This window comes from Cupressus sempervirens, chromosome 2, assembly GCF_028749045.1.
Source record: "Cupressus sempervirens isolate cs-2001-9-10 chromosome 2, ASM2874904v1, whole genome shotgun sequence".
In the NCBI taxonomy this organism is placed as follows: domain Eukaryota; kingdom Viridiplantae; phylum Streptophyta; class Pinopsida; order Cupressales; family Cupressaceae; genus Cupressus; species Cupressus sempervirens.
The window spans coordinates 182,936,880-183,081,058 of record NC_143119.1 but is presented as its reverse complement, the minus strand read 5'-3'; the positions used below and the strand labels follow the sequence as shown (position 1 = coordinate 183,081,058).

The following is a 144,179-nucleotide window of genomic DNA, read 5'->3' as shown; positions in this document are numbered from 1 at the left end:
TAGTCATTTGTAAAGCCTTTAAGCATGTGACATTCCAAATGAATGGCTTAAAGTCCTCTAATAATGTTATTTCCAAATAGGGTGATTGAAATCCTTTAATAGGGTCACATTTAATAGTGTGCATTGTAACCTTTAATAGGGTTGGCCTTTCATAGGGCATCACTTTAGAAGAGTGAGAAAGAGTAGTGTGTTACTAGTGGTTTTTCCCAAATTGGGTTTCCATTTAAATCATTATGTCAAGCATGTTGTTTAATCTATTATGTTTCATATTCACATTTATGTTAATTTATTTGACAGTAATGTACAAGTTTTTTTATGTGATTGCATAATCTTATGGATGCATGCATGATGATAAAAAAATTATGGGTTCACTAAGCTATGAAAAGTTTTATTTATACATCTAGACACTTGGATAACTGATTCACACCCCCCCCCCCCCCCCACCTCATTTGGGTGGTGGCACATATATGTTTTCTAAGTAGAATATACCAATATCACTAATTCTTGATAGATGTAGCTTCATCAATTCCTATCATCCTTAAAAGTTGTCTCTGTTAAGCTTAGGAATCTCCCTTCTGTAAGACATTGATCTTTATCTTAGGTCCTTAAAACCTTTCTTGTAAGCACCAAAATCTCTAATACCAATTGTTAGAAATGTAAGAGTGTAATTGAGATGGCATGGATGAATCAATTACATCAAAAATAATTCCATATCCCTAGATGTCAAATCAAAGATTCCAATGATCATGCAGTTCTTCCCAATTTGATTAACACTATAATATTACTACCACTTAGTTAACAAATAAATCTTGTGATTATTAATCTATTTTAACCTTTAGTAACTTAGTTGCAAAGACATAAAGAATATGAAAATAACATGAACATGGATGACACCAAGATTTAATATGGAAACCCAATTTGAGAAAACCACCATGCAACTAGTTACAATATTTTTCACTCTTCTAAAGTGAGCCATCTTAGGAGCCAACCCTGTTAAAGGTTGCAAAACATACTATTAAGTATGACCTTGCTAGACTATTTACTAGATCATCTTGGTAGGAGTGGCCTAGTTAGAGGTCTTCAAATACTTCAATCTTAAAGTTAAGTCAACTCTGTCAAGAGATTTCTTTAGTGCTACAATGGTTAGAAGGTAACGGTGATTTGACTTGAATTATGAAGAAACTATCTTTGCAAATTCTAGTCTCTATTCTAGCTTGATTTCTGGATCCTTCCTAATCAAATGTTCTTTGCAACTTATATTTCACACTTTCATTCTCTGCCTTTGCCTCCACTCACATATCCATCTTATTTCATATTCTACTTCTACATTTTGTCCTTACAACTTGACTTTTCTTATATATCATAATATTGGACAATTTGGCTTGAATACCCTTCCAGATAATCAATAAACATCCAAATAGTTAGCCTAAAACAATTAAATAATAGACAATTGTATTCTATTATTATTTAGTTAATACTGAGATTTAACACTCGGTTGATATTGTGATTCCTTTGATGCCCAAGCACTCAATTAATACTGCAAGCAAGATACCCTTCACTAACCAACTGCTTAGTTAATAATGAAAAGTCTTCTTTACCTAACTACTCAGTCAATACTGAGATATACAAGGTTAACACCACAAACTCTACATTAATCAATTAATACTAACATTTGTGTAACATCAATGACAACATATAATTGAAGAATTATTTCCAACAAATAAGGCATAGTCAACACCTTATTTACACTACTACATTTGGACCTGATTTGCGATGACAGGACATCGCAATGGTGATGGACACCCATCACCCAAGTGACTCCAACAAGATTTCACTCTTGTCAGATAGGTATCAAATTTTTTCCATTGGAAGTTGTGACAACAAGGTCTCCTATCACAATTACAATGCCCCAAGCTATCATAAATTGAATCTACAAGGGACAATACATTGTCAGAGGCCCTGTCACATGTGTGATGTTTTTTAGATTGTGGTGACTGATCAGGAAAGTATTGTACATACTTCATAAATTCTGTACATGGTAGCCGACATATTATGGCTGACATATGGCCGACATGTTATAACCCTAAAATGGTTTAATACTTGTATAAAAGGGCTTAGGGTTGGGTATTTTTCATAATGTTGTGATACGAAATTAGTTCTTGCGGTGGTATTGAGCTGTAAGGGATTACGGATTGTAATCAGGTTGTAATCACTGGATTGTAATAAGATCGGACTTGCTGTTTGGTGGACGTAGCCCAGGGATTGGGTGAACCACGTTAAATCTTGGTGCCTTGTGTTCATTTTTGTGTGTTCTATTATTTTTTGTTATTGGCTATATTTGCATGTAGTTTTTATTTCTGTATGTGGTTTATCCTAACAAGTGGTATCAGAGCAAGGTTGTCTTTTAGTTATCCTCTGCAGGAAAGTCTCACGGTTAAGTGGGAGTCTCACAGTTGAGTGGGAGCAATGGCAAATGAGGGTAAGTTGAGGGTTGACAGGTTTAATGGGCAGAACTTCCAGTTATGGAAGATGCAAATGGAAGACTATTTATATCAGAAGGATTTATGGAAGCCATTGGAAGGAAAAAGCCAAGAATCAGGGAACTATGTCAGAGGCTGAATGGGATCTTTTGGACAGAAAGGCACTCGAAAGCATTCGGTTATGCTTGGCACCATCGGTGGCATTTAATATTACAAAAGCAAAGACGACAGAAGATTTGATGAAAACCCTAGCGACACTGTATGAAAAGCCCTCCTCTTCAAACAAGGTATTTCTCATGAAGCATTTATTTAATATGAAAATGGAAGAAGGTGGATCTATTGCAGATCATTTAAATGAGTTTAATACTATTACTAGTCAATTATCTTCTATGGGTATCAATTTTGATGAAGAAATTAGGGCTCTCTTGATTTTGTGTTCTTTGCCTGAAAGCTGGAATGGCTTGGTAATGGCGGTGAGTAATTCTATTCCTGGATCTAGTACCCTAAAATATGATGATGTGATCGGTGTTATTTTAAGTGAGGAAACTCATAGAAAATCCTCAGGTGGATCTACATCAAGAAGTGCTTTAAATGCTCAAAGCAGGGGCAGAACGACTGAAAGAGGAAGTAACTCTGGAAATCATGGAAAATCAAGAGGAAAGTCAAAGGGGAGGAGGTCTCAATCGAGAGGACCAAATGATTGCTGGTACTATGGGAAACCAGGGCACAAAAAGAAAGATTGTTGGAATCGAAAGAGAAATGAAGGAGATAAATCAGATGGAGACAAGGAGGCAAATGTGGTAAGTAAATAATCCGAAGAGGATGCTTTGCTTTTGTCTTTAGAGAGTGTTGATGATTCGTGGGTTTTAGATTCTAGTGCTTCATTTCATGCTACACCTCATAGAGGTTATTTCATTGATTATGTCCAAGGGGATTTTGGGCTTGTTTATTTGGGGGATAATGAACCCTGTTAGATTGTTGAAAAGGGAAAAATTAAGATTAAGTTGTAGAATGGGAATCATTGGCTACTACATGAGGTAAGACATGTTCCAAAACTAAGTAGAAATTTAATTTCAGCAGGGCAACTCGGTGATGAGGGTTGTGTAGTTACTTTTAATGATAAAAATTGGAAGGTTTCAAAAGGTTCCCTTGTAGTAGCAAAAGGTCTGAAAGTAGGCACCTTATATCTTTGTACAGGTCATATTGTTCCTTCTACTTTGATTATTTCAAAGAAAAATGAATATTCAGGAACAATTACTACAGTTGAGCAAGGAGAACAAATAGATGCTATAGATTTTGATACAGCGCTGTGGCACAATAGACTTGGGCACATGAGTGAGAAAGGTATGAAAGTACTTTATTCAAGGAAAGTTTTACCAGGTCTAAAATGTGTGAATATGGATTTCTGTGAAAGTTATGTGTATGGAAAACAAAAGAGAGTGAGTTTTGTAAAGATAGGGAAGGAAAACAAAAAGGAGAAATTAGAGCTTGTGCATACAGATGTATGGGGACCAGCCCAGGTATCTTCCCTTGGTGGCTCTCATTATTATGTTACATTTATTGATGACGCAACTAGAAAAGTATGGGTTTATTTCCTTAGACAAAAATTTGATGTATTTCAAACTTTTAAGAAATGGAAATGCTTGGTTGAAAATGAGACTGGTAAAAAATTAAAATGTCTCAGATCTAATAATGGTGGTGAGTATTGCAGTCATGAATTTGAAGATTATTGCTCCACTAATGGTATTCGTAGACAAAAAACTGTTCCAAGGCCTCCATAGGAAAATGGAGTGGTTGAACGCATGAACAGGACTATAATGGAGCGTGCAAGGAGCATGAGGTTGCATGCTGGGTTGCCCTTACACATGTGGGCGGAGGCTGTCAATACTGTAGTATATTTGATTAATAGAGGTCCCTCTACTCCTTTGGGCTGTGGTATTCCAGAGGAAGCATGGACTGGTAAGAAGGTGAGTTATTCTTTTCTCAAGACCTTCGGTTGTGAAGCTTTTGCTCATATAGACTCTAAAAATAGAACCAAGCTAGAAGCTAAATCAAAGAAATGTGTCTTTGTTGGATATGGAATTAATGAATTTGGTTATAGGCTTTGGGATTTTGAAAATCTTAAAATTATTAGAAGTCAGGATGTCATATTCAATGAGAAAGTGTTGTACAAAGACCTGTTGCAGCAACATGAGAAGAAAGAAGATGATTACGTAGAGCTGGATGATACTCCAAAAGCTGATTTTCCAGCCATTCCTCATGATGTGCAACAACTGCAACAACAAATACCACATACACCAGTGAATGTTAGATGGTCAACAAGGCAAATTAGACCTCCACAAAGGTTTTCTCCCTCTTTGTATTCTATTTTACTTACTGATGCTGGTGAACCTGAAAGTTATGATGAAGCTGTGCAGGTGGATACTTAGATTCAGTGGGAGTCTACAATGAAAGATGAAATGGACTCTTTGCTAAAAAATAAGACATGGGATTTGTGCAAGTTGCCTGCAGGTAAAAAGGCTTTATAGAATAAATGGGTTTACAGGTTGAAAGAAGTGGAAGGAGGTAAGAAAATATTTAAGGCCAGGTTAGTTGTAAAAGGATTTGCATAGAAAAAGGGAATTGATTTTGATGAGATATTTTCTCCTGTTGTTAAAATGACTTTTATTCGTACTATTTTAAGTCTTGTGGCTACTGAAGATTTGCATTTAGAGCAAATGGATGTTAAAATAGCCTTTCTTCATGGTGATTTGGATGAAGAAATATATATGGCTCAGCCACAGGGTTTTGAGGTCAAAGGTAAGGAGAAATTAGTGTGCAAATTAAAGAAAAGTTTATATGGCTTGAAGCAAGCACCTCGGCAATGGTATCTGAAATTTGACAGTTTTATGCATGAGCATGGATATAATAGGTGTCATTTAGATTACTGTGTTTATTTTAAGAGGTTGGATGATGATAGCTACATTATTTTATGTTTATATGTTGATGATATGCTTGTAGCTGGGTCTAACATGGATCATATTAAGGGGCTGAAATGCCAATTAGTGCATGCATTTGCTATGAAGGATTTGGGGGCAGCAAAACAAATCCTTGGTATAAAGATTTGCAGAGATAGGAAGAACAGAACATTGACGCTATCTCAAGCTACTTATGTTGAGAAGGTGTTGCAATGTTTCTCTATGGAGAATGCTAAAGTTGTCAGCACACCTTTACCTGGTCATTTGAAATTGACTAAGGAGATGTGTCCCAAGACATAGGAAGAGGAGGATAAGATGTCCAAGGTACCCTATGCTTCAGCTGTAGGAAGTTTGATGTATGCTATGGTATGCACTAGGCCAGATATTGCACATGCAGTGGGAGTCGTTAGCAAGTATATGAGTCATCCAGGATTTGAGCATTGGAATGCTTTCAAGTGGATTCTCAGATATTTGAGAGGAACATCCAATAAGTGTTTACACTTTGGGGGCTCTACTACTGATTTACAGGGCTATGTTGACTCAAATTTGGCAGGGGATATTGATACCAGGCAGAGTACTACAAGTTATGTCTTTACTGTTGGTGGGGCAGCCGTGAGTTGGGTTTCTAGGTTACAGAAGATTAATGCTCTCTCCACTAAAGAGGCAGCCAAAGAGATGATATGGCTTCAGTTCTTCTTGGAAGAATTGGGACATCCTCAGAAGGATAATTATTTGTTCACAGATAGTTAGAGTGCCATTCATCTTGCTAAGAATTCAGCTCTGCATTCTAAGACCAAACACATACAGTTACAGTACCATTTCATTCAGTCAATTTTGCAGGATGGATAGTTAAAGTTGGAGAAGATACATACCAATGATAATCCAGCAGATATGTTGACAAAGGTTGTAACAAGGGAGAAGCTGAACTCCTCTTTAGCTTCGGTTGGTCTTTTGGACTGAACATGAATAAAAGAACAGTAGAGTCCAGGATGGTTTGATCCAGTGGGAGCCCCATGTGGTAGTGGTATTGCTACAGGATCAGTCTCCAAGTGGGAGACTATTGTTTAGTGTGGAGCCTGATCAGTCCCCAAGTGGGAGATTGTTAGATTGTGGTGACTAATCAGGAAAGTACTATACATACTTCATAAATAGTGGGGTTCGGGGCATCGCCCCGAAAAAAAAAAAAAATTGGCAGTAGCCAACATGGTAGCCGACATATGGCCGACATGTTATAACCCTAAAATGGTTTAATAATTGTATAAAAGGGCTTAGGGTTGGGTATTTTTCATAATGTTGTGATACGAAATTAGTTCTTGCGGCGGTATTGAGCTGTAAGGGATTACGAATTGTAATCAAGTTGTAATCACTGAATTGTAATAAGATCGGACTTGCTATTTGGTGGATGTAGCCCAAGGATTGGGTGAACCACGTTAAATCTTGGTGCCTTGAGTTCATTTCTGTGTGTTCTATTATTTTTTGTTATTGGTTATATTTACATGTAGTTTTTATTTCTGTCCATGGTTTATCCTAACAATGTCCAAGTGATGAGAATGTTGTAAATTTGACAACTAGTCATCATACCTATCTATCAAAATAGTGACAAATAGGTGGAAGCAACACTATGAAACTAACGACTAGCCATTGAAGTCGCGATGACTATGTTTTAGGAAAAAAATATAGAGTGTGTGACATTGGAGAGTGTGCTTTCCTAACAAATATATTTCTAAAATTCAACTTTGGTTATGAACATCATCAGGATACTGCAATACTCTTACCCCTATACCTAGTTTTCCTATTATTTTTATCTTTTGGGAGAGATCGGATGATTCTTGTGACTGTCAATGATTCTTGTGACTATCAAATTTGATAGTCATAAGAATCATCTGATCTCTCCCAAAAGATAACAATAATAGGAAAACTAGTTATAGGGGTAAGAGCATTATAGTCTCCTGATAATGTTCATAACCAAAGTTGAATTTTAGAAATAGATTTTTTAGAAAATAATTGTCTTCAAAATCATGCATTCCATATTTTTATCTTTTATGATTGCAAAATAGGTTAATATTGAGCTTCACTTGGTTTTGAGAATAGTTTAATATTCTCTACTAATCGAGGCCAACCACATGAAGGTGGAAGCTCATTTGGCCCCACCACCCCCCCCACCCAACATCTAAATTCCCCATTAACATCTAAAATTTTTAAGAAAGGATCATTGTTTAAAGTACAAAAAAGATTCCATACTTGCAAAAGTGACATCATTTTCTCATCTTCTAGTGTATGTCATTTTTCCATCACATCCAAAATAAGATTCTGCCACTCTAAATTAAGAATGCATGTTGCTTTCAAATGCATGGATGGTAGGTGGAGCTAATAAAACACAACACAATTACATTCATTTAATACCTAACTAAAGACCTAAAACAAAAATGCAAACCTGTTGTGTTTTTCAGCTCCACCTGTTGTCCATGCATTTGAACATTGTCATTGCTCATGATTAATTTATCACATGGCTACATCCAGGAATGTCCTCATCACCTCCTACATAAGATGAATCCAATATTAGAAAATGCCCCCTAATAAATAACAGTTCAAGTGAAATAAACACGTGAAAAATGACAAAGAAAAAAGAGGAATCTACTTACCAATAGGAATTGTTATCGCATTTATGAGAATGCTACCAATTGTGTGAGTTTTATTGTTTTCTTGTTGTTCCAAGATCTCTTTGTTTATAGACATACATACATATATACATATACAAAAATATATACATATATATACATACATACATACATATATAGAGAGATCACAAGGGCATGACAACAAATGAAATGTAGAGATTACAAGGGCATGACAATGAAATGCATTGATCACAAAGGCATGGCAACGAAATCCTAGATCTCCATATGATACATACATTCATATATACATGCATACATGTATGTATTTATATACAAAGATATTTTTTAAGGTGCTAAGTGATGAATTACCTCAAGACCCTCCACAAAAATAATGTAGACCAGGAAAAATGGGCAAAGTTTGAGAGAAATTTTACAAAAACATATCATAGCAGATATTTTTAGTAATAAACAAGTCATTCCAAAAATGAGAATAGTTGTCAAAAATTCTTGGGAGTGAAGGAACCCTGAACTTACACTACATTTTCTGGAGATATGGGAGAAGTTACTATCAACTTTAGTACTTCATAACTTTCTAGGTCATATAGTGATGCCCAAATTAATAATAGCAGTAGAATCTTGGAATGTAGAAATCACAACAGCATGAAAACAAATTCCTATTGAACTATCATCATATTAGGTATAATAAAATGAATGAGATGTAGAGTTCAGAAGGGCACAACAACAAATGAGATGCAAAGATCACAAGGCCATGAAAATGAAATGTATCTATCACAAGAACACGACAACAAAATCATAGATCTCCACATGATATCTACACACACGCGCGCGCACACACACACACACACACACATATATACATGTATGTATGTATGTATGTATGTATATAGAGAGATCTTTTTTAAGGTGCTTATTGCATCTGAGCACAACAACAAAATTGATCCAGTTGCATACATATTCCATAATCCAAATAATTAAACAATAAAACTCACTCAACCTGTGCTAAGTGACTTAGCTCAAGATCCTGCACAAAAATAATGTAGACTTAATGGGCAATATGTATATATATAATGTATGTAGGGGAAATATAATGCCCATTAACAATGACATTAACTCTGCCAATACATGCATAGTTACCTCTTGGCTTCCATTGTTGGGCCAGTGTATGGAGTCTTTATATCCAACCATTTGCTATAAATTGGGGAATGTGCTTCATGCTTAGCATTGAAGTAATGCATTTTAATATGCAATTTTATCACCTTGGAAAACTATATTTGATCGTGCTAGCTGGGAACAACTAATTGTTCATTTTATTGTACCTAATCTAATGACAGTTCTACAAGAATTTGTAATCAACCCAGCTAATCAACAACCTGACCAATTTAACTAGGTTATGGATTGGGAATATTTTATTCCCATGTATCATATGGTTGCAATTTTGGAGGTAGTATTTTTTATTTGTGCAAGATATGGAGGAAGAGTAGTGTTGTCGGCAAACATGAAAATTTAGTAATGCCAAGTCACCTTGAGGAACTTGTGTATGCTCTTGGAAAACATGTCATCAAAAATTTTCATCATGACCTTTTTTGCTTCTACATGTTTTTTCATGGAGCATTCACACATCTAGTGCTCACATATGTCTACTTAAGAATGTGTGTGAATTTGTAGGATCTAGTTTGAAGTCGTAGTCTTTTAACCTGAATGCCATCATTTCTTTCCACATTAATCACTTGTATAGTAATATCATAGGAAAGATAATATTTAATTACTTAAGAAAGAAGATACATAATATCAAGGAGCTAACACTCCATTAGATATCATCCCAATAGACCAAACCTACCAAATTAATGAACTAGGTATATGATCCCATTGCTAATTGAAATCAACCTAGCAAAGACTTTAGTAGGGAAAAGATAATCATTTTCTTGGAAAAATGTTTCAAACTTACTCAAATCATAATCTTTTGCAACCCTAGATTTGAAAAATAACCAAGCTTTCTTCATCTTTTTTCTTCTTTCCCTCAACTTCAAGAAAGAAAACACTCAGAAGACCCCCTCTAGCCAAGTTTGTATCTATTAGATCCAGAGTATTCATCACCCCAAAATAGATATTTTTAGCAATCATCCTCCTAGCCACACCATATGCAGAAATAGGATGGCATAAAATTTGTATTATAGGTTGGAATAAGTCAAAGATCACCTTGTTGTTGTAAACATGACTATCAGACCAATAATCTACTCCCAACAACATAATGATTGTATACTTCTTCTACTCATTGGCCTACTTGAAGATCTTAGCCACTTGAGCTTCTGGAACCTCCTCCACCATCACAACATGCCACACCTACACTAAATTCCCAAGAATGCCATTTGATTTGAGCTATATAAAAAAATAGAGGCCCAAATAAATAGAAAAAAATTGTGACAATCTCCTATTAGTCTAAGTAGTATTGATAGAATACTATAGAAGATCTGAGAGAAAGATTATTCAAATCTAAGGACAGCAGCAACATAACCAAAAATTCATGAGAACACCATTGACTATATACAAGGGGATCCTTTCATATTTTAACCAATGCCTTTACTGAAAAATGCCTACATATCTTCTGACAGAATATCTAGCAAACTCTATGGAATGTGATCTCCACTCATCAAATTTGTCTCATCATTTCAATCAATCCCACATTTTCTCGAAAGTCAACAGCCTTGTTACCCTCTCGAAAAAAATGTTGGAGCTGGAAATTGTCAAAAGATCAAAGGTGATTCAAGCTAAAGTCTCTACTAATACTTATGAAGATCACTAATCAAGACTTGTCATGGGTCAAAGAAAGGCAAAGGAAGGATTGGAAAGCATATAAATATAAGTTCCTCTTTTAAAATTTATCTTAGTGATTTAAAATATAATCTTGTGATATTTAAATTTATATTTTCCAACTATCAAATCCCAAACTAAAATTATTGTTACAGGATTGTCAACTAATTCATAAGGAGATAGTATTGAATTGCTTGAGGACAAGCAATTTTGGGAAGGGTGGATTGTAATGTCCTCATTTCTAAGATCAATTTTAATAATAGAGTTACTTTAAGGAATAAATAAATATAATTTGATTTCATTCTAATCGCATTCAATAAAGTTAAATAAATAATAATATATATTTCTAAGACTAAATTTAATAAATAACAATAATTATAAATGCCCTGCCCGAAGATCCTTGGAACAAGGATGAAATACAAGCCAAGATTTTTTTTTTAAATGAAAAAGTATGAGTGCACATGACAACATCATACAAAGATCACATAGATCACAATGGAAGACTTAAATCACCATCCCTACAACCAATGAATCCCCAAATGCCACTACCTGAACTAACACACACACAATCGGAAATAAAAACCCAAAATAACAATAGCACAAAGAATCTAAGATTTATCGAAGCATGGAAAATTAAGTAAACCCAAAGGGTGCTAGAATCACCAAAAATTGATGCTTGAAAACTAGTGGAGATGCCCCTATTTTTCTTGCGAAGACCACAATCTAACAAATTCTCGCACAAGGATGTGCACCAAATAGTATGAAAAAGTACTTGGCCAAATAGCCAAGACACCTGAAACTAGTGTTGGGTTTCATGTGAGAATGTGCCAAAGGTCATGCAAGGAAACCCAACATACCATGCAAGATCTTGCATTCTTAGGTGAGAAAGTACAATTTTATGTGACAATCCAAGAAAGCATACCAGAAAACAAATAGGTATAAAGCTAAGGAATAAATTTCCTTCACACCAAGGAGTATTGGATCCACAATTCGAGGCATAGACACTCAAACACAATACCGAAGGATGGAAACCACATCTAACCATCTAGCAATCAGTGAAGGGAAAGTATAGAAGGAAACATCACAGTAAATTGAAGTAACATTGCAATGAATAGAAATATCATCTTAATGTATAGAACAACCAAATTGTGTGGTTCCTCCCAACCATAATAGAATCATAAGACCATCATGGGCCCTAGCCACCCCCCGCATGTAACATCCCAAACTACTAATTAGATCATCAATACTATCGTATGAGGATGTCACTACTAAAATGTACTACAACATAAGCATAAGGAAATATAACATGCTAGAAGTAAAGCATAAGATGATCCTACAAATCAACTCATCATCTACATATGGTAATCATTATAATAAGGAAATGTGTCAATAACTAACATCATCTAAATAGAATATACAAGCATTCCAATGAAAGCATAAATCACAAGAAAACATACTCTGAAACCTAAATTACCAAGTGAAAACATCTAGCAATGGTTGTACTAGGACAATAGACCATCTCTATATACTAATTCCCAATAGTGGTATAGGTAGCTATGCCTCCAAACCACATAGAACCTATAGGCCCACTCCCATCATGCTGATGGAGATAATGATCCAACCACAAACACTCATAAAGCACAACATCCATGGCTAGAATTCACACCAAATAGTATGATGATTGAAACCAAGAACATAGACAATGCATAAATTATAGGTCCTAGTTAGACACTCAATGGGATACTAAGTAGGGGCTAACATCATAGAGAGTCACTTGGCATTAACAAGCCCAAGCTATTATTGGCATGTACTCTTCTCAACAGAAGGCACACAACCTAGACAGTAACTCTTCTCGATGGAAGGCACACAACCCAAACATTTTAATTATCTTATATTTATTACCACCTAGTATTTTAGTTTAGTTATCACTTATATAAAACTTCCTCTTCCAAGTAGAGAAATAGTCACCAAGTTGTGAGATAGAAGCCCCTCCATGTGCTACCCTACCCTACCCATACTCATCGAATGATGAGTGCTCATAGGCATGCAAATTTCCAACCCAACACCAATGATCATAACTTCTAGAAGTACCATATAAGATTGGACCTCACAAGTCACCCAACAAAAATACGTGCACAAACTCATGCATGGTGCACCACAATCACAAAGATCATAACACAAGGACTGGATGAGAACCCAAAGTAGCAAGTCACTCAACCAAAAATAGACTTGGGAAGATGGATGTGGCATGCATCCCAATGCCACATAAAAGTGCAATAAAAAGGTTTGACCCGCATCAAATAGATGATCTAGGTCCATGACCAAACTCATGCCAAGAAAACTTGAGAAAATAGGGTAGCATGCAAAATGAGGTAAAAATCCCAAAAACTAGAAAACTTTGAAATTAAAACCCATTTGGTCTTTGGGTACAAAAACCCCAAAAATCTAACAAAATTTGGGTTTGAGCATCGTATGCAAAAATGGCCAACATAGCAATGTGAAATCCAAAACCCTCATCCCAAAAATAGGGAAAACATTCATACCCGATGAACTCTACAGAACCAACAAATGGAAATAGAGGTGAATACTAGTTCTTAGCCTCCTAACAAACTACTACTAGACATAGAAGCTAAAATGAAGTAGAAACAAGAAAACAAGAAAGCTCTACCTAATAGAAAAAGGGGTAGAAATTGAAATCAAGCTAATAAAATAAATAACCCGCTAATATTGCCAAAAGTGATGACAAAGTAAGCTATCCCTAAGCTGGATCAAACAAGATAGACCTCACAAAGATCCCATGCTCACAACTCTCAAAACGAACAAAAATGCAATCCTCCAGAAGAGGATTCTCAAAAAATCTCTCAAATTTGTATTTTCAAAAGTGAGAAGTGAGAAAACAAATCACTTTTCCAATACTTATTCACTTTTTGAGTGAATCATCAATTAGGGCAAATAGCTAGTTAGACTAGCTAAACTTTGAATCCACCCAAACAAAAATTAGGTTATCCCTCATAATGGGAATCCACTTAAGGGAAAGCTAGCAGAAATTAATTAAATAAATTTTAAAGCCTGAAAACCCAAAATCACAAAAAAAAACCCTTAACAACTTTCATGACAATGTGAACCTCTAAATGCACAAACAAGCTCACTAGTTTAATCACATTATGCAAATGAGTTTGGATTTAATAATCATTGAAAATTTTAATTAAATAATTAAATAAGGATGCATCAACCATACAGGGGTGACATTGATAAAAGATGAATAGCTGAATCACTAACTCCATAGGCCACTGCCATGGACATACTTCTTGCACACTAAAACACATGATCAAGTGCAATTGCATGTAATATCATCATCAAAATAATAATGCATTAAATTCCTAATTAATCCATTTACATCATAAATGTTTGCATAAAGCATAAAGAGACAAGAATGAAGTAAATAACCATAACATAAACTCCATCACATTACATAATTAGAAAATATGTCCAAATACTAGATAATCAGATATCATCGTAGACCTATTGTCATCTCAAAATGGCATCAACATGAAAATATGATAAACTAAATAGCATAACAGTAAAGCATGTATGGTACTAAATCAAAGTATAAAATCCCATCCTTAGGTCATCTCAAGGTGCATAAAATAAGAGTATCATCTCTCAAATCAAAAATAGACAAGGTACAGACTGCAAACACGAGAGACACAACACAAAAGGTGCAAGCTCAACTACCAAACTATGTCTAATGCATCTACACACTAGAGGCATACTCTGCCTACTAGGTTTCCTACATCCTTGTAGCCATGGGATCAAGAACCTTGAATTCTAGGGTATTTAGAGGAGAGAAACTTACAGAAGTTAGATGGTGGGGTAGGAGGAAGTGGTTGTGTGAATGGTTGATCAAAAATTTGCAAAAAATTAGAGTGTCAATTGCAAGTAGTTTCATTAATATGATAAGGGAATCAGCTTTGAAAGTGAGATGATCAAAATTGGCATGTCCATCCTTATGATAGATGTCTCTATCTCATAATAGAGAATTACCTCAAATGACAAGTGACAAATTATTAAATATATGGAAAATTAGAAGAATGTTTACCTATAATATTTTTGAAGGACAAAAATAGAATAAAAATATAATTTGGTGGAAAAAGCCATGAGCTATGTGGCTCCTCATTGTGGCTATTCCATTGTCGAGTAGTAGAAACTCTTTACGTTAAATATGACGATCTTGAAATTAAAAAAGTTAGCTATCAGAGATTTGTAGTTGTGTTCAAGTGATAACAAATATACAATCTAGTTTTAAGGGAAAAAAATAGTTTTAAATGTATATGATTAAATAAAATAAACAAGAGTACTAGTTGTAGCTGTATAATTCTAGTATTACTAAGTATGTTAAACAAAATGTTCAATAAAACAAGTATGAAGTAACATAAATAGATCATCTACTCAATCCTATTATGACTTAATGTAAATACATCTGATCATTACCTAGACAATATTATGCATGAGATATTTACTCAATCACCAAGAGATAATATAATCTATAAGTACAAATTTTTGCATACTTAATTTGGTATGACTAAATTCAATTGAATGCAAGGATAATTTCTTGTGTGAATTGAAGACATGAATGATTAATTTAATTTAGCACAAGTACTTTGCAAGCATGCATGTGTGTGTATGCATTTAAAGCAATTTACATAGTGAATTTATTTACATACATACATGCACATATGCATACAATCATCATAATCAGTTATCCTTGAATCTGATCAAAGCTATTATATATGAACAAGAGATACATGTTTAGAAGGAAAAGAAAAGAACATTTACATGGGTACCTCTTCTCCCCTTGAAGAAAATTGCAGAGAAAGGACATGGAGATCACAAGGGAACTACAACAAAATCCTAGACCTCCACTGATCTCCACCATAATTCAGAGATCTACACCCTTATTTAAAGCATTCAACCCTCGTTTGTGTGTAGCTCTCCACAATCAATCAAAACAAATGGGGAATGATAAATATCGTCTTTTCTTTTCTTTTTTGTTTATAATCCATAATCAATAATCTACAAGATCTATCTATATATATATACATACATACATACATATACATATACATACATGCATAAATATATACATACATGCATGAAAACAACAATACAATTTCTAAGAGTTTACAATTGTTGAAAAAAATTAATGTTCTATAAGAAAATGCTTCTAAAGGTACTATGACATGGGAAACAACAGTTAAATTGGTGTAGTTGTTGATTAACTAGGTTGATTACTTCATTGTTATATGATCAAAGGTAATGTTAGTTATTATTTTGACATACATGAAAACATTATTATTAGATATATATATATATATATATATACATATACATATACATATACATATACATATACATATACATATACATATACATACATGAAAACAACAATGCACTTTCTAAGAGTTTACAATTGTTCAACAAAATTAATATTTTACAAGAAAATGCATATGAAGAACTATTAGCCCATAAGCAAGAACATGGTGTTGAAATAGTACAGAAAGTGCTTGACATGAGAGGTCTGCAAGTGAGGGTGTTGACCTATCTTGAAAACTTGAATGTTGAAATGAAATGTATCGATGATCAAACACCTATGATAGAGTTACAACACAATGTGAACTTGATTCTAGATAATGTAGAGGTGAATGTTCAGAAGTTTGATAATCAAAATTTAAGGCACAAGAGCAAAGGAGAAAGAGAGGCTTTAGAAAGAGAAGGAGAAGGAGTGGCTTTATAAAGAAACTGCACGACAGATGTTGAGATAATGGGTGTTGCACACATTACATAATATTGTTATATTTTATTATTTTATTTATTATGTAATGTTGTACCTAGATGGGCATGAAACATGTAAAGATTTTCATGGGATATTCTTGATGAGTTGTATTGTAACATTGTGATAATATTTTATGTAATTATTTAATATTGGGAAAAAGAATTAAATTCTCAATATTAAATGTGGGGTCAATGGGTAGGGTAGCACATGGTTTTTGTAATACCACTTGGTGTAGGTTTGGTTCTATGATTTTGATATTTTGTTAAGTTTTAAGAGCCCAAAAGTTAGATGTTTATTTTCGAAACAAATTAGGGCATAACTTGGGCATACGGAGTTAGATTTTGGACTTCAAGTAGTCAATGGAAAGCTTTTGGAGAACTCTACACATTGGTTCAAATTTGGTGTAGGTTTCGCTTGGTTTATTTGGTGATATATTGATCTGAATAGTTTATGGTATATATTTTGACTATGGTAGCATTGTGAGTTTATGACATTGCATGTTTGGAGATTTAAGATTTTGAGTTCTTTGATGGTTTGATGCCTTGGTTGATTCTCATGGTTAGAGGATGGTATTTTTCATCATGATGTCATGGATAGCTTGGATACGTGGTTTAATGGGAGCTTGTGATAGTGATGGGGTGACAATGCAGAATTATTTCCTAGTTTGGTTTGTATCTTCTTCATTTGGAGCTCTTGGTTTCACTTAGTATTGACACTTTGGTTGTGTGAGTGTAGACCTAGAGGATCTTCATGTTGGAATTATAGATGGAGTAACTAAGAGGGAGGGGTGAATTAGTTACCATAAAAAAATTTCATAGATCTCTTAGATGTCTTAAATAACTAGTTACTGTTGATACTCGGTAAACACTATAAAAATGATGTACCTCGATAGATTAACTTGTTACTAATCTTCAAGCATTCATAATTATTAACATGCATGAAAAAGTAAATAACATGAACACAAGAGACACCAAATTTAATGTGGAAACCCAATATGGGAAAAACCACCAAGTAACTAGCTACTAATTTTCACTCTTCTGAAGTGAGCCCTGTTAGGAGCCAACCCTATTAAAGATTACAATACACACTGTTAGGTGTGACCCTGTTAGAGGATTTAATCACCCTATTAAGAGTGGCCTTGCTAGAGGTCTTTAGAACAATTCAACTGAACTGCCACCTTGTTAGAGGATTTACAAAATGGTTGTTAAACCAACTCTATTAAGAGACTTTGAAATCTCTGCTACAATGGTTAGAAAGTAACAATGAATTGATCTGAATAAGATGCAACTAAATTTTATAATTATAGATCTCTATTCTCCACTATTAGATCCTTCTCAATCAAATATGGCTTTGCTGCTCCTCAATGATCTCTGATCATCCTTCAAAACTTTTTCTCACAATAATCAGTCCTCCTTCTTATTCACATCACATCAAATCCATCACACACTTAGAATTTGAAACTTGACCTCTTATATATACCATTTAGATTATCAAGTTGGCTCATTCACAAGTTACATTTACCAATAAACCATACATCATTCAGCTACAGATATTACATTAAACAAATAAACTGTATTTTACAAAATAATGAAATCCTTCATTGGCTGACCTTACTTGGTAAACACTACTCCAGAAACAATTTCCTGAGTTAACCATCTCAACTCGGTTAACACTGCAATTTTTGTGAAAACCTTTGGCTGCCGAGTGAACTCAATAAGAACTAAATTTCTTTCATTGTCCATGAGAGCTCGGTAGAAACTATTTTCTACCATATTTTCTTTTGATGACTGAGTAAGCTCGGTAGTCACTAAATTGCCTTGTTTAACCTTGAAAGCTCGGTAACAATTGTCTGTGCAAGGTAAAGCCTAAGAACACTCAATAGGCACTGTAAACCTTCTTTGCTAACCTTCTAAGCTTGGTAGACTCTGTCTCTTGCCTTGCTGACCATCTGAGTTTGATAGACTCTGACTGATAACTGATATGACATTTGTGTAACATCAAAGACAACACAAAATTGAACAATTGTCTCCGGCAATCTCCCTCTTTAGCATTGATGGCAACACAACATTTAATAGTAGAATGAAATTTGAAAACAAGTCTTTACTAACAGAATGCTTCACCTTTTTACATTTCATATAGTAATCTCCCTCTTTCATAGTAATCTCTCCCTCTTACATAAAAAAAATTTTTCTTGCAAATTTTAGAAAGATATGATAGTATACTCTCCCTCTTTGACAACACATGCCAAAGACAACACAAATCAAATGAATAACATTGTACCTTATGTACTAATTCATATGCAATGTCTTCATTACTTTGCTGCATCAACTAATAGATCTTTAATTCTATTTCTATTGATGCATCATTAAAACTGTATTTTAATGAACTTCCGATAGGGGAATGACCCCTAACTTACCTCTTAGATACAAGAATGCACCCTTAGGTAAATTCTTTGTGAATATGTCAACAATTTGTTCCTTTGTATGGAAATATTCCAATCTAATTTCCTGTTCTTGCACCAATTCTCTAACAAAGTGATACTTTATAGCAATATGCTTGGTTTTTTAATGCATCACTGGATTCCTGGATATGTTAATTGCACTTGTATTGTCACAAAACATAACAATAGGTTCCTTGATTTTTTGCTTCATACCTTCCAATAACTGTTTGAACCACACAATGTTTGAGCAGTTTACTGCTGTTGTAAAATATTTAGCCTCTACTGTGGACTAGGATGTACAATTCTACTTTTCACTTGTCCAAGAAACCAACCTCTTTCCAAGAAATAAAGCTCCTCCACTTGTACTCTTTTTGTCATCAACATTCCCTACCCAATCTGCATCAGTGAACACTATTAAATCCAAATTTCCTCCAAGTTTATACCATAATCCATAATCTTCAGTTCTTTTTAAATATCTCATGATCCTTTTGATTTTCATCATATGATTTTCTTTTGGTTTTGCTAAGAATCTTGCTACAATCCCTACTGCAAGGGCAATGTCTGGTCTTGTGTGTACTACATATTGCAACTTTCCAATCATAGATATATACAATGTCTGATCCACTTCCTTTGATTCATCATTCTTGGTAAGTTTCAATCCAGTACACATAGGAGTTCCAACTAGTTTGCAGTCTTCCATACCAAACTTTTTCAGTATCTGCTTGATGTATTTAGATTGAGTGATGTAGATGCCATTCCTACTTTGATGAATTTGAAGACCAACAAAGAATTTGATCTCACCAAACATTGACATTTCAAATTCTTTGTTTATTTGTTCTAAAAATTCTTTACAAATATCATCATTTCCTATGAACAAAGTATCATCTACAAATATTTCTGCCAAAACAATCTTATTATTTGGTCCTTCCTTGATGTACAAGCTACTGTTATCATTAGTTCTTTGAAAACCAATCTGAATAAGATAGTTATGCAGTCTTTCATACCATGCTTTAGGGGCTTTTTTTTAAACCATATAATGCTTTATGTAATCTATAGACCATGTCCTTCTTGTCTGGATAAACAAAACCTTTAGGTTGTTCAATGTAAACCTCTGGTTCATCCAGTATGCCATTAAGAAATGTTGACTTAACATTCATCTGATAAACTTTGAATCCTTTGTATGCAACATATGCAAGCAAGGTTTTGACACTTTCTAATCTTGCAATAGGAGCAAAAGTCTCTCCGTAGTCTACACCTTCTCCTTAAGAGTGTCCTTTGCATACCAGTCTAGCTTTGTTCCTTGACACCTTACCATCTTCATTTAACTTGTTTCTAAATACCCATTTAGTTCCAATCACATTTTTGTCTTTAGGTCTAGGTACAAGAGTCCATGTTTTATTTTTCTCTATTTGTTCTATCTCTTCATTCATAGCTTCAATCCAACTTTCATTTTCTAATGCATCTTTGACATTTCTAGGTTCAAAATCAGCAAGTAAACAAGTGCCTTTCAACTTACTTCTTGTCATTGTTCCTTCTAATTTATCTCCAATGATTTGATCGAGTGCATGATGCTTCCTGACATACTTGGCTAACATAAGCTCCTTGCCTTTTGAATGACTTGCATTGTTATCCTTTTGTGCTTCAACTTTAGGTTCTAGTTCTGGTTGCTCAGACTCAGTAGCTATTGATTCAGTAGCTTCTATTTGCAACTTGGGTTCTTGAAACTCAGTAGGTATTAGCTCAGTTTGAACTTCCTATGACTCGGTTACTAAAGACTCAGGAGTTGAAGATTCCTGATTGACAGGTGTATTTGGCACTGTATCAAATTCAATGTAAACAAACCTCCTATGTTCTTCAGGTTCCCTTTTGTTTTCTTCTTTAGTTCTTTCTATAAACTCATTAACTTTCACATGTGCACTTTCTATGACTTTGTGAGCAGACAAAGTCAAACATCTATATGCTCTACTTTTGCAAGAATATCTCAAAAATATTCCTTCATCACCCTTTACATCAAATTTACCTTTTCTAGATTCTTTCAAAATGTAACATTTGCTTCCAAATACTTTTAGGTAACTTACATTGGGTTTGTAGCCATACCATAACTCATGAGGGGTTTTGAATGAGTCCTTCTTTAGTTGTACTTAGTTTAGGCTATGAACTACAGTGCTGATAACTTCCTTCCAATATTTGATAGCAATGCTCTTCTCAATCATTAAGGTTTTTGCACAGTCCATGATAGATCTGTTCCTTCTTTTAGCTATTCCATTTTGTTTAAGAGTTTCAGGTGCTAAAACTTGTCTTTTGATTCCCCTTTCAATGAAAAAGTTATTGAACTCGTGTGAAATGAATTCACCACCTCTGTCTAACCTTAAACATTTTAGTCTTTTGCCTATTTCCTTTTCTACTCTGGTCAAATACCATTTAAACTTTTCAAATGCTTCTAATTTCTCTCTTAGGTACATGATAGTCATCATTCTTGAGTAATCATCAACAAAAAGAATGAAGAATTTTTCACCAGTATAACTTTCAATGCCAATAGATCCACACAAATTAGTATGCACAATTTCTAAAATTTCTTCAGACTGATAGTTCTTGTTTTTAAAGCTAGTCTTTCCCATCTTGCCAATTTGACAATTCTTGCATAGACCAACCTTAGGTTTCTTTATGTTAGGAATGCCTCTTACTTTTCTGAATTTACTTATTTTTACCAAGCTATCAAAGTTCACATGACATAACCTCCTATTCCATAACCAACTTTCTTCAACTTGAGCAATAAAACATGAACATTCACCAAGTTCAAGATAAAACAAGTTACCTTTTGTTTGAGTGCTTGATCCAATCAGTTTTCCTTTGCCATCCAGCAGTCTTTCTTTTCCATGCATGAATTCCACTTTGAATTGATTATTGAGTAGCTATGCCACACTCAACATATTGTGTTTTAGTCCTTCTACCCAATATGCATTTTCACATACAAGTTCTTTGGTTAGAGAGATTCTTCCTTTTCCTTTTATGCAACAAGGTTCATTATTACCAAATCTCACACTACCACCATCATAGTTTTCAAAATGTTCAAACTTACTTTTATCACCAGTCATGTGATGAGAACAACCACTATCTATAATCCATGTATCATTTTTTCTTATATGAGAAATGAGTGCTATTTCTTCATCATTATCGGATTCATCCTTTACAGCAATGTAAACAATTTTTTCTTCTTCTTCATCATCAAAATCATTAGAATCTTTGGCCATGAAACATGTTTTCTTACCTTTATCCTTGACTGATTTGAAGTCTTTCTTGCCATTGCACTTGTGACCTTTCTTCTCATCCTTGTTCTGCTTATTTGGGCACCTAGCAGCAATATGTCCAATTTTTTCACAAGAAATACAAATTAGAGGAACCTTACCTTTGTATTTCCCTTTGCCTCTTGAATATTTCCTTGCTAGAAAAGCTTCAACCACCTCAAGATCACTATCTGAGCTCTATTTTGATTCTTCAACACTATCTGACTGTGGATCCTTTATCTTCTTGTCTTTTTCCTTGAGTGAAAGCTTGGCTTCAAATGCTGATTCAATGTTCTTGGCAGCTGGAACATAATTATCCTAGTTTTTTAGCTCAAATGCAGTCAATCTTCCAACTATACCCTCTAAATATATCTTATGATTTGCTTCACATCTTCTTTCTTGAATTGCAGAGACTTTGATTGCATAAATAGGAAGTAGAGTTCTAAGAACTTTACTCATAATTGTCTCCTCCTTGATATATCCTCTAGATGCTTTGATTGCACTAACAAGTGCTTTAACTCTTTCAACATATTTTGCAATGTTTTCATCTTCTCTCATCCTCATTTGATCAAATTGTCCTCTCAAACTTTCTACTTTGGCTCTTCTCACATTATCATCTCCTCCATAGATCTCTTTCAGCTTGTTCCACATTTCAAAGGTAGTTTTACAATCCTTGATGTCATCAAATTCTTCATAACTTAGAGCAGATGCAATATCTATCATCATGTTTTTGTGAGTCTTCTTTTCAGCAATATCATTAACAAATAATGTACTAGTAGGTTCTGCATTTTTTTCATCAAGGTACTTCAGCCCTGAATCACCAATAGAATTCAAATGAACTCTCATCAATCCCCGCCATGCTGAGAAGTTGTCCCTATTAAGTCTTGGAATTTCCCTCTTGTAAGACATCCTGATCTTTAGCTTAAATCCTTGAAATATTTTTCTATAAGCACCAAGAGCTCTGATACCAATTATTGGAATTATAGATGGATTAACTGAGAGGGGGGGTGAATCAGTTACCACAAAAATAAATCCACAGATCCCTTAGATGTCTTAAATAACTAGTTACTGTTGATACTCGATAAACACTATAAAAATGATGTACCTCAGTTGATTAACTTGTTACTGATCTTCAAGCATTCATAATTATTAACATGCATGAAAAAGTAAATAACATGAACACAAGAGACACCAGATTTAACATGAAAACCCAATATGGAAAAAACCACCAAGTAACTAGCTATCAATTTTCACTCTTCTGAAGTGAGCCATGTTAGGAGCCAACCCTATTAAAGGTTACAATACACATTGTTAGGTGTGACCCTGTTAGAGGATTTAATCACCCTATTAAAAGTGGCCTTGCTAGAGGTCTTTAAAACAATTCAACTAAATTGTCACCTTATTAGAGGAATTACAAAATGGTTGTTAAACCAACTCTGTTAAGAGATTTTGAAATCACTACTACAATGGTTAGAAAGTAACAATGAATTGACTTGAATAAGATGCAACTAAATTTTTTGATTACAGATCTCTATTTTGCACTATTAGATCCTTCTCGATCAAATATGGCTTTGCTGCTCCTCAATGATCTCTTATCATCCTTCATTATTTTCTCTCACAATAATTAGTCCTCCTTCTTATTCACATCACATCAAATCCATCACACACTTAGAATTTGCAACTTGACCTCTTATATATATCATTTAGATTATCAAGTCAGCTCATTCACAAATTACATTTACCAATAAACGATACATCAGTCAGCTACAGATATTACATTAAACAAATAAATTTTATTTTACAAAATAATGAAATCCTTCATTGGCCAACCCTACTCGGTAAACACTGCTCTAGAAACAATTTCCTGAGTTAACCATCTCAACTCGGTTAACACTATAATTTCTATGAAATCCTTTGGCTTCCGAGTGAAGTTGACAAGAACTGAATTTCCTTCGCTATCCATGAGAGCTCAATAGAAACTATTTTTTTCCATATTTTCTTTTGATGATCAAGTAAGCTCGGTAGTCACTAAATTGCCTTGCTTAACCTTGAAAGCTCGATAACAACTATCTATGCAAAGTAAAGCCTGAGAATGCTCGGTAGACACTGTAAACCTTCTTTGCTAACCTTATGAGCTCAATAGACGTTGTCTCTTGCCTTGATGACCATCTGATCTCAATAAACTCTAACTGATAACTGATATGACATTTGTGTAACATCAAAGACAACACACAATTTAACAATTGTATCCAACACTTCATGCAAGAGATAGATTTTATGATGCCATAGGTGACTTGGTACCATAGTTGAGTGGGAGTTATTGGCATTGATATATTTATTGAGTGTTTCCAAATGTTGGAGGTTTGTCTTAGATCTTGTTGCTACATAAGCATATTTAACATTTGCATGGTGCACTTGGTTATCTTCATGGTATGTGAAGATGGTTAGATCATAAGGACTGATGGGATTCTTGGTTATCTTCATGGTATGTGGAGATGGTTTTATTCATGGTGTGTAGAGATGGTTGCATCTTGAGGACTCACAGGGTTCTTAGTAAGGTGTGGTTTATGCTTTCATTTGACATGTTATCCTTGGTGTGAGTATAGTTTCATTATTATGTCATGGTATACTCTTGATACACATTTAGAGTATTGACATGTTATAGTATGTTCATATGGAGCCTGATTAGTCCCCAAGTGGGAGATTAGGGTTAGGGTAAAAATTTTGCATCAGAATTTTGGGTCGACATGTAATTATTAATTATAACCCTAAAGTGGTAAAAATACTTGTATAAAAGAGCTTACGGTTAGAGATTGTTTTATAGTTGTGATGCAAAATTGGTTCTTGCAGTGGTGTTGAGCTGTAAGGGGTTACAGATTGTAATCAGGTTATAATCACTAGATCGTAATAATATTGGACTTGTTGTTTGGTGGACGTAGCCCAGAGATTGGGTAAACCATGTTAAGTCTTGATTTCTTGTATTCTTTTCTGTGTGATCTATTATTTTCTATTATTAGTTATATTTTCATGTAATTGTTATTTCTATTCGTGGTTTAATCCTAACAGCAGAAACAACAAGTAGACAACATAGAGGATATTATGGGAGCCACTAGATAGAATCTAGGAAAGTGTTGCAATAGGTACTATGACATTGGAATCACTTGAAAGTGTCTTTGAGAACATACAATCCAAATATCAAATGCTTAGAAGAGTGTTTCAAGGTTGGGAACTACTTCAACATACTTTTCATGGTTTAGAGGTAATGTCATTGTGCCAGAGGCTTCTGTAAGGGAATGAGCCTTGTGATTATGGAATTCATACAAAAGTAGAACTTGCCTCTTCAACTCCTTACACTCAACTCTTCATTGAAGTTATTCTTCAATTCCTTGGATATGCAATTGTATCACCTTGGAAAACTATATGTGATCCTGCTAGCTAGGAATAGCTAATTGTTTATTTTATTGTACCCAATCTTATGACATCTCTATAGGAATTTTTAATCAACCCAGCAAATCAAAAACTAGATCCATTTAATTGGTTATGGCTAGTTTCTTTATACAAATATCTACTATGATATGTTTTCGTCAATTTTCTTGCAAACTCTGCCCATTTTTCCTAGTCTGCATTATTTTTGTGGAGGATCTTGAGGTAAGTCACTTAGCACAAGTTAAATAAGGTGTATTATTTTATTATTTGGATTCTAGAATATATATGCAGTTGGATCAATTTTTCTATTTTGTAGCTAATATCTAATAAGCAACTCAAAAATATCTCTAGATATACATGTTCAAGAGGAGATATAAAGAGATACATGTTTAGATAGAAAAGAAACCAACATTTACATACCCTTGAAGAAAATTGTAGACCTAGGGCATGGCAAAAAAACCATGAATCAAGGGCACAACATGACAGTGAAATCATAGATCAAGGGCATGGTATGGAAATAAAATCACACAGTAAGGTCACGGCATTGAAATTGCAGAGCAAGGGCATGGCAACGAAACACAAAGATCACAAGGGCATCACAACCAAATTGTAGAGCAAGGGCACAACAATTAAATGCAAAGAGATATATCATAGGAAAGAAATACACCAAACACATATGTATGATCATGAGGCTCATTCCCTTGTAGATTTCATAACCTAATCTAATATATGTATATATCAACCCAACTAACTAGCAACTAGACCCATCTAACTTGTTATGACTTGTTTCTTTCTAAAAATATCTTCTATGATATGTTTTTGTAAAATTTCTTGCGAACTCGCCCCATTTTTTGTGGTCTACATTATTTTTGTGCAGGATCTTGAGGTAAGTCACTTAGCACGAGTTGAGTGAGTTTTATTGTTTTATTAGTTGGATTCTAGAATATGTATGCAGTTGGATCATATATGTAATAAGCACCTTTAAAAAGACCTCTCTAAATATATAAAAAGATACATGTTTAGAAGGAAATATAAATACATACATACAAGGAAAAGAGAGAAAAAGAAAATTACATGTGTACCCCTTCTCCCCCTTGAAGAAAATTACAGAGCTAGGGCACATAGATAACAATGAAATCTTAGAGCAAGAGCACATCACAACAATGAAATCACAAAGCAAGGACATGACACGATAATGAAATTGTAAAGAAAGAGCATAGAAACAAAATGCAGAGATCACAAGGTTACAACAATCAAATGCACCAATCAAAAGGGCATTGTTGACACAAAATTTTGCACCCTTGCTTGAGGTATGACCCTCAAGCAACCTTGTGTAACATGGAAATAGCCTCAAAGTGTGGGACTTATGCTCTGAGGTTGAATCTCCATAGAAGGTCGGCTTCTTTACTATTAGGATGTACCTACACTACCACTTTGAAGGAAAAGGTAGAAGGAGAAAATGAAATTAAAATGCAAAAAGGGAAAGGGGGTGATGCACTAGATAGATATGTGGTTATAGCTCTACCTATAACTACACTACACATCAATTAAAATCTAGAATACACCAGTCTTGACTCTATTTTATCTCTAAGGAACCACATGCAGGTTTGGAACTAATTGAAATGTTGAAAGGAAAGACATGCAGCAATTGCTAACAGACTTAACACAACATATGAATCAAGAAAAAAAAAGGAAACATTCATTGTAAGTCAAATACATGCACTCGATAGTAGAATGGCATGAATAGGTAAGAAAATGAGAAGTTTCATTAATGGAAGGCAAATTTTTAGAGCATAATGTTGCTACAAAAATACAAATAGAGAAGAACCCAAAAAAAAGTATTTACAACTAGCTTTTAAAGAGTTCAGGTATAACTCAAATCTAACTTGAAGTTCAAACCCCAACTCAAGATGGAGTCAAGTTGTAGAGAGCAAAAATAAGTGAATATCATAACTAAATCTGATCTTGAAATAAATCTAATGTAATGAAGTGACAGGAAGGGAAAAATAAATGCACCCGGCCATAAGAAAACAAATCCCATGAGATTTGATCATTACAATCATTAATGAGGCATGGATATACAAATGTGTTGTGCAAACAAGGCCCAAGAATGTCAGTCAACATTAAAGAAGAATCCTTGTAACATGGCACGGCAATAAAAAATAAATTTGTGTCGTCAAAAAATGTGGGATGGGATATCATGCAATGTTAACCCTCTGCAAAAATTACAAAATTGACCTACATGGAATAAATCTAATTTGCCTATAAAAGGTGAGTCATTGATGTAGATCTTCATTCTAAAATAAATGGCCAAGATGCTACAAAAATCTCCCCAATAGATGAATAAAACCCAACTATAGATCAAGATCTTCTTCAAAAGAATGGACAACTAGATGCACCTAGAAAATATCCAAAGATTTGTAGCCCAGCACAAGAAAGATCTGCCATGTGGCATAAATATATGGGTTGGCACAATTCCCAAATGTATGGGTGAAGAGATAGTAGTGAATTCACAAATTTGCAAAAGAAAAAAGGTGAGCATTCCAAAATAGAAAATTTTGCTATTTCAGAAAGAGTAGCATAGTCATTCTCCAAAATGGTGAAAATGGTTAATGCAAAATGTTAACCCTAACAGAAAATGTGTGTTAACCTACAACTCAACACATGAAGGAAAATAAGCCAACTCAATCAAAGAACAAACTGAACTAGCTCAGTCAATGAAGGAAGCAAGCCAACTTAGCTCATGAAGAGACCAAGTTAACATGAGATGTTAACCCAACCAAAAAGTGTGTTAACCCACATCAAATAATCTCGCCCATTGAATATTTCTTAGATCGATCATTGGTGATAGGCTGAATGGAGGGGAAAATGGCCAACATTCTTGGCAACTCAAACGGGATTCTTTCCTGCTAAGCATAGACTAGTAGCCTTAACCAATCCATTGGGCATGGAGTCACTACCAAGAATTGATATGTTATCCCACTTGCAACTTTGCAAAAGCTGCAACCAGCAAAAAACAAAAACTCCAAAGACCTCTGGAAAAGGAAGCAAATGTGCCTATGTGCTTCTTGGAAAGAAGAAAATGCCTACTCTAATATATACAAATATTTACATTACAAAAGATCAAACAAAGTCATTGACTAGCTTGGTGAAGTAGTTTCCCTTCAACATAAGTTAGTTTGTTCTCCCATGCACATGGGTAGCTGAAAATAGTAGGAAGCATAATAGATATGTTGTTGTATGGAAAACCTCTTTCCCAATGTTGAAGACAATGAAGCTCTCCAACACTAGGACATTGTCAACATGAGAAAAACATGCTTTCTCTTCCTTGTGATCTTCTCCCTCATGCTCTAGAATGAGCATGACCAAGGGTAACTTGCATTTCTATAGGACTAGATGCCTGATGGGGCATCATCTTGGTGGTGTTGGGTCTGGGCAATCAACCTTGACCATGTTGTGCTCTGCAACACTTGCATCCTCTTGGCCAACAAGGGTTGGCTCCGATGGTGTGGCTAGTGGCGTGTTTTTTTCTTCATGTTGTAGCTGCAACATGTACTCCTCCTCAAACCCATGTGAATCCTTACAAACAAGAGGTTGCAACTCCTACACTTGTGCAGGCTCTTGTGATGTGGAACAAAGAACTAGATGTACCTCCTTTGATGTCTTTATTGTAGTAGACAACATGCTCATTAGCTATTCTTGTATTTCCTTCTCACATCGTTCCTTTTATGTAGCCAACTCCCTCATAAAAATTGCTTCATGCTCTCATTGTTGGGCCTCTAGCTTCCTCGCACACTCTGCCTTGAGCTTCCTTGAAAGCTCTGCCTCAAGCTATACTCATTGTGCTTCTAGCTGCTACAATAAGGTTTCTCCCTCTAGAGTCAAATGATGGCTCATGAGTAGCAACTAATATCTCTTGAACTTGGGGCAGAAAAGGCAAGACTTCCTCTTTCTCCACCATCCCATGGGAGACCTCCCACTGTAACACAAGTTCTTCAATTGATGGCTTCTCATTTACCATCTCTGATGTGGGCAAGGATATATTTTCTTTGTCTTAGAAAACAAATAAGGGAAAATAGTCATACTAGGGCTCACCGCCATTAACATGTGGAGGTGTTTGAAATAAAGATTGAGATTCAAGGTAGCTTGGGGTAGAAATTTGGGGAGTGTTGCCTTGTCTAAAGATAGTAAATTTCCTCCATGGAGGCTCTTGCACTTCATCTTTCTACATTTGGGAAAGTTTAAGCTTTTCTTCCTCCCCAAACCTCCTCTTTCTCAGTTCATCCTCTCGTTACAATTAGAAAAGAGCCTCCTGAGCCTTTCTAAAAATAAATGTTGTCTTACATACCACCTAATAGGCATAAGGATTAGAAAACCATGTCTCCCTATCTCTATGCATTGCATCAACCCAAGACTTCATGAGGAGCATAATGAAGGCAAAGTTCCCACTGTCTAAATGTCATAAGGATTACAAACTTCTTCAAAATTCCTTCCCAAATTAGAATAACCAAAGATAAAACCTTCTATGTGGTTGTAGAGCTCTTCTAACTTTGCCTTGGGATCATTATAAGGTTTGATTAGGACCCGAGAAGGCTGATCATTTGATATTGTAGGGGAGACTGAACCTAAGGAGGGATCAATGTATGGGCTTGATTATTTCTCCCTCTAGCGATCTAGGTAATTATGTCGATCATAACCAAGATGTGACTGACATAGGGGATGGGAGGGCTAAGGAAAAGCCTCTTCATGATATGGGGGAAAGTGGGAGGGATCTCTATGAAAGGAATCCATGATAAAGAATTCAATTAACTAATCTCATAGAAAATCTTGAAAACATAAAAGATCAAAGATGATCTTTACACATACCAGCACTTGGTCTATATGAAACTAGATAGATGCATAGAGTCACCATGGTGTTAGATGAATGCCTCCAATGGTTGACTTCGCTGAGAATAACACCCAAATTCTCAATTAGTGGACTTCAAAATGGCTTCCAACGGACTTGATTAACTGAAAATGTATGTCCCATTGGGTGTGCCAAAAATTGTTGACACAAAATTCTGCACCCTTGCTTGAGGTATGACCCCCAAGCAACCTTGTGTAACATGGAAACAAGCTCCAAGCATGGGACTTGTACTCTGAGGTTGAATCTCCAAATAAGGTCAGCTTCCTTATTATCAAGATGCACCTACACTACCACTTTGAAGGAAAAGGGAGAAGGAGAACATGAAATTAAAATGTAGAAAGGGAAAGGGGGTGATGCACCAAATAGAAATGTGGTTACAACATTTCCTATAACTGCACTACACATCAATGAAAATCTAGAATATACTAGTCTTGACTCTATTGTATCTCCAACGAACCACATGCATGTTTGGAATTGATCGAAGTGCTGAAAGGAAAGATATTTCACTATGCAACAACTACTAATAGACTTAACACAACATATGAATCAAGAAAACAAAAAGGAAACATTCACTATAAGGAAAATGCATGCACTAGACAGCAGAATGGCATGAATAGGTAAGAAAATGAGAAGTTTCATTAATGGAAGGCAAAGTTGCAGAGCATAATGCTATTGCAAAAATACGAATAGAGAAGAACCCAAAAAAAGTATTTACAACTAGTTTTTAAAGTGTTCAGGCATAACTCAAATCTAACTTGAAGTTCAAACCCCAACCCAAGATGGAGTCAAGTTGTAGAGAGAAGAAATAAATGAATATCAGAACTAAGTTTGATCTTGAAATCAATTTGATGTAATGAAGTGATAGGAAGGGCAAAACAAATGTACCTAGCCTTAAGAAATCAAATCCCATGAGATTTGATCATTACAATCATTAATGAGGCATGGAGATGCAAAGGTGTTGTGCAAACAAGGACCAAGAATGTCATTCAACATTAAAGAATAGTCCTTTTAACGTGTCATGGCTGCAATAAATAAATTTGTGTCATTGTCAAAAAATGCAAAATGGGATAATATGCAATGTTAACCCGTTGTGAAAATTACAAAGTTGACCTATGTGGAATAAATCTAATTTTCCTTGAAAAGGTGAGTTGTCGATTTAGATCTTCATTCTAAAATAGATAGCCAAGATGCTACAAAAATCTCCCCAACAGGTGAATAAAACCCAACTTTAGATCCAATATCTTCTTCAAAAGAATGGACAACCCAAATGCACCTAGAAAATATCCAAAGATTTGCAGCCCAAAACAAGAAAGACCCACCATGTGGCATAAAACTATTGGTTGGTGCAATTTCCAAATGCACAATTGAAGAGACAATAGTGATTTCATGATAGAAAATTTTGCCTTCGAAAATAGAAAAATTTGCTATTTCAGAAAGGGCAGCAAAGTCATTGTCTGAAATGGTAAAAATGGTTAACACAAAATGTTAACCCTGACAAGAAATTCATGTTAACCTGCAATTCAGCACATGAAGGAAAATGAGCCAACTCGGTCAAAGAACAAATTGAACTAACTCGATCACTGAAGGAACCAAGCCAACTCAGCTCATGAAGAGATCGAGTTAACATGAGATGTTAACCCAACCAAAAAGCATGTTAACCCACATCAAAGAATCTAGCCCATTGAAGATCTCCCAGATCGGTTATCAGTGATGGGCTAAATGGGGGACAAAAATGGCCAACAGGTGCCATGACAATGTTCATACCTCTCCACCTATTTCACACATAGCTCTCTCTAAAATCATAACAAATGTAAAATGATTTTCGTGTTTCTTTTTTTTAATCCTCGTGAGGCTGTCGCGATTACAACACCAACATCAATATTGCAACGTCATCGAGATAATTGTAAAAAAACCATAAAAAAATCACCACAAATTACACCATTTTCACAATTTGACCCCAAATTTTGTAGTGTTAACACAAAGGATACAACAAGGATAGGCCTAGAAAACCCCTAGGTCAGGTTTGTAGACCTACTAGAACTCACATTCTTGAGAATAACTTTCTCTACAATTGTCGAACCTAGAACAGAAAAAAGTGAAGTTGCAAAGGAAAATATTACCCCTAATCCAACAAGACCTAATGCACTTCCATTAGCAACATTCATCTTAGGTCCAATTGTAACTATATCCACACTATTAGTCAGCTATATCACATAGATGTCAGCAAGAGATGAGCTAGAGGAAACTTAGGTAGCTCATCAATCACAGGAAGAAAGTACAGTGATCCAATGATAGAGGAAACAAAGCCAACATATGTAGGAATATTAGAAATGGATATTTACCATGAGAAGTGCAAGTCAGAGAGGATAGAGGCTTCAAATTCAAAGCCCTAAAAAAGGCATCAGAAGTAGGAACCATATTTCCTAGGTGTTTTTCTAATTCTTACAAGGGATAGTTTTAAGAGATTTTTATCACAAGGGTAGTTATTATTCTTTTAGTTATCTTACATTAATATGCAACCCTGTCCCAAATTTCAAAGGGGTATAGATTCATGTGAGAGACGTTCATCTAGCAAGGTATAATACATTATATATGTTATTATTAATATTATAAATATATTATTATTTCTTAGTTTTATATTTTAGTATTATTTTAATATATGATTTCATTATTATTTATCTAATAATCTCATATTGTCTAATTATTATTTAAATTCTATCTTAAAATGGGATCACGACAAAGAGGATGTCAAGGCCAATCTCTTCCCTTATTTTCTTGTTGAAAGCTGAATTAGAAGCTCAAATCATTGGTTTAGTAAGACTTATAAATTCTTATTGATATCCTTCAAATTTTGAGCTCTAAAATATTGTGAAAGGTATAAAAGTAACCTATCTCTCCTCTTTGATATACCATGATCAAGCTTTCATCTACTCTCCCATAATTTTGTATCCAAGCATTCAAGATAAATGCTTCACAAATTTTCCAACAATCCCAATAGTATTTGAATTTTAAGACAATCTTCTCCATTTTAGAAAGCTTCTCTCCCATGTTGAGCCATGTACAAGAGACACCCATCCAGAAATAAGATCATTTGTACATCCACAAACATTTATCCATTCTTCAAGGAAAGAGACAATCAAGCATAACAACATTGAAGATCTATGAATATTCATCCATTTTAAAGGAATCCTTGTTTCTTCTTTACATTTCAAGATTCAAATTCAACATAAATTTAATAATTGTCCTAGCACATTCATAGGCATCACAATCTCGATATTAGTTTACAGAGGTATAATTATTTACAAAATAGATCCAATATCTACACATTTAGATACTTTCCTTTCATGCAATTTCATTTGCATTTCAAGGTTGATTTGTCAACTGGGTTTTAAATAAGGAAACCCCCTTTCTACCCAATATTTTCTCCATTCCTCTATCTGCAACAAGTGGAGTTCAATCATTCAAATCTAGAAGAACACAAGACTTTATATATGGTCTACAATTAAGTTTAGTCAAAATCACTAAGAATAGGACACCTCAAGCAACCTCTTCCCTTGAAAAAGATACCCAGGAAACCTCTTCCCTATAAAAACATATTAATCATAAATCACATATCATTGGTGTTATCTAGTGTCTTATTTTTGTACTCATACAAAGTTCTATATTGTTCCTTAGTATGTATACTCTACAACTTGTCATTTTTCCCCTATATGTCTCTTATATTGTATTATCCAATCATATCTCCCTAATCAATTCTCATATTTCCACAAAAAATTAAGTATCAATGCACTCACCTAATGCTTTAGTCCTACGTAGGCCTAGTGGGTCATCTTCCTTCTAATGGTGAAATAGTAAATAATTGGTTGGGTGTTTCTCTAGAGAACCACTCTATAACCCCTTTTCATTTGTTTAATTCTTTATTTAGTGTACATGGCTACCAGTAGTATTTGTATTATTTTGATGATTTAAGATGCATTGATTCATTCTCTTTTTTTAAAAAGAGGAGAAAGGTGTCCATTAATGGTAGGGAGGCCTTGTTGGTCCCATCCATGTGTCAGTTACTAAGATGGGGGGTGTGAATCAGTATACTCACTATGCACAACTTTTTACTTAAAATCACACACACTTCTTTTCTAAAGATTAGTGTAGTCTATAATTCAGTTGGTCAAGGTTAAGAAAAAAACATATCACATGAAGATGGAAACACAAAATATAGTATTTATCTCATGGAAACCCAACTAGGGTAAAAACCATGGTGTGTGAGTTGATCCTCATAAGTTTGCATTCTTCTAAAGTGCACCCATTCAAGAGCTTTTCCATGCTAAAAGATTACAACAACACTATGAGGTGCCACCCTATTACGGTATTTGAATATGATCTATTAAGATCTATCTATGTTAGGACCAGCCTAAATAAAGACTTTGAAACACAAATTAATGTTTCACCATGTTAAGGGATTTATACAACCAACCTATTAGGGTTCTCTCTCGATGGTATTTGTTGTTGTATAGATAGATAAATAATAGAGAAGTGACCTATCAGTTTAGCTACTAAAATTAGCTTGATTTAGATCCTTTTTTTGGTCACTTGACCAGTCGTAGAACTATTATTTTCCTTCTTTGGGCTCTACAACTTCAGTCTTAGGTCACTTGTGTGCTTTACTCTCTTAGCTTGAGAACACAACACTCTTTGTGTTGTTTTGGGCTCAGCCTCCTCTTCTCAGCACAATCACTATCTTGATGATGATGATCCATTTCTGATCACTCTTCTTCACTTTATGAGATTCTACTTTATCTTGGCACTTATGGCACTTAGGCTAGTTGCTTAGCAATCTAACCTTCCCCCTTTCAACTTCATTTTATTTTATACTCTTCCTCTTTCTTTGCTTGGAAGCATTGGTCTAAGAATTCAAAATTATAATTTCCTCTATATTACCGACTCAGCCACTTATTGCAATGGTGTGTTGCTCTTGTCAGGTCGTGGTGTGTTTGTACAAGAGTTTTAGTTATATGTGTTCCTAGTGACTATCTTTAATTAGAGAGAATTAAAAATTTGAATTCTTCTTATTGTGCCTTGGTCCTTTCTCCCATCACCATTAAATGTCACGTTGATTCCACTCTTACTCTCTAAATGACTGGATGGTCACGGGTATCTTGGTTTGTGCTCATCATGTTGAATCATCTTGTTATTTTGTTTTCTAATTCTTCCACTTGTCTTTCTTGTTCTTGTGTGAGCTTCACTTAGCATTCTTTGTCTAAGTGGGTTACCTTTGTCATTACTTCCATTGAGATTTTAATATTTCTAGATTTTTCTTGAGAGTTAGGGTCACATGTTGGCATGCCTCGTCAATTATGCCTATCTACTAGTCATGATCCCTTCATGCATATTTCCAACAATGAAAACACTTATGATGGCTAAGTCTACCAGTCTGACCTACTAGTTTGTCTTCAAAACTTCGACCAACAATCTCCCCCTTTAGCATTGATGGAAACACTTAGTCATTTTTGCACTTTTTGTATCAAGTGGGTACATTTCTCTTCTTTCCTTCCTACATTGGCTTCCCCTAAGATAGTGCATTTTTATTATTTGACTATCTACAGCTCGTTTTCTTCATCTCAAATTCTTCCCATTTAACAAAAAAGACAAGGGCAATCATCTTTCCTTGCCCATTTCTTTCTTGACTACTCCCCCTATGGAGTAGTCCCTTGTTCTCATCAATCCACTTGGATTTTGTTGTGCTTCTTGATTATGGGTTTATTTCTTCTGGGGTTGGTTTAGTTCAAGTTAGATAGGGCTAAGATCCATAACTTTTCTCTCAAATACTTAATGTATCTTTTTAAAGAGGCTTGGTGAAAAATATCATCCAGTTGCACCTAGATTTGTATGTATTCCATCTTGCCTCTTTTTCTTGCACTTATTCCCTCAGAAAATGGTACTTGAAGGATATGTGATTGGTCTTTGATTGCATGATCCGATTTTTGGATATATTGCACTATTTTATCACAATTGATAACTATCGCTTCCTCCATTTCTTCTTGAATACCTTCAAGTAGTTATTTGATCAAAACAACTTGAGTGTAATTCATGGTTGCAATAACATATTTTTCTTCTTTAACTATTGACTGCGATATGTAATTCTTCTTCTTGTTGACATTGAGGCTACCAATCTTCCTCCAAGGAAGAATGATTCCCTAGTTGTGCTCTTCATGTCATCTATGTTTCCTACACAATCGACATCACTAAAGACACTATTTTCAAAGTTTCATTTGCGATGATACCATGGACCATATTCTTTAGTGCCTTTTATATACCTAAAGACTCTCTTCACAGACACCATATGTGATTCCTTTGGGTTTGACAAGAAGTTGGCCACTAACCCAACTACTTGTGTTATGTTTAGGTTGTTATATACCACATTTTATAGTTTACCTATCATTAATCAATAAAGTGTTTTGTTCACTTCAACTATTTCATCCTCCTTTGATAGCTTGCAATCGATTTTCATTGGAGTGCCTACTGGTCTTGCATCTTCCATGCCAAATGTTTTAAATATTTCTTTGACATATTTAATTTTCTCTATGAAGATACCCGCTTTTAGTTGGAACACTTGAAGTCCAATAAAGAACTTGATTTCTTTGATCAAAGACAATTAGAACTCCTTTATAGCTTGAGCAAAACTAGTGCTTAGCTTGTCATCTCCACCAAAGATGATATCATCTACGAAGATCTCTGCAATCAATAAACTTCTTTTCTCTCTTTCTTCATGTATAGATTGCAGTTATCACTTGATCTCACAAACCAAATATTTATTAGGTATCAGTCTATCCTCTCATACCATACTCTTGGTGCATGTTTTAGTCCATACAGGGCTTTTCTCAGTCTACACACTTGTTTCTTGCATTGGTCATTTTTAAATCCATCAAGTTGCTCAATGTATATTTCCTCTTCCAAAACTCCATTTAAGAATGTGAAATTTACATCTATCTGATATAATTTGAAGTTTATGTGTGCAACAAATGCTATGAGTATCCTAACTCCTTCTAGTATAGCCATTGGTGTGAAGGTTTCTCCATAATCTATACCTTCTTCTTGTGCATATTCATTGCAAACAATTCATGCATTATTTCTAACCACTTAATCTTCATTGATTTTGTTTCAAAACACCCACTTTGTGCTGATGACATTCTTTTCATGTGGTTGGGATACTAAGGGACATGTATCATTTTTCATGATCTGATCAATTTCATCTTCCATGGCCTTCCTCCACTCTTCATCTTTCAAAGCTTCTCTTTTAGAATTAGGTTCCATGTGTGTGAGTAGACATACTATCTCTCTTTCCTTTCTTTTGGTCATTACTCCAAGATCCTTGTCTCCAATGATCTAGTTTTCTAAGTGGTGTCGTCTCATGTACTTAGCTAGCATTGGTTCCCTTTTTGGTACTTTTGTATTGTTCTCTTAATGTCTGGCTTCTTCTACTCGAATCGGCACACCTTCTTGTACAGGTTCTATTCAATTGGTATCCTCTCCACTTTATCACTTAGTGAAATGTACTCGAATTTTTTGTAATCCTCTAGTTCCTTTATATTGTCTTCTACATTCTTCTCTACGAACTCATCAACCTTTACATTTATAGATTCCATGATTTTGTCTATTCAAAAATTTAGACACCGGTATTCTCTACTCTTGTTAGAGTATTCCAAAAAGATATCTTCATTACTCTTAGGTTCAATCTTCCCTTGGTATTCATTTCTTGTGATATAACACTTGCTTCTAAATACCTTGAAGTAACTGGTTTATGGTGTGTGGCCAAACCATAGTTCATAGAGAGTCTTATTTATCCCCTTCTTTACTTGTACCTAGTTTAAGGTGTACATTGTTATGCTTACGACCTCTCTACAGTAGATTTGTGCAACATTATTTTGAATCATTAATGTTTTGTTATAGTCTATGATTGATCTAATTCTTCTTTCAGTGACACCATTATGTTGTGGTGTTCTAGGAGCTAACATTTTCCTTCTAATTTTGTGCTCCTCATAGTAACTTTCAAATTCTTGTGAGGTGAATTCACCTCCCTTATCTAATCTCAGGTACTTCAGTATTCTGTTTGTCTCTCTTTCCACTTTTGCATTTTACACTTCCAACATGTGAAAGGCTTTTGACTTGTCTTTCAAATAAATAGTCCACATCATCGTAGAAAATTTATCAATGAACAACATAAAGTATATGTCACCAGATACACTCTTTTTCCTCATAGGTCCACACAAGTTAGTATGAAATAATGCATGTTCTGACATGAATGACATGCTAAAAAAATAAAAAAACTTTCTAACTTTCCTAATTGACAATATTTACACATAACATTGTCAGGTTTAGGAATAGGGGGTAAACCTCTTATATAGATCTTCCTTTTCACAATACTTTCAAGGTTGACATGACACAACCTCCTATGCCATAACCAACTATTATCATTTCTAGCTACCATGCAAGTGTTACTGAAAGTATTGAGGTAGAAAATGTTACCTCTACTTTGTTCTCCTGTAACCAATAGCTTTCTTGTCTTGTCAAATATTTTGTGAGACCTTTTATTGAATTTGAACTTGTAGCCTTTGTCCATTAGTTGAGCCATGCTCAACAAGTTGTATTACAATCCTTCCTCTAGATACACAACTCAACAGGTAGTGGATTCATTTAGGGCTACAGCACCCTTACCTATCATTATGCACGGTAAGTTGTTTCTAAACTAACCCATTCTTCCATCATGGGCCTGGTCAACCTCATGGTACTTGCTCCCATCACCTATCATGTGATGTGAGAAACCGCTATCTCTTATCCAATATTTGTGGATACTAGTACTTTTTATTACGGCCCTCTCCACATTTTCTTCTTTGATGGAAAAAATGAATACTTCATCTGCATCATCTTCCTCGGCACTGGTTGACTCTTCATTAGTCACACCTTCTTCAATGATGTAACACCACTTCTAATTTTCCTTTGATCGCTTCTTGTTGGGACCTTTCCAGTTGGTTATTTCTCTCCAGATGTTGGTCTCCTTTCTTATAGGTTTTGGACATATAGCAATATATTGTCCTACCTTTTTGCAATTAAAACATTTCAAAGGAACCTTACCCTTGTAATTCCCTTTACCTCTAACCATATATTTTCTGAACGAAGGCCTTGAAAGAAATTTTGACTCACTGCATATAGGCTCTCCAACTCCTTTTTTGTGTCTGGATGACTTGATTCTCCTCTTTCTCTCAGTACTATAGCTGGTGTAAATGAAGCCTTAAACACAGTTTCGACCTTAGGGGGTTGATTGTTGTTGAAGTTGCTAAGTTCAAATGCAGTAAACTTTCCTATCAATGTATTGAATGATACTTCCATCTTGTATATGGTTCGCAACTCTTGGGTGGCTGACACCCTTATGGCATACTTGGTCAATAGGGTTCTTAGAATCTTGCCCACGCCCTCATCTTATGATATTACTCCACTACATGCTTTGATGGATAGTATGATGTCCTTCACTTGCTTGCAATAGGCTTCAATCTCTTCATCTTCTTGCATTCTCATGTCATCAAACTTTCATCGTAGGATTTCATCTTTAGCCCTCATGACATGCTTGTCTCTATCATAGAAAACCTTTAGCTTTTCCCACATTTCATAGGTTGTCTCCAATTCCTCCACAACTTTATATTCATAGTATGATAGGGTGCTTGCTGGAACATCCATTGTGGTCATGTGTATCCCCTTCTCCTTCAATTGGTCAGCACTAAGTTAGACAACTAACTCAACATATTTTACCTCTACATGGGTCTAGTAAGCATCTCCAAGAGTCTTCATATGTAAGGGCATCTTTTTGTACCATGAGTTGCAGTCTTCCCTAGAGAACTTTGGCACATCTCTTTTAAACATCTTGATCTTTTCCTCAAGCTATTAAACTCTTGTCTCTTTGAGGACCTAGGCTCTTATACCAATTGTTAGTCTCACCCATGGGTTAGTATACTAAGAGGAGGGTAAACCAATATACTCACTATGCATGACTTTTTACTTCAAATCACACTCACTTCTTATCTACATGTTAGTTTTGTCTATAACTCAATTGGTCAAGGTTAAGAAAAAAACATATCACATGAGAATAGCAACACACAACACAATATTTATCTCATGGAAACCCACCTGGGGTAAAAACAATGTGTAAGTTGACCCTCTCAATTGTGTACTCTTCTGAAGAGTGCCAAGTCAAGAGCTTATCCTTGTTAAAATATTACAACGACATTGTGAGGTGCCACCTTGCTAGGGGATTTTAATAAGACCTAATAAGATCTTTCTTTGTTAAGAGCATCCTAGTTAAAGGACTTTGAAACACAAGTTAAAGTGTCACCCTGTTAAAGGATTTAAATAAAGAACTTGTTAGGGCCCACCCTTGATGGGATTTTTTGTTGTATAGATAGATTAACAATAGAGAAATGACCTATTAGTTTAGCTATCAAATTGTTCATGATCCCTTTACCTATGTTTCTAGCAATGACAACACCTATGATGACTAAGTCTACCAATTTGATCTATCACTTGGTCTTCAACACTTGGGCCAACAGGCCTTTACTGTTCATGGAAGACATAAGGAAAAATGAAAGAATAATTAGAAGCCCAATAAATCCAATTCTAAGACAAGATCCAAATCTACTTGAAAGTCCAAAATTATTTGTTATCATTGTGGTAGCTTGGACACTTCTTTAAGGAGTGCAAGAAGAAAAGAAGAGGAATAAGAAGAATTTTGATTCCAATTTAGAGTTTGAGAGGGATGATGGCTATGCATTTATTGCAAATTTGGTCACTCACGCAAGTAATGCTAGATTGTTGATTAACTCAAGTGTGTCTTCTTAAATGGCCATTATAGAGATTCATTTTCTAATTATGAAACATTTTGTGGAGGTAAGGTGTACTTTGATGACATGATACTCATTATTATTTCTGTGGTAACATCGTAACCAACTTTTTTATTGATAGAATAAAAACGATTAATGGTGTATGAGTGAGATTGAGAAGAAAATAGTTTTCATTATATTGGCTTGCCCCTTATCGTTGTGTTCTTTTAAAAGTAATGTTATTCCTCGTGATATGCTTTGTAACATGTCTTTTATTTGTTATGCTCACTTTGGATGATCCTTAATGCTCAATTGGAACAAGGATAGAAAGGGATCAACCCTTTTATGACATTCATCTATTTTTAGTTTAGTTCTTATGTGTGTGTGTGTGTGTGTGTCTAGTTCCAATTGAGCATCAAGGATCATCTAACATGAGCTTAACAAATAAAAGGCATGCTAAGAAGTAGGTCACAACGAATCAAATTACTTTTACGAGAAAACAAGGGACAAGGGGCGTTGCACTTGAATGTTGATATACAGCAAATTGTTTGCTTCTCAGTCTTGTTCGTCATAAAAGAGATGGTGGGTTCATATGTTAGAGAAAATATGAATACTATAGTAAGAGTTGTATCTAGTTCCAAACATGTACCATTTCCTAACAAAATATCACTATTTGTGTGATACTAGGACCTAGAGTCAATGTTTTTGAAAACATCAACTAAATCATCATCTCATATCAATGTTGAAATGCTTAGGGGAAGGCTCTTGTAGTAAGGTCATCAACCACAACATGATATTGTATACAAGTTTCTCTCACTAGTTTTTTTAGTTAAAATTTAGAAATCTTCCTTTACTCTAGAAACAAGTAAAACAAAAGGAGCCTCTAAAGGTTGAAAGATAGGACCTCATCTTTTATTGGATGGAAAAGTTGGACTCAAAACATACACACTAGACACAAAGGAAACGAATATTAGGGGAAGTAGTGGGAGTGGAGTATACATAAGCATGTAAGGATAGCTCAATTGTTCTCTTGGCTTTCAAATTTTGGTAAGAAAGGAACAAAGTATTCACAAAGTCAAGTGGGTTGAGGTGGTTGTAGCCAAAAGTAGTTTACTTTCCATATTTGAATAAGGACATGTTCTTCAAGGAAAAATTGTGAACACTTATAGACTATGGAATGGATAAATTTTATGGAGAGCCAATCATGACCTAATTACACATGAAATGGGTATGAGGTAATTATGGTAAAGTGAACATCTAAGCTTTAGGTTCAACCTTGACATTTAGGCTTATGGAACCAAATGTGGGACAAGTAGAATCATGCTCTTTAATCAAGAGTTCAGGTTTATCATGTATCTTGATAAGAGGCATGTGTGTTGATTCTTATATAACAATGTTTGATTAAACTCATATGTAGGAATTCTTCTATAACTACATTTACCATCATATTAAATTAATTCACATCCCGTGTTATTTTGTCATTAATTCTAGTAGTGGTATATTATGGCCTATCAAGTGTATGCATTTCATATCACTTTGGGTGAAGGCGATACTAGGTTCAAATCGAATCTTAGGCAACTCTTTTTAAGGGAAAGATTCTATCATATTCACTAATGTTCTAACTAAGTGGTTTGGAGATATGTATTTATTCAATCACTATTTGAGAAAAGAACATTTAGGAAATGTGAAAGTAAAGAATTAGTGAAATTGAAAGTTTTGATTTGGAGATGCTACAAAACACCAAACACATATATTAAATTATATTAAATAATGCCTTGGATTTTGTCTTAGACACATACTTCACTCAATATCATGTCTTGAAGTGTGATGATCTTGATAAAAGGCCTTTAAATTTTTAAGGGATTGAGGGAAATCTGATCAAGTTTTTGTTTAGCAATTAAAATATAATGGAATGGAATGACTTAGAAAGTTGGGAAATTTGTTATTTTTTCATTCGAGAAGAATAGTGAAGTGCAACAAAAGGTGTTACAACCAAAACTTGAGTTTGAATGTTTTTAGAAGAATGCGCATTTATCTTAATAAAAGTTTTGCTTTGTTTCTTAAATGCTAGATAAGTTGGAGGAGTTGCATTGGATTTTTCAATTGGAATATGGACAAAGAACCATCATATTGACTAACAAAAAGTTGATAATTATAAAGGATTGTGCACGAGTCTATAAGTGAAGTAAATTTCATAAACAATATCTTATCTAAAATTTGTAGTTGCAAGTTCTAATTAAAAACTCTTCAAGCTTTGGTATCAGGAAGAGTACAAGAAATATGAGAATATGACGTTTGATATTTGTAGGTGCACTTTCAGTACACCATTTTTAAAACTTTTACAGTCGCCCCCCATAAAAGAGTTCCCCAAAATTGTTTCCAGTTTTCTTAACAATGTTTCTATGAAAGATAAAGATCAAAGTTCTAATGCAGATGTGAAAGTTCCTATGCCATAATTCAGAATTCATTGCATCGGTTCAGAATTACAATTTTAATTTGATATGATTTATTATGCTTCTTCAGCTTCATGTTCATAATCTGACTTAGAAAAAGAAACAATCCAGTTAGTCTTTAAATTGTTTGATTGAATATACAAAAGGAAACAGAATTGAAATTGGAATTGGAATGCAGAATTGGAATTGAAATGCATAATTAGAATTGAGATGTAGAACTGGATTTCCAATTTTCCGCCTGGGAAGCCAAATTGTCATTTTCTGCCAAACATCGAATTCATAGCAAAGAGAAAAGTATCATTGGTCATAGCTCAGGGCAGAATATCTGGACATTTTCCTGACCAAACTCTTGCAGCATATCAAATTGCTATTGGTACCAGTTTATCCGATGCTGTAATATTTTGTGATCTGCAATTTAACCAAAGATGACACCGACCCTTCAATAAATCAAACCTATGGTTCCATCTTAACAAATTTAACATTTGTGAAGACATTTGCTGCTTGAATCCTCGTTCCAAAGAGCTTTATTTGGCTAACACTGCGAAAGCAAACGTGGTTGTGTGAGTGCATAGTGTTTTGTCACAGTCATGGCCATACAAAACAAGAGAGTAGAGATGGAGGGTTTAGAAGTTGGGTTTCCAGCTCACAGGCTTTTCACACAGGGAAACTCCTATACTTATGATGACCTCATCTTCCTCCTTGGATATATCGATTTTGATGCAGACTCAGTGGGGTTATCTACACGTCTTAAGAAAAATATAGTCTTAACAATGTCGTGTGTGTCTTCTCCGATGGACACAGTCATGAAAACTTCAATGGCAGTAGCCATGGCTGCCCTCGGCGGGATAGGCTTCATTCATTACAATAATCTACCAATGGAACGACCCGAGCACGAAGAATTTGCTTTGGCGGAAAACGCCCTCCCATGTTCATTTTCCACTGAGGAGAAGCTATTTTCTAATTTTCCGCCAAAGAGAAGGACGTACTCAAATCTCCGCCAAAGGCTTCATTTTAAGTGCATCACATGCAGCCAGTGAAGAATACTAGTGATGAGTTAAAGAATGCCATTTGCCACATGGACACACGGGCTTCACAAGTCACAAACTGTAACCTCTCGAGACGAGTTAGCTCGGATCCAAAACAGCCAAGAAGATGTCACTGATGGATCAAGTCCAGTGTCTCTGAGTGAGTATAGAAGTACAGCTGAAGTACAAAATCACCATACAGCCAAGGCATTTGATGATAGTAGAAGATTCTATAAAGGTTCTGATTCTGCGAGGTCCATAGATGCAAAACGTGGAATGATATTACTTTTCCAAGATATCCAGTATTTTGTTCACATGCCTATGGAATGAAACGAGAGGGGGTGACAGAGAAAAGGCTTCAACTGCTGAGAGATGTGATAAGAGCTTTCAGGCCAGGAGTTTTAACAGCTTCGATGGGTGTCAGTGGAGCTGGAAAGATAACACTAATGGATGTTCTTGCGGGAAGAAAGACTGGAGGTTGTATTGAGGGAGATATATGAATCTCTAGATTCTCGAAAGCACAAGAAACATTTACCCGAATATCAGGCTACTGTAAGCAGAATGATATCCACTCTCCACAAAGTTAGTGTTCATGAGTCACTGCTTTATTCAGTTTGGTTACGCTTTGCACCTGAAATAGATTCCAAGTCAAAGAAGCATTTTGTATTGGAAGTCATGCAGCTAGTTGAATTAGATGATTTGAAGGATGCTCTTGTAAGAGTTCTTAGTGTTACTGGCTTATCTACTGAGCAACGATGGCCTGCGGGTTATTGCTGTGGCAACAAGAAAGCTGAATCTAGAATCAGTTGTAATGATATTGCGGAGGAGAACATGAGAAAGGCGTCAAGGGGAAGGTATTGACAGGGGTGACTTGTGGTTGGTCATCGAGTTTATGGACTAAGACGGTGACGCCAAAGAAGAATAGGTGGATCAGTTATTAATATGCCAAATCCGCAATAAAAAGTTTGATTGTTTGTTGTGTGCAAGTAATGAAAATCTTGAGCTATAGTCATTGACCCACGACCACTTGAAGAGGACTATGCTTTGTTCATACACGAATACATTAAACAAATTCGCGCAGTCACCAGTGGAGGAACCATGTAATGATGCCCGCGGATTACTAATTAGGGACAACATGAGTGCCAAAGGTATAAGTGGGAACCCGATATGCAAAGAAGAGCATATGATGCACACGTTCAGCTCAACAGGATGTTTCTGCTTACACCAAAGAAAAACATGATGGGATGATCCAATGCCCGAGCTTGAGTTTCACAGCTGCCCAATGTAAAAGAGAATCCCGTGGCCAGCGAAGGAAATTTCCTTATGAAGATATGAGTGGAATGAGTCAGCCCTCAAAGTCCACCGCATATGATACAACCATCAGCATCTGGTTTTACTTTCGAAGATCAAAACAAAGGATACGTATAGGTAGCCCGATCATTGTAATATGAAACACAATATTATATGTGTAGGGTGTGTGTGTGAAGTCATCAAGAAATAAAGAAGCAATGGGAATTATCTTGACCCAAGATTCGCAAACTGTTTGACGAAATGCTCAATCCACATGAACATTGTCTTAGCACATCTTTGACAAAGCTATCTGAGCGGTGAAAAGAAAACAGGACTTTGTCAGTTTAAGAGCATGCGGTTTCTTAAAGTATATCTCATGATCAATGTCATTGTGATCTTCAAACCCAATGGAGAGATATGAATAAATCATGGAGCCTCATGATGAGATGTAAGTGGCTTACACACGTAATGCCTCTTTTCAACCTCAGCGGTATATTACACAACTCCATGGCAGCAAACATCTGGTTAATCCATTGATTCTTGAGAGGGACATTTGGCGCCTTGGGAAGACCGTGAATATGCACTTGTTTATAAATACAAAATACCAAAGATTAATCCATGGTGTGATGACACTAACGAAGTGTAATTAATGTAAAGATTTGAATTCGAAAAGACTACAAAGGCATTGTATTTAAAAAGTGGAAAGCTATCGGCCAGAAGGGGGATTAGATGAAAGCGGCTAATCAACTCCTTCAAAGAAAGAGTTATCTTGGCAACTGAAAAGTCACTGCCAAGCAGAGAGAAAGTGTTAAATATGTAATTCGATGACATTGAAAAGGGTTTTGTTTTTTCTGCATACAGTCGGAGAACTGGAGTAAAGGGGAGAGCATTTAGTTTCTGCATTTTAATTCATGCATCTAAGATTGATAGCTTGTTCTTTGTAATTGATGTGGTTGTAGATTGTATGTAATGTCCCCTTTCTAGCATTCATAGCATGATGTTGTCGTTAGCCTATTTTCCCAGAGTCCCGTAGGCTAACTAGGATATTAAAAGGACTTAGAGGCCATTTGGCCTAGACGATTTCAGTTGCAGGTCTTTCTGAGGGGTTCTGGGGCACCTTTGGGCATACTTACTATTTATAGTAAGTCATCTTGGACATGGCCGGACATTCAGTCACAGTGGTATGTCGATGGTAATTGTTTAAAATCGACAGGAAAACTTATTTATCATTGATAAGATTTGTTATGCATTGATAAAGCCATTTTATAAAGTTAAATTTAAATATTTAACTTTATTAATGCATAGACTATAGTTTGTGGGAAATATTTAAATTAAAAGAGTTCCCTTTATTTTTATAACACATTGGAGACATAAGGTACATAAAGGGAGTTATGTTTTATCCCACATTGAGAAAACGAAGGATTGAGCTCTTGTGAGAACACTATAAAAGAAATGGAAGAGCTTTTTTTTTGTATGCTTGGATGAAGATTAATGTTATGTTGCTGGATATCTGATTATCGGGCTTGGAGGACGGAATCCCTCTTTGCTAGCATTCTCTTCACTATTGGAAGACACAGTCAGGAGGATCAAGGGTGTTTTCACTTCAGGAAACACACTGGGTTTCATTTGGGGCATTCACATAAAGAAATTTACAAGGGTTTGAGGTGTAGATCTGAAGTTAGTTATTGCTATAGTGCCGCATGAATAGTATTTTTCTACAGTCGGCATGAACAATATTTTGCTACAGTACGGCGTGAACAGTGTTGGTATCAAGTTTACTTATTTTTTTGGCTGATTAGAAGTTTGGAGGGCTGCCAACTACATCTGCAAAATACTACGGCAACTAATTCCAAGTTTCTTCTGTCAAATTTTGATACTTTGCATAATAATTGTTGAATGCAAGTCTGAATAGTTGTTGCAGCCTTTAAGGCAGCTGTAAGTGCACATCTACATTTAAAAATCACCCTTTTATCAGCAGATTGAAAGAGTTTCCAAATTTTTCATATACTGTTGAATGTGTGCCAAGTGTTTGTGAAAATGTTATGATGTGTATTATGCATTTTAATGTCACTTCATAGTTGTTCGTAAATCTACCCATTGGAAAGCAATTTATTGAGGAAATCAGCTTTATGAGTTTGCATACAAAGTGTTTGACAATATTCTTTAAGTTAAATTTCTACAAGTCAAAGTTCAAATCAGGGGAGGATATTACAGTGGTATCAGAGCTATAAGTCCTACCATCCTGTGGAGGTCTTATAGGAAATTTGGAACTGGTGGATAGAGGGGAAAGTGTTTGATGAAATGTCAAAACACTAAAATCAGAGAATTTATGTTTGAGCATGCGACAGGGGCCTTATAATTTTCGCAATACCAAAGCAAGACAAAGTAGGAGTTCAGACCTGCAAAGCAAACAGTCTAGTTCATCCGTACAGGGGGGTATAGAATCCAATCATACAGACACAGCGGAGGTATTCTTTGATCAAGACAGCAATATGGGTGACCGAGATGACAGGAATACAAGATTAGGTGGAGGCGGGAATGCCGGTCCAGAGCCTGGAGAGGAAAGATTCTTACAGTTATTAGAGACCTTGGTACAGGGTCAACGAGTAGCAGAACAAAGGGCACAGGAACAGAATCAGAGATTGGATCTTATGATACAGATGATGGTTCGTCAAATGGGGTTGAATGCTAACATGGGTGGAGGAAATAATCAGAATGGTAACAATCAGAATAGAAATGATCAGGATGGGACACATAATGGAGATGAACAAGTTGGGAACAATTTCGGTCATGCACCCCAGTGAGCTAGGATAGTGAGTTCAAGGCCCATGATTCCTACATTTCCTCCTAGAGCTCCAGAGCAGCTCGTACCAGAGGCCCAGATTACTGATATACAGGACCAGTTGAGGAGAGATTGGGAAGCCGGAGGGCCAGATTTTACTGCTGCAATTACCTTTAGGGAGTATATGGATGTGCGGATGAAACATATGCCACGTGGACATGACAGGAACCAGAGCTATGAGCTACGGAAGAAAGTAGGGAGACTTGAGTTACCATATTATGATGGCTCAAGAAAGTCTACAGCAAGAGCTTGGGTTCAAAAGCTTGACACATACTTTCAATTGAACCCTATGCCCGAGGAAGAAGCTATTAAGTACGCAGCAATTCATCTGGATGGGTTAGCACACGAGTGGTGGCATCATGGTATGGTCACTATGGGACATGCACACGTTACCTCATATGTGGAGTTTACAGAGAGGCTGATTGAACGTTTTGATAGGAAGGATCCAGAACTCCATTTCAAGGAGTTAGCTCAGCTTAAACAGTGGGGATCATTGGAAACATACATTTCAGAGTTTCAGAAACTTGCAGTGTTAGTAATAGATGTATCTGAACGGAGGATACTAGTTCTATTTATGGATGGGTTAGCTGATCCGTTGAGAGGGTGGATTAAAGCTCTCAACCCTCCCACTTTGCAGGAAGCCATTAAGAAAGCTCGTGACACGGATTCCTCTTCATCTTCAAAAAATAAATTCCAGGCAAAGAGTTTCCCTTCAAGGAAAGATAAGGACAGGAAACCTTTTCATAAAGAGGTTCAGCCAGCTAAGGAGGAAAGTAAGAGGTTGGACAATGAGACACTTAATGATCTCAAGAAGAAGAAGCTTTTTTTTCATTGCAGGGAGCCTTGGGATTTGTCACATAAGTGTCCATTGAAAGAAAAAGCTAAGCAGATGGAGTACTTTTCAGTTGAAGAGTTAGTAGATGGAGATTCAGAGCAGTCATCCGAATCAGATGGAGATGATGATAGTTCTTCACAGGAGAAAGCACGAGGTGATAGCATGATAGCTCAGTTGTCAAGTATACAGGAGGTCGTCACTTTTAGAGTTAGGGGAACCTTGGATGGACAGAGAGTTGTGGCACTCATTGATACAGGGGCGACACATAACTTCATTGATAAGAAATTTGTGACACACAGAGGGCTACATACAGAGGAGCATAGGGGATTTAAGGTGATGGTTGCCGATGGCTTCAAAATTGAATGTACCAAGAAAATCTCCAACTTGCAGCTTCGTTTGGGAGATTATGACATGACAGGAGATTTCTTTGTGGTCAACATTGGTGATCAGGATATGGTGCTTGGGATGAACTAGATGAAGTCTCTGGTAGAGTTTACATTTAACTTTGAGAAAATGGAAATGAGGTTTGAGGCAAATGGTAAGAAGATAGTGCTCAGAGGTTTGTCAGATGGGAGACTTCAAGTGGTGTCACTCAAGCGGATGCAGAGTTTCTTTAGACATGATCAGGTGCAGTGGGCAGCAGAGTTTAGAGTAATGCCTGAGATGACAGAGCAGCATAAACAAGAGTATCCACCTGATGTACAAAAAATAATAACCAAACATACTAAGGTGTTTGGTGAGATACCTCCAGGGAGACCCCCGGATAGGGGAATCGAGCATGTTATTGAATTAGAGGAAGGGGCTAAGCCAATTATCATCACACCTTACCGCCATCCGAAGAGATGTAAGGATGAAATAGAAAAGGCAATTAAGGAGTTGATTGACATGGGGCACATACGGCCAAGCAAAAGTCCTTTCGCTTCTTCAGTAGTATTGGTGAAGAAGAAGGATGGTACAATGAGGATGTGCATTGATTATAGGGAGCTAAACAAGAAGACAATCAAGAACCGATACCCTATCCCGCGCATTGATGAGCTTATTGATGAATTGCATGGTGCATGCTACTTCTCCAAGATTGATTTGAGATCCGGCTACCATCAGATACGGGTTAGAAAGGTGGATGTGGAGAAGACAGCTTTTAGATGCCACTATGGACATTTTGAGTTCTTAGTCATGCCCTTTGGGTTGACAAATGCCCCTGCCACTTTCCATTCCTGTATGAATAGAGTGTTCAAAGATCAGTTGAGGAAGTTTGTGTTGATATTTTTTGATGATATACTGATATACAGCCGTACTTGGGAGAAACATTTGAAGCATATTGATACAGTGCTCAGTATTCTAGAGAGGGAGTCATTATATGCCAAGATGAGTAAATGTGAGTTTGGGATGACAGAGTTGCTCTATCTAGGGCATATTATTAGTGCAGGAAGTGTTCGGGTTGACCCAGACAAGATCAGGGCCATTCTGGATTGGCCACCACTGAGGAACACTTCACAACTCAAGGGATTTCTTGGGCTTTGTGGGTTCTACCGCAGATTTGTGAAGGGATTTTCACAGATAGCAGCACCACTTACAGATTTGACACGGAAAGATAGTTTCAAGCGGTCAGAGAGGGCTCAGGATTGTTTTGATAAGTTTAAGGAGCTGATGAGTACATGTCCTGTTTTAGCCATTCCGGATTTCACCAGGCCCTTTGAGTTGCAGTGTGATGCCTCGGGAGAGGGCATAGGAGCTGTTCTCATGCAAGACAAACATCCCATCGCATATGAGAGTAGAAAATTACGAGGTGTGGAGAGAACCTGCGGCATGTAAGACAAAGAGATGCTAGCAATCATGCATGTGCTAGCTAAGTTCAGGTAGTACTTAGTGGGAAGTCAGTTCACAGTAAAAACAGATCATAATAGCTTGAAACATTTCCTTGGACAGAAGGACCTTAATGACAGGCAACAGAAATGGGTGAGTAAATTATAGGCCTATGATTTCGACATAGCCTATGTCAAAGGGAAGAAAAATATTGTTGCAGATGCTTTATCTAGAAGGCCTCATTTTCTTGCTGTTGGGATAGTCATGGATGATTGGAGAGAGATGATCTTGGCAGAATATGCTAAGGATAGTTGGGCATCTAGCATTATTGAGGGAGCTATTCAAGATAGTTGATACACTGTCGTAAATGATCTGATCATCTACAAGGAAAGGATTTATTTAGTACCCGGGTCTGCTATGAAGCAGAAGATTTTGAGGGCATTTCATGATTCACCAATGGCAGGACATCTCGGATTCTTTAAGACATATCGGCAGGTGAGAGAGCGCTTCACTTGGAAAGGACTCAAATCAGAGGTGCTTCAGTTTGTGAGGGAATGCCCTGTGTGTCAGCAGAACAAACAGGAACATTCTTTTCCGGGTGGTTTACTACAGCCCCTACCCATACCAAAGAAGAAGTGGGATAGCATTTCTATGGATTTTATCACAGGCCTCCCCAAGGCACAGGGTCGGGATTGTATCTTTGTTGTGGTAGACAGATTGACGAAATTTGCACATTTCTTTGCAATTTCGTCTACATATTCAGCAGCACAAACAGCAGAACTATTTTTTCAAGAGGTATTCAGACTACATGGGATACCACAGAGCATAGTCAGTGACAGAGACAACAGATTTATGAGCCACTTTTGGCAGGAGTTGTTCAGGTTATGTGGAACAGAGCTCACTCCGAGTACCAGCTACCACCCCCAAATTGATGGGCAGACAGAGATAGCGAACAAATGGGTTGAGGGGTACCTTCGAAACTACATTGTAGGAGAGCAGAAGGCTTGGGTGAAGTGGCTACATCTAGGGGAGTACTACTATAATACCTCTTTCCATATGTCTATTCAAATGTCCCCTTTTATGGCACTGTACGAGTATGATGCTCCTAATTTTTTGGATTTGTTATTTGGGGACAGCAGGGTGCCTAAGGCCAAGGATACTTTGCAAGAGTGCTAGGACATTATGCGATCCTTGAAGGAAAATTTGCAAAAAGCACAAAATCAGCAGAAGCAATATGTTGATCAGCATAGGGTTGAGAGGTCTTTTGAGGTGGGAGATATGGTGTAGCTCATGTTACAACAGTATAGACAGTCCTCTCTCAAGAAGAGTGGAGCAGAGAAATTGAAACCACACTACTATGGACCGTTCAAAGTAATCAGGAGAGTGGGCGAAGTAGCTTATGAGTTGGAGTTGCCTGCAGACAGTAAAGTGCATAATGTGTTCCATGCGTCACGCCTTAAGAAGGCATTGGGTCACAATGTGGTGCCTTCAGTAGTATTGCCACCTCTTGATGATGAGGGAAAGCTTATCTTGGTTCCCGAGGCCATACTTGACTCCAGGGAGAGGGTGCTTCGCAGGAGGACTATCAGGGAGTATCTAGTGAAGTGGAGGAACCTACTTGTCGAGGATGCTACTTGGGAAAATGAGCAGATATTGCAGCATCCAGAGCTGAAATTGCTTGAGGACAAGCAATTTTGGGAAGGGCGGACTGTAATGTCCCCTTTCTAGCATTCATAGCATGATGTTGTCGTTAGCCTATTTTCCCACAATCCCGTAGGCTAACTAGGACATTAAAGGGGCTTAGAGGCCATTTGGCCTAGACAGTTTCAGTTGCAGGTCTTTCTGAGGAGTTCTGGGGCAACTTTGGGCATACTTACTGTTTATAGTAAGTCATCTTAGACATGGCTGGACATTCAGTCACAGTGGTATGTCGATGGTAATTGTTTAAAATCGACAAGAAAACTTATTTATCATTGATAAGATTTGTTATGCATTGATAAAGCCATTTTATAAAGTTAAATTTAAATATTTAACTTTATTAATGCATAGACTATAGTTTGTGAGAAATATTTAAATTAAAAGAGTTCCCTTTATTTTTATAACACATTGGAGACATAAGGTACATAAAGGGAGTTATGTTTTATCTCACATTGAGAAAACGAAGGATTGAGCTCTTGTGAGAACACTATAAAAGAAATGGAAGAGCTTTTTTTTTGTATGCTTGGATGAAGATTAATGTTATGTTGCTAGATATCTGATTATCGAGCTTGGAGGACGGAATCCCTCTTTGCTAGCATTCTCTTCGCTGTTGGAAGATACAGTCAGGAGGATCAAGGGTGTTTTCACTTCAGGAAACACACTGGGTTTCATTTGGGGCATTCGCATAAAGAAATTTACAAGGGTTTGAGGTGCAGATCTGAAGTTAGTTATTGCTATAGTGTCGCATGAACAATGTTTTGCTACAGTCGGCATGAACAGTACTTTGCTACAGTACGGCATGAACAGTGTTGGTATCAAGTTTACTTGTTTTTCCGGCTGATTAGAAGTTTGAAGGGCTGCCGACTACATCTGTAAAATACTACGCAACTAATTCCAGGTTTCTTCTGTCAAATTTTGATACTTTGCATAATAATTGTTGAATACAAGTTTGAATAGTTGTTGCAGCCTTTAAGGCAGCTGTAAGTGCACATCTACATTTAAAAATCACCCTTTTATCAGCAGATTGAAAGAGTTTCTAGATTTTTCATATACTGTTGAATGTGTGCCAAGTGTTTGTGAAAATGTTATGATGTGTATTATGCATTTTAATGTCACTTCATAGTTGTTCGTAAATCTACTCATTGGAAAGCAATTTATTAAGGAAATCAGCTTTATGAGTTTGCATACAAAGTGTTTGACAATATTCCCTAAGTTAAATTTCTATAAGTCAAAGTTCAAATCAGGGGAGGATATTACATTGTAAGCAAATGTAATCAGAGTATTATGTTTGTTGTGATTAAAACAAGGAAAGTTTTGTTACGAATCAGAGTATTTGGGCATCATTTTTCCTGATTATTTTCAATCGGAGTATTGGTATGGCCAGTTTTGAGCACTTTCTTGCATTCTTAGTCAAGTGGTGAATGGGTGGGTGGTAGATCGGAGTACTGTCATTTGTTCCTATTGCAAGGATTCAAATGTTTAATCTTCAGTTTAATTTCATGTCACTGCATTTGCATAACGAACAACATTCTTGCATTACCAATCTCGAGGAGTCATAGGATGTGTGAGCTCTCGAAGTTGACTAGGCTTTACATCTAAAATCTGCCTGAGTTAGTCCTACCTAAGATTAACTTGGTTTCTCCTCTTTCGTTCTCAGGTTAAGAACGCACCTAGTTAGTTTAGGAAATAAACAAAATTCATTGCAAATTTATTTCAGGGAGCTGTACCTACCAATTCAAATGAAAGCTAAAATTATCCACAAAAAGTTTTCCAACTGTTTGTGATCAGATATTGTTCTTAATTGGGCAATAAAGAGTAATAATCTAAAAGAACAATCTGTTTACCAACAATATCTACCAATGAAATTAGTCACTTTTTGTCATGTGCATTGTTTACAGTGCAAAAAATTAGTTGATGGTACTTAGTTATTATTTTTAAAATGTTGTAGAAAATGATTAACAAGGTGTGAGAAAGAGTGAATAGAACTAACAATAATGTTCCCAACTCCACAATTGCTATGATGATGAAAAAAATGTCCTTAGAATAATAGAGGCAAAACTACTGTAAAATGATATTATCTCAAGTATGAAACCCCATGCATAGAATCCAGCACAAGGCAAGATAAAACATGTTATTGCACACTTTCATCATGGAGAAACACAATGTAGTTTATCATGATTATTGTAACAAACTTGTACGCTTGAATGTTTTGCTCCTTCAATGCAAAAGTATTACTTGATTGAACTTTCTTGTAAGCAATTTGAAATGAAAGGAAGTTGTATTCTTATACAACTTACACCTTTTCAAAATTAATTTCAATTTAGGTCAATAAAGCAAGGCAAAACCCTACAATTTGTAAAGTTGACTTTCATTCTTTGAAAGTTCAACTCAAATTGTCTAGGCGTGAGTATTCAATGCCCTAATCCTAGCAAAACAAGCTACAAAAATGTTATGAATACAAGAATGAACCAATTTTATGGAAATTGTCTTAAGAGTGAGCATAATAGAACATTATGTAGGCATATTTACCAAAGTAGGTGCAAAACTAATATGTAATTGCTTAAGTAAACAATTTACAGTGCTACAAATAGTGACTGTACACAAATCTAAGAGTTGTTCTCAACTTCATAATGTACTTTTTTTTAATATTTTTTAATTTCATCTTCATAACATGTTTTTTAAATTTTTAGTTTTTTTATTGCAACTCAATTACACCATATGTGTTGCTTCATTGATCTCAAGTTTAATCCTTGGATAGATTTTCAGTAAGTTTTATACTTCAAAAAAATTATAATAACATATCAATATTGAGTTGTTTCCTATTAGATCAAAAAGATAGACATTTCCTAGTGTGCCTAAGTGATGATCTTATTTATTTGGTAAAACAACAGGTGTAGATTAATTCAAGCAGCTTCCCCAAATAATTTGAATAGGAACTTCCAATCATGCTATTTCATTGTTTTGTCAAGAAAGTGACAAAACAAAACACTTAAGAGATAGCAACTAGATTATGAAAAAATGATTTGTAGATAGTTTTGTATCCATTTGATGCTTATTATGCAAAAGTTTATAGAGGTGTATCAAACAATGTAAAGAATAAATAAAGAATATGTTATTTATTCATTAATATTATGTGTGATGATGATAATAATATAGTTCACATGGTCAAGTATAAAGAATATGTTTTCCTGATTTGCTAAAAGCATTTTGTAGTATAGTACAATCAATCAAACTAGGTTGAATAACATGGCAAGATATTCTGATCTTCACTTGTTTTACAAATTATACAATGAATTGCATATCATCAGTTTTCAGCTATACCTTCCATAATATGTTAAGTAATGTGTATGGTGCGATCCCCTTCAATACAATTGTGTCATATGTTAGATCTCTACATCATGATCCCCGCACGCATGTGGAGAAAGTTTGACCACGTGACAAGCACATACGGTGCTTAACCAAAACCATAGGTACAGGTGCATGTGTTGCGCAAGTGCCTATTGTGCACAATGTAGAAATATGACATCATGCTAAGTGAAATGGGGGCTGCACCTATTGAGGCACTTGCTATGGTTCGCCTTTTAAGCTATCTAAAAAGAATCGAAAAAATGGAAGAGGATAGATGGCCGAAAGTTGTCTTTAGTGACACACTATGTAAGCGAAAAAGGACATGGATGCAACAAAACATCAAGTGGATGAGTAAATGGAATATTCATTTCAATATGTGCCCCACAAGTAATAAAGAAATAAAGGTCTTTGTTATGGAGAAATTCTACAAGAGAAATTGGGGAAGCGAGATTGGGAGGAAGAAACTATATTATATAAATGAGTTCAACCCCACTTCTGATCAACTCGAAAAAGTGTACATAGGAGCCAACATTTCTTGGAGAGCTAAAATTCTTATTGCTCAGCTGAGAACCAACTCTCACCAACTTCGTTGTGAGACCGGGCGTTGGAAGAGGCCAAAGGAGGCTTGGGAAGAGAGAATTTGTAGATTTTGCAATTCTGGGAAAGTGGAAACTGAACAGCACTTTATTCTAGAATGTGAGGCCTACAAGGATAGCAGGGATAAGTTTGCGGATACTATATGTGACAGTTCTTGGCATAACCTGTTCAACGAAGAGTACATTGAGCAATTGGGGGGGCTCATCATTAGTCTACACAAGAGGCGAACAGCGCTACTTAAGTCTGCTTGAGTTGTCTTGCTGTCCCATAGGCTATTTTTGGCCTCGTGGACGTTAAAATTTTATCTATCTATCTATCTAAACCACTAGAGGGGAAAATGTGAAGTGACATATCTATTCCATTTGATGATAAAGCACTAGAGGGGAAAATATAATAAGGTTCCGAGTGCCAAAACGGACATCAATTCATACACCCCTCCCTGTGTGGACTTGCACAATAATATTACCAAACTCAAGACACCCTAAAATAAAACAAAAAGTTCACATGAACATACGTCACATTTTCACACAGGCAAGCTAGAAAAATCTTTTGCATCCAATCTGATTAGACGTCTTTTTGAGTTTCAAACAACATGCCATATCAAGGATTCACTTGGGTAGCACATTATGTGTGTGAAGATAGACATCTTGATATTACCAAAATACTAGCGAATACTTTTATTGGCTATATTAGCCTCACATACAAGCAAGCATTGAACACTACTTGTTCTACATTCCTTGCCGCTTTGGCAAACCTACAAATGGGAAGCTCAAATCTTAGACCCCTTGCAAATCCAACACAGCCCTAGAAATCCTTAGCAAGGAAGGATTTCTTAAGTGACCTGCCAACAACAAAGTGCCAAAAAGACTATTGCAATTGTGGTAAACAAGCTCTCTCAAACGGCCATCACGAATTTGTTCATTGTACCAAACATCATTCCTTTTCTTCACATTTGAATCCAGGTGAACTTACCAATATTTATTGACTATGACGTACAATCGATAATTTGTTAGTCATTTTAGGCAAAATTTCTGGACCTTGTTATATAAACGACCTACTCAGTCTCTTATGTCCCATCCTCAGACAAACAACCAAATAGATGTTGTCAACTGCACCTTTAAGCATCTGCATCTGAATCAGCGTTTGGGGTGACAACATCCTCCACACTCAAACATGACTACAATAGAGCTAGCTTTCTCTGATTCTACGAATAAATGCCCTTTCCAAACATGTCTTGCACTTTAGCCTGCAAAACCACATAACATGTCCTAATAACAAGTTTAAAAAATACGCACACTAATGACGAGCATAGAAAGGGTGTCAGAATATGCATGATCACCTCAAATGTTTCACGACAATGACAGAGTTCAGTGCTTAATTTCAAACAAATGCTTCCGAAGTCCACACCAAAAGATGAAGCCTCTAAATTATGGGGCTTAATCAATTCCCCACACAGCTTGTGAAGACGTATTTGTTGTTGATCTCCCAAAATACATGGGTGTCCACCCGATACAACCTTGGAACTCCTATAGGCATAATAGTATAACGTCAATTGATGTCACCAATTCAACACTCCATTTAAACTTTTTTTACACTAGCATGCTTCGCCTATAAAAATTTTAAATACTTTTTGAACCAAAACCTTAGCGAACAAAAAATGTGTCGAGTACTTTTTAAATGGATATCTGAGGGAACAAGCTATTGGGAGCTTTTCGAAACCAAGGCTTAGTGAGAAACCACGTCTGGAATTCATCCACGAGTGAAACCACGTATGAAACAGCAAGGGAACAATAAAAATAGAATGAATATATCTCACAAAAGGTTGTTGGTTTCTCTCAACAATGAGGGGATTATATAACCCACTCCCCTATACAAGTTTCAAATAAAGAATGTCTAGACATGATCAGACAGCTACAAACAGGGTAGGGTGAGGGGCATATCAAAAGGAAAGGAATTTGAAAATAAACATTGGGTCGAAGCAATTCATTTTGTTTGTTTATATGCTCAATTAAATCCCTATTCAGGACCTTCAATGTTCATACCTTTGTATACAGTAGAAACGAAGTTCCAACCAACATCATTGATCCGGGCCAGCAGATCACTCAGTTTCCCTAATACCATTGTTCCACACCAACAGAATATTTATATTCCCCATACGATGCCAGCAAATGATATTTGTTGATAATAATAACTATTCTGAGGCCTAGGGTTGATCTCTCAGCTCCTATTAGTTCAAAATTATAGTTGAATAGGACATGATAGGGGTGCAACATGTTAAGGGGCAAGTGCAGGGACGAAATTTTCATTTAATAGGACATAATCCTTTAAGTTTTTATCTTTCACCCTAATTTAAATAAGCAAATTCTACAAGAAAATAAAGCATAGACAACCATTCTGTTGTAGGGTCCATGTACTAAAACTGAAGAATCGTTTTTTGTTTTTTTTTTGACAAGAAAAACTTTATATTAAAAAGAAAGCAATATTAGTTATTACTTAAAAGAAACAAATGAGCATAATAATATGACCAATAATAGTGTTTGAAGTCAGTACTTACTGCTGTAAAATTAAGTGAGATAAATGAGTGAATACACCTAAGAAATGACACTTTTGGGTTCAGTAAAATTCTGTTTTGGATAAAAATGAGATCCCGTCAAAGTAAGAAATTTTATTATTAGTAAAAACAGACCCTGTCACATTGAATAATAATTATGAGATATATACAAAATAATTGGTGCGGAACAATATCAGCTCATTCCAGATCTACCAAGAGTAGATATTTAAACTGACATCTCTGGATTCTATACATGCCATGCATTTAAAAGGCCCTTAAATACAAAAACCTTATACAAGGGTCGTCATTATTAATATCCATGATATTTTTAAGAGGACCCTTGAGCTATCAAGATTGATCAAATACTGGCTGCACAATTCTGATCTATAATTCAACAGAGCAATTACAATAAATTTCTTATCCATTCACTGTTAGAATCACACCCACATTTATACAGTAGAGAGGCATTTTTCTCCAATAGAAAAGTGATTTTCTGCATGCATTTGACATGTGCAAAATAACAATTTGCCAAATGTGTAAGCATATGGCAGAGAATGCAGCAGGCAAATGCTCACAAGTACAAATATCCATACAAAAAGAACTATACACAATTCATTATTTGCCTTGCTTGCAAAAATTGCCAACAAAGAGCACTACAAAGTAACAGGTACAGACAGAATAATTTAACTTTTGCTAGTTGTATTCACCCAATGTCTATACTGCCATGCTTGGATCACTGATCACTCCTAAGAAATCATCCTTTATTGTTCCAATGCAGAACTGTCACATGCATAACAGATAATTACTTCGATTGAGGAGAAACTTAAAATCTGGTTTGCTTGCATGAACACACAAAAGAATCCTATAAAATGCCCATGAAGGAAACATCACTCAAGACAGAACAATAAAATGCTAGGGAATTAAAGGTAACATGAAAATAGTGAAGCTTTTGTTTAACATACAATTTCTGTAGCATCAACACGTGTACCAACAATTTTCAGCCGCACTTCAGTTCCTCTCTGAATTTTTACCTGAAAGAAACATTAAACAAAGAACTCAAAAATCATGCTCTGCATAATTACATACATTCCATCTTTGAAAAGAGTACGTCTTAAAAAAATTAACTACAACATAGAAATTGAATCAAACATTTTATGTTTTTTTAATGACATTCCATTTTGTTAGTGTAATTATGTAATCTTTCTGCATATTTTCATGATAATTTATTGTTTATAGCAGTGTTTATTTTTGAGGTACAATTATCAACATAGATAAGGTTATCTATGGATCATAGCTGGGAAGAAAATAAGAGGGAAAATTATCAATACAGATCTAATTATAAAGGTATTTAACAAATAGTATCCTCTTGGATTTGGATCATTTTGATGATTCATAAATATGGACCTCATTTTACAATGGCTTAATAGACATGTCAATTATTTTGAATTTTGATCATACATGTCATAAGAACAACTTTATCTACTGCAGTTTTACTCAAAGCAAGAAGGTTTGTCTTAGTGTCAAAATTATCAATACAGATCAAGCTATCAAGGTATTCAACAAATAGTCATCCTCTTGGATATTTACTATTTTATTGATTCATAAATATACACCTCACTTGACAGTGACCCACTAGACATGACAAATCTTTTCAATACTGATTGTACAAATAAGTTGCAAGGAAAACTTTATATGCTGTAATTGTAGTCAAAACAAGAATGTGTGTCTTAACACAGACAAAACTTGATGAATGTTGAAAACAGACAAGCAAGCTTGCAGCAAATTCTTTCAGCTCCATTGTTATGGTCAATTAAATCTCCCAAACAAAACTAAAAATTCGACAAAAGAATACAAGCATACATACAGATCCATCAGAAGTTGTATAAGTAGGAGTGTCTCCAGATTGGAATTCCATGTCATCAGGTATCAGCTGCAATATAACAAGATAGATATCAGGGAATGCAGTTCATGTAGTCCAAAATTAACTAGACTAGATATATGACAGTTGATAACAAGAGCAATTCACAATCTTGCTACAACAAAAGACTAAATCATATTTCTAAGACCTAGAATAACAGTACAAACCTTATTGAGAATCCATATCAAGTCAAAAGGATTGATTTGTTTAGGTCTTCAAATAAGGCAATAACATTAAGATATTCAAATATAAGACCTGCTTCATATTTATAATTAGTTTATTTACACATATACATTAGTTTAAACTTCAAACACAATGCTATACCAATCTGCTGAAATTTTAAAAAGAAAAAAGGAAAAAGCAATGAAGTGTTCGATTTATTCTCATGAGAGATGGATTCCTGTGAATCACTACTCATGAAACATGGGTCAATGAGTTTGACTTAAAAACTGGAGTTAAATCCTGATAGCAATATCACAGCAAGAAAGTCATCAAGCATATCAAAGAAGAATATGATCTATATATTGCATTTGTGTGAGTTATCATATCATTATATTACATACACAGACACAGTGTTCAAAAGAAACACACAGCAAATACTCACATGATTAGACACAAAGATCTGTACAGGTCCTGCTTCAGCAAAGAATCCCATCTGTAAAATTTATAAAACAAAAGTTAATATCTCTCGCATTTTACAATGTCTATGCCATCATTTATAATGAACATTACGGCAAAATTGACAATGAATAGCTTCAATTCCATCCTTTTTTATTCATAGCTACCCCAAAGCTTTATATGATGTCATTACAAAATAAGCAATAGGCCTAACTACTGAAGCTCAGTTTGCTCCACTGTGATAATGCAGAATTTCACCATTTGAAAATATTAACAAGCAATGTTTCCCAGGGCCCCAATCATGATATAAGTCTGGAACAAAATAAGCTCAAAATTGACTAGAACCAAGTCTAACCATATGGGACTCTGAATAGGTTTGACAATGTTTAAACATCCATAAACTGAATTACTCTCAAACAGCTAGTCAATTATGGATATCCTACTTGTTGCTTCTCACAAACACCTTCCAATTATGGTTCTTAATGTGTCTTTCCAATATACACTTGAACATACATATCATAGAACATCACATGGGCATATAAATATGTAATAATCACAAAAACACTTAAAATAAAGGATACCCTTGACAAACCCCAATTTGCGGAGAAAACTCCAGCAAAGAGGGCTATATGCACCCCATTTCCTCTATCAAATCAGTCAAGATATGTTGTATGGCTCTTACACCTCTAACGAAGCTTCAAACATCGTCAAAGAATTTGTACAGCCTGCAGTTCCCCAAAATCCTGCTGTCCAATGGCATCTACTTGTAACCATGAAAGTCTAGGAAAAAAAACAAGTGTCAACTCTTGCACCACAACCAAAAATTGATTACCATGGACCTCCACATACTTCTCTAGTCTCCATACACAACATTATGAGGGAAGTTAAACTGAAACATCAAAACCCTTCACATTCTAATCCTTGTCTTGTTGTATTTCTGCTTGGGTGTATGATGGATAAACAAAGAGGAAGATTTATTCTTCCGTTGATACTTATCGGTGGTGCCCCTTCACCAAGGTCACCACTCTTCCCTTTATAATATAATATAGCAATTATTATATTATTATATTATTATTAATATAATAATTATATTATCAATAATATATATATATATATATATATTTTTATCGATAAACGGCCAAAGCCTTTGTATTATATTAGAGGCTTTAAAAAGAGTTACAATGTTCTCTGTTCTAACGGGCAATGGAAGGAAAGAACGGAGTAAGAAAACCTCCAGTCTTGCTCGAGACCAAGGTCCTATATTATACATTTTTAAAAAGCGCATTCCCCAGTATTTTACTATATAATTATATCTTAGATTGTCCAATAATTACATCAAATATTGCCAGAAATAATCTCCTTGCAAAATTTTGTCCGTCTTCTACACTAGACTTAATATGCTATCCGCAACTTCTAATACCTTTAGTTATTTTCCTTTTACTTGCCTACAAATCAAAAAAACCTTTCTTTCCACAAGTATTAGTAATATTAGACCAATCAAAGTATATGAAACAATTAACACAATTTGAAGTGACCATTTCTAAAACATATTTATCATTTCCCTTTCCTTATCTTTATGCATAAGGTTTTGATTTATCAATTTTTTAATATTCTAGTCCTTTCACTCTTTATACATGCTTAAGATATTCAAATTTGTAAGGTAGATTTATCTAAACATATAAACCTGTCCTTTATTGAGATGGATTAGAGGTTTTATACCTTAGCCTTAAAAAAAAATTGCCTTTTCCTTTGCTTACTATAATTGTTAGATTTGTTTATTTATTTGTTTCTTCTTTTGAAAAGACCTTTTGACTTTATCTCCCACCCCTTTGGCTGCTAAGAGGATTCGATGCTCTGTTTATTCATGGTGGTATATAAGAATATCTATATTGTAAGTCTTTATATCCTCAGATATGAATGTATGCATCTATATGTACTAGTTATGTTAATAAATTGTTTTATCTAATATGAGTTACAGTTACATTATCCAATTTTGTTTCAAACTGCTAAATATTTCAAATTAGATTACTTACAATTAAATATTAAGAGATTTTCACCATCAACTCCCTTATTTGCTAATTGATCGGCTTCTTTATTTCCTTCTCGGAAAATATGCATAATCTAAGTCTCTTCAAGACAGTCCATGAGATTTAGCACTTCTTCCAACTTGGAATTTAGTACCCAATTAGCTGTCTCCCTCATTCTGAATAGCATTTAGAACAATCGGCAAATCTCCTTCAATAATAAATTTTGATATACTTAGATCCAAGCAAATTTTGATACCTTCTTGAAGGGCTTCTAATTCTGCAAGGTTGTTAGTGGTTGCTTCTATCGCTTTAGCCCTTATAGCTATCCACTTGCTAGAGTCATTTTTAATGATGCATCCTATCCCAACTATACCAGGATTGCCCCTCGATGCTCCATCAAAATTTAATTTGGTCCATCCTAACGGGGGTGGAATCCACCTACATTTGCTCCTTGCCTCTTTGTTCGTTTTTTAATATATAAGAGGAGGATTAATGAGATTTTTCCAGCTTTTTTTCATAAGACCATCCCATTCTAAAAATGCTCCTTCCTCTTTCAGGATTTTTCTGAGGTGAGAGTTTAAAATTTCAACTATACATGCTTTGATTTTATTAGTAATCTCACCAATCATTATCTCTTGATCATGAAATATTCTTCTATTTCTTTCTTTCCATACTTCCCAAACAAGGACAGATGGACAAATATTCCAAAGATTACCATAGATACAGCTACTACTATTGGTGGGCCAACCATTCAGTAGACTGGTTAGAGTTTTAGGCAATGTTGCAGTCCAACCCAGCATCTGTTGAAGCCATTCCCAACGTTTTTGTGTATATGAACATTTATATAATAGATGATCGGTGTCTTCATTGTCATTCTTACGTAGCAGTTGGTGGGGGCGGTATACCTATATTTCTTTAGGCAGATTCTATACATAACATGCCTACCCGAGCCCCTTTCATGCATCTCCCACCCCGTCGACCTACTAGAACTCGTCGAACAGAGGGAAATCACTCTTATGTGTTGGCGGCCTCATGGGGGTAAGGTGGATGATTCATTATAGACCCCTGCGCTTGATAGTGAAAGCAATGATCGTTAGCCCATAGAATTTTAGGGTCACTGCGTACTCCCAATGGCTATCTTGAAGGTCCCTTAATGCCTAATTTTCTTAGTCTGTCAGTAGTTAGAATCCTATCCTGAAAGGCGGTCCACAAAAAGAAACCTGCCTTTGGTAGACAGGAAGAATCCCAACATAGTTTAAGGGGAGTATACACTTCTTCCCATTTTTGAGACTAAGTAATTGCTTTATATCCATTTTTCATTAATATACCTTCCATATTTTGATGTTGCCCATACGAGTTTATCATTCCTCTCTAATTGTTTTAATTTCCTCTAATTAATGATGTTCTCATAAACTTTTTTAACTATTGGTTCTAAGTCAATTTTATCTAAATTTTTCCAATCCCAACTTATACTCCCATTCATATCTTTTCTGATTTTTATAACTGCTGTCTTTACATCCCCAAACTTTAACTAATTGTTCTTTGAGACCAGCTGGAATACTCATTTTGTCTATCGGGGGATGCCCATCCCAAGAGTCCTCCCAGAAGAGAGTTTCCTCCCCATTACCAACATCCCATGCGAGATATTTACTAATCAAAGGTCTACTTTTAACTATAAAATTCCAACTCTCGGATCCTTTAGAAAGGCTCCTCATTCTAAACAAGGAATAAGGATCAGCTACATTTAGGTATTTATTATACAAAATTTTTGCCCATTTTTGGTTTCTTTCTATGAATAATCTCCATGTCAATTTGGCCCCTAATGCTTCATTTTGTCAGCTTAAATTTTTGAGACCAAAACCTCCTAGTTCCTTTGGTTTACATAATTTCTCTCATTTTATGAGCACCAATTTTCTATGCTCTTCATTGTCATTCCAGAAGAAGTTTCTGAGTTTTGCCTCAATCTTCCTATTCAGACTTTTAGACAAAGGTAAGCAAGAAAGAGGATAGGTTGGAAGGGCCGCTAAAACTGCTTTGATCTTTATAATTTTACCCATTTTTGTGAGTCATTTATCTTTACACCCTCTTATCTTCTTATCCATTCTATCCAGTATATTGTACCATCCCTTATTTGTTTTGCTACCTTTTTCTAACTCTATTGCCAAGTATTTGCATGGGAAGGTTCTTTTTTTATACCCCAAAATATTACAAATCTGGATTTCTCTTTCGGGTTTAGTATTTATGAAAAAAAAATTCTGATTTTTTCTGTGTTCACTTTTCGCCCAGACGCTTCCATATACTGTTGAATGATAGATTTGAAGTTTCGGGCCTCTTTTATTATTTTTTCTCTTGGTAGAATGGTATCATCTACATACTATTGATGGGTTATATTAGTTACATTCTCAATTACTGAAATACCACTAATTTTACCATCCAATTGGGCTTTGGTAATTGCTCTACCAAAGGTTTCCGCCATAATGATGTAAAAGAATGATAGGGGATCTCCTTGTCTAATACCTCTAAAAGTATCAAAGAAGCCTTCAGGAGTTCCATTAATAAGCACTAAAATTTTACTTGTTGAAATGCATTGGTATATAAGATTAATCCACTGGTGAGAGAATCTGAAGGCTTCTAGTGTTTTGCATATAAATCTCCAATCAACCATGTCGTATGCTTTCTGAATATCTGATTTCATAAACATGTTTGTCATTTTATTCTTATTGGCAGTGTGCAATGTTTCTTGAATAATGTGTATCTCATCTAAAATTGATCTTCCTAGTACAAAACCTATTTGTTCTTCTAATATTATCTCATGTAGGATTGGTTTCATTCTATTTGCTAGAATTTTGGATATGATTTTGTACATGGTATTGCAAAGCACTATGGATTTGAAATCCCCTAGAGTTTCAAGGTCATCTTTTTTGGGTATTAAGGTGAGAAAGGTGTTATTAATTTCTAATAGTAACGAACCCCCATTTCTGGATGCTTCAATAGCTTTCCATGGATCAATACCAATAATATCCCAATATTTTTGGTAGAATAAAGCCTGAAATCTGTCTGGTCCTAGAGAACTGTGAGGATTCATATTGAATAGCACAACTCTAACTTCTTCCAATGATATGGGTGCATTTAATGTTTTATTATCTCCTCAAGCGACCACTTTTGGTATGTTTTCAAGTATTCTTGCTTGAGCTAGCCTGTTTGAACTATCAAAATTATTTAGTAGCTTATAGAAATGTTCTACAAATGTCTTTGTTATATTCTCTGGATTTTCAGTAATGAAGCCTGACTCTTCTTTAATTTTAATAATTTTGCTTTTAGCTCTATTGTACAAAGTATTGTTATGGAAATATTTGGTATTATGATCCCCTTCTTCTAGACATCTTTCCCTAGATTTTTGCCTCCAGAATACTTCTTCCTTTTCAAGAATGTTTTCTTGCTTCCCTAGTAGTTCTTTTTCTAAGACAAATGTCTTGTTATTCATACCTTTTTTAATTACTTCTGTGTTTAACTGTTTTATTCTTTCTTCTATGTCTGTTTTTTCTTTAAATATATTGTTAAATTGTTCTTTATTCCACTTTAAGTATATTTTCTTTAATCATTTTCATTTTAGATACAAATATATACATTTTGGAGCTTTTAAAATTGCCTTGATTCCACTATTTTCTTATAAGATCCATTAAAAATTTATCTAAAAACCACATTTTTTCGCATTTAAAAAGATTTATGACAGGTTTAGTAGGTTCACTAAATTCAATTCTAACAGGAAAGTGATCAAATCTTGCTATAGGAAGTATTGATGCTTGTAATTCTAAATGTAATTCACTTAATTCGCCTTTAAAAAAGAATCTATCCAATTTCTCAAATATAAATGCAAAGTCTTTCCTTCGATTATTCCATGTGAATTTACTATTGTTAATTAGAATATCAATAAGATTATTACTATCTATCCATTTTTAAATTCCAGTGATGTTTGAGAGCTATGCTGAATGCCTCCAAATTTTTCATCTAGGTTTATAATAGTATTAAAATCTCCACCTATGAGAGTGCATTCATTACTATGGTTTTTTATAAATCCACTTATTTCTTCCCATAATAATTTTTTATCTATGTTTTGTATCGGACCATATATGTTTATTAATATTATTTGTAGGTTAGTCTTAGTGCTTTTAATTTGGCTACTCATCCAAGAGTTATTGGATTGAATTAAATTTAGACTTACTTTTCTGGGGTTCCAAATCATTCCTAATCCCCCTGAAGCTCCTCTCGATTCGTGAGAGTTAATGTTCCAATTATCTAGTTTCTTTTCTAATTTAATTTCTTCTTCCTTATTCAGTTTTGTTTCTTGTATCATTATAATTTTATAATCAAATTGTTTTAAATTATGTTTTAGTAATCGTTTCTTGCTAGGTGCATTTAAGCCCCTAGCATTCCAGGTAGTAATCTTCATATTGCCTTGGGAAGGATTTTTCCCTTCCCTATGTTAAGTAACTAATTAATTTTTTGTTCTTCTTTTGCCTGCACATCTGCTTCTCTGAGTTCTTTAAGTGAGTTCCTTCCTCTTTTTGCTTCAACTCTTGCATAATTAGAGGACTTTATCCCTTCTTGATCCATCCAAATACCCAGTTGCTCTATATTCTCTTGTGTATTTAAAGCACTTCCGGATTGCTTGCTCTATTTCTCGCATTTTTCTTCATTGTCTGATTCTTTCATTATTAATTCTGCAAATTTTATCTGATTATCTATGTGTATATTATCTACCAAAGCTGGACTGCCCCATGTACTGTCCAACTCCATACCATCTCCTTGATCTATTATCGTTTCAGTTAATTTTTTGTGAATCTTCATGACTCTTATCTCCATCCTCAATGAGTAGCATATCTCTTCTCAAATCTTCAAATGTGTAATTATCTCTGCCTATTTTTAATACTTGCTGTAATAAATCCTCTTTTTGTGATTCGCTGCTGTTATCAATATTGTCAAAATTAAAAACTTGTATCAATTCATCAATTAATTGTTCCAGCTTCTCTTTCTCTACCTCATCTGAAAATATCATTTCCATCTATTCATTTTTTGTCGCATCCTTATTCAAGAAGTCTTGTAAATCTTGTATTATAGTACCTTTTGTCTTACTTTGATCCTTTTCCTTTGTATTGTGTTCACTCATCTTATAGAATGGTGATTCCTGAGTTGTGCTTGGTGTCTGCCAAAATTTGGTACATAGTTTTATTGTCTCTTTTTTATTGTCTGTTTTCTCTTTGACCTGCTCTACCCCTTTTGCTGAGGAGTTTCCACTATTTCTTTTGGGCACTTTGCATTTTTTCTTTCTGGAGACTTTCTAGAGAAAATAAGTTTGTTTTTTGTTTCTTCAAGAATCTTCTTATTATTTTCCATGCTCTTTTCTTCCTTGAACCTTGATTCCTTTCCGAATATTTTCCTTTTCCAACTTGTATACCTAATTATCTTCATTTTTTGAGTTTTCCTCTTTCCTTGCTTAATTTCTTGCTGCTGATGGTTGTCCTTAACTTTCGTATTCTAGATATATTATCTTTTGTTATTTCTACTTTATTCCTGTTTATTTCTTTATGGTTTTGATCTTCATATAGAGGATCAACATTCATCTGCGGATTAGTGCCTTTACACTCTTCCATGTCTATCAATTGAATGCTTTCTTTTTACAACCTTTTCCTTTTCAAAGCTTTGAGCATCTTCTCTTTTTGTCTCTTGTGGTATTTCCAATTCTTTCTCCTGATCTTCCTTGTGACTTGGTATGCATCTATTTTCTTTCCCTGTCGTTACAAATGTAGTTATTGTGTTTTCTGATCTGATTTCACCATCTTCTATTTCTATATCTCCTTTCTTTGTTATAATCCTACTAGGATTCAAACATGGAATCTCATTTGTGATCTTTCCCTGTTTTTCTTTTTATTTCTAATGTTTATCATAGGGAAGATATCTGTAAGATCCGACATGGGCTATAAAGTTTTAAATGAAATCTCTCTCATTATCTACTTTGATTATTTCTGATATTTTACCTTCAAATCTATAATATTTCAATTTATATATAGAGTTATTTAAGATTAACTTAATCATATTGTGTTCCAGATTTATATTCTTATCATTAACCAAAACTTTAACTGAATTGCAATATTTGTAGGAAGCCTCTATTCCTATCGAATTACCAATTGATTTTCCTACTTTCCAAAGAATTTCTAAATGCATTAGTTCAAGAGGTAGTGAGTGAATGGACATCCAAGTTGGAATGGAGAAGTCTAACCGATCTTCCTTACAATCTGGCATCCATTCAATGAATTTAACACCATAACCTTTACAATAGCAATCAAAGACAAAGAGGAAATCTTTTTTCACATCTTCATTACTACAATGTGTGTGTGTGTGTGTGTGTGTGTGTGTGTGTGTATATATCAATCTATCTGAATGGTCAGAGATACTTACCTGATTTTTGTAGAATTCCTTTAACTAGCTAATGAAATTGGTCATTTCTTGTTTTGGCCCATTCCAATATGCAAATACACCAACATTCTGGCATTCCTGCCATCGTTCTTCGCTGATCTGATTGCTAATAATCAAGATCGGTTCTTTAGATTCAAAATTATGTCTTTGTAAATTCATGAGGGATTGACTGAGGTAATGACATGGAGTTTTGGGGGATCCATTCTTGCGATGTGGTGGGATATAAGCAGGATTGGGATATGGTTCGGGTTTAGAATGATCTATCTCCCAAAGATTGGCTCCATGGATCCTAACATGAGGTTCAGAAAGAAATCCTTTCTGCTGTGAATACAAAGACAAACTATTGTGTGCTGCATATTTGGTATGACTAAAAAAGAAAATCTGTTTGTCTAAGCTAGCAGTGGAGAAAATGACATTAGGGCACTAGCCTTTCGAAGTCACTTTGTTGCCTGGTTTGGAGATATCTCCTATACTTATTTGCGGGGGTATTGGCATTTGATTTGCTTTATAATGCTCCGGTGATTGGATTGTAGAGACCAGGTTCTTTTCCACTTTGGTACCATCTCTGTAGTTTTTGTTGACTATTGCCACTGGCCAAAATCCTAATTTATCTGGAGATTTCGCTATTAACTTTTGAGTGGATGCATCTACATTTTTATTACTGATCTGATGTTCGTGCTTTGCCTGTTGTTTAGTATTTTGCTTGACATCACCATACCCATTACGAGCCTCAAACGAATTCAATAATTTAATCGAAAACTGACAATTTACTGGCAGAGAAGCGCTGAAATGTGAAGGGTCGATGTAGTGTCCACCTATAGTTTGCTTTTCCATTATATTTACCAAACTCATTTATACATATTTTATGCATGTGTTAGTTTCAAGGAGATTGGATTTATAATTAGGATTTTATTTCATAACTTGGACTAGAGATATATCAACGATGATTACTTAGTTAACTATACTTCATGTATTGTTTAATGATTATGGTTACTGGTGCATTAATAATGCTTTAATGATAATTACTTCATATTTGTAACGATACATTATTTTATCTGAGCATTTGATGTTTGACTTATAATTATTATGGTACTTACCCAATACTTGCATGTGTATGGTGCATGTGTCTATTTTATCTTTATGTTTGTCGTGTTTGATGTGCGTAAGAGAGGGAGTCGTAGTCACCTGCTAGTCGAGATCTACACAATGTACCACTCCCTGCCATTGTTTATTTAGTTTAGATATATTTATATACATGTACATGCTCATCTTTTATGTAGAATGTAGGTACCGGTCATCGACTTCCCTGACTTGCCAAGCTGAGCAAACTCTATCACAATAACTCAATGGTAAAAATGGGGAGATAATATTCAGGTCCAATCCCAACCATAGCCTAAATACTTGTCTTGCAAGGACTCGTACTGATTTTCCACCCTTTTTAAAACCCATGAGTTTATCATTGTCTGTGTTGTTTGATTTTGAGTTTCAGTCTGTTTTAGTAATGTCACTTTTATGTGGATTTTGCTATGTGATTTACTTGGTAAATGATTTAATTATAATATTTGGGTTAATCATATAAATAAATATTATTTGATTTAAAAGAAAATATTAAAACATGAGAATATTTAATTATTTAAAAACTAATTAAATATGTGCTTTAATTTAAAAGTATTAATTTAGAAGTCTAAATTTAGAGAATTGGTTAAAGAGAAATTTATTTATTTAAAAATAATAATAATAATTTATTAATTTCTAAATGAAATAAATATTATCCATTTAGTGATAAAGTGAATGTTCGAATTAGTGATTATCTAAGTTTAATTAAACTCTTAGTTGCATATAAATGATTTTATAATTATTAATGCAAGAGGGGAGTTAATAAATAAATATTTACAATTTTACTATATTTTAAGAGAAGTTGTGGTAGAATTCACTTTGTAATCATTTAGTTAATAACTATTTGACTTCATGAGAGAAATTATTAATAAGTAAATTAAATTTATAATTTTATCTCTAGTTGCATTATGAATTAAAAGAAAAATAAATATTAATATTATACTTAAATAGAAGTCATATTAATAGTTTAGAAATGGAATTGATATTAGTATTTAATCTAATAAGATACATTTATGTTATTAATTAAATCATTTATGATTTAAGATTACTTAAATTACTAATATGATAATATTGCATGATATTTTTTATACACAAAAAAAGTGGATATTTAAATACTTATTGTTTTAAATAAGTATATTAGCATAACAATTTATATTAACATGTATATTCTTCCTTAATTTTTAAACACGTCATTATGACCCAAACTAACCAAGAGAAATTGGTGGAATTAAATCATGTGGCTAAAAATGTGTTTTCTAATATTTTGTTTATAGTCTTGTGATAATCATTTTTGTGATGGTTTTTTTTGTAGGTTGTTTAGTTGGCCAAGTTAAGATGTGCACTAGAGGCATTTTCGAGATTTCTTTTATGATTATTTGACTGGATGTCACGAAGAACTTTATTATTTGAATTGATATTTATGTTTTATAAGCTTTATGCTATTGAGCATTTATGAGAACTTGGATTTTGAGAACCAATGTTATTTTTGGGTTGCCTGTTAAGGAGCCAAATTCGATCAATATTACTCTTCTGGTATGGGACACTATTTTGGATTGTGATTTTTGGGAAGGTAGTCTAGGTGCATGTCTATGGGAGTGGCTTGCAATGGGGGTTAGGGCCCAAAGTGGCTGCCTGGGTAACTCATTGTAAGTTGTGTAACAAGTGATAACATAGTATTTAAAAGATCTTGCCTAGCCCTTTTCCTTTAAATATATTAAAAAGATAAGTTAGAGATTTTTCCTCGTCCATGCGTTGAGTGCTTGTATAGACTAAAGATGAGATGGAGATAATACCTTGAGAGGTATGACTAGTTTCCTCGTCTTCACGAGAGGGTATCCTAGTTCCGCATAGAGTCACTAGGGGGCCAGGGTCTTGAGAGACTACCAGGGTAACCTTAGAGTTGGCTCGTGTGATGACACTCCATAGTATGTAGCTTGAGTCTCCTTCATGGTTTTTTAATATTTGCCTCTAGTGGTGCACTTGTTGGATTTACTAATTGATTGGATGTCATTTATTGTTGACAGTTGACTTTTATTAATGAATGATCAATTATTCATTAATGGTGTTTTTTATTGTTGGAGTTAGTGATTGATAGTTTACTTTTATTGATGATAGTTCTTATCTGTCATTGTGCTTGTGACACTTGACAATGATTTTGAGGTGTTTGTATATTTTTGGTTTTGGTATTTGTATGTTGACTCGGTATATGGTGTTGAAATTGGATGAGTGTCCTTTCGATTTTGATTATCTTTTCTTCTTGAGTAGTTTGTGTCACCCTTCAGGTAGTTTTGGCTATCAATATTCCTTGCCTAGGATTATTTTATGATTTGATTATTTGTGTGTGGACCGTACATTATCTCTCCTACACAATGGAGTGGGAGACTGATTAGGTGACCACGCAATCGGGAGGTAGTGTATTCTTACCATTTGGATCCCCCTCAATTGACTAATGTTGGATGATCCTTGATGCAGTGGTACCATTATCATTCTTCCTCTTATCTTGAAGACTTCTATTCATTTGATGTATCTATGTATCGTGTATTGAGATCCTACGAGATATTGTATTGTATATTGATGTACTTGTATCTATTTTCACATATCCTGTGACATGTGCAGTGGATGTTATTCATTAGATGTGCTTTCATACTATTAGTTGTACTTATGCATTTGCTTATATGACTATGTATGTGGTTATTCATTTTATGATTATGGACATTGTAATTGAAACTTGAACTCATTAATAAAACTTTCTTATATGTGACTCAACGTGAAGGAACCCTTAAGAAATTGAAACTGTATTTATAATTGATTACATGTTTTTGATGTGTATGTATATATTGCTTCCGCATTATTGTTACTTTGATGTTATTTAAAATTCAAAAAAAAAAATAGTTCAATAAACTCTGTAACATATTAGGTTTATTTCTTTTGGGTTCTCGAGCAGGGCGTTATAGTCAATGTCCTAGATCCTAGACTTATTTGCTTCTTGCTAATTCTTTGTATTGATGTTCTTGGCTGCTGCCCAAGTTGGTGGTTAAATGCCTGATGAGTCTGTATAGGTCTCGACATCATCATCATTGATGGCAGAGAGTTTTTGCTGCTCTAATTATTATTTTTATTCGCACATTTTGCATATTTCGCGAACTCTACCCTGCCTTTAGTCATTTCACCGAAGTGTGATTATCTCCACAAATTAAAATCATAAACTAATTCTATGTGTACACCACGGAGTTTTGAACATAGGTTGCTGGAATTGCAAAGGCGTGAAGCACGTTCCACGGTTTACAAATTCTTTTGAAGGGCCTTTGAGCACCTATTGCAACTAAAAAGCAGTTTCCTTCCAACAGGTCTCGAGAAGGTAATTTGCAACATTTTCTCGAATCGTGAAATGTTCTTTGAAATTTAAGTGTATCTGATCTTGATAATATCAATAATATATTATTATCAATATAATATAATGATATAAAATGTAATATTATCAATATAATAATTATATTATCACAACATTTATGTAATCTTCGTCATCTTGAAAGAATCCGACCATAGCCAGAACAACATTAACACTACCTCTTAGCTAGGGAGGAATCGTTCTCGATATTTGAATTGTGTAGTGATATCCACCATGGCTACTCCCAAGGGTTGGGTACTTTATAGCTACCCCCAAGAATGGATATACACAAAAGCTCTCATCATGGATTCACTCAACATGATGTTGCCATTAAGTCTCTCAATATTACGTCCGCTATGGCTCCTCCCATGAGTAGAAAGACCAGTAGCTCCATCTTAGAGGCAAACAAGGGCTTTCACCTTGAATTTCCCCAATTTAGAAAAAAATGCATTGCAAGGGCTATCACCACAAATTTCTTCGTCTCATAGAAAAATCCATTAAAAGGTCTATCACCCTCAATTTCTCCATCTCAAAAAAAAAATGCATTACACGAGCTTTCATCTCCAATTTTTCTGTCCCAAAGAAAAATGCATTATGAAGGCTAACACCTTGATTTTTCTCTCTCATAGAAAAATGCATAACAAAGGCTTTCACCTTAATTTTCAATATGACATCCACCATGGCTACCCCCATGATCATCACGGATTCACTCAACATGATTTGCCATTAAGTCTCGACATGACATCCACTATGGCTACTCCCATGAGTGGGGAAAGAAATACCTCCATCTTAGATGCAAACAAGGGCTTTCACCTAAAATTTCCCCAGTTCAAAGAAAAATGCACTGCAAGGGCTAACAACTCAAATTTCTCCGTCTCAGAGAAAAATGGATTAAAAGGGCTTTCACCTCCAATTTCTCTATCTCAAAGAAACATGCATTTACAAGGGCTTGCACCTCCATTCTCTCCATCTCAAAGAAAAATGCATTACAAAAATGAATTACAAGGGCTTTCACCTCAAATTTCTCCCTCGGAGAAAAATGCATTACACCAAGGGCTTACGCCTCAAATTTCTCTATCTTGAAGAAAAATGCATTACAAGGGCTAACATCAAATTTCTCTGTCTAAATGCATTAAAGTACATCTCAAGAAATCACTAATGTTGAAACAGCCTCTCAACAAGGGTTTCATTCTCCTCAACTTGAAGCTTGTCTTGAAAATGCACAAACTTCACTTTGGCAAGTGACTTGGTGAGAATATTGGTGTCTATTCTTCAGTGCTAATGTACCTCAACTAATTAGCGTTCGTTTGCACCATATCTCTATTATTCTTAGATTTGATCTTCACAAACATTGACCTATCATGAAATACAAGGTTGGGGTCTGCATCAATCTTGTTGAATCCCAAGCTCACCAAGTATCCATCTATCTAGAGATATCATGACCTAGGTGTCCACATAAAAGGCCTCATAGGCTAGATACATGGGACTCCATCCAATGAATCATAGTCCTCTAACTGCTACAGTTTCCTCATCACTAGGGAATCCATCTCAACAGATCTACTCCATCTGAACCAATATGACCAAGATCCTCAAATGTCAACTAAACCAGATCCTCTAGCTGCTCCCTTTGACATGGAAGCCTTCCCTTCTCACGTGGTCTCAATCATGAAGATATCTCTCCTACCTCACATATTGTAGAGTGACATGTTCTTGTTTACTGCAAACTTTGAAGCATTCTCCAAATCAATAAGTTTTTGTTGAAGTTGCAATTATAATTTAATGTCTTCAATAATGTTCACGGACTCAGCACCAGATTGAAACATGGTTACTACCTTTGCCTATAATTGCACTACACAAAACAACCAAATATACACTATTCTCAACTATAATCTACCTTCCAAGAAATCATATGTAGGTTTGAACTGATCAAATGCTGAAAGGAAAAAGAATTTTCACTATGCAGCAACTAACAACATATAGAACACAACATACAAATTAGGAAAATAGAAGGGAAACATTCACTACAAGGCACAAAAACATGCACTAGACAACAAAATGGCAAGAATAGGTAAGAACAGAGATATTTAATAAATTGAAGGCAAAGGAATACATTTGCAAAGCATATTGCTGCTACAAAAATGCAAACAGCGAAGAACCCAAAAAATATTTTCAAGCTTTGCCTTTATAGGACTCAGGCATAACCCAGATACAACTTGAAATTCAAACTCCAACCATAGCAGAGTTAGATTATAGAGGAGAACAATAAATGAATATCAGAATTAAATCTGATCTTAGCAACCTGTTCTTGGCAGTGACAGAAAAAAGCCCAAATGAATGCACCCAACAAATGGAAGGATAAATCTAACAAATTTGATCCTTGCAAGCAATAAAGGCATGGAGATACATTAGTGTCATAGAGCAAGGCCCCAAAAGTCGCCCAGCAATAAAGAACCAGCCTTAGAAGTGTGTTGTGGATGCAAGCAATCAAATTGCGCTGCTGTCGTAAAACTCAGGAGGGGATAACACACAATGTTACCCCACCTATGTACACCTGTAGAGTTGACCCACGTGGAAAAGATCTAATTTGCCACAAAATGGGTGGAACCGTTGATGAAGATCTTCCATTTTGAAATGAATGGCCCAAATGCTACGAAAGATCTCCCAATGAATGATTAAAACACAACCGTAGATGAAGAAACTTTAAAATCTAACGGTTTTCACATTTCCCAATGAATAGTGGAAACAACAAAACATTTTGCTATTTCACACACTGCCAAAAATAACTCCTACGAATCAGCGAAATGGGTTCACACGAAGGTTAACCTTTTGCCACTACCAAGTCACTCAGTAAACCATAGCAGGAACATTTCACCGAGAATCCCAAACCAAAAGCTGAGCCACTCGGTGAAAGAACACCAAGACAGAAAACTCAGCCACTAGGTGAAATGTTAACTGCAAATCCCGCCATGTCAACCCACTGCAAAGAACCCAATGGCTGTTGATTGTTCCCAGGTATAGTTGTAATCAACAGCCACTTCAACCTAAATATGGTTCTGAAACCCGTGAGAAAATCTCACACTTTAAAACTCCAACGGCGATAGATGGAGCACAACTTCCATGCAACTCATAAACCAAACAGGACGAATACACTGGTTTTGGATGTATTTCCCTTTTATTAAGAAAAAGCATTCTCTAATTCTCATGACTTTTATCTATTCTCAGCACCAAAGATTTCAAAGTACTTGGTACTCATGGATCAGGGAAAACAAAACATTAATCTTGAGCTACCATTCGACTATGCAGGAAACTGTGGGTTTGCACATTATTTTCATATGCCAGCTAGTGTTTCTTCTAAATTTAATCATTCAATAGTAACACTAAGAAAAAAGATATTCATTCGAGGTGACCTTTTTGGAACTAGTATTGTCATGGATGAAGGAAAATCCACCCACAAAGCTCTGCGAACAATCTCCAATAATTGCGCATGCCCATTTCCCAAAACTGAAGGAATCATTTCTTCCTTGAATTCATGTCAAAGTCTATGACAAACTCTGGACCATTACCAATAGTCTATTGGTTCCATTAATTCACATTAAGTCATCTTAAAAATCAAACTCTATCTCCACTGCATCAGATAATACTTAGTCCAACAATTTAATGTTTGTTTCATTAAAATCACAATGTTGAAAAGGTGAAGGCAATCACGACAATAAAGCCAGTCGATAAAACATTTCATGCCAATTTTGACACCCTTGCGTTTTGTTCAACAGATATTCTTCAGTCTTCATAAAAACACCACAAAACTCAGAACTCGTACCAGAGCCAGGATCCATTTATGTCAGTTCATTAGTTAAATCAATAAATGTTCAGCACATATTATTCCACATGCCTTAAACATCTAATGAAGACTCGACTCATTTAAATATGTTGCCTCCAATCTCTAATCCAGCTACTAATAAATTTCCTTATTACTGAAAATTCATCTTTTGAAAAAGACTATTTTTGGCCTCTCAAGATGGCAGTACACACTCGCTATGATACCATGTTGTTGCTCTGATGTGTATGATGGGTAATAAGACAGGAAGATTTATTCTTCCTTTATAATTATCAATTGTGCCCTTGACCAAGGGTCACCACTCTTCACTTAACAATATAATATAATTATTATTACATTAATATATAATTATTATTATATAATATTATTATTATCAATAGAATAATTATATTATCAAATATCAATACAATATTATACATAATATAATTATTATCAATATAATCTAATAATATACAATATAATTCTATTATCACAACCTTTCCAATAACATTAACATGTCTTGCCATGACAAGTTCACCATTTTTGTTAGGGGCAATAAGTGGATAACTACATTGAGTGTGTTCATTGTGATAGCATCACCACGTCAGTGAAATATTCAACGTGGTATTTGAAATTTTGATGAGTTTGCCACATATGGAAAGCAACACATTCACCAAAACTGAAAAAATGTGTAGGCTACAAACCTGCACTTATGTCACTCTTCTTCCCCATGACACTTCAGATCATCCCAAATCTAAATTTTGCCAACAAATGATTTCCCCAAACTCTGACATTGGCAAAATAAGTTCTCATTTGGGAAGGTACTCACTCCTAAAGCTGCTTCTTGACTGTAACAAATGAACCACCACACTTGTTAACATGACATGGATTCCTTTTAAGATTATACCTCATCAAACGCTCAAGGACTTGCTAGGAGGGAAAATCTCTTCCCAGCATCCTCTTTTGGTTACCATGTGGACTTGGTTGAAAATCCTGCTTTCATTCCAACCAATCATTTTTATGAACACCCCCCTTGTTGCAGTCTATCATTTCCCAAGTACAAATAAACTTTATCACCCACCTTGAACTTGTGCTTGGTGTGGTGCCGATCATTGATTCATTTATACTTTATCCTAACTCTATTTCAACTTCTCTTGAGCTTGAAGATGGTTTTGCCAAATACTCAGAAGGAATTTTCCACCCTTTGAAAACTCATATTCAACAATTTCTTTTGACCGTCTTACAACAACATCAAGCAGGTTTGGGTACAAATAACTAAAACATGTGTCAGAAGGAGACACAATTGTTAAAAAGAGTACTGCTCGATTCTAGGAATTATGAATATATACAAGATTGTGCTTGGATGCTTTTGATTCAGTGTTACACTCATCTTGTCATCAAGATTCAATATCCAAAATAGACTTGAGATAAACAAGCTTTGGGGCAACCCTGATTACACTTCAGCTGCACCTATGCCTACTAATTTGTCTGATAGGACACATGTTCAGTAGTGCCAGCAAGAGAGTTCTACTCATACTTTCTGAGCACAAGGAGTGTTGCCAGGTTCTTCTTCCAGTGTTGTTGGCTACGCAAGTGAGGGTAAGGGAAAGCAAAAGTTGCTATGTAACCCCAGAGCTGATCTGTTCAATGTGCAACAGGATGAGATAATGGCATTAGCAAGTTCTTCTTTGCTGATGGCATCCCATTTCATGTAGCCCAAACTCCATATAAGGAGATGATGTCATTAGTAGAAAGGGAAGGAACATCATATGTGCCACTATGTGAGACCGCATTGAGGACCATAATCTTGGATTAGGACTATTTTGAGATCAATGTGTGGACGGAGAAGATGAGGAATGTTGGGTGGATACTAGGTGCAACATAGTCATGGATGGATGGATGGACATTATTCATCGTCCAATCATGATATCATGGTTACATGTACAGAGAACCTATACTTTCTTCAAAAAGCTGATTGTGTAGAGCATTGCAAAGATGTTGATCTTTGATTCCAAATCACCAAGCAGGCCATTTAGGAGGTTGGTCCACAAAATGTGGTCCAAATACTGATAGATGTAGCACATGTGTGCAAAGCTACAGGGAAACTTATTGAGATAGCTTATAGACATATTTGATGGACTCCATGTTGTGTGCATGCCATTAACAATGCACTCGAGGACATGGGAAAGATTGACTGGATCAGAGCAGTGGTCACTAATTGTAGAGATGTAATGAAGTTTATCTACAGCCACCACACTTCACATGCACTCTTCAGGAGCTTCTATAAGAAGGAATTCTTGAAAACCTATTGAGAAAAAATATGCATCCTATTTCATTCTCTTGGAGAGAATGCTTTATTAGCAATAGTCACTGCAACTCATGGTTATGACTTTGGATTGGAATCAATAAGCCAACTCCAAGACTAGTGCAGTAGGTTGAAGGATACAATGAAGAGTGATGTGCTTTGGAGTGATGCCAAATATAATCTCCATCATTGCTCTAGTTTCCAGGTCATCAGATACAGAGATGTGGATGCACCTAAAGCTTGCAGGGGCCTATGAGTCCATTGATTCAATTGCTTGACCAGATGAGGGTTGGCGTGCAAGTGGAGGACCTAATGTTAACTTTCTACAATGAGCACATTCTGCCAATCATTCAACAGAGATGAGAGATACTCAACATTCCCTTGCACATGGTTGCCTATGTATTGAATCCTGTGGTAGAAGACTAGAACTAGAAGAGTTACATTGATACTGGATGTTGAGATGAATGCAGGGTTCTTTAGTTGCATTAAGAAGATGAATGATCCTTTGATGCCAGCAATTCACACAGTTGACAAAATTTGCCACTTTTAGGGGTTATTTTTGTGGCAGCCAAGATCGACATGACAACAATGGCAAAACAGGACCCAATTTTGTGGTGGCACTTCCATGGATTGAATTCTCTAACTACAACTCTAGTTATTCAATTGCTATCCCAAATTTCTAGTTCTTCAGTTACAGAAAGGAACTTGTAACAAACTTACCTTTAAGAGAGGACAGAAGTTTGTGACTGTACATAGTACTTTGTGTCTCATTGATCATGAGACATTTGCATACAAAGAGAGTCCAGCAACTCTATGTGATGTAGAGCTAGAGGAGCCGACACAAAGTGATGAGGATGCTACAACTTTAGATTCAGAGCAGGTTGGTCTTAGTTTGGCAGAGCTTGACAATGAAGAGCCCAGTAGTTCCACTGATGGGGGGTTTGGGGATGATAAGAGGCCCCCCTTCATCTTTGACATTTTGTACGTATTTTGATATCATGCTCCTCATTGTAATCATATTTTTGATATGATAGAAATCTCCAGTTTGACCGGGATAAAAGCTGTAGCAGAAAATTATTGCAGACCTTCTGTATAATGGATATAAAGCAGCATGTATAAAAAATGTGAAGAGTGTCAAAGATGAAACATGAAACTAGACACTTAACAAAGGTATCGTCATATGCCAAAAGAAAACACAAATCCAGCACTAACAAAGACTCGCCATGCAATTGCAAAGACAACAGCCCTGCTCTCAGAAAAATGACACATCTCTTCAAAAATTGAAGAAACTCACGAAATTGCTCAAATGTTGTTTTCATAAAAAATGATTAACAAAAACTGGAAAAAAATCCATGAATAATTAAAAAGTTCACCAAACTTCAAAAAACCTCGTCAACCTGCTCTGATACCATGTAATGGTAATTGTATATTCAATAATGAAAATGGAGCTACATTATATAGGAAAATGCATTACAATGTTTTTAAATGAAAATAATGTAAACAGATGTTGGAAATAGAAACTACCTAAACTGAGTAAAAAGACCATTAAAGAAACTTTACATTACTTTAATAAAAATGAGACTCAAAACTCATACCCTAATTCTACAGCCCTTACAGAATTGTTCAACATATTGGTGAAGAGGCTTATGAGTTGAACCTTCCTCCTGACAGTCAGATCCGTAACCATTTCCATGCATCATGTGAAAAGGTAGAGGGGCAGCAAGTAACACCTTTAGCCAAGCCTCTGTCAATCAATGATGAAGGAAAGTCATTACTAATGCCCTGGGAAATACTTGGGACTATACATAAGAAGTTGACAAGTATCAACCGAATTCTTGTAGGGAGGATTCGGATTTGAGTCTTTCAGCTGGAATAAATTGGCTGTCTTTCAGTAAGAAGTAATCAAGTCTTTTAGTCTGCACACATTATCCCCTTTGATTCCTGCCAGCTTGCTGCCAATGTTTGAGAGATTGCATATGATTATGGGTTGCAGGAAACACGGAGTATATTAAGTGCTGAAGGACAACAGGAAACCTTGAAACTTAGAAACAAAACTCAATTCATCTCTTAGAATGTGATGCTCCTTCCAGTATAGTGTTCCATTCCCGTCACCTTGCTCAGACTCTGATAAGATACAGTGGATTGAATATCCGTACGGTGGAGATGGTGGTTGGAAAGGCAGTACGGTAGTGCTCTAATGGTAATGGCCATACGGTGGCAAGGGAATTAGTTTGTATGGTAGAGTGGAGTGACTGGAGATGGGTGTCCGTACAGTGGAAAATACTGGGAATCACTACAAGACCTGATGCACGTCGTATGGTAGCTGTTAGTGGTCGTATGGTATTTGTGGGAGGCCGTATGGTGACTTATAGAAGGCCGTACAGTGATTTCAACAGGGTCGTACGAAGGATGCAAATGGAGAGACAATACGGTGTATGGAAATTTCCGTACGGTGGCAGTGAAGGGCTGTTTGCACAATGCAGAAGAGAGCCAAGATGCCGTACAATGGATTGAGCAAGGGAGGTTCAAAGATGTGAATGGTGAGTGGAGGCTGTACAGCCCAGGAGGAAGCAATACGGAGATGACAGGAAGTTGTACGGATAGGTATTAGAACACAACTGTGAATGCTATCTTGTCCATATAAACACAATAGATTTAGATGAAATCCGAACCCAATAATAAAGATTTGAACACACAAATTCTTCAGTATATGTTTGCCAAGAGAAGGTGCTTCGATTTGCCAAATCCGAGCGAAGTAATACATGCAACAACGGAATAGGGTGAGGGTTGAGTCCCACCAAAACCGTGCGAGCCAAGTAGGGAAGATCTTTCACTTCCGAAATGGCGAATTACCGAGAACTCCAACAGGAATTTCCAATACCAAGAAAGATAATCCAAAGCGAACCTACAAACTTACTACAAGCCGTGCTTAAATACCCATCGGGAAACCTTTCTAAGGGTGTACAAAGATAGCCAACAGCAACACAAACTATGGAAACAAAATTAAAAATGGGTCCGGGATACACTAAATCAACCGGCCCGTTACAAAGGTTTAATTTATTATTTATTTTATAAAGGGAACATCACATCCAGCAGCTTTAGCACTTAGACATGGAAACCTAAAAGTGTGCCAATCTGATAAAATGTGTCAATCCGATTACCTTGGTGATGGAAACTCTCAAAGGAGTAGTTTTTTACATAGAGTGTCAGCGAGATCATACAAAAAACTATTAGGATCAGTGAGGCGACAGATTTGCATACGGTTAAGTCCAGTAAGTTGTATCAATCTAGCGAAGTTCATGTCATGTGCGTATTTGACTAAAAAATCGAGAAAATAAAATCATTTGTTGCTGGAATATTTCTGGGTATGTGTTTTTCCCTGTGCATTTAGTTCAGATTTTTACAAGTTTTCAATTTTAAATGGATGACCAATGAACCATGATTGTTTCATTTTTTTAACTTTATTTCCATAGTAATCAATTTACTTTTTCACTTTCTTTCCACAGAATGCATGCAGGTTCAGCACGTTTGTCTTACCATTTGTTTTTTTCCATTTTTTAAATATTCTTTATTTTAATTTGAAATTTTGAAGAATAATAGATGTTTTATGCTACATTTGACCTGGATTGGTCGGCATCCAATGTTCAACTTCAGATCTACTGAGTTGAGATCAATTGATGTACAACAATTTAATTCATACTGATACCTCTTTCTGGCAAATGCTTCCCTAGAGGGTAGAAATGATATGGCAATGCTTTTTTCATACTTCATTCATTGTATAACAACAAAATGCAATTCAATTATATCATATATTAAAGGATTGAGTCATGAAAGAGGATCTGAGCCTACCTTATTCACCATAGTGACCACAGCTTCTAAAATCTCCCCTTTGAAAGGTCTGAAAATCACACATTGGTATTTAACTGGAAATGTTACAAATCCTGTTCCCTCACGGATAAGCCCCTTTCCAATGTTCTCAACTCCTGTTATAGCTACAACAAAACCATATCGACCACTGGATATAATAACATGGAAACAAACCAGATCAGAATTTTCAATAAAAAGCTTGAATCATGTGACAAAAATGCCAACTACAGGGGAAGCAAGGTCCTAAGACCATCTTGCTTCAATATTCTATAAGAATTTTAGTTAAACATCAATTGCCCATCACTTACCAAACCATCCTTCTTTAATATTCTAAGAGAATTTTGGTAAAACAGCAATTGCCCATCACTTACCAAAAACGTAAAAAATTATTCAAACAAGTTATGAGATCTTAAAACTTAAATGTTTCTAATTCTCGTATATAAATTTTCTAAGACCACCACTGGTAGCCTCCCCAAATTGGGAGTATATGGGAAAGAAAGAACACTCTTCAACATACTCTAAGAGACATATTATAACTATATTGTATTTCTTTTATAATCTGGGCTATAAAAAGGGAAATATTGAACGTGAAAGTTCTACTCCGGGCCTTCGGAAAGCTGTGATATTTATCTCTTTGTAGCGGACTTCAATGCTTTACTCAATTATCTATTGATGGAATGTTTGCATATCACATGAGAAATAGCATTTTTATTTCATTTGAAAATGTATGGTTGCTTCTGGGATAATAAAATACTGCCAACAATGATGTATAACAAAATATATTGCATAAAGTAAAAAAATAGCATTTTGATTTAATGAGAAAAATTTGTAGCTCCCTCACATGTAGATGGGTTGAATAATTTTAAAATTTAACATCAGTCTATGCTAACTGAACCAAACATAATTTTTACAATTTAGTCCAGCATGAGGAATGTCAACATAAATACCAATCATCAGCATATGATCATTGCAGCCCCTACAAAGACCATGACATGTTTTACATTGTAATGAATTGTTTTGTTAATTTGATACAACAACAAAAAAAAATTGAGGGGCATGTCATAGAATGCAGACTGGCATTTTGAGTGGATATCAATGTGCATGCTTCCAATGATATCCACAAGCAGAGATACATATCCCGTATGCACAGATGAAGAAGTGCTGTACAAACTAATATTTATTCCCAATAGCTTTAGGTGGCTAACATTTTGAGCTTGCAGGAGGAAAGGATGCTGATGATGACAATGACCTGGGCAGCTCTTGGATGGTCAGTGATTTGATGGTGGTCTGTTCTGTCCCTACTATGCCCCTGGATGTGGACATCGGTGAAGTGTGTGCATTTGGGGTTCTTTTCGACCCTGTGGTTTTGTCTGTTTTGTTTATCGACTGTGCTTTGCAAGCTTTTGCCTGTTGCTCAGTGCAAATGCGATGGGTCATAGTTCCTGTTGGGGTGTTCTCACCCCTTACATCTGCAATCCCAGTGAATTTTATTTTAAGAAAATTGAACGTTGTGCCAGTTTCACCAGTGTTCTGGACTTGGTACTTCATGGTGAAGGGTGTTTCCTTACCCCTTCACTCAAACCAGACAACACTGTGTGGCCATTTTGTCTTCGCTTGTGAGGATGTTGGTTTTCCTGTTTGAAGATCTTCTATGTTGCAGAACCCGTGTTGGGGTGTCTGGCTTCTTCTTGCCATGATTCAGGACTGACTCCACTCAAGCAGGGGCTATGTCTGGTTGCAGGTGAAACTGTTGTTCATGGTGAATGGAGTGTTTTGTGATCCCTGGATTATGGGTGTCACACATTTGCTTGATGCCCTATTCTTGTCAGTAACTGATGTGATAGCACCTGGGTCTGGCACTATTCTTTCTGGTGGTCATGCATGTGTTCTGGTGATTCCTCTGGAGACTTTGACCAGTCCTGTATGCACAAATATTTTTACACCATAGCTTTAGGTGGCTAACACTTTGAGCTTGCAGGAGGAAAGGATGCTGATGATGACAACAACCTGGGCAGCTTTTGGATGGTCAGTGATTTTGGCGGTGGTCTGTTCTGTCCCTACTATGCCCCTGGTTGTGAACGCTGGTGGAGTGTGTGCATTTGGGGTTCTTTTGGCCCCTGTGGTTTCATTTGTTTTGTTTCTCGACTGTGCTTTGCAGGCTTTTGCATGTTGCTCACTGCAAATGCAATGGGCTGTATTCCCTTTTGGGGTGTTGTCGCCCCTTACACCCTGCAATATCAGTGATTTTATTTTATTTTTTAATTGAAAGTTGTGCCAGTTTCGCCAGTGTTCTGGACTCAGTACATCATGGTGAAGGGTGTTTCCAGATTGTGCCAGTTTCAAGAGTGTTCTGGACTCGGTACATCATGGTGAAGGGTGTTTCCTTTCCCCTTCACTCAAACCAGATGACACTGTGTGGCTATTTTGTCTTGGCTTGTGAGGGCTGTTGGTTTTCCTGTTTGGAGAACTTCTACGTTGCAGAACCCCTGTTGGGATGTTCGGTTTATTCTTGCCATGATTCAGGACTGCTCTCAAAGCTTTCTGCCAAAGTGAAGTTTGTGCATTATTGAAGACAAACTGGGAGTTATGGATCAAAACCCTTATCGAGAGGGAGTATCAGCATCAATGATTACCTGAGATGTACCTTATTGCGTCATTCTGTATGAGAAAGAAGGTTGAACTGAAAACCTTGTTCCACCCTCTGGGAATATCCATGGTAGATCTAACCTCTGATATGGTTCATGGTGGAGAAAAATGTAGTCGAGTTTAAATAACCAAACAGATAACCAAACAGCAGACATTCTCACCAAGCCTCTTGCGGAATCAAAGGTAGAATACTTCAGAGGTAAACTTGGTATGTTGAAATTACAAAGAATGAATATCAGAATCCTTGATTATTGTACTAATAAAATAATTCTATTTTCATCATGAGTGTTATTTCATGATTCTTGTGGGCCTTGTGTACATCATGAAGAAGTGACGACTTCTAAATGATTATTACTTGTACTTCTAGCAGTTACTGCAAGGTGATGATCTTACAATAACTTGATCTTCTCTTATGAAGGATATCATATGGTTGATATGTAAGTAGATCATGATAGATTATATCTTGTAAATCGATATCAATTGAGAGATAGATATTGTCACATAGATATCTACAAGTTGTATTGTATAAGTATATCATGGGGGATTGATATCCATGAACAAACCGTGATTATATTGCCCCTATGGTAAGTAGCACATAGGTGATGTGTGTGCACATACCTTATGGACATCTTCGAGTACTTGGTGAATATCATGAGACTTGACAATTGTAGGCCATTACTCTACGTACTTGGTATATATCATGAGACTTGATATTTGTAGGCCTTTATTCCAGATATCATGAGATGATGTCAGTATGGTGGATATATCCAAATCAAACATATCCGTGAACAATGTCATACAATCTGATAGTGCATATCTCATGTATTTAGTTACTCAGATATGGCATAGTGTATGCCATGAGACTTAGTATATGGAGACACCATGTACAGATATTTTCCTCGGTAGGCATCATGTGACTTGATGTCAGTACACATACCACGGAAAATATAAATATGGTGAATATCTAATGGTTGATATTCATAATTATACCATACTTCTCATAATACTGCAAGGTATCATCTCAATGATGGATAGATGTTACTATTCTCTTTGACATTACTTCCTACGTTGTCTTATTGAGACAATAACTCAAGAGTACTATGTGTTAATCTAACCAAAAATCCTCCCTAGCTAAGAGGGAGTGTTAATTGTGTAGCTTCAATCGGATTGATTTGATCAGAGATAAACTATGTTAATTAGTCATCATGATTAACTATTTATTCTTGATTTTTATTTATTAGACAAATTATATATACACATATCTATACACACACACACACACACAAAAAAAAATTGTTGATAATGCCTAACAAATAATAATCAAGTATGTCAAATTGCCAATCTTACATGCTACTGTGTTTTCCTATAAACAGATCGGACTCTACATTATCCCCGATACAATTATATTGCATCACCGATTATTATTAGTAACTGTGCATTGTGATTGGGTGATGTGCATTATCACCGATCACATGGCAATTGCCAAGACCACGATTGGCAATAATAAATAGAGATCGCAGGATGCTACAAGGAAACACCTGATATGTGAATTGGTACATCTGTGTAAATACAGATTGTGGTTATAAAATTTGTTTTATTAAGTTGGTGCATTTGTTATGATTGAAAGGACATCTTCAATGTATGGGAATGGCCCTAAGTGGATTGAAGCCACGTAGGGCCATGTCCCTACATGGGACGTGACTCCTCTCTTCTATATAGATATAAAGAGATCTCTGCAGATGGAAAATATACAACAGACAATACTAGTACATCTGCAGTGATCTACATTCATGAGCCAGATTTATTGAAAAGTTAAAATAAGATTATATTTACCATATATCAGGGAATATATAAATATAGATCTGTAAAGAGCAAACAGAAGTTAGTGGAAATATCATAATAGTGAATAAATTTAAACAATTCAAAAGGTATTATATCTGATTTAATTTCCTTAACATTCTACTTTAGAGGTGGGCTCCTTTTATATTGAGGTGGGAAGGAGTTTTGATGAGGGAAAGCGGTTTTTAGTAGGGGAGATGTTATTTTTTGTCACTAGATGATTGTGATACCACTTTGTTATCCAATGTGCCCCACTCGGTGGGTTGCTAGCAGTGTGTTGTTTCTGGCTTCCTTTGGCACCTGCATTGTAAGTAATCAATTGTGGCCTATTGTTCTCCTAGTAACACTCTTGTTACCTTGTTGATAGCGTGCCTCCTGTGGCCTGATTTGTTACTGCAAGCACCTTTGATGTGTTATTGACTGCTTCAGAGCCTTCTGGCTGTGTAATTGTATGCGTCAGCCCCCCTCATTTGGTTAAATTTTCAACCGGAAAACATTTTTCTTTAGCTTTAACTTGAAACGTGTTAAAAAAATCATGAACCTTTGAAAAATGTAAAGTATGTTTCTATATATAGGAAATAGGAAATGAAAGGAGAAATTATATTGAATCAATATTAAGGATTCAAACAACGGGTAATACATGATTGAGTTTCTTATGTTCATATGCAGTTATTTTTATATTTAAGCTATCATTTAGAACAGATTGAAGTCATTCAATGTAATGTCCCCTTTCTGGGGTCCGTCATGATTGATCCCTTTCTGGGGTCAGTCATGATTGATACTTCATCAAATAAGTCTTAAGAATATGTTCATAATAATAATTCCTAGCACCCAATCATATTATTATTTGGTTTCTGGATGGATGGTATAGATGCTATCCAAGTGACCTAAACACAAGTCCGAGTCTGCATCTTGAAGGTTTATGGATTGCAAACCCCTACCCTCTATTGGGATATGATCCAGTAGCTTGGATTTATACAAGCCCATTCTTGGTAACACCATATTCCTATAGTTATCTTTAACGCTTATGTCCAACCTTATTACTATTCCATCTCATGATGGAAGCAGTGGGTGTTAACAAGTTACCTAGATAGCATTATCAACGGATTCCCTCAAAGTTTACAGGTCCAAGTTTGTATCACAAAAGCCTACGAAACACTGACCCCTACCTTATCTTGGGACAAAGATCCATTGCTTGGAATTGACATAAGCCCCTCCTTGGCAACACTTCAGCCTTCCCTTCTTAGACAAATAGTAGTAGGATTGAAATATGGATATATATTTCTGATTTTGCCATTATAATTAATATTACAATCTCATTATTGTAAAAGATATTAATACTAAGATAGTTATCAATATATGTTCAATACTCGTGTGTGTGTGTGTGTGTAATATTAGATATAATATATCTTAGAATCATATAAGATTCTTTATTTACTCCTCCTTTTAAAGAAGTTCACTTTATTTACATTATCCTTTATAATCATAATCCATCTAAAAAGTCACAACCTTTCAAAATAACAACATTTTCGAAGTATCGCAACCATTCATAATTACAACCCTATCAAAAAGTCTCATCCTTTCATCATTGTTGTCTTTTGAGAAATTCACCTCCTTAGTTTCTTCACATTCTTTTCCTTTTCTAGTAATCCTTCTTTAAGTCCTCTCTTGTCCTCTTCTCTTCTCTTTCAAATGAGCTCGACTTCTATTTATATCTTAATTTGAAGGAGTTGAGTCTCTTTATTACATATCGTTTCACTTTTCATTATATTTAGTTAATTTATATTATTCTTTATTATATTATTTATTTAATGTTTATTATCATTTATTATTAAATCCTATTTTATGTTTATTATCATTTATTATTAGATCCTATTTAGAAAGGTTATACACTTTCTACAATATATCATTGATAATAGATCATATATGTTATTATTTATATAATAATAATAATAATATTTTACTATTATTTCTCATTATTTATTTAGTTATATTGTATTATCTAATTATTATTGAAATGTTATCTTAAAATAGGGACATCACATTCAACATTCTACAAGCAGATATAAGAATCATAGGAGCTCCTAAACTATCACCAAAATGGTAAGAAAAAATGATTAGGGCTGCTTTACAACACCTCTAAAGGCAGGTCATTGTCACCTTTATCTCCAACATAATCCCATACCTCAACAGATCCAGTGAAATATTCTGCTTATTGCACAGAAGGAAGGCAACTCCTCACATCTTGAGCCTTGAGAGGGTGAAAAATATTGTTTCACTTGTTGAACATAGCTGCAATATATCGCCAATCATGCGATGTATTAAACTGACCCCTGATTAAATTGCACAATACCACTGGTGCATATTTGATAATATCACAGCAATAGAAACTGCAAAAAATCACCAGAAGTTGCAAATTTTTCAGGCAAATACCGCTCAATGCAAAAAGCGTTAAAATTTTGGAAAAGTCGATATTGATTTTGGTTTGTCATTTTCCACTTTTTAGGTTTCATTTTTGTTTTTGTTCAAAATTTGAAAAAATGGGCCCTAGATCAATATAATAAGTGTCCCATAAAGGAGCAATGTTTTTGGGAACCATGGAAAGGTGAAAGATGGTCAATTTGATGCTAATATCACAACAATTGAGAACATGAAACCTTGTAGTGTTGTTCAAGTCAAAATTTAGTTAGTTAAATCATTATTTAATTTTGTATTATAATCCTACTTCAATGTTTAGTTTTAAAATACCTTTTATAATTGAATAGATTAGTGAGACCAGTTTCACTTATAACTCAAACATTTAGGCTTGGTGCTAGAATACAAGGCTTATATTTTGTAACGAGTTCACTGTAGTATTTAGTGGTGTGTTATAATGTTAGCTATTATTTGTATTTAAAATCTTCAGGAAATGCTTCATTTATTTACTGTCAGTTACATTTCTCAAACTTCTATCATCACTCCAATATCTAAAAATAATATATTGTCTTATTGGTTCTCTCTCAATAAGAATGGGCAGGTCCAATTTTTTTAAGAAAATAATTTTCTTTCCATTATAGAGTAAAAACATGGAAGAAAACCATAATAAACTAATAATGTTTTAAGATATTTAGCAATCCCTGTATTTTTATGCTGGATATATATTCCAACGCAAATGTCTGGTGCAACTCAAATCGTTAAATATGGAGCACCAACAATGACCTGTACTCTGACAGGGTATATATAGACCTTGAGAGTCTCAGGTCCTGGAATCTGGAATCAAATTGTTTCCAATTATCTGACACAGTAATTATAAGACTTATATTTTGTAAAAGAGTCATTGTAGCATTTCAGTGGTGTGCTATAATGCTATCATTCGTATTTGAAATCTTGAAGAAATGTCACATTTATTTATTGTCAGTTACATCTCTCAAACACTAATCATTGCTCCAATATCTAAAAATATTATACTGTGTTATTCGTTCTATCTCAATAAGAATGGGTATGTCAAATTGCTTTTTAAAAAATTGCTTCCCTGAATATCCTGTTTTCCTAGCCCATGATAGATGGACTAGAAACATGGAAGAAAACCATAATAGACTAATAGTGTTCTAATATATTTAGCATTCACTGTATTTTTATGTTGGAAATATATTCCAATGCAAGTGTCTTTGGTGTGACTCTTGAACAAGCCGAATAACTGAGAGGCAGGTGAATCAGTTATTCCCATTCAAATTATAGAACTTCTTCTCTATCGGTAAACTTATAACAAAAACAATAACCACTTATTATTTATCAGAAAATCTAAACATAGGAACACTGACATAGAGAACACCAACATTTACGAGGAAAACCCAACCTAGGAAGAACTACAAAGAAGCTCATTCTCATGAATTGAAACACCTGTTAGGGTGACCCCTGTTGAAGATTGTAGAAGCGATAGAGATCTTTATATCTACTCTTACAAAATAGAAATATGTTTGTTATGATTGTTATGGTCACCTTCAGCTAAAAGAGACAATTGTGAGAATATTTAAGTTAATATTATATAAAAGACATATGTCATACATCATGTGAAGAGGCATGCATATGGAAATCTGAAGTGTTGGATATTTGGAAATGAAGGGTCTGAATTTGGAATTTGAATAGACCTTCCCATGTAAAACAAAGAGTCTAAATTCAATCTATTTATATGATTGCTTGGTGTACTATAAGATTATCAAGTGAAAGCCTTGTACTAGAACATTTTTATCATCAGTAAAGATACATTTTTGCTGGTGTCGCTGGGTTTTCCCAAGATAAATGTTTTGAGTCTTGTGTATTGTTTATGCTTTTCTTATTGTTGTTTATTCTAATTTTTGGGCTCAAAACTTGACATGGTATAAGAGCCATGTTGGAAGCAGTGTCAAAGAAGTCTCTCTTGTTCCTTATTTGTGTATGTTAAAACATATTTGAACATCAATGAGAATGATTGTTATATGCATCTAGACCATTTGTGTTGGTCGATATGTTTTTACCGTGTTCGTGTATTCAAAAAGATTTATAGAGATATATCATGCAAGTATTCATGTTGTATGCTCTACACAAATTGAAGAATAATGAGTTTGGAGTATCCTTTGTTGATGTTAGAAGGTTGTCGACATCATCTGACAAAAAAAAATTGTTTGTGCAAATCATAGATAGAATCGTGTAAGGGAACCCTGGAAGGCAAAACATGATAGTGGAAATGCAATAGCTGCAAATCATAGATAGAATCGTGTAAAAAATTGTTTGTGCAAATCATAGATAGAATCGTGTAAGGGAACCCTGGAAGGCAAAACATGATAGTGGAAATGCAATAGCTGCAACTTGCAATACTATAGCAGAATGAGGATTCTTGTGCATCTATCTAGCGGTGGTAAGGAAGTTGTATTGTCTAACACTCAACCTACAATGATCAAAGGAGTGCTTTCTCATGCCAGTTTTGTGCTTCAAGGTTCCACTCAACGTACTCAAACTCAGGGGGCTCTGGCTTCTTCAACGAAAAGTTGATGTGTGCGATGTTGTCTACGCCATGCTTTTTGCTCTAAGTTTTGATGTCTTGGCATTGTCGTTTCTTGTCTCTTCTTATTGTTAGTTTCTTTTGTCATCAGTTTTAAATCTTTATCCTCCTTTGCCACTATGAATGCTAATTCGTAACTGCCATTTGGATAATGTTTGTATTTCTTTTGCCTATATTGTGCTTCTGAATTAGGGAGAATTGAAGATAGAAAAAAAGGTTTCAAGTGAGAGCAACGGTGTGAAGAGTGGTATTGGCATCTAATATTCACATCATGTGTCATCACTAGAAGAGATTTGAATCATGGCTCTATGCGTTGATCAAAGCTCTTCATTATTCTGAGCATCTGGGAGTATATGTTGATGCATGTTTTATGACCACCAAATAGTACAACAAAATACCGAAAGCTCTTATCCTCTCTTGAATAAAGTCCCATGTATGCTAAGATTGCTAGAAGATCATACGATGAATCCAAGGTTCTTTCAATGTAAGGTCTTAACTGTGGATAAGCTCAGTGGTTTATGTGATTTGTTGATGATCACAAGGGGTCTTACGTGTATTTACTCAAATTCATTTCAAGCCATACTAGATGTGGGAGATATCTAAAGGTTTTGCAATAAAGTACTTTTTGGGTTTTCACAAGATATGTGAAAATGAAATGGAATAGGGTTTAGAGATTCTAATCTACTCCTAAGGGAAGTGATGACGACAAATAGTACTCTGGTGGACAAATTCCTCAAATTGCCAAGTTATACTACAACTATGCATGAACTGGTGCAATCTTCAAGGGTTATGCTAAAAGATTTTCAAACCACCACATACAAAATCATACAGAACAATGTATATGAATGATCGAAGCTAAATGTATGCATGAAATGGGTTCAAGGTAACTTTGCATGACAATTTAGAATCACTAAAATGTCAAAAGTATGAACCAAAGGAATCCATCAATACACCATCATATTCTCCATTGCAATCACAACACTTTAATGAAACTTAATCTAAGTGACGGAATTTAAGAGAACAAGCAAGCACCAAGACACGTCAAGTATTCACCAAGCTTCAATGAAAACTCTATTATCTCAGTAGCTCATAGCAACAATCTTAGAAAATCCCCCCTTTACAAATGGGGAGTGAGGCCTTTATATAGGTCCTCAATTACAACAAATGACTCAGATGATCACAATAAACGATGGCCCAAATCATGCCACATTAGCCCTAATCAAGGTTAGGGCAAAGAAAAGGAATCTATATTAATATAATAAGAAATCCACCACCATAGTTGGTAATAGATTCCCATTGTGCATGCTTGCACAAAAAGAGAGTGGAGTGCAATAAATATCCGCCATGCATGTCCATTACTCAATAAATGCTCAGTCTTCCTTGAATAAATTATTTTCAATTGCATTCTCTGAATGAATAGAAGTTTGACTTGGAGACCTTAATTCTTCATCAAAGATAATTGGATGCCATGAAATGATGATAGAGGCCATGTAAGCTCAAGTCGCTTCTAACTGTGTCATTTTATAACTAAGATCCATAGTTACACTGCCCTGGGAGCCGGGGGGATGACGGGATGAGGGGACAAAGGGGCCTTGATTTAGGGACGGCGAGGGTATGGCAGCGAGGGACGGGTGGGTGGCAGAGAGAGTAGGGGTGTATATACTATACATAAGGTATTTAAAATGTTAGTTATGAAAATATGTACTACAATTACACAATATAAAATACAAAGATGTAAAAAACTTAAACATTGAACATTGCGCTAATGTTTTCAAGTGGATGATCATGATTCGTGATCAAATGACAAACAAACAATGAACATTGAACATTGAACATCAGCAAATAATAAATATTAGTCTATATATCAATCTTCAAATCAATAGTATGAGTATCTATATTCTACTATCTAATAGGAATCAATGATCATATGAGTCATAACATAAAGAGGATTACAATAAGTATCATGCAGCATGAATCATGATATCAAAATTCAAAGACTCCTTTGCGTCCCCCCGCAATGAAGGAGACTCCTTCGGCATCCCCCCCCCAATGAAGGAGATTCCTTTGCGTCCCCCCACACCCCCACACTCGAAGACGTCTAGCTGTCTCAAAGATGTCTTGTCATCTCCAGTGGCGGTGGCACTCTAAGTGGCATTGCCCGAAACACCAAGACATCATCCCCCCATCCTAGGGACGTCCCCGTCTCCAAGATGGCCCCTTTTTTTTTTTTTTAGTGGGGGGGGACACGTCCCTATGTTACATTGCTAAGATCCAACTTTGACTAACTTTTCTACAAATCTGTCCTCAAACATTCTCGTCTTCCATGTACTTGCTTGGAAATTTATCTCCAAGCACTGATGATTATGTCACTTTAGGATTTCTTCATATTGAACTTTCATTGCCATGTTCTTGTATTTTTGAATTTGAACTTTGAATGTCTAGGACCAGACCACTCAATATTTGGATGTCTTTGACGCTGGAACTAGAATTTGGGACTTGAGCATATTTCTTGAATTTTTAGAACTAGAGCTTTTGCCTCCAACAAAATAGAAATAAGCAATATAAGAATCATGCAAAAAAATTCAAAAATGAAATGTATAGACCAATTAAATATTCTTTGTCTCTCTAGAAAGCTATTAAGCCAAATTTTACCTACTCCTTACAATTTACTCCATAAACTAGAAATTTTCCAAAACTTAGCCATTTTCATTTTTCCACGAAGGAGAAACTTCCAACACTTGGCCATTTTTTCTTCAACGAAGGAGATATTTTCAACACTTAGCCATTTTTTCTTATATGAAGGAGGAATTCCCAACACTTAGCCATTTTTTCTTCCATCAAGGAGGAATTTCCAACACTTAGCCATTTTTTCTTCCATGAAGGAGATATTCCCGACACTAAAGCATTTTTTCTTCCATTAAGGAGGAATTTCCAACACTTAGCCCTTTTTTCTTCAATGAAGGAGGAATTTTCCATCACTTAGTCATTTTTTCTTTTATGAAGGAGATATTCCCAAAACAGAGCCTTTTTTTGTTCCACGATGGACAAATTTCTAACACTTGGCCATTTTTTCCTCCACGAAGGAGGAATTTCCAACAGTTCGCCGTTTTTTCTTCCATGAAGGACAAATTTTTAAAACTAGACCATTTTTTCCAAAATTTCAAATTTTCTTGTCGGCAGAAATTTTGAGTGGTCATGGATTTTGTCCATGATGGAGGAATTCCGCAGCAACCATTTTTCTTCAAGGCGGGATCTTTTGAGTGGTCATGGATTTTGTTCATGATGGAAACATTCCACAACAAATATTTTTCTCTAAGGTGGGATTTTTTTGAGTGGTCATGGATTTTGTCCATGATGGAAAAATTCCACGACAACCATTTTTCTCCAAGGCAGGATTTTTCAAGTGGTCATGGATTTTGTCCATGATGGAAGAATTCCACAACAACCATTTTTCCCCAAGGCGAAATTTTTTGAGTAATCATGGATTTTGTCCATGATGGAAGAATTCTGCGACAACAATTTTCTCCAAGGTGGGATTTTTCGAGTGATCATGGATTTTGTCCATGATGAAAGAATTATGCAACAACCATTTTTCTACAAGGCAGAATTTTTTAAGTGCTCATGGATTTTGTCCATGATGGAAGAATTAGGCAACAACCATTTTTCCTGATGTTTTCATGCCTTTCCACTTTTTGGATATTTCAAGGGTGATTCTAGAGTCTAAACTTAACCATTTTTTGAATGATTGTCTTGCTTGCTCATTCTTTTGGATATAGAAACATATACCCCTTTGGCTCTTTATCAACCAAAGCTCATTTGTTGCCAAAACAAACCTGCCAAAGATAGACTTTCTAAAAATGGTAAGTTGTCACAAAGTCAAAATAAGGTCAATCTGAGAGGTAGTGAAATTTACTAAAAATAGACTTTCTATGAATAGTAAGTTGTTCCAAGTCAAAACAAGGTCAATTTAGGAGGCAGTGAAATTTACTATAAATAGACTTACTAAAATGAGACAAGCTAAAAATAGTATGTCAAGACGTTCAGTTCTCAAACAAGCAAACAGTTTCCATTCTGGAAGCCACATGGACAACATTTTCCAGACTTGGCCAATTTTACCAATTCTCATTCGAAAGAGGGGACCTTAGAAGACCGAGCCCAAGACTACCAAGAACTAAAGCCAAAAAGACAAGACCAAGAGACAAAAACGGGTCCCCATTTGCAATGGGGCGATGGTGTGAAAACCCCACAACAGTACACATTGGTTCTGTGAGAGATTCAGCTTATATTTTCTCCATGCATTTCTGAGATATCCTTTTGTAGCCTATTTGATTGTCACTGTTGGGCATGGATTGGGAGAGAAGAGCTTGCTCAATGCACTCTGTTGAATATGTTTAACGTGTTGTCTTTCGGGCCGATGAGTCTTATGGAATGAGGAGAGGTGCAAAGGAAATGTTTGCATTCAAGAATTTACGAAGTCATTGTCTGTTGGCAGAAAAGAGATGTCATTTATAACAGTCAAGGATTTTTGTTCCTGTCATTTTTCCTGTTCTTCTGTTTTCATATTTCATGGTCAAGCCCCTGTCGTTTATGTTTCTTCATTACCATCTCTCTTCATTTTCTGAGAACAATGCTCAATGTGTGTGTTATTCTTTCAGGTCGCAAGTTTGTGGATTGTGTGGAAATATATATATATATATATATATATATATATATATATTGTCGTCTTCTTTGTGTCACAGTTGTATGATTGTCATGATCGGGGAATATTGTGTGAGCCTGTGAGGAGATGAGAGCCTTGGTTTTCGGGGCCATTTTATAGGAGCCAAGTAGTAGATGAAGGATTTAAATTGCATATGCCTAGCTTCTCATATTGAAGTGAGAATACACAAGGAGTTGTTTTTCATAAAACTTTCATAATTTACAATTATTTTATGGTATGAGATAAATTCTGGATTATGTCAAAGTGATTTACTAGTTGCAGAGGTAGCAAATACATAGCACTACTCTCAAATGTTTCTGGAATTCGGGCATCGTGTGAGATTAGCTATTTCAGTTATTGAAAGACATGTTTTGACAATTGGGCATATTTCTCCAGTTAAGGGCAAATATTATTTTTGAATCTACTTGTTCTTGCACAGAAGCAAAAGAGCCTCTTACGAAGTTTCTTTTGAGCAATTTCTTTTCTTTTCATGAGTGTAAAAGATGGGCAGCTAAAGAGCTGTGCAACTTGGTGCTGGAAATTGCCTGTTGTGGAAGAGCATAAAGATGCACCTCAGTTTGAGAATTTTGTATGAAGTGATTGTTACAGGAAATATTATGAGCTGAAAGCATTGGTCCCTTAAGATTATCGTTTCTTGGTATCAATCTGGTGTCCTGGCTCTTCATTAATGATTGGTGGTTGGTGATTGTGGAGAAGTTTTCAAATGATAAGTATGTTCTACTAGATAGAACCCATAACATTTAACAAAATTATGTGCAGTAAGGCATCAGGTCAGATCTGAAACTAAAGGGCTTATGGAAGAATTGTCATTTGTTTTCAGTTTTGGTTGATTGTTTATGTTCTCTTCCTGTTTAGAGATGCGTATATTTTTTTTATATGCTTGTTATGCTAAATCATACTAAGAAACAATTCTTTACATTTCCAAGTTAACTGTTTGACACTATGTCTGGAAACTAAAATCATCATTGAAGAGTGAAAATGTTTGGAATGTTCCCGTTAGGAGGTGTTTTATCTGCATGACATTATTGCTGGTTATGGACTGATGTTTGAGGTTTGTGGGAAGAAAAATTATAAATAAAGAAATTAGTGCCGGATGTTCTATTATCCAGTTACAACTAAAGAAGGCTATTTGAGTCCAACCTGTGTATGTAATTAAAGAAATTCTTAAATATGTTATACTGTATGAGATTCATAAGGTTCTGTTCAGTATTCTATGTTGTTCTATATGTTCTGGAAATTCTTCAGTCCAGTGCCTGTGTGAGTCAAGAAGACCAATGTTGTGTAGCTATCTGTTCGAGTCATTTCATATATATGCATACTTCATTTCAAATCAACTGACAGGTAGTTGATTTGTGGAACCGATTTCAAATTAGTTTCAATTCTAACTCTATTTTTCATTTCCAGTCTATTGCAATGGTGTTATCTTCACTAATCTTTATTCATACATTTCAAGTGTTTTGGAGTCAACAGAATGCTTAAGAATTCCAAAGGAAACTTCGCAACACTACAGGCATCTACAGGTTTGATAGAAGATTCTACAGGTTCTGTTTTCTGCATGATGTACTTTGTAAATAATAGAGTTTAATTTATGTTTTGATTATCTTAGAGTCCTTTTATTCTTAGCCTCTTTCATATCAGTATTAATAACTTTTGTTATTGTAGAACTCTGAATCTTTCAGAAGTAGAGTCTCTGTGTTGGCTCTTCTGATTTATTGGTTGACTTCGTGTTTGCCATGGGGAACTTTTTTTTTGAAGAAATTATACCTCTATCTGCCCATTCTTGGTATGGTTTAACAGTCGGTGTTATGCCTACATGTGTGAGTACCAGGAGTTACCTGTCTGTTTTTGGGGGCTGTCTGCGTATATAGTTTCTGTATTTTTTATATATACCTGATCAATATGTTTAAGGATCATTACTCTTGTTTTAGGATCATTAATCTTCTATATTGAAGAAAGATCAGACTTCAAAGAGAGTGTATCTTTGCATTGATCTCTATGATGAGTGGATCTTATAAGTTAATATAAATTTCTCTTAGTTGCAGGGTGCAATGGGATATTGTGAGAGATTTTGCAATGTTGTTTGCAGTCTTGATACTAAATTGATAGCACATTATCTTCATTAGAAGAGGGACATCATATTTAGAGAGAGACTATTTAGTTTCAGAGGGAGGTTACGTGACAAAGGGAGATGTCCAACCCTTTGCAAAGCTTGTGTGACAGTAAAACACTTGGAATCAACTTCTTTTTTATGGTGATTAAACTTGTGCCTACTGAGAGGGAGTTTCTATTAAATGAAAATATCAGTTATTAACGCGTTCTTCTCAGGGAGAGAAGTTTGAGGTGAAAGCCTTCGTTCCACCCTCTTCTTGTAAGTACAATGGACCACCCTATGCAAGTAGGCATAGTGGAAAAGCATTCTTCTCTGGGAGAAGTCTGAGGTTGTTGCCAAATTTCAGTCCTTCTCTTTTAAGCTTTTAGCTTGGTAGTTTTCATTGCATCTATGTTTGAGTCCTTGTCTAGGTATCCCCTAGGTGGCTCCCTTCTCATCAAGCATTCCCAAGGCTTGCCTTTTGGTCTCTCTGGGTTTTCCATGATTTGCTTCCTTTGACACCTCTATGCGGGATTCTTGTTTTTTTCTTGCATCAAGGTCTTAGGTGATATAGGTTTGGGTGGGTTTCTATCTGAGTGTCTTCCCGATGAGAAGGAAGCCTATTTTTACTCTACAATTAACTCCTAATGCTAGCATGGTGTTCATTTCGAATTGCAGCCCATGTTGCCGAACTCCCTTTGCTAGCGCAATTCATCGGTTAGCATCTCAAAGAGCAAAGTATGTTGACATCTCCAAGTGCATTTAAAGGTTGATTCATGATGAAAAGATCAGAAGAACAAGGATCCACAGTCATTGAACTCTCATAGTACCAATCCAAAGTCAGAGTCTGTTTTTGTGTAGAGGAAAGGAGTTCCATCAATCTGAGTGCTTTCCCATTGGAAGCGAGCATCTTCGAGTTCATTTCCAAAGTAATGTTAGGAAAAGAGGAGAGATACTTCTAATTGATCAAATCCTCGAAAAGCATACGCCTCAATAATATTTTCAGTCTGAAAGAAAATATGAAGCCTCTATATGAAACGTGGAAATACTAAATCCAGATGCGAGGACATTCTTTGGAAATGCCACAAAGTTGTTTCCGATGGAATAGTTTGTTAAGTGTGAACCCAAGTAAAGAAGATAATAGTCCAAGCCTTCAAGGCGGAAAGTTCATTTTGCGACTTCTCCAAGGAATGAGCTAAAATACAAAGGAAAAGTTTTAAGTGGAAAAGAAAGTGATAGGGTACCCAAGGCGCCAAAGGAGTATTGCTTGTGATGCGATCCTGAATCAAAGGAAAAGGCAAGCTTATGGAAAGATAAGCTTAGGCTTCCTTCCTCAAACATAAACAATTGAGGTGCTACTCCTGTTCCAATTTCCGAAGTTGAAAGGGTAGCTTCAGTTGAAGCCAAAACCAATCAATTTGGTAAGTTACTAATCTCACTACTTTAGGAGATTTAACTGAATTTTATGCTCATCGGATTTATGAATCGTGACATGGGTAGAGGTAAAATGTTTTAAAGAGCTGTTAATCTATCTAATTTATTGCATATCCAACCGTTACAACTATTAGTTGTGAGTTATTTCATTTGTGTGGCACCAACGTTCAAATTTCCAAGTCTATATGATCGGATTTTCCCCAAACGAAGTTCTTCATGTCATAATGGCTATTTTATCAAAGTAATTTGTCTTCTCTATGAAAGTATAAGCTAATAGCAATCAAAGCAGTAGGCTATGATAGCCTAATTGGATTGGAGAGTGAATTGAAGAACTTTTCTAACACTTCCTTCAAATTTTATGACCTGGGTGATCTACACAGAAGACTCAATACCCAGCCCATCCATCCAATTACTCAGAAATTGAAAGAGAGTGGACTAGTTGAGGCTATTGGGTTCCCCATGGTCATGCAAGCATCAGAATTGGTAAAGGAATGTATTGAAAGATACAATCAGAAGACAAAGCAAATATTGTTGCCCGATCAATCTATTCTACTTTTCGTGAACAAAGAATTGATGCAATCTACATTCGGACTCCCAATAAAGGAAGAGTATTGCGACATCAATTTTTCTTCCTCTGCATTGATGTTCAACGAGAAGAGAACTCAAAGGAGAGAGGACATGCAGAGAACATGGTTTATGACTCCTCGTAGCAAAAAGAATAAGATGCCAAGGACTCTTTTTGGGACTAACCTAAAGAGGGAAATCATGGATATCCTGGCATTATTGCTAAGATTAAAAGGAAAGGACATTTTGGATTTCATTGAAGATCACTTCTTCTTAGTCTAGGTCGTTCGTGCTAAAGGACTGCAAATTGACTGGGCTCAGATTATATGTGAAGAGCTTGCCTCGTGGCTAAATTTGAGAAAGGCATTCAAGCAATTCTTTATGTCTTAATATTTGATATACACCTTAGCCACAAATCATCTCTAGCCTAGTCTTCACAATATTGAAGACTATGATGAGAACACCAAGGTGTATGAATTCTACCCTCACCTCCAATTGCAATAGAGTTTCGAGGCATATGTAAAGGTAAATGATGCCTTCACAATGAGGTTGTGTCGGGAATTGCAAAGGTGCCCTGAGCAGAGATTTTCACCAGAAGCCATATCAACAGTCAGCCAGTTGGGTGTTGTTTCATCCAATTTCCATCTTTCTCCTACCTGAGGATTGGTGCATTTGATGGCTTTCCCAAGAGGCTCCCCAGATATCCCGAAGATAAGGTAGTTCTTGTTAAATTGTGTAGGCAAATACTAGAGGTAAATACCTTATGTTCCAATGTGAAGAAAATTGTCGAGATTCTTTTTCAATAGTGGTAGGACCCTATTATTGTGCCTCAAGATCTGATACCCAAAATTTAGTTAAAGCCTTTGAGAGCAGGATTAAATTAATTGATTATGAGGTGATAAGACCCTAGTGTGACCCTATTAACTTTGTAAAAGATTATCTGAAGCTAGGGTACGCTCATAGGCATGTTTCGAATATTGAAGACTATTGGGTCGGATGTTATCATGAATACCAAACTAGAGAAAGGTACTAGTCGAGATTGACAATAGATGAAATTAAGTTATACGTGACACTGTTGATGTTAGTGATCTTGCAGATGATGGCTCCTACATGCATCCCTCAACTTACGAACAAGTCAAGAACACTCCTATAGTGTCAACTCCGCCTGAAGGTCATGTTATCGACACAATGGAAGTCTTAATGCGTGGTATCACCAAGAGGACGGGCAAATGGGTGGAGTGGACCAAAGCAAGGAAGAAGAGAACTGAAACTGCAAATTCTACTGGTAGAGTAGCTTCCAGGACAGCCCAATCTACTGCTGCTACATCAACATTAGCCGAACCGGCACAATCTGTCGATGAAGGAGGAGACCAACCTCTTGAAAAGAATGTTCAAATCACTCCAACCTATGGAGAAGGATCTCTGCCAAACACAGGAAAGGCTGGACAAGAAGCAAAAGATAAAGGCAAAGAAAAGGAGAAGGAGAAACCAATAGCCAAGGCATCCTCCCCTGTGCCAGTCATCAACCTCAATGATGACAATAATCCTCTAGATGGCCAAGAGTCGAAGGCATCTCAGCAAGGTGATACTCAAGCCCTCTCTGTTACTAGAGCAACTTCTTTTCCTATTGCCAGCCAAAGCAAGATGACAACTCCAATTGCAAGGAAGTTGTTTGATCCTACAGCTCTGCAGTCAGCAATCAATGTCCTTTCAACTAAATCTTGGTTGGAAGAGACCATTGATCAAAAAAAGAGAAGACGTGACGAAAGTGCTCCATCTAAGGATCTTATTGTACAGGCAACCTCAACTCAGCTAGCATCAAAGAAGACAAAGAAGCAAAACACTATAGCTACATTGGCCATGGATTCTTCTACTGGTCATATGTTAGTGGAGATTGTAGAACCTCAGAAGGAGGGGAAATTTCATGAATTAACTCCTAATGATTTCCAAATTAGAAAGTTTGACATAGGCATTCTAGTGCACAATTTTATGGTCAACATCTGGAAATCAAGAAATGTGAAGATTGAGGATAGATTGGAGGAGTTAAGATCAAAAAAAGAGGTACTGAAAGCCTCGAACAAAGAATTGATGGATTACATCAGAGTTGCACTTGGAAGTACATCTACAAGCACATTCGATCCAAGTGCAGAGGAGATTACAACAAGAGAGGCAATTTGATCAAATTGGTCGTGCCTAGATTAATGAAATTAAGGCCCAAGGTCCCCCTCTTATTGAGAACCTTGGGAATCTGTTGTTAGACACTGACAAATTGAGAGAAGCAGTGTCAAGCCACCAGACTTCGATGCACAAAGCATCAAACAACCTAACAAAGCAATTGGCTTTGTTGCAAGAGGTAATTGACATGAAGACTAATGTCGCTATGACCCACAAGATACTCAAGAAAGGCCAAGAACCATTGCTTCATTGGATGCAATCATTGGAATTCAAGATTGAGAGCTCAGTGAAGTCTAAGCATGAGCTAAAGGATGTATATGATTTAGCGAAGAAAGTAATGGATAAGATATTTGAACATTTAAAGGTTCTACACACTAAATCATGTCACCAATAATGGCCAGATGGTAGACATCGAACGAATGAAAACTAAGTTTATGGCATTCATTGAAGAGGCTCCTTACCCATCAAATTTCCAAGTGGCCAAGATTCTAGAGCTTTTAGTAGTGGATTAAGTTCTAAGCTATGCAGCGGAGAAGCTCCAATCACGGATCTCTAGGGTGGAAGAATTGACAAAAATGCATGATTACTGGATGATTAGAGTTGACAACATTTTCATTCCAAGTAACCATGAGCTGAAGAGTGTGACTGATACAATGAAGGCATACAGAGCCAACGCTGTAACTCCCAAGAAAAACTGATGTTCTAACAGAGGATTACACTCTCCTTGCAAACATATGACAAATATCACCTCTTTTCTCTCTCTCTCTCACTTTTTGATATTGTAGCCATATTTGGCATTCTCCTCGTATGCTAAAGTTTTGTAACAAATGACTAACCAGTCAATCCTCTTTTTAGAATGATTCAAAGATGCTCTGTTGAGTAATCATGAAATGTAATTGGCCATTTCTAAAAGGGCCTATAAATGTAACTTTTTGAGAAGTAAATAAAATCGGCAAAATTTTGATTTAGGCAAACCCCTGTAGCTGAGACTACTATGTGACTCTGCGTCCATAATTTCATTTTGTCATTCATGTTAGTTTAGTTTTAGTTCTTGTATGGTGCCTAGGTATGAAATGTGTTGTTAATGAAAGCTATGGGATTGCAAATAAACTGGGTCTTGTTTCTTTCTTTTCAATGGTTGTAAGCTTTATTTCCTTCATTCACAGAGTTATCTCACTTCCTTTGTTCTATGCAAACTAGTGCATGCAGCATTTTCATTGTTCTATGAGAAGTTTCGGATTTGGTTAATGTAAGCTACTAAGTAGGAAGCAAATGGTAGTTGTGAAAACTCAGTAACTTGGGCAATCTGGCCATTGCTTAATTGATCCTTTCTCTTCTTATGTAGTATGAATTGATAATTAGTCTTGCATTGTTGCATCTCTCATTCAATTAGTTGGATAGATTGCATTTAGGAGATAGAAGAACTAAAGGTGACTCATGTGCATTCATAGTTGTGGAGCTTTGTGAGTGAGCATCTCCAAACCGCCTGGGTTGTTCAAAGTCTTTAGGCAATCTGATCATACCTCTTCTGCTCTCTAGTCAAGAGCATACCCCTAAATCTTTTTGATCTACTAAAAACAACATTCATTGCAAATCTTTGCATATAGGGGAGTTGTACCTTTTCAATTCAGGGGTCCTTGATAAAACACCTACATTGACCCATTTTGTTGCTAACAACTTTGTCTTTCACTACATTGGAGACATTAAAAGTCAAGCCACAAACCAAACCAAGGAAGAAAAACATTCTTCTCTAGAAAAACCCTTGTTTCACCCTTTGCAAGTAGCCATGATGGAAAAACATTCTTCTCTGGACCACCCTTAGCGAGTAGGCATGGTGGAAGTGAATTCTTCTCTGGAAGTCATGTGTGTGACTCTATTTTATGTGCTTATGAAGTAACTAAGGTGTATTATGTTATGTTGAGATAACATGTTTTAAACGAATTTCATTGATATCTTTTGTTGCAGTTGTGTGTGCCTACGATACTAAAGATCTCTCTCTTGCTAAGAGCTAAGTTGACAGTTCGGATTCTAGTTTGGATGCAGGTTCGACATTTGGATTCGAATTTCGCTCAAAAAAAAAATTGGGCTGGGTTCAGGTTCGTTTTGGGTTCGTCCATACAATATTTCTTTTTAAAAACATTTATATATACGTAAAAATATGCTGCAGCAAATAAATTCATACACCACTATGCTGATAACTTAGAATATGATGTCGTTTTAGGTCTGCCACTACATAAAAGCCCAAAACAACGTCAGTTTAGGTCGAACGAAACAATAAAGCGATTTATTGAACCATTAAAAAGTCAACAAAAAAGTAGTTGTTTCCCAAATTCGCTGTAAAGTCATTGAAATTCTAACCATGCTCATTTGACCCAAACCAAATTCGATCTAAATTCCTGCAAAGTCGACCCGAGTTCGAAATTAAGAATTTGTTAGGAATTTACTAGGAAAAATATGAATTTGACACAAATACAAACCGACTACGAATTTGGTGAATCGAATTTTGACTTTCAGCTTTCTATGGTAACTTAGGCAAAGAGGGAGTGTTGAAGATTGTAGCTGCAAATAGAGATCTTTATCTCTACTCTTAGAAAACAAAAATATGTTTGTTATCACTGTTATGGTCACCTTCAGCTAAAAGAGACATTTGTGAGAATATTTAAGTTAATATTATATAAAAAGACATGTTATACGTCATACAAAGAGTCATGCGAATGAAAATATGAAGAGTTGGATGTTTGGAAATATGAAGGATCATGAATTTAGAATTTGAATAGACCTACGTGTGTAAGACAAAGAGTCTAAATTAAATCTATTCATATGATTGCTTGGTGTATTGTGAGACTATCAAGTGATAGCCTTGTACTGGAACATTTTTATCATCAATAAAGGTACATTTTTGTTGTTGTGGTTGGGTTTTCCTAGGATAAATGTTTTGAATCTTTTGTATTGTTTATGTTCTTCTTATTGTTGTTCAATCTAATTTCTGAGCTATAAACTTAACAGAAAATCCAACCTGGGAAAAACCACAGAGAAGCTAATTGTCATGAAGCAAAACACCTCTTAAGGTGAGAGTTGTATTAGTTCCGAAAACCATAGATTGGAAATCTAAGAGCTTGCCAATTCTCCAACAAGATTCCACAATCAGTTCTAGCCAACGAACGAGAATCACCTTGATTCCCCTGAACTTTAGGCTTTGCTACGCCTAGGCAGGTAAACCTTCCCCTCAAATGTTGGCTGCTTGGTTCAAGGCATTTCTATAGTGAATTTAACGCTTTGCAAGTTCTCCGATTAGTGGTCCTCAAACTCAATCAAAATGAAATAGAATGTTGAGTGTTTAAAATGGTTGAATGCTGAATGTTTGAATTGATTAAATGTTTTGTATAATGTTTGTCAATAATGGATTTGATGCTTGTAAGAAGGAAGATATAGATTTTTTGACTTCAATAATAAAAAAGACCAGTGTCTCTACTCATCCGGGCAATAGAGTCAACTATAATGAAGATTATCATGTACAATTTTATAAAGTTCTATGCACTTGAACTATAAACAATTTAATAATCAAGACACGACAGATCAAGATTGCACTTTAACTCCTAAGGTAGGAAGGCAAACTTGACATAGATATGGAAACAATTTTATATTTCACCAAATCTAGGATGATCGAGCTTAAAATGACATTAATGACCGAGTCCACTTATTTGACATTTAAATTGCTTACGAAATTTAAAGATGATTATAAAGGACGAATCAACCGCACTTTAAATCTCCATGCTTTAATAAAAATAAACAAAGGGCCTTTTATTTTAAATAAAATATTTGAATTCATATTACAAAGCCATATTTTGCTCCTTATTCTCCTTATACGTGAATGTAAAGTAATTTTTCTTGTTGTTGAATATGTCTTCTTGTTTTTCTTCATAATGTTGAATCTTATTATATATCTTTTCCAAAAGGGGATATTCTTTAGAATGGAAGATATATCTTTTCTAAAAACATATTTTATTCCTTTCTTTTATATAATCATGCCTCTTCCATTTTAATTTAATCCTCCCACATTTAATTAATGTTGATCTAATCATATTTTTAATCAAAGTTATTTGATAACAAATCTTCGTAATTGCATCTATATGTTGTGGATTTTATGGGGGAACCAAATTGCTCTCCTTCCTGTCTTCAATCCTTAACGCACCCTTTAATTATTTATTACCATGAGCATAGTCATCAGGCTCCACAAAACAAAAGATGCCATTTTAATATAAATGAATTTTTTATTGTTGTGTGTTGTTGGTAATGTTATTTCAGCTCTGCGTATCTTTTGTCTTCGCGTGCCCACAAATTACTACTCTTTTGATGCCAATATCTGTATATATGGTGATTGTTTTGCCTTGCAAATAAACACAAAGTTTTGAGAGCTCTGCAACGAAGTTTGTGATTTGCTTCCTAGGATCATTATTGTGAATGGGAGATTGCACTAGTGTCGTTCACGTTTTCTGACTAGACATCCACGTTAACTAGACCTCCTGCGATGATTCATTTTGCAACAGCTGTCTTTGTCTCATATCAAATCGCTGCTTAACATGCATCTTTCTTGGATGCTTGTAGAAGACATGCGTGAGATAGAACATTTTGGGTAACTTTGTTTAACGTCTTCTCCATTACTACTTTGTTCTTTATTCTTCCCAATCTCATCAGCTCCTGAGGAATTTGATGTCTATCGAAAAATATCTTTCTTTGCGTGCCTTTACAAACTTCAGATGACCCGTATATGCTGAATCTCTGTCACTCAACATGCCTGATTTTGATGTGTCATCTTCAGACTTGCCCTATATGAGCTTCTTTAGAAGTTTCATTGCTTCAACTAAATTGTGATTCTGAGTTACAATGAACAAGCGGTTTTAGGTTTTGTGCTGTGTAAATACAATAATCCAGTAGCCACTTCTAAAGAAATCACAAAGTGTGCAGGCCATGGAAGAGGTGTAGCTCCCCTACAAAACAAATGGTCTTCTAGACATTCATTTTTCATGTATTCATATACTAAACATCCAAATTCGGGACAAGTTCCAGGGCAATGCTTTTCAACGAGGATGAACCTCGACGCATATCCCATGTTGTAGATGATTTATCACTATTATGTCTTGTCATTATGATTCCCATTGATGACTGACGCAGCTGTCTCATTTTGGTGCGACCTGTGTGTGAGATGAGATTATTTTGCATGGGTTTCTTGGAATAACTTTGGCAAAGCATGGACATCATATTATCATTCCTATTGGTCTGAATATTAGGACATAGAGAGTTGGTCTTAGCTTCACTAAGGTCATATTTGCAAGTGATGGACAATATAACTTTCCTCCAGTAGAAGTCACGGTGCATCTGCATTCAGGAGAAGCCCTTTCAATCATTTGATTTATAACTTAAATGATGATATGCTCTTTGCCTACCCTGCAAAAGAAGCAAAAGCAAAATTTTGCTGCATTTAAATGTCAACACATTTGGACAGTGACAGCTAATCAGCATTCAATTTGGTAGTCAAAAGCCTTCACTAATTGTCCTCTGCAAAGTCCATCAATGAAGATGCTGTAGGTGACAACATTAGGTGCATGGCCTTTGACTGATATTTTTCACTGAAAAATCTTCAGCCTCTTCCACTTTATTCTGTTTGCACAGGTCATAAATTAGTACATTATGAGTTACAGTTTTAGGAAAATAACCTTGGCACTTTGTCTCATCTATTTCCTTGGAGTCTCCTGCACCTGACTTTGCCTATTAAGACCATATATAAGCATGTGACAGCATCAAAGTTGAAAACACTCTCATCTACCATAGCAGCAGCCCTATCTGTCTCTCCATCCTTGCAAACATTTGTTTGAATCTATGTTACTGTTTTAGATTTTGAATTTGAGTGCTTGCAGATTTGACCGTCACTGTTTCAAACCTGTCTTTCATCCATATGAGTGGAATGTTGTTTTCTGATTTGTTTGTTTATCCCGCACTTATGCTCTTGCTTTCAGAATTGTGCAACCGGTAATGCCAAAAGGCATATGCTCACTTGAGCAGTTCAAAATTATTAAAAAGATAAGTTTTTCAATGCCCCTGCTGATTAGGTTGTTGACAGTGTATGTATTTGACATCTTTGCCTTTGACATCTTTGATTATATTTCTATCTCCAATATTATTTCATAAATGGAGGCAAAAAATTTGAGCTCCATCAAACTGTAAGGTAATTTTTACAAGAGGCTCACTGTCGGTAAAGCTTACTGCAATTTAAGCCACTGCTGGTAGGCTCACAGCCAATGTGGCCAACTACCCAGAAATGTGAGTAAGGCTCTCTACCAATACAATCAGGCTAATATAAGAAATGAAAAATGCAACACAATTTGCGACTGTCTGCACCAACTCGCAATAACTATCACAATTGATTCACACTTACATACACCTCCCATACAAGCATCATGCATGCTCACAAACTGAAAGCTTCGCTCTACCTGTACTGCTTGTTGCCCTCAAAACTATCAAACAAAACAAATTTGAAATAGGTCACACCGAGACATCCCATGGTGCAAAATGAATGAAACATGGACCATGTCAACCGAACAAACAACCTTGAACTTTCCCACACGCAACATCATCAACAAAATCTTTAGTGACAACAGACATGATGAACAAATTATAATGCAGCTGATGGGACCAAAACACAAGTAACATGCTTCTCCTAGGATCAACCAAAAATATGATCCACCAGATGTTGCATGCCAAGAATCTGTAAACATCAAGTAGATCTACCAGCGCCAAGTAAATCTACCACCGCAAAATAGAAATATGAAAAAAATTAATGTACAACCATCGGTGAATGCATCAACCAATACACAGACTGTTGATACACATCAACCGATACAGAATGACACACCAAGAGACTGGAACAACGTTGACATCAATGACAACTGTGTGGATAGCATCAACCTCATATTCTAACAAGGACTCAAATTGTTAGAAATGGAGCACCAACTATGACCTGTCCTCTGGCAGAAAATCCACACACCTTGAGAGTCTGGGGCCCTGGAATCTGGAATTAAAATATCGCTGATTATCTGACACAGTTCATTATTTGAATTTTGTAGTAGGTACTGTCTTTGTGGAGAAAGTCACAAAAAGTTGGGCTTGCAACAGTCTTCTGTTTTCTCCGAAGGGAGACTAGATTAAGCAACAAAATTTGATCACAGTTCTCCATTTCAGATGTATGCTTGGTCCTAGGAGTCAAAGCAATGCTATGCCAATCAGGATTAATATCTTATGGAGATAGTGGGGCCCTGATGGAGTAAGTTTCTTAATTCTCTTCAATTTATTAAATTTAGGTTGTATTTGAGCTTTCTTATTGACATTTTCTAGATCGCAATTAGTGCTTGGTGTTTATTAACAAAGATTGTGTTTTTGATGTGTGAAATTTATGAAAAATGATTGAAATTAAAGCATAAAAACAGTCATATACAACTGGATTATACTTTGTTGAATGACAATTTCATTACCATTTTCTATCTTCATAAATCTACAGCAGAAGAGAAGTAGAATTGATGCAATTGATGAAAAACAAGATCAAGATGGAAGCCATATGTTACAGAATGATTCAAATGAAGGTCTCTGGATTTACTTAGAGACCGGCTTTCAAATTTAGCTACCGCAGTTGTGTTGTATAGTTCCTTTTATGTTCTCATTATTATTTGAAATAATCGGATAGTAACAACTAACAACAACGAAAAAGAACCAAACAATGAGGATATACATTATTTTGGATCACGAAGGTACTGCAAAAAGACTTACACTGTGTAGTATAAAAAGGAGGTACTGAGGCCTGAGGGCTTGGCTTTAAAAAGAAGAAGAAATATGGTGAAGGATATAATTTGACACGGCTGTAGAATAGTATGGAAATCTAGGAAGTGTAACCTACAGAGTGGTCTCTAGCATTTGCGGATCACTGTAAGCAATTAGCAGTTGGCATAGCGCATTTTTCACAAAGCATAAACAGTGCAAGGGTTACGTCCTTCCTTGCTCAGCATTTAAAAACATTTTTGTGAAGTTGAAAAAAAAATGCAGTTAATCAAAGAAAATGTCTGGGTTGGAAAAGGGAAGAATAATCGGGGGAGTTAAGAAGAAATGAATATTGGAATTGACAAACTAGCTGCAATGGGCAACGGTTAAGAAAATGAACAGATTCTGTTGCACATAAGTGGTCATTTTCTTCTGCATTAAAAAAAAAAGTCCCGTCCTAAACGATCATTCACTGTTGCAAAACCAAGAAATCTACAATGGGGCAATTCCTTTTAATTTCTTGCAACATATTGATCATTTCGTCATAGCCTTGAACACCTCCTGCGATAATAACTGTAGACATTTTAAAACAAAACAAAAAAACGCAACAATAAAGAAAGACGTAACCTGCAAGTTCCCTCCACGTCCTGAAGGAGCTTCGAGACAAGCTTGTCTCGCAGGTGCGGTCCGAAATGCCGAGGGTGCAGCTGCATGTTCCTCTCCAATACTATATGAAAAAACATGGTTGTCCCTTCTTGTTCCTCTCTGCACTAGGGTTTAGAGTGTCTCAGGCTAAAGAAATTTTGAGTTCATTCGAACAGATAATTTAGGGCTCCTGATAAAATATCAATCAATCTGTACAAACAAGTTTGGATTTGACCATTGCTTTGAGTGATCGCTTTGGGGAAATTATAACACAGTGAATGTCTGGTATTTACTTCTTCACTGCAATATTCCTAGCTGTGCGAAGTCTCGATATTTTTATACCAGTAGGTTTGTTTAGATATTACTTTTTTTTATCGGACTTTAACTATATAGTTTTTTATAAGAATATATAGGAACATGCACATTGGTTTATAATGATTTTTTTTCCATATCTTCTTTCTTTTCTTTTTTTTTCTTCTTCTTTTTTTTTTTTTTTTTTTAATTTTTAGTTCCTGCCATACTATAGCATCCAAGTGGATGCAAATTTTCAATAAGTTTTGACCAATCGAAATGTTTTATTAATGCATTCTAACTTATTTTCATAATGTTTTTGAATTTAGGCTATTATTTTAATTTATGAGAACATGTTAAATTCGAATTTTCGATTGGTTGTTGTTGTGAATAGTAGGGTATCGAGCTTTTTCCATTCTATTAAAAAATCAATTTGTGGCAATGGTGGCCTATGAATCGAACATAGCAATAGCGATTTCATTAATATTATTGACCTATCTATGAACAATATCTGGCCAGTTTTGACAACATTTGATCTAACATTAAATAAGCGTATTGTCAATGACATTTTTTTGTTTGTAGTCTTTATTGCTTGGCTTTATGTTTTGTCAATTGTCTTATCTGAACAACTATTCTCAGCCAATTGCCAGACCTAAATCTTTAGCAAATCCACCGTATTTTGGTTTGGATTTATACCGTGCACTATATAGGTGTCATATTGTCAGCGAAGATGTCAGTTTTGGGAGAAAATGTGGTCATAATTCTTTGGTTTGTCTTTTACTCATTGTCTTGGGTAATGTTTTCCGGCTGTCTATCGACTACATTTAATTGGATTGTTGAATTCTGGTCATCTAAAGTTCCTATTTATTAGTAATTGTTGATTTTAGAGGCATCGGGAAAATTGGACAATCGCTTCTGTGTGCTTCTGAGAAGTAGTTTTGTTGCAGAGAACAAGTATTTTTTCTCCTTCTGTAATGTATTTTGCTTAGGATTTTTTTTAATATATTTTTAGTAGTTTTGTAAGGAAAAGGAGATCTTATTTGATCTATTCATTTTATCATTCCTTCATTCATGATTTGAAGCATTTTTCATTCTTTTCAGAGATCTTAGTATGTAATTTTTAAATCAGTATCTTCGCTATCTATTTTGCTTAGAGACTTCTGAATTTTTACTATGTTGCCATCTTTCTTGATTTTATTTTCCTTTTCATCAATGTCTACTTCATGAGAAGATTTCCTTTTTTTCTTTCCCTTACCATTTTTCCTCTCTGCATCTTCTATTAATCTCCTCCTGTTTTCGACGGCATCCTGCACTATCTTCTTTGACTCTGCATCTAAAGCACTCGTGGCCTCATCCAGCACTAGTAGCCGTGGATCTCTCACCATGGCCCTCGCAATGGCTATCGTCTGCTTTTGCCCCGACATCTGCACCCCGCGCTCTCCTACCTGTAACATTTAACTCATACTAGTCATTACACGTTTTTGCCCTTTGCCAAAATGAACAAAATAGTAAATTATGGAGCGAATTATGAGAATTTGGGGAGAAAATGAAAAACAAAATCTGACCGAGCAATGATTTCTTCCATGGTGCCTCCCTCCTTTCCAAACAAAATGTTTTCTTTGATAGAAGTCGCGCACAAAGCAGGCTCTTGGCTCACTAGTCCTATTTGGCTATGGAACCATTTGAGCTTTAGTTCCTTGATGTCAACACCGTCCAATAGAATCTACCTAGCCAGAGGATCGTAGAACCTCTCCACCAACGCAACCATCGTAGACTTTCTCGATCTGTTGCCTCCCACCAAAGCAATTGTTTTGCCGGGCCGGATTCTTAGACAGAAATTAGAAAATATGAGGCTTTCTAGCCTTGATAGGTATGCAAATTGAACATTTCTGAATTCGACTTCACCTTGAACTTGTTGGAGAGTCTATGCAAAAACGGAGATAACAAAATACTCAAAGCACATGCCTGCAGATGTTAAGAAGAGAGAATGTTCTATACAGTGCATATGAATGTTCAAGATTTTAGAATTCATAATCTAGTGGCCGACACACATTTAATGCAGACCCTTTTTTCTAAAAACTACATTAAATGTTTAACACTGCTCTAGCAAATATCTCGATTTTCAGTAGAGATCTATAGGTGTTGTTTAACTGAGTTTTGACAATATTAATACCTCTTACCATCTTTCTTGATTTTATTTGCCTTTTCATCAATGTCTACTTCATGAGAAGATTTCATTTTTTTCTTTCGTTTACCATTTTTCCTCTCTGCATCTTCTATTAGTCTCCTCCTCTTTCGCTGTAATAAACTAAGGTCCTCGTCAATTACCTTAATCAAAAGCATGTTTGAAGCACCACCCTCACCTCCATTACCCGTGTCTACATGTTTTGATGTTTTTGCCTCTTTGCTTTCTTCCAATGAGCCGAAAATTTCTTCTGTCATCCCCAGACTCCCTTTCAAAGCATTCCATGCTTTGTTGAAGGCAACGATTTAAGAACGAAAATCCAAGTAAACCCAATTCTGTGTAGGAAATAAGAATTTAGGATGAAACATATATTGTTTCATACCAGATGGATACTTAGGCTCTTTTAAGACTTTATTAAAGTTGACTGGTCTATGTTTTTAACATAAATCATTATAAGTTTATTTGTAGAAAGTGTGCAGTGTACACAACATATGCCATAACAAAACTGTAGGTGGTACTAAAGATTAATGTTTAATGTCCTTTCTAGACACTTGAACACAGTCTTCGATACAGTGAGGTTAGGGTATTAGCACAATTAAAAATCAAAGGAAATTTAAAATATATATTAGGTTATTTAATTGCAAAATATATGTGATTTCAATTTCTGATTTCAATTTCAATTTGGAGAAATATTTCTTATAATGTAAAGAAATATTAAGCTATTTTTAATTATAGTGTGTTGTGTTTAATGTAACTGAAAGGAATGTGTATTAGCATTACGAAAATAGATTAGAAAATAGTTGTTCTAAAATAGAAAATGAAATGTTCTTTATTTTTCATAAGTTTTGTTTAATTTTACAAAATATAAAAAGAACATGGATAGGAGATGGGTTCTTGTCATGATGAATCAAAAATAAATATTTTAATTTAAATAGAAATATCACAACATATATTTGATTTTATATATTATTTATATTTATTTTGAGAAAACAAATATAATTCATGATTATAATTTGTGAAAATATTAGATGACAATCAATTGTGAATGACAGCTTAAATTGTGACTTTTTCAAATAACATAACACATGGATTTATTTAGTAAATAATATTTTGTTTTATTGAAGCTCATTTTTACATAGAAAACCATGATCTTGTACATTGACATGTAGAGCCTATCAATTAGACCACATTGTATTCTCGCACAACCAAGTATTTTCCAAAACTACTCTAGTTTCTAAATTATGCATCAAAAACACAGAAAAGTAAAACTTTTTTCCAAATGCCAAAAAAACAATATGTGTATAAAAAGTTGACATTTCATTCAAGTTGAACAACAACATAAATAATTAATAACTAGTATCTTTGCCTAGCAATAATAACCAATGCATTGGTACATTTTATAATTATGTTTGAATTTTAAAATTTTAGGTCAACCATGTGACTTCTCTTAAAATTGTTTATTCATTTTGAATATGTGACAGATATTGTGTTATCAAAATGTGTGAACGAATTTATATTCCAAGTCTGGGTCCTCAGTGGGATTGTCCAATCATTGGTGCAATTCAGTCTACAACTTTGGAGCATGTATTTGTTTGTCCAATCATTGGTGCAATTCAGTCTACAACTTTGGAGCATGTATTTGTCATAGAATGCAGAAATGTTGAGAAAGCATTACACAATGTACTTGGTGAAGAATTCTTGGAAAATAAATCTGGGACAACAATTTATGCAGATATTGTTTCTAAATTCCTCACCAATTGCATGGATCTTTTAGAAAAATTTGCAATTGTAAAGAAAATGGCAAATGCATATGTGAAGCCATGTTTCAAACCTCTTGAAGACTATGATGCACACATTAATGCATACATTATAGAGATGAGTACTAGCCTCATAGGTGGCTTGTTCTCTCTTGAATCTTTGAGCTCTTGTGACGTTACGACTTGTGTCTATTATTCCCTGAAAATTGCAATAAGTAGTAAGTACAAACCTCTAGTGGACCATGCGTTACTTGCTCACCAAACTCATTTCTGTGAGCCTAGTGCATCAAGAATCTCAGATGTTTGCAATGCAATGATACTTCTGCAACTACATATTTCTCCTCCTATAATTTCACCTTATGTAAGCACCATTTTCTCAACAAAAGCTCTACCTACTGGGGATGTTATATAACCTATTACACATTCATCTATATGGAATTGTAGTAGATGAGCATATTATACATATATGTACATAGTAAAGAACATATGCAATGGATAAATGAAAATGTTTCATAGCTTTTGCAACAAAAATACATATAATTATTTTGTTATGGATGCATCATATTTATTTTCATTTAGATTATCACAATGTATAAGTCATAAACCAAATTAATTGAAAATAACAGTCTTATCCTTTTTAGCGTGCTTGTCCTTTTTCTCGTCTTGCTTCTCCTTATCAATAGTCTAATTTTGTTTTGGATGCATTGTATTTATTTTCATTTAGATTATCACAATGTATAAGTCATAAACCAAACTAATTGAAAATTAAACCAGAACTTGATCAATTTATTGTAGTTTAATATGAAGAGATCCATGGTTAGGGAAAAAAGAAAAACAATCTAGGCATGTGTTTATTACCATATAATTTGAAAATGAATATTGAAAAAGTGATATGAGCCATATTTGTACTATATTTTTTTATAAGTTAATATTATTTAGTACATATTCCTCTTCATTTTCAAATATTGTATAATGCATTCCATGATTGAAAAATTTATATAAAGTTTCTTATTCTTTATATATTGTACAATTTTTGGTTTAGTAATCTTTATGAAAATAAATATAATAGATTTGTAAGAAATCATTTTGTCAAGTATGTAATTAATTGTTCTCCTCTATTTGTTTTTCAAGTGCAAAGGTTGTGAAAGAGACACTGAAGGTTGTGAAACTGGAACAACGTCTCAGAAACAATTGATAACTAACTAGTATGTTTCCATCCTTTTCTGCTCACAAAATAACACAAGTATTACGGAAAACATATAATTTAGATTTAGTTTTAAAAATGAGAACTCAATTAGTGAATAAATAAAAGGAGATCGGGAGTTTTTTTAATAAGTTGAAAATTGTACTATGACATGTCATTGAATTAAAATGCATTTATAATTTGTGGTTTCTCAAATATTTGCAATGCATTTATATTCCTTGAATTAAACCAAAACTTGATCAATTTAATGTAGATTTTCTCTTTTTTCTTATCGTCTTTGTTCTTGCCCTCATCATTCTTTTCCCCATCTTTTCTCTTTTCCTTCTTTTGTTGGTCACTATTTCTCTTTTTGTCCTCATAGTTCTTTTCTTTAGCACTATCTTTACCCTTCTGTCATGCCCAAAACTTGAAGGCAAAAACACACACACAATTTTTTTTTTGAATTAATAATTAAACATGCCCTAGGTTTGAAATGATTGATAATAGTTTTAGTACAGGTTCTTTACTTTTCGTCTTAAGGTTATAAACATGAGGGCGATTACATTATTAAGATTTGAAAACTTTAGTTATAAGATTTATATCGATAAGCTTATTTAACTTTCAACAATAAGAAAACAATTATTTAAATGACAAAGCAATTGTATTCGAGTTTAGATTTATTGAAAATGTATAATCAAAATCAACTATAACATTTTAGACAATAATCAATTTACAACCCAATCGATATTGAAAAGTCACTTTAAGGAAAAACAATTTAACTAGAATTCAAACTGAATATATGTGTATCAAATTGATTACTTTAACCTTTCAACTATAAAACCACTTAATCATTTTAACAGTAATCTTCATTAAATTTTTTTTAAAAAAAACTTTAAGTAAAAATAACACTAAACTATCAAATTTAACTATCATAAGTCCTAATTAATCATAATATAATACTAATGCTAAACTATACTAAATAATTTATACACTCAGACTAACTATCAATAACATGATAACGACGAACTAAAGCACAACATATAAATTAAATTAATTATACAACTATTTGATTTAAGGCAAAACTAAAGTAAAATTATTGACATAATAAAAGAAAAATTAACTTAACTAGAATTAACACTAAAATCCAATCTTAACCTATACTATCAAAATTATTACTTAAACTAACATAATTAAAACGAACTAACTACGATAAGCAAAAAAAACTAAACTATAATCATAAACTTAAAATAAACAAACTAACCTATACTAACACAACTTATTACTTAACAAATTAAGATTACATTTTACACTAACTATTAGAAGATGTTAATAAGGAAACTTAAATTAAATAAATAACAATTTAAAAATTAACATTATTAATTAAATGACAAAACAAAAATAATCTAACATCTAACCAAATTTATTAACAAATGAACTAATATAAAACTAAACTAAAATAACATATCAACTTAACTACTAAATTACCCACCACATCCAGTACTACTTCCTTCAAACCCCATGTGCTGACCTGTCCATCCCATCTATGCGCTCTATCTCCAAGCGCTGACAAAGGGTACGAGTTAGGTCTGTCCCCCCACTGCGCAAGGCAGAGCCTACCAAGGACTAGATGCAAGGTAAGGTGGGGATATAAGTTTCTTATTTGAAAAACAAACAAACCTTTAAATCAGTCCCATCCCAAAGTAAAGGCCTACGTCCCAAGGTGGATGTGAGCAAGTCTTCCAAGAAAGCGCTTAGGAATGCGAGAAACTACGCTTGCCTCCAATGCTGACCTAAGGAGAGGGGGATTCATACCCCACCTAAAGCATTAAACTAAAACAACTTGCCCACCTATCCGTGCACTTCCTAAGTATTTTCTTTCTTTCCAAATTGCACTCTGCCCAAGGGGAGGTCATGCGTTGTCAAGATAAAAAGGTATGAGAAGAATTAAAAAGGTAAATTTTAAACAGTGTCATGCCAAAGGAAATCAATCCATGGACAAGACAACCTGCGAAATTCTATGGAGGGGAAATAGGGTGATGTCACCCTAAGCAAAATTAATGACTTGATTAATTTAAAACTTTCCCAAGCCCATTTCAAGAGCTGGCGCCAACTAAGGAGGAGTTAAAGCAAAGTTAATTTGGTGAGGGATAGGATACTAAGATATTTATTATATTAGTTTAAAATTATGTTTACACCATTTCTAATATCATTATTATTCTAAATTAATTTTACAAGCCTTAACATATGTTTCAAAAGAGGATATTTAAAAGAATATTCTCTGCTCCAAAACAAGAATTATTACATTCTCTCATACAAACTCCAGCATCCTGTAGGTGGATTATTTGATAATTCGTCTACTCTCTCTCTCTCTCTCTTGAAACTCAATGTATATTTTTCTTTTGCAACTATATTACCACAATAGGTGTTTGCATTCTCTTATAAATTTCTAGTTTATCGTCTCCATGAACCTCAAATGGCCATGCATTTCAATGAAACCACATTACATGAAATAACCATCTACGTATTCATTTAACTATCTAATAAAACTGATGGATCAACATTGGAACAACATAATGACTAAACTAGTCTTAAGGCAATTGAGAAAATAAGAGATCAAAATGATAATGTTCCATTCCTTTTGAAAGGAGTATCAAAATACACAAAGTTATTTCTCTATCATGTTTCAATTTTAGCTTGGATCTCTTGACATAATTCTTCCTACATGTTCTTGCAAATTTATTTTCAACACAATCAACCATGAACTAAGTCATTTCAAACTTGATAAAGACACCATACATTTACATGGATTAGCAACATCTCTCTCTACAGTCCATATGAATAGAGGCATCACCACACATCACAAATTGAATCATGTATAATTGAACATCATTGTTGCATCTTATCTTTGATACACATTCATATGACAACATAGAATACAAAAATTTTAAGAGAAGTAAATTTACTCAATCACTTATTTTATTATCAACCTGATTCAAGGCTCAGCCGGGAAAGAATCAGGAAGAAAACCCGGCTTCGTTGCCATATATAATAAGGTTTTAAAAAATACAATTTACAATAGGATCTCAATCCCAATTTTCAATAATTTTATCAAGTTTTCTTCATGATCATAATCAAGGAGTTTGTAATGTCTTCTAAATCTCATTTCAAGAACCATGGAGGAAACCAATAACTGATCGGGTCACAACCAAGAAGAACCAAAAGAACATCAAGCATGCATAATCATACATGGTTTACACAATAAGATTCACAGTGAATCAAGACTAGGGAGAGGTGGATTCTTCCAACTGGAGAAGTCAAACACAACACCAAATCAAATGCCCAATCGGGGCCAATAACCAAGAACTTCCGTTCTTCCATTTAAACTTGCCATACTCATACCAGGTTTGTGCTGACGGGTAGGGGCCCATAACACCCTACCCTTTATCCCTCTTCTCATCCTGAGAAGAGACTCTACACAGGTTGGAGTCCAACTAAACAGACCTCTCCCAAAATTGGTCACTTCTGCCCTCTCCTAGGGTGAGTAATACCAAAACACCCATGCAAGGAAACTCAAAATTGCAAACATAAACAAGAAAGGAAAACAACCAAAATAACAAGGTTTACAAATCTTCCCAACATACCCACAACCATACAACAGTAAAACAACAAGGTAACAAGAACATGAAACAAAACATAAAAACTGAATAAGGGAGATGGGAGTTTCGTACCATCACAAAGAGGTAATGGCAATGAACCAATTTGAGTAGAGTATCCCTCCTTCCTTCAAGCTTCAAGAAATCTTCTCTAAATGTAGAGATTGGGTAACCCCCAAACCACTAGACCAAGGAAGGCCTCTAAATAAGCCTCCAACTCAACCACCCAAAAGGAGCAATAACTATCTCCACCCACTTAGCCACTCTAGAAACTCCTAACACAACCTACACCATGGTTAAACCCTAAAAGGAGGTGGGGTAAGACAACTCATGACAACCACTTGCAATTTTCGCACAAAGGCAAAAAGGGACTTTTTGAGTGCCCTCAAAAGTCAAAGCTAGGGGCTTAGGGGTTGGAAAAGACCCCTAACCCATACCCTTACCCTTTGGTTAGAATAAAAACATGTTAAAAGCCTTAGGAAAGAGGTTTAGAGACAAAATAAAATCTAGGAATAAAATAGGTCCATCTAACAACTCTAACTAGCAAATTAAGCACATAAACATTTTACGAGTGTCAAGCGACACTGAAAGAGCATAATTACGAACAATAGGGTTTCCAAATTTTAGCACATGGAGATCAGTTTTGTTCCTCTGTAGGGTTTCTCGGCTAAATATCTGCACACTCATTGCACACATCAGTAGTCCCGTAAAATCACATGTATATAAACGTATATGTATCAGAAATTTTCATAATTTAAAACATACATTAATAAAGTTTCTTCTCCCTTCATAATTCTTAACCATTTGAAATATCGTAAATCAAATCTCAATCCTACATCTACTGATTTTGTCAACATACATATACATGAACATTAAATGACAATCATCAAATATATCTGGAAATAACATCACACAACATGAAATAATAAAATATGTTCTAAGCATCAGATAATGTCTCGACATCTCGAGTCGCGGATAACAAAATAAGAGTAATATATCACTATGCTACGATGGGTCGGGGCGAGGCCTCACACCTTCTTATCGTCTTCCTTTTTTTTTCATTACTCACAGTCTTAACCATTTTCTTTTCTATAGCATTGTCTTTCTCCTTATTCTTGTCTTCCTTTTCCTTGCTCATTGTTTTTTCCTTTTTAACATCCTTGTCCTTTATCTTTTGTCACTTATCCTTATCCACAGTCTTGTCCTTTTTAGCATCCTTCTTTCTCATCTTGCTTCTCCTTATCCACAACCTAATTTTGTTTTGGATGCATTGTATTTATTTTTATTTAGATTATCACAATGTATAAGTCATAAACCAAATTAATTGAAAATTAAACCAGAACTTGATCATTTTAAAAATTTCAAAATGAATATTGAAAAAGTGATACCAGCCATATTTGTACTATTTTTTTTTATAAGTTAATATTATTTAGTACATATTCCTCTTCATTTTCAAATATTGTATAATGCATTCCATGATTCAAATATTTATATAAAATTTCTTATTATTTGTATTTTATACAATTTTTGGTTCAGTAATCTTTATCAAAATAAATATAATAGATTTTTAAGGAATCATTTTGTGAAGTATGTAATTAATTGTTCTCCTCTATTTGTTTTTCAAGTGCAAAGGTTGTGAAAGAGACACTGAAGGTTGTGAAACTAGAACAACGTCTTAGAAACATTTGATAAGTAACTAGTATGTTTCCATCCTTTTCTGCTCAGAAAATAACACAAGTACTACGGAAAACATATAATTTAGATTTAGTTTTAAAAATGAGAACTTAATTAGTGAATAAATAAAAGGAGATGAGGAGAAAAAAAAATTTACAAGTTGAAAATTGTACTATCACATGTCATTGAATTAAAATGCATTTATAATTTGTGGTTTCTCAAATATTTGCAATGCATTGATATTCCTCGAAATGCATATTTGTCTACAAATAGTAACAATGTATAGGGTCCTCCTACATCGTCTTACTTTTTATTGTACATATCTTAAATTTTTGTGCTATCTATGTATAGAAACCTACACATTAATTAGATGCATATGACTTTCCCACAAAGAATATCTCTAAAAAAATGGATAACATTGAACTTAAGTTGTATCTTAGAATTCAATTATTTGTACAAAAAACTAAGAAATGTTGCTCGTATTCAATAGGTTTTCCTCTGTCCACATTACATCACTATGAATACTGTAAATGCATCTACTATAACATACCCTCCAACAGATGAATTCTCTGAAATTCCACAATTTAGTATCCTTGAAAAAATCCAACAACTTCCAAGTGAATGTCAAAGAAAAATATTGGAAAGTTATTTTTATGACAACCATGCTCCAATGTTTCAATCATGATGGATGGGGAAACATTGAGCCAACACAAGAGACCAATGAAATTCATGTTTTGTCTCCATTCATGACAAATGGAGAATTAATTTACCTAAAATATCTAGTGCGGATATATAGGGAAGCTCATATAATAATTCATTGTCAAGATATTTTAATTCATTTCCCTCACAAAAATCATACTGTTGAAGAATTGACTGTCATTTTCAATCCAACATGTAAAACATTATTTTGTTAGCTATCACCATTCAGGGCAACTAATGAAAGTGACACACTTATATACATAATAAACCTTATCATTTCATATCGAACTCTTTCACTTGAATGGATTATAAGATATGATAATATAGAGCTTGTAGGACAATGGTATGATGATGATACATGACATCTAGCAACTAAAACCATAAAGCATCATTACTCATACCATTATTTGTTTGAATTTTCAAATAGTGACATGTCACCTGGCATTCATCTTGTAGCAGATATGGGAAGATGGCACATCCCAAATGGATGAATTAACTATTACATTATCACAATTGATAGAAGCAAATACTTATGATGTATAAGATTGGCCTCCATTTTTGAAAAATTGAAAAAATCTAGCGCAATCTGTGTCCGCTCATTGGCATGTCAATAATGTCTGCATATCTAAGTTTACCTAACTATGTCTTTTACTATTACAAACTTATAGCAATTTCATGAATTGCAATTGACATGGAAGGATACTAATCTCCTCAGTTTGGAAGGTTGTGATCTTTTTTTAAAATATAAATTTCTTCATTAGAAATCCAATTGAAATTTTCTCATTCAATATAGTTGCAACAATGTCTTGTTATAATTAAAGTAGAAGCATTCAAATTTCCCATGTAGACATAGTCATCGTTGAGCCATAATCCATTTTTCAATGGCAAGTTGAAGTGAATATATTCATGTGGCAGGATTAACACATTTGAGGGACACATCTATTCTCTATAAATTTCAATTTCACATCGAGAGCCATTCAAGTTGTTCAAAAGTCACTGTGTGAAACTCTTAGCAAACAATGGAACTTCTTGAAATAGTATTGGGAGTCGAATTTTTCTCTCTCTTGGTTCTATTTTTCACTGTGAATGAAACACCTACTTTCATTTATTTGTTGACTTTGACTGTAGTACTCTTCTATGTAATTCTCTATTTATTTGAGAAATATACGTAATGTCCATTGCGAAGAAGAAATTCATAAACAATAAAGTAAATATTATTACATTCAAATGTAGTTAATGTTGATGATGTCATGACATGACTACATCACCCAATCTAATGAATAAGTGTAACTTGTAATTAAAGTAATTTAAAATTATCAAATATAATGGTATATACATTGTCAAATTATTTCTTTATAATGTGTCTTTAATATTAAAGCATAATTATATTCATTCATGTTTTATATATGCTATTCATAAATAATTCTCTTTTTAGTAACAAAGTAATCTTCTAGTTGTTATAATATAGGGTGCTAACAATGTTTGAAAATAATGATTTCTCCCTATTTCATCTGTTAAAATAATCATGTTTATGTAAATTGTTTATTCTCTTCAGAGAAGCAATCAAAACCATGACTACTTTGATGCAAATACCAATTGTTGATTTAGACAATGAAGTAACATCAACTTTTGAAAAAAACAAGCAGACCTGTTGCAAAAGAAGGAAATGTTCCAAGCATAAAAAGTACAAGGGTGTGAGGAGACGACCTTGGGGTAGCTATGGTGTAGAGATAACAAATCCAAAGACTAAAGATTGAAAATGGCTTGGAACATTTCAAACTCCCGAGGAAGCTGCAAATGCATATAGAGAAGCAGCTCTCTCCATGAAAGGTGTAACCGATTGTATAGGTTGTCATATAAATTTGTTGGGAGCAAATAGTCAAGCAATTCATAGTGGTGATATAATGACAATGACAGAATCTCTTAGTCAGAGTAAGCATATTTCAAAAAACATTAAAAGTCATGTTCTTGGAGAGTTGACTGATATCTCTCAAGGAAAAAAATTCCACTCACCATGCATTGATGATATCGCATTTGACAATATACTGGGCTCTGATGCACAATATTTACTGACATCTACAGATATGAATCACTGTCAATCTTGGAATTGTCAACATTTACAATGTCCAACAAAATTATCTAACTCATATGAACCCAACTGTTGGACACAATATAGTTATCCTCAACAAGAACCATTATACACCATAGATACCCAGAATCCACAACAAACAGAACAACAAGAACCCATATCCTAGCCATATAGTACTTCAACCATTCATAAAGTTCTCACCACAAAGCCAATATTAACATACAATTCCAATGTTGGAGATTCAAATTTTGATCAAGCAGCTATTGAAATTCTCAAATCCGAAGACTTAGAATGGATGAAAGTACATGGTAGCATTGGTATGTCCTCAAACCTATTGCTACATTTTATATTAATAGATTAATTGATTAGCATTTGTAAATGTAAACAAATAGCTACTACAATAAAAATATTGGCTCTGTACATATCCTCATTTATGTCAACTACTTTATCTAACTATATCGTTCCACAATCTAATGTAGGAAATGATACTATGGCAAGGCCTACAAGACAACAAAGACAACCATGGAACCCAACTAGCCCAGTCATCTAGACAAATACATACAATTATGACTTGACTTCAATGAACATTGAATATAGTATGCACCATAGAAGTGGTTCTACCTATGCAACAAACAGACAAAGAATAAGCTCAACATCCGGTGATTTGGATGCCTCAAACAATCTTGACAATAAACACCTTGCATTGTATGAGAAAACTAATTTGGAAATGAATGTTATAAAGTGCAAGGTATCGAAAATTGAGAGCATTGTAACTAATATTGAAAATTGTCTTTTTAATGCTCTCAATGGAAGTATCCAACCACTATGAACTGTCTTGAGACATTTATATCAAAGGTCTTGTTATTTAATAATTTAAATATATATGATGTAGGAGGACAATGCTTTACAAATGTAAAAGTGAATTTGCAAATTGAAGTTGACAACAAAATAGAATTCTCATTGTTACACGTGGCTTTCTTATTCAATGACAATATAATAGATTTACTCCAATGAAGCTTTTCAAAGAGAATTGAATAATATTTAAAGCTTCAACAGTGATTATTTGGAGAGTTTACAAAATAATATTCATAAAAAATATAAATGTTTGTGTAGAAGTGTGCAAAAAAATATTGTTCCAATGTCTTTGACGTAAAATTTATTTAGAAATTTTATTACTTTGTTACTTAGATTATCAAATTTATTCAATTATTACCCAATCTTATAACTAGTCACTATTTTCCAACATTAAAAGAAATATTTCTTAAATAATTCAAAAATAGTGCCTTGTATTCTTAGATTATCAAAATTTGTAGAATATTACAATTACTAATAGTGTAATAGATCATGTGTAAATGAGTGAATTTGTAAAATACTATTGTCCATAATTCAAAATATTCTATATATCTAGTACTATTGGTTGAAATAGTATAATAGCAATGCTCAAATGATAGGAGTTTTTGGAGTAAACTAACAAAATATTGTACAAAAAAAATTTTATTTATAAAGTGACCCAATATAAATGAAACATTAATGTAAACATTGATTTCTAATCAATGCAGGATGCCAACCTATAGCATATGGTGTACAATCAGAATGTAGAACATAAGTATCAACATACTACATTTGAAACAAACAAAAAACTACAACTTGCAATTTAACAATCAAGCAAAATAAAAATCAAACTCATTAGTAGAAGACTTCATTATATCAACAAATTGAAGAATCTAACATCTAAAAATAATGCAAGGAGACCAAAAGAAATGCAATTGTAACGTACATTCAACTAACATTGACAAAACTCTTCTAAAGCATGGCTTATATAGGCCTCATGATTTCAAATACAATGTCGGTGATTTTTTATTTGATACATTTCAATATCTACTAAAATTTCAACATACATCAAATGAAATTCGTAATGGAACAATAGATTTCTTCATTGCTTGCCTCCAAAATGGAGATGAGGAAGCTATCAATTCCTATAACCATGAACTCCACCCTCAAAGCCTGAGAGAGCTTCACAATGTAGAAGACATTACAACTTATTTGCAAAGAATGCGTTTATTCGCAAAACCATCAAATAAGACAAAACAAAATGGTTTGTGGGGGGATATATTTTGCATACATTGGATATCAAAGTGGCTCAATATTCATATATGTGTTTGGTCTGCATCTTATGGAAAATGATATTTAGATTTCAACAACCAAATTGATTCTACTCCATTCAATATCCTATTTCATGATGCAAATCCTTTGTCAGGGCACTTTGAACCATTGCTAACCAATGCAATCTTAGAACAAAAACAACATAATATTAAGTTGCACAAATTTAAAAAAATGATAAGAAACAATGGCAAGACACCACTCAGAGAAAGGGAAAAAAAAAAAAAAAAAAACATTAAAGAACTACAATATGTCTACCAATGATAAGGATAATATTGCAAAAAATGAAAACAATATAACATTGCATGCAGTGAAAAGATTAATTAGAAATAAAGCTTGCAACATTAATCAACAAACAATTACAAACAAAAGCAATAATATTTTCTTAACCAATAACCAAAATAATATAAAAGCACAAACACAATCCACAAGAACAATAAATAGTAAAAGGAAATCAACTAAGACAACTTTGACACCAATTGATAATTTTTTTTCCACAATAGAAGACACACCAAAATATCCTTGCACAATTTGTCAAATGCTCCATTTCAAGAAAGATATAAAATAATACAAAGAGGAACATAGAGTTGTATACCACAATTTGACAAAATCTTACATACCACTACTTACCGAGTACATATGTAAAATATGCAATGATTCTCTTAATAAAAAGAACCTAAATCTGCAGTTCCTCACAACATACACAAAAATAAGTCATTACCAAATGTACAAAAAATGACACAACTAGAGGAACATTTAGTTTCACTAAGAATTGCATTTGCACAAATTTGGGAATTAGGAAATAAAAAGTCTCAACTTGGACTAAGTGGTTCCATCATAAATGTCCCTGTAAACATATACAATATTCAAAATGCTCTACCACTATGACTATCAAACACGACAACAATTGCAGTGGCTCTTAAAAGACAATTGCAATATAAAAATGCATTTCAAAAAGGCATGGTACGACCATATTTAATAATGCAAGCTCTATTCGATTTAAGCAAAAAAAACCCTTTACCAAATGCAAAATGTACAAATAAATGAAAAGTGGATAGAAACATTAGATATCAACAATGAAGACAATGGTTGTGAAAACAAAAGTTGTTCTCAAAGTGAAACTGAAAGTGATCTTCAATATGACAATCCAATTGATTCTCTAATACATGGATACAAAGACTCTACATGCATCCACAATATGGATGACAAAATCATTCAAATTGCTTCTGTTGAGAATTATTATCCTATTGGTATTTTTAAAGACAAGTATGCAGAAGAAATGAATTTTCCAACCCTTTTCTTTGGTGAGCCACACAATAATGACATAATGGACAAATTTAGTTATCAAAAAAATCACAGTGGGAATTACTTCATTAAGAGCAAGATTTTTCACTTCATACAACAAATCTTTTCTTCAAGGCCATAAAAATAATTATACATCAAGTCTTATCGACACTATGGATACGAATTAGAAAAGGACAATTAAAAGGATGCAAGTTACTCGCAAAAGATGTAAAGCAAAAACCAAATTTTGAATTTTTTTAAAGAACGGACATTAGATATGTAGATTTCAAAAGAATTCGAATATCCCCAGACTAAATGCATCAATTGAAAAAAAACATATTTGCTATGATTAGACAACTTGGGCCACCTACATTTTTCCTCACTTTTACAAGTGCAAAAAAGAATTGGGAGCCCCTAATGTCGACTCTCCAATATTTACAAAAAATACGTCAAGAAAAAATAAAAACAAATGATACATTTCAATGCAATGACACTGACAAAATAATACTTGTGAAGAAAGACCCAATAACATGTGCAAGGTACTATCGACATAAGATCAATGCTTTGAGAAAACTACTATTTCTAGAAAATTCACTATTTGGAAAAGTTGTAGATTATTTTTCGGTAACTGAATTTCAAAATAGGGAAAATGAACATGAGCACATGTTGATTTGGGTTGAAAATGCACCTATCTATGGGAAGCAAACAAACGATGAAATAGTACACTTTGTCAACATGCACATCACATGCAATACTAATAACTTAGAAGCACAATATGATAATTTGCATAAACATCACCATACTAGACAATGCACAAGAACTTTGTACAAAAAATGTAGATATAATTTCCCAATCCCGCCTTTGCCAAATACAATGATTTTGGACCCATTGTCTGATAAAGATTCCACTGTTAACAAAACTGACAATCAAATTTTTCAAACTTTGGAAAAAAGAGACTTCAATAACTCTTTCACATTTCAAATGTTAATTGATGAATTGCAAATAACAGAGAGTGAATACATCATTCTACTACGATCAACAATAGACAAGCCAACTATATTCCTTCAAAGAAATCTTTCCCAAATATGGAACAACAGTTTCTGCAAACAAATGCCAAAACTATGGAGAGCTAACACAGATGCCCAATTTGTGTTAAACGCATATGTTGTTGCCATGTATTGTAGTTCATATATGGTAAAGGTTGACAAGTCTATGACACGTGCATTCAAAAGAATAAGAGATGATCACCAAAGTGAAAATATAGACGTAGTTAAAATGATAACAAAATTAGGAAATGCTTTACTAAATTTGCAACAAATGTCAGCACAACAAGTTGCACATTTAGTTCTATCACTTCCCCTTAATAAGAGTTCATGAAAATGTGTTTTCATTGATACAAGATCAGACCATGAGCGAGTATTTGTACTCAAATCTGCCTCAGAATTAAATCAAGAAGCAGATAACTCAAAAAATGTAGTAGCAAAATCATTAATAGACCACTATAAAAATCACCATGATAGTATACAAAACATATGCCTAGCCGAGTACGTCTCAAACTATAATGTTAGAGGAAAAAATAAAAAATAAAAACAGAAAGAAAATATTATACGCTTTATTAGTTACAATAAACACAATGACTTAGAAAACTATTGCAGAGAAAACAAGTACTTTTTTTCGTACCATTTACAAGTAACGAATCTCAACTAAAAGAAAATTTCAAAACTTGGGAAAGTGCATATACTTTTCATGAAAATATAATAAGACAAAATAGTTCAAAATTCTACTACAAATTAAATCAAGCATGGGGTGACATTGATAAAGAAGCTACAAAAATCAATAGTCGATTATTAGAAAACAATCACGATAAAAAAAAAAATAAAACAATTGTCATAGATGACATATATGACATTCATGACGATATTCAAATTGAAAAATATAACAAAATTACAAATTCAAAATATATAGGTTTCGAAATAGAAAAACACCCTGAAATAATTGATAATGATGAATACTTTAAAATTTGACAAATGCTAAATACAGAACAAGAAGCAATAGTGAAAGACATTGTCTGCAAAAAGGTCAAAAATAAAACACCACTTCACTTATTCCTTACTGGCGGAGCAGGCACCAGTAAGAACTTTACGACAAAGATGATCTATCAAGCACTCTTGCGTATATATAACAACACAATTAACAACAGCCCAAATAAACCAAAGGGAATAGTTGTAGCTTATACAGGGAAAGCAGCATATAACATCGGTGGGATGACTATACACTCTGCATTTCATATTCCTTTCAATAAATAAGAATTTCTTCCACTAAATAGTGAAACACTAGACAAAATGTCCAAACATTATGAACAACTCAAAGTTATATTGATTGACAAAATATCTTTAGTGGGTTCAACATTCCTACACTATATAGACAAATGACTAAGAGAAATAATGCGCACACCAACCTCTTAATTTGGCAATTTGGACACAATTTTTTGTGGTGACCTATATCAAGCCCAACTAGTTCTTGACTCTTCAGTATTTGAAAATAGAACTACAGACAAAGACTTAATGCCTTACAACTTTTGGAATGATAACATCAAATGTTACACATTGCATAGTACAATGCGTTAAAAGGATCAACATTTTATACATATACTTAATAGAATTTGATTGTCAAAACAGACAATGGATGATATAACATATCTTAACCAACAATGCCTACGGCCAATACCAAATGACTCGACACTTCCTTTCCTTTTCTATAGAAAAAATGACATATATGTACACAACCAAAAAATGTTAGCAAATATGTCTGGAGAAGTTATTGTTCTAAGGGCCATAGATGAATACGAGGACAACATAAATGGCATAAGACTCTACAACCATACGACAACTCTCCCAATTGAAATACAACTAAAAGGAAACATGTTAATAGAGTTATACTCAGGAAACTACAATACAAGTGATGGATTAGTCAATGGTTCAGATGGAATATTCAGAGATTACACAAACCACAACAATTTAGAAATTGTTTGGATTAAATTTAACGATTCTAATATTGGAAATCTCCAAAAAATTAAATATGCACAATACTACAACCAAAGCATTGAGAAATCATGGACCCCCTATTGTACGAATTGCAAAACCAATCCAAAAAATCTCAACAAGCAAACAAATTACTATTAGAAAATAATTTCCAATACAATTAGCATGTGCACGCACAATTCATAGATCTCAAGGATTGACAATGGAAAGATTAGCTTTTGATGCAACAAGTATAAGACAACATGGAATAACATATATTGCATTATCACGTACAAAAACAATAGAAAACCCATATCTTGTGAAACCACTCACTCAAAAACATTTTCATGTAAAACCAAAAATAAACATGGAAATGGAACGCCTACAAACAACTGCCTGTTGGAAACTTGAAAATGAGGCTTCATGTACAAATAATACTGAACATTTACTATTGTGCACATTAAACACGTGAAGTCTACATGCTTATGAGAATTATTTATTCAATGACATTGAAATTATGTCTTCAGACATTATATGTTTACAAGAAATTCACATGAATTCAATAAAGCAAAATTTTGTTCTAAAACACTTCGTTATTCATGTCAACCATGGAATACGTGGCATTATGACATTAGTAAGAAACAATATCAATGTAACAACATCATCAAGTCACACATCAAAACATGTATAAGAAATAACATTGAGCATAACAAAATCTAGCAATATATTGAATATTTGCAATATCTATTCAAGGCCAAATACTCCCTTCACAGATATTAAAAATGTGTTAGACACTCTAAGTTGTAAAATGCATCCAACTACACTCACTTATATTGTAGGAGATTTTAACATTGACATGCTAGCTAATACAAAAAATACAAAACAAATAAATAATCATATGCAACAAATGAAATACAAATTTCTGCTTGAACATAGACATAGCATGAATAAGCCACTCATAGATCACATCTGGTCAAATGTAACATCAAATGTATGCTTTATCCATAAAACAGAGGCATATTGGTCAGATCATTTCTCTACATTTCTTAAAATACATTTACCTGACACAATCACTCTATAAAAAAATGACATTTTCTTCATTGTATCATAAAACTTTAAATACAGCTTTAGTCACAAGATTCATTTTCTACATTCAAAACAATTCCACATAACAAATTTTATTCACTACTATATGAACATTAAACTTTAAATTTCAATAATTGCATTCTACAAATTATGAAAAATGTCTATGGTAAGAAGAAATTTGATGCACTAAACCAATTTCTCGTATCCACAATATATGCACAGACATCAATCGATGCAAACAAAAGAGTAGGAAAGGCTACACAAATGAGGCAAGAACAATCTACAAAAAGCTAACATCTACTTGCTTTCATCAATTGTAGAATTCTATATGCACATGGAAAATGCACTAACACACATGTCCATGTAGGAAAAAAGTGAAAACTATTGGTGGTATTACAATAGAAGAGTTGAATGCAAGAAAAGGAGGTAACATATTTCAAGGAGATGTTTTAGTTGTCTACAAAGTCAACTTGGACAAAGTCAACAAAACACAAGAAGTGCTACGAGCAGATCTGACAAATAATAAAGCAGAAATGACAATAACAATCAGTGTCAATCCAAACTTAGTACAACAATATGGAAACAAAATAATCCCAGGCATGGGTGTTTCTATTACCGGATTTGACATTGAACCAAAATCAGACTTTGATAGAGGTGATTGCGACTGCATTATTGTACTAAAGGAAACAAGCACAATGGAAACAATCAATCGCATATGCAATGATTACAATTTCATCCCCAACAGTACAATAAGGAGCCTACTGAATAACACAAGCAACTACCCAATTGGAACAATAGGTGCATTGGTGTTTGCAACAAAAAAACAAGGCAATCTCAACATTCTAGAAATAAAGGATGGTCAGTCTGAAGAAGACAGAGCACAGGTAAGAATTAATGGCAATTATTTCTCAAATTATACTTATTCTAATCAATAAAGCATTGAATATGAAAATAATCCATTTGATCATGTCAACTCTGTATATGTCTATTTTATGCAGCTAGAAATCCATCCAAATTTTATTCAGCACTACATCTCAGCAGAAGAACATCTTGCTCGAAATGAAACACCAACATTGCTTTTTAGAAATATTGTAACAAAGACAGACAAAAAGCATAGACTTCATACAGGCCTCTCCACATTTATTTGCAAGTTAAATGACAAAATGACATTGCAAATGTTACATGAGATAATGCAGAAAAATAGAGAGGTAACATATAAGCAATATGAAAATCTAACAATTGTCTCTACTAAATGTGACCAACACTTACACCCTGCACTTTGCAACAAGAACACGAAAAATTGAAAATTGCAAATCCATTCTCTAATCCATTTGCTGCATTTTGTCCACACTGCCACCACAAATTTGAAGGATATGGAATCCTTGATGAAGAAACTGCACACTGTATTGGATGTAAGAAAGATGTCAACTATGTGCACAAGTTACACTTGAAGACATTGCTTCTTACTGAAAATAAACAACCAATCCAATGCTTCATTGACAACACATTGATCGAACAGTTATTCCCATGACTCTGCAACATCAAGTATGAGGAATATATGCAATAGAAATCCAATGTCATATTCATGCTTAGAGAGATTTGCATTGAAGGCACTTTCACCCTGACCCAGGCCAATGCAATTATGCATGTCAACCTAAAGCAGAACACTCAGACAAGTCATAAAGTAAGCTAACAAATACATTTAAAAAAAATCACAAATAGGAATTAGTAGATATATGTTTTATATGTCAGCAACAACTATGTAACATTATTTTTTGGGTGATATTGCAGGCTAAAGAAGAATGAATAAAGTGCAACCTACCATATGAAAAGAATCTCTGCTACAAAATGCTTGCAAGCCTCATAAACTAGAATGTTATATTAGTGATATGCTTAGGAAAAATAGACTACTAATAGCTTATGTTGAATAATATAACAGACATTACTATAACTATTGATCTGATTTTGAGACATGTTTTTTAATGGTTACTCAAGTTTAACTCCTTTGTAATTCTATACAACATTAAACCTATAAAATAAGTAATTTTATTCTCGGGCTAGACTGGAGGTTTTCTTCTCTGTTGTTTCCTACCAATGGCTGTTTGAACGGAGATAAGCTATTGTTTTGAGAGGGGTAAACGCTTTGACCTGGAGCTATGAACCAGTGAGGCCACAAACGGGGGACCTCATCCCCATGAGATTTGAACCTTGATGACAAGAATAACAACACAACAACTTAACCATCACAACATGCCACTATTGGCAAAAGGGTTTGTGGTAACCTAGTGTGACTCGAACCGGAGTTGATGCGTAGCACCGGGATCATTAGCCTAACACTACGCCTCACGACTCGCCTTCACACCAACTCGGCTATTCACTCACCCTTGGAGATAAGCTATTGTAACTTTTTATTTAATTTAAATAAAATTAACGAAGGCCTTGGCCATTTATTGATTTAATTTTTTTTAAAAAATTAGTAATTTGATACAGTAGTTCTAGAATGTAGCACGATGGAAATGTTAGTAGAAAAAGTTTTTTCATTGATGATAACGACATTTTGATCATTAAAAAATATAAATACGCATTTGTTAACAAAGATTAGCTGTTCTATGAGAAAGAGAAAATTGGAAATATGAAAATAAATATCGGTACATACAAATACAATAAGAATTTTTGCAATAATCAACCAACCAACAACAAAGAAAGCGAAAAAATAATAAGCTACTAGTAAGTGTCATTGGGTATTAATTGAACTAAACAAATTCAAACAAATCAAATATATGGCCAATTGAAAAAGATATTTTATTTGAACACTATAAACTTCAAATCAAAAGACAAGAAGGCAGGAACTAGATGCTTTGCGTCCTTGTTTACTATTGTTATATCAATTAGATACAATTAAAAACTATAAAATATATTAGTTTAATCAATAAGATTCAAGTGTATTTTAAGGTTTTATATTTTTTATAAAATTTGAACATTTTTATTATTTTTTGAAATAAATAAAAGTTATTTAATTAAAATCTTATTGGCTCTCACTAATAGTAAGAGAGAAAAATAATTTTTAAAATCAAAAAATAAAGAAAAATTTAAAGCTCTAACTTTTAATATTAATTATGCAATTAATATGATCTAAAATATCATAAAACATGATGTGACACTACATTTACTTTATCATTTCAAGAATTTCAGAATTTAAATTCTTTATAAAGTTTGAACATTTTTATTTCATTTTTTGGAAAACAAGAATAGTATTTAATTGAAATCTTATTGGATCTTACTAAATAGTCATGGACAAATCTATTTTTTAAAACTAAAAATCAATGAAAATTTAAAGTTCTAACTTTTTGTATTAATTGTGCAATTAATATAATTATTACAAAAAGATATGTCACGCCACACTTTACCTTACCATTAGTCAAATTAATAATAATAGAATGTACTAACTTATAAAATTTTGATTCATTTTGTCATTAAAGCAATATCTTTTAAAAGAATTAAAAGTAATTAAAACCAAATAATGTAACAAAAAAATTAAAAACTAAAAACTAACTAATATTACAAAGAATTTCAAATGGTAGTTATTGTACGTATAATTATGTTTATTGTTTATGTATTTAAAATTTAAAATATCTTATATCATTTTTGGGTGTCAAGTTGATTAAATATTTAATAGTGTAAAAGATGACAATTGATTGTAGCTTTTTTTAAATAAAGAATTATTTGATGCTAAATATTTGTAAAAAAAATATTTTTGTTTGGTAATTTTCAATTTCTCTAGTTTTTCTAATCATATAATTCTTTCTTTTAGGGTAAGCAATTGGTTTCTGATTTCTTATAGTGCAAACATGCTAAAAATAAAATAAAAGTTATTGTACTTCAAACTCCAAGACACAAAAAATAAGCAATTTAAATTGTGGATATATTTTCTATATGTAAAATTTAGTTATAACATGCTTATGCTTTTGTTAGAGTTTTGGTTGGTATTGTTTAACCTTTCACAAGATCTCAATGATCCATTTGTTCACAACACATTACAAGACATTTATGACAACTTTATGCATTCAAACTAATAGTGTAGAAATTTTACTTATTATCTCTAGACTTCTCATGGAAAAATGTGTTGCCTTGTAATGTATGCGTGATTTTTTTATTGAAATTGAATAACAGGATGATTGTAGTTTTTTTCAAAAGAATTATTTCATGTTAAATATTTGTAAAAAAAAATATTTGTTTGGTAATTCTCAATTTCTTTATTTTTTTAATCATATAATGCTTTCTTTTAGGATAAACAATTGGTTTTTGATTTCTTATAGTGCAAACATGCTAAAAATAAAATAAATTTTATTGTATTGCAGACTCCAAAACACAAAGATTAAGCAATTTAAATTGTGGATATCTTTTCTATATGTAGAATTTAGTTATAACATACTTATGCTTTTGTTAGGATTTTGGTTGATATTGTTTAACTTTGCACAAGATCTCAATGATTCATTTATTCACAACATATTACAAGACATTTATGACAACTTTATAATTACATTCAAATTAATATTGTAGAAATTTTATTTATTATCTCAAGACTTCTCATGGAAAAATCAATAATGCAAAAAATGTGTTGTCCTGTAATGTATGTGTGATTTTTTTAGTGAAATTGAACAACAGGACAATTGATTGTAGTTTAAATTGTGGATATCTTTTCTATATGTAAAATTTAGTTATAACATGTTTATACTTTTGTTAGGGTTTTGGTTGGTATTGTTTAACCTTGCACAAGATCTCAATGATCCATTTGTTCACAACACATTACAAGACATTTATGACAATTTTATAATTGCATTCAAACTAATATTGTAGAAATTTTATTTATTATCTCAAGACTTATCATGGAAAAATCAATAATACAAAAAATGTCTTGTCTTGTAATGTATGCGTGATTTTTATAGTGAAATTGAACAACATTTATTGAGGGCTTATGAAGACACTTTCTAGTCTCAAAACTCTTGAAGTTAAAGAATTCCATTTTGTTCTAAAATTCTTATACACTTTTGAGTTTTCCAATTTAGAGTTTGTTGTAACTTTTTTTTGTAAAGGCATTGATGTTAAAATTCTAATGACACAAAGAAGTAATTTTTGCACTTGGTAAGAGTTATCTACTCGCATTCAACTACAAACATTAATGCAGAATGTAATTGTCTATGTTTCTCCACTGTCTTTAGTTCTTAAGTACAATTAATTTTAATACGGTTTAAAGATGGTTCAACCTCTAAAAGATCAAAGGATATAAAGAATGTTGTTATAATACATTTTGCATTCCTTCAAATTAAAAAGTTTATTCCTCCATCTCAACCCTTTATTGCCACACTCTACAATACTATAATCATGACATATATGGCAAGAACTATGATGCTTTGCATCTCTTGTTATATTTGAGTTTGTTTTTTATATTTGAGTTTAACAAGTGTTGTTATTATTAATCATTTATATAGGGTGGGAAATTAGGTTCATATCTTTGTTTTTTATATTTGAGTTTAACAAGTATTATTATTATTAATCATTTATATAGAGTGGGAATTTAGGTAGATTTAATTTTAGAAAATTTCATATTACTTATATTTGAGTTAGGATCTAAGAAATGAACAAAATGCACTAATTTTTTTATAGGCATCACTTAAATGTAGTGAGTTCAATTGACCACTCTTCACAAATACATTCATAATAATCAAATGTGGATTATTTTGACTTAAAAATAATGAAATGAATTTTAAACATCATATTTTGACACATTGTAAACAAGAGACAAAGCATCAAAGTCCTTGCCTATAGGTAGAGAGGGGAGGAAAAGTAGAGGTATATAGATAGAAATATAAAGAAAGAATGAGAGGAGATAGGAAGAGAGAGAGTTATAAGAAATGGAAAAATATGTAATATGAAAATAAATAACACTGATTTTTGTAAATCAATCATAATATCAAAGTATGATAAATACATACAAACATTACACATCCATGTCACATTTTGAATTTTAATCGTAATGGTAAAATAATTCTTAAATCAGTTTCTTCGGTATCAAGAATGTATCGATTATCAAACAACCATAAACAACATATTGATTCACATATAACCAATGATCATCACAAAGTACTCTTAGGGTATGTTTGGTTGCTGGAACACAACAAGAATAGTCATTGATAATTAGAATATGATTTTTATTCTTTATTTGTTGTGCGGAATTGGAATGGAGAATAAGAATACATATTCTTATTTTAGCCCAAAAATGAGCATTTGTCCATTCTCAAAAATACTTGTTATGAAAATTTATATTCAATTCCCATTTTAACTTTGTCGCATTTGATAATGTTTTCAAATCCACATAATTTTGACATCTTGTCAAGCTCTCCCATTGCCTAATTTCAAACTTGTTGGGTGTTTTTTTTGCACGAGGTCAACGACAGGAATCCATAGTGTAATTCCTCTCTTGAAAAGCAAATCTTTTAAGGATTCGCTCCAAGGTTCAGTGTTTGTTTTGCGACATACCAAAATTCGCTTAGTAGAAGATAAATGTGAGTGTTCACAAGGAGGCCTTTGCTGGTCCTAAAAATCGTTTTATCTTGGAATTGAAGTAAAATATGTTCGATGTCTCAAAATATCACACCAAAAGAACAATATTTTTGTATTTTCTATTTTTCAATGAATGCAACTCTAATACTGCAGCAACTATGATGTCCTATTCTAATAGGGGGTTAGCAAAGAAAATAAAAAAATTGAAAGCAAATAACATGAAATCAAATAACTTGAAATTGAAATTCCTAAATGGACATAAGCTACAGAACACAACACGGTGCTAGTTAAACCTTTGAAGAAATCGGCAGGAAACCAATGAAAACAAGAGTAGCGCTTCCTAGAATCCACTAATGCAATCATCGATGAGAATCTTTAACAAATTGAATGATGTTTCACTCTTCATCAAATCGCAAGGCCAAGAAAACTGCACTCATGCAAGATAAAAAGCTATGTAGACACAATCGGGTGATCTCTTAGAACTCAAACTCGTTACGTCAATAGAATTCATATATCTATAGAAAACACGAGAACTAAAAGATCGCACAACTAGAAACAACACAATAAACCTTTTGTAAGATTTGAGCAAAAGCGCACAACAAATCCACAAAGCCCAAGAAAACCTGCATGCAGAAAACCTGTCACAGAGAAGAAAAAGACAAGAAGAGGCAAGGGTTTGATCCGAAAAACTCAGACGAAAAAAATATTATTCAACGGATCTTCATAATGAAAAATACAAAGAGATCAATCTTTATAAAGGAGATCGAAACCCAAAAAGGGTAACCTAAAGCCTAAAAAAGCTAGGTTGCACAATATAATTAATAAAATATTAATTATATGCACCTATAAGATAGCTTAAGCAAAATAGAGTAATAGGCAACTTAATTAATTAAATCAAAGTGATTTAATTAATAAGTGCAAACAAATAATTACTCTAACACCCCCCCCCCCCCCCCCTTAAGCGAAGCTCAAGAGGTAAGCTAACTTAGCACAGTTATGAAAGTAGGAAAATTGGGTCTCGGCAACAAGGCCTGATTAGGTACCCAATCACAACAAAATTTCTATAAATAGGAGAAATAGAGAAAACCACATAGGAAAAATCCTACTCCAAAAAGAGATAGCAAAGAATGTTTTAGAAGAAGGAACAAAGAGATCAGAAGAGAATCACTGAAGCATGAAGAACTGCAAAACTCTATCAAAATGCTGATTTGTAGAACCTCCATGGAAATAGAAGGCACGAACCGAGCATGTCTATATGGTAGATGACCATCTCACCGAAATGCATAGGTAGCCAGCCACTATAATCGCCTAGTATGTAGGATCAGGTACTAAATACATAGCTCACACCAACGAACCATCGAACCAAGGAAGCATAGAACAACAATATAACCCCTCCTTAATGCAAACAGGGTGAAGTGACAGGCAACTGAAAAGATGGGCCAAAAATCTCCTACAACACAGGAAACAAACACATCGAGAGTGAGGTACAAATACTTATAAAGGCATGTGTCACTGACACTACATGAGGCAAAAAGAGGAAGAGGGCACAAAATTGACAAACAACTATCCCCCCATGGCACTTTATAAAATAGTGCGAGTACAACGAATCACAATGATGAAAAGGATCACGAAACGCAAGAGTGGCACTTTGTCTCAGTGTGTTGCATAAAGATGCTTACAATGAATATCAACAATGATTAGAAAAAACATAAAGTTGAAATAACAAAAGGTAGAGCCCAAAACGAAGTATCTTGAGCAATAAAATCGATCCCCAGACCTGAAACAACCACGGTATCCACCAGCATGCAAAAATGCATAAGGCTGAATAAAATGTTCCTAGAGAAAAATCTGGAACAACAACTAGCATCACTGAAAAAAGTACAGAAAGAGCTTTCCAACAATATAAAGAAGTCCAAAATCAGAGATCGAATGCTCGAGATACGCCTCTCGGAGTGCAAAACAAAACATCCAGCTTTGACTGCCAAAACAGGCAACCAA

General features: G+C 34.6%; 1 protein-coding gene across 1 annotated transcript; it reads right to left on the bottom strand.

The window, feature by feature from the left end:
* Positions 1 to 60,480: 60,480 nt before the first annotated feature.
* NRPB7 (DNA-directed RNA polymerase II) lies at positions 60,481 to 114,899 on the bottom strand. The gene is made up of 6 exons (XM_089813109.1): positions 114,522 to 114,899; positions 85,587 to 85,752; positions 62,600 to 62,650; positions 61,942 to 62,007; positions 61,040 to 61,108; positions 60,481 to 60,857 (listed from the first exon to the last, which is right to left on the bottom strand). Exons 1-6 carry the CDS (start codon positions 114,635 to 114,637, stop codon positions 60,792 to 60,794), a joined length of 534 nt encoding a protein of 177 aa, XP_089669235.1. The 5' UTR covers positions 114,638 to 114,899; the 3' UTR covers positions 60,481 to 60,791.
* Positions 114,900 to 144,179: the final 29,280 nt, after the last annotated feature.

Coding starts and splice junctions, on each gene's coding strand:
- NRPB7 (XM_089813109.1), bottom strand. CDS start 114,637: ATGTTTTTTCATATAGTATTGGAGAGGAACATGCAGCTGCACCCTCGG. Junction 85,753..114,521: donor GACGTGGAGGGAACTTGCAG/GTTACGTCTTTC, acceptor TATTATATCCAG/TGGTCGATATGGTTTTGTTG. Junction 60,858..61,039: donor GTGTTGATGCTACAGAAATT/GTATGTTAAACA, acceptor TGCATGTGACAG/TTCTGCATTGGAACAATAAA.